Source organism: Embiotoca jacksoni, unplaced genomic scaffold, assembly GCF_022577435.1.
Source record: "Embiotoca jacksoni isolate LCO1_2020_lvr unplaced genomic scaffold, fEmbJac1.0.p SCAF_14, whole genome shotgun sequence".
Taxonomy (NCBI): Eukaryota; Metazoa; Chordata; class Actinopteri; family Embiotocidae; genus Embiotoca; species Embiotoca jacksoni.
Window position 1 is genome coordinate 4317510 of NW_027185274.1, and position 144179 is coordinate 4461688.

Genomic DNA, 144179 nt, shown 5'->3' on the forward strand with positions numbered 1-144179 from the left:
CTGTAAATTCCAGCAGCTTGAGGTCAGAAGACAGAATAGAGGGATGTACAGTAGAGGGCGATTCCCCGGGCATTTATTTCTCTTTATTAAAGACTACAAATTTGGGAAGAAAATTTTTAAACTTCTTTCCTTATAATGCTTCTTATTTTATGTTTGGATGCTGCGCTGTGCTAAGTCTGGAAGTCCCATGAGTTAGAAAAGATATAAGCAGTGATTTAGTGCTAAGCTGAGTGTGATTACTGTATCCTGGTGATTAAAAGGCCTCGGCACATTGTTTGATGCAGTCTCCATGGTAGCTCATTTGAACTCCTTTAGCCTACAGTCACAGTTTCTCCCCTCATGCTGCTCTTTATAGAAACATTCAAACCTTTGAATTTTTATTTTTGTAACTTTTATAAAGCTACAACCCACCTCACAGTACTGTTTAAAAAAAAAAAGAAGAAAAAAAAAAGGAGCATTTCAAGAGGAGTCATTTTATTTTCAGTTACAGAGCAGTACCCTGTTGGTAATGTGCTGCGTTGGCATGTTTCTCTTGTGGACACCAATGTGATTTGAACTCACGTGAGTGAGACTCATTTTGATATTTAATATCATTATTTACACTACAAATTAAACGTGCCATTGAAGTATTAAATTATTATAGTTTAATATTACATATTACGGTAGGCACTAAGTAGTTTTCTATTCTATTCTATTCTATTCTATTCTATTCTATTCTATTCTATTCTTTTCTTTTCTTTTCTATTCTTTTCTTTTCTTTTCTATTCTATTCTATTCTTTTCTTTTCTTTTCTTTTCTTTTCTTTTCTATTCTATTCTATTCTTTTCTTTTCTTTTCTTTTCTTTTCTATTCTTTTCTATTCTATTCTATTCTTTTCTTTTCTTTTCTTTTCTTTTCTTTTCTATTCTATTCTATTCTATTCTATTCTATTCTTTTCTTTTCTTTTCTATTCTATTCTATTCTATTCTATTCTTTTCTATTCTATTCTATTCTATTCTATTCTTTTCTTTTCTTTTCTTTTCTTTTCTTTTCTATTCTATTCTATTCTATTCTATTCTTTTCTTTTCTTTTCTATTCTATTCTATTCTATTCTATTCTATTCTATTCTATTCTTTTCTTTTCTATTCTATTCTATTCTATTCTATTCTATTCTATTCTTTTCTTTTCTTTTCTTTTCTTTTCTATTCTATTCTATTCTATTCTATTCTATTCTATTCTTTTCTTTTCTATTCTATTCTATTCTATTCTATTCTATTCTATTCTTTTCTATTCTATTCTATTCTATTCTATTCTCTGCCGGCCGTTCTGTGGACGCACCGCAGGAGGGCACGAGCGTCTCTACCTCTCTCCCGTCTGGCGTCAGCGGTCTCCCAGCAACAGCCGGGCTCGAGCCTCATCTCGATCATCCGCCACTGAGCGACGTCAAACTCAGGCGGAAGAAGGCGAAGTGGATTGTTGCCTACAAAATAAAAGCCCGTTTAGTTCAAGTGTACCGGTATATGATTTACCCTGACTGTGTGCTCCCATCGGATGAGTTTGGACACACTTGGCACATCAAACACTGAGGGCCAGATAGGGTCCTAAGCAGAAACCTGTTTTAACACATAGTGCACGGTAGTGCAGGTCTGGTGTAGTAATTACCCCAGCCGATGGGGTCATGTGCTCTGTGTCGTTTGTTTACTTATTTGCCTGTCAACAGGATTATTCTGCAGTAAACACACCAGACCGATTTTCATGCAACTTCGGAGGGTCTAGCACAGGCCAAAGATGAACCCATTCGATTTCAGAGCCAATCCACAATTTGTTTTGACCGTTTATTAAAACTTTGAGATTGGGTATTTGGTCCACTGAATGCATAGGCCTGCGTGTTAGACCAGAGGTACTTGCGCATGATGGCTGCGTCCGTTTGGAACGGGTATCACTCGTCCTCAGATATAACGCAACGTGTCCGCAAGACACCCGCATACATGGACGGTAGGGGCAGTGTATGGACAGTATGGGGATATGACAGCGTCTGGGATCAGTATGGGTGCAGAAGAAGAGGCAACAACGGTGGAAATATGCGTGTCATAATCGACAGCACTTGACATGCAAACTTGCAAAACTTGGATACAAGTTCAAGAGTGTTTCGTCCGTGCACGAAGGAAAATCTAGTAAAAGCAGAGTGGGGACGGAACTGTTGGCATGTTTTGTCCCCTGTCATCACGTCTGAGACCAATTTTCCAAAAAGTAGGATAAGTGTATGGCGTTGAGTAAATCTATAGTTGCGCCAAAACGATTGCGGTTGCAGATTTGTATCGGGACATGTAGAAAAGAGCACTATTGGTCATGGTGGAGGTTTGTCTGTGTACAATTTTTTTTATTATTTTTTTTTATTTTTTAAATGAAATGTCGAAAGTTTGAATGCAAACAAAAGTTTGGAGAACACAGGTAGGCTGTATGTTAGATGAATTCATTGGTTAAACTTTGACTGATGGAGTCTGACCTCTGGCCATCTCATGACAACACAGCAGAATTGTGTAAAAACTGAAATTTGCAATGCGCCCCATACGCCTTTTCCCCATTTACGCATCGCATGGGCCACTCTGCGCTCGCTTCGATTTCTTTTATTTTGAAAATTATCAATCGGAAGTGTTATTGTATCCCGTGCAGTCTGACTTGCTCTCGGGTCGGCTGCCGACAGAACAGCAGAACAGACGAGAAACCATGGAGCGCAACAAGACGCGTTGGAGAGACTCACCAAGCGGAAGAGGAAAGTGCCACTTTCAGATCCGTTTATAACCGAAGTCACTTTCAGCAAGTGGGCAGGTTTTCCAACACCAGCAGGTGGACACAGTTTTTCCCAAGCGTGCGTAAAATTTACCTGGAGAGGTCTGGGAAAGAAAATAGTCGTGGAGTGAGCAGCTACCAAAGAACGCGAGTGGAAAGGAGTTGTAAAAAGCTGCCCGAAGGACAGAGGAGAGCCTGGCGGATGGAAATGCTCCCAGTGTTGTTTTATTCCCACACATTTGGACATTCCACGTAGTTTTGGGAAAATACCGTCGGTGTGCGCTGCGTAAAAATCTCAGATTTTTCACATGTCTCATGCCATAACGAGGAACAGACACTTTTCTTAAGAAAACTGTGAGCGGACCTGAGATTTTTTTAAAAATTATTATTATTATTTTTTTTTATAATAAAGAAGGAGGCTCCGGGCTTCATCTGAAAGCCAGAACAGTTAGGAACCATGGTGAAGTTTCATAACTCCGACCTATGGATAGCCTGGATGGTCATTTTCTGCATGGAGGGTAAGTTGTATAACACTTGGAAACTTGTGTACCTGTCTCCAACTAATGCGCCTCGTGCACTCTTAATGCAATAATAATATCAAGAATAATAGTAACGACAATAATGATAATGATAATAATAATAATAATAATGATAGGATACATATTTCAAACGGCTTTCAGATTTCGTATCACCTGGACAAATGATTACTATACAATGTGCCCACCCAGAGGTACCTGGACAAATATTGTTTCCCGGACCCAACCTCTCCAAGACCGCGTGGCACAGCCGTTTGATCCCAGCCTTCCTTATAACTGTATGTTTGAATCAGGCTCACAAATTCGCGGCATTTCCACAAAAATCAAAGCACCCATTTAATATGACGTTTCCCCTCCGCGTTACTCGTCGCCATGTTACTCCCCAAAGCACTTTTGAATGTGCACATAATGCGCTCTTCGTGCTTTATATCGCCTTTGCGCGTCTTACACAATATGAGGTCTAAAATTACTGTTGTTGTTGTTTTAAACACACTACCGCCACTGGTACACGTAAAATGTGATACAGTTGTGGGAGTGTCTGTTTTGAAATAGAAACGGAGCAGACGGTGGACTGTTACGCTGGTAATCCGTCCGATTAACGGGAAGTATGGTGACCAGCAGCACAGGAGAGGCAGGCAACCCCAAAGGAAAATCTGTCTATATTCCTATAATTCTTCAATGGGAATCGAACCGTCTGTATGTCTGGGTGCGTTTTGACCTTAACTTTGTTCTTGTGGTGTCATTCCTGCAGCAATCGAACAATATTCTCAATGAGAGTGTTTATAACTTTCGTGAGTTTGTTTGACTTAGTTGGCTTTATATTATAAAATATAACAAACATGAATTATCACAAATGAGAAGTCTTTTTGTATTTTGGACAAGCTGTAGTTCAGAGAGCACATTAAGGGAATACAACTCACAAGAAGATAAATAACATTAAACAAAAGCCTCATCAATAAATGGTCCTAATTTCTAGGCAAAATTTGTTTGTGTATATGAAGAAGCCTAAAATGATTTTCTGAGTCAGTTTAATAACTAAATAATAAAATAATAAGTTTAGAAATGAAATCATATTTAACTTTTCATTCTCACAAATGTTCAAATCGTCACAAAAATGTGAAAGCAGAGAAATAGTAGAATGTCAGCCCAGTCTCCCTCTGAGCCTCCTGTCAGGACACAGAGCACTTCCAGCGAACCATGCAGACACAACACACACACACACACACACACACACACACACACACACACACACACACACACACACACACACACACACACACACACACAGGACAGACTGACATGTCAATTTGGACAAAACAATTGTGTGAGATTGAATTTAGTCCTGATTGGTGATTCACTCTGCTGCTTGCTTATTTAGCCGTATACCTCTGCAGGGAGTGGATGTGTGGTGTCTTGTCAGCTTCACTCAGCGGTTACACACACACACACACACACACACACACACACACACACACACACACACACACACACACACACACACACACACACACAAATAGTGCATGCTTTGATTTTCTACAAGTGCTGCCCCTTCCTCTTGTCTGATAAAACCCTCTGAGAAGGAAACAGGACTGTGGTCACTCCTACCTTTTTACTTCTTGAAGTAATCAGCGTCCAAATGTCTGTCTTTGCAGTGCATGAAATCTGCATGACTTCACTACCAGCGTGAGTCCGGCAGCTCTGTTAACAAGCCAACTTGTTCAGAAACAAGGTGGGGAGCTGCCAGTGTTACTATAAATAAATTCCGATGCAGCTAAGTCAGTATTGATCGTGGTTGCTTGTTTTGACTGTGTACTTACCTCCACTTTTTGCATGTCAGAGATTGTCACTAGATTGATCCGATCAGTTCAACTCAATGTTAGTTGGTGGCTGGATTGTTTTGACTCATTGCACGATGAAACCTGAGTTCTTTCAGCTTTTACAACACATGTTAGTTTCTGGCAAAAATCTTTCATCTTTTTTTTTCAGAAGACCAAGGTTTTTTTGTTTTTTTGTATTTTTTTTTAGCTTTAATGCCACTCGCATACTGATCATTACGTGTCTGTAGCTGTGGATGTATGGGAGTTTAAAAAAAAAGCAAACAAAGCAGAAAACTGTGAGAGACAGAAGGAAGGAAGTTTCGTAAGTGACTTGGACAGGACCTGTCAGGGCCGAGTTCATGGCCGGACCCCTCGTACTTACAGCATTAGTCAGAGGACATGTCATGTCCTCTTCAGCCATCAAAGCTCCCCAGTTACACATAAATATTGTATCACATCTTCTCGCTTGAAAATGGGCACCTTACAGCTAGAATAGCTAGCTTTGTTCAGATCTGCAGTGCTCAAAACATTTGAAGAAAGTTTGGTAAAGTTAGAAGAATAAACGGCACCGGCTCTATGCTAATAAATAGATTGGTTCAGTTGTTGTCACAACAACACCCCCGGCGATACCGACACAGAGCTGCTCTGTTCGCGATGCCCCGCTTTAACGATCCACCCTGAACAACCCTCCAGGGTGTGGCAGGGACCGATCCGGAGGTTCAATCAATTCTGCAAATTAGATTAAAGCAGAGGTGGTGGCTCTGAACTTTTCAACTGTTTTTTTTTGTTGGTTTTAGTTGTCTGCACAGCGAATCTTATAGAACATTTCAAATTTGCATACACAGAAATGTTCAGATGAGCCCTCCAGGGTTGTCCGTATGTTTGGGAAGAAGAATCCGGGGAGGAGCATTCAAGCAATAAAAAAAAAAAGGACATGGAGTGCTTCTCAAACTCATTGACATTCAGGGCATTCATGTCCGCATCAAAGCCCAACTTAGACCAATTCTTCTCTCCACTTTCTCTGTGAGCTTGGTAACCTTTGAGGCTCCAGGCATCAAATTAGATTGTGAGTCTGGTCTGTATGTTGTTTACATTGTTTAATTTGTTCAGTTTGCTGATTTAAATTCTCAGTCAGTCTTGTCACTAAAATATGTAACAGACTGGGTTCCCATTAGCAGTTAGTGCAGGCAAAAATTTAACCATGCCTTCAGCTTGTATTTTCCATAGCTACAGTATATTAAAGTAGGCAGCAGGTCCAAAATCTGCAATAACCTATGTTAAAAAAAAGAATGAAAAAGAAACATGTTATTATTGGCTTGTAAAATCAGCTTTGTTTCATTCAGTTAAAAATGTTTTTTGTTTCTGACAATGACAGAAAACAGCGTGACAAGAGATTTAAAAAGAGCAAAATATGTTACATGGCGGACTCAGTTCAGCAGGTCCTTTACCACAGGTGATCTTGCACAGGTTTTTTTTGTTGCGCAATGCAGCGAGCGCCTTATTCAGAGTACGCCTCTCATGCTGCTATTGTCGAATGCGTATGATAAAAAAAATCCCAGCCCCTGTGTCGGTTTCATCTGATAAGTAGTGGGTTTTTTCCCCCCTCCTCTTTCCGCCTGCTACTAAAAAGGAGCAGCTGGAACAAGAGTGTTGGACAGATGGAACTTTCCACCTCGATTATTTTTCTCACTAAAAATAGCCTCTCAAAAAATTAAAAGACCTCTGGGACCGCTTGCAAAGTGCATGTGCGTGTGTGCGTCCGTTTGAGCGACAGGGGCGCAGGGAACTTCAGACGACACGGTCCTCAGATGATGGCAGCAGCGGCCATCCGGGGACTGTGAATGAATAAATGATGGGCAGATATTTGGAGGGGAGTGAGCGCAGCATTTGCCCGGTCCCACGGTCTCTTAAGCACACATTAAACTGGGCCCCAAAGAGTCCACGGGCTGCTCTGCGGCACGGCGGTCGGCCAAGCATCTGGGGCAAACATCTGATGTGGTCACTTCACAGAGGGGTTGGAGGTTTGGGGCTTTGAGGTTATGGGGTTGGTTGTACCTTTTAATCAGAGTGTCAGATGAGGGGAAACATGAGTGAATCAGGAGCGTGTCGGGAGCAGGAGGGATGTTGTTGATGGAAGGATGTCATCAGGCGGGTTTTTTGGGTTAGATGACGAAGTGTTGGGGAAATCAGGTGTCAAAACAAGCTCGTGTGGAGGCAGTGCACTTGTCAAACTTGCTTTTAAATTCAGAATGATCCTTTAAAACATTTAATTTGGCTTATCTTTGCTTTCTGGTTTCCTACGGATGCATCATTCTGTGCAGAGAAATTGCATGGCTGAGGCATTTTAATGTCTATATTTTATGATATGTAAGACATTTAATCAGTAAATCAAAGCTGCAATCAGAGTCTGGGTTGTACTATGAGCAGAAGTTTTATCTCACTTTGGTTGAGCAAGAAGGTCATCGCTCTGAGCAGCAGTCATACTAATTTCTCTATGAAGTGTGATAAATTCACTTTTGGGAAAGCTGGTATTTTAATTTGCATCATTTAATGACTGAAGGAGGAAAAAGAAACACTACAGTCCTGCTGTAGTGCTTTGTTTGTTTGGTTGCAGGTGCAGAGGGGATAATAGCACTCCGAAAGCCAAAATCATATCGATGACGAGCCCACAAAACATAATCGAATCTACATGCTTTGAGTGTGTCTGACAGTATGTTGATCTGTAACATACTGTGACAGGTCGGAGCATTCGGAGGGGAGTATCTTTTAGCTTGTTTTTTTTTTTTTTTTTTTTTTTTTTTTTTAGTGTGTGTCTGTCTCAGATGAGCCCTGGGCTTATGCATCTTTAAAGCAGATGTCTTCCTCATGTCGTGGCACCCTGAATATGCTCGTCTTGAAATGAGCAGTTTTGCTTTGCTGGCTCTCGAGGTTTGACCGGGCGTTCGCTGACAGGACATCACATCAGGAACTCAGGGGATGCTTGGTGCATGCAGATGCAACATTAAGGGGGACTTCTGTTACAAAACTCAGTTTTGAAAAGTGGTAAAGTTTTTACTCTGAGCCTTTACATCCATAAAATCAGTCATTTTTCTACAGTTGTAAGTTTAGTTGTTGTTCACTGTTTGTTTCAAAAATGTTGGCATAAACAAGAAAGTGGAAAAAGTCCCCTCAGTAAATCTTAGCAAAGTCATGTAAGTAAATCAGTGCTCTGAGCTGCAGTCATAAATTGGGGCTTTCCACACATCTAACAGAATAAGTATTGATCCTTTTCAATGTCACATCAATAACACAGAAAAGCACATTTTTAAAACCGCAGTCCAACTCGAACTCTTTTTTTGTGACAGAAATCACAACGAAGCAGGAACTGTAGTCTCAAAGTGCTCCACTTTGCTCTTAAATAAAGGTCCTTCCTTACTTTATTTGTCCTCATAAATCTGATAAAAACAGAGCCGTTTTCTTTCTTCAGGACAGCCGCTCAAACGTTGGTGCCTGTAACAATCCATGTTAATTGACGTATAATTTACAAAAGCCCTCCCACACCATTCACTTCCTCGTGTGTGTGATATATTGCGGCTTTCAGTCAGTGACTGCCAGAGGGTCGTTAAGTTGATCTCCGGTATTACCAAGAATAGTTGCTTTGTTTATCATTGTAAGCCTTTTTGAGCTCAGATCAATGGCGAAGGGAAATGCTCCCGTGCGCACATTATTCCCACAGGTGTGCTAGCAGACCCAGCGTTTGTGCTCGGGCCCTCTAATTCCCCTGGCAAATAAATTACAGCTGATCCCCAAGGATCAAGGTTTCCCCAGGACTCTAATGACCTCATTAGTTTGATCCACCAATCACAAACCTCCAGGATCCAGACAGTCAGATTGTCTCTCTGAGGTTCAATCGGTAGATTCCCGCTCGGAAGTGAGCTCAATTTTGTCTGTTTACTTCATGTTTATTTTTATAGGGACAAATATGTAACCAGTGCCACAATTTGCAAATAGTTCGTTTGCAGTGCCCGTTCCTAGATGGGCCTTTTAAAATACATAAAACTAAAAAACTCAAATCACATACACAAGAAATAGTACAAATCATAAACTCAACAATAAATATGTTCAATCAAAACTCAACAAGAGAATACAGATAGACAAATATGGGATGGGCATTTCAAGTAAAAGTACCAGTCGAAATTTGCTCAGAACTAATTCTTCTTCTTCTTCTTCTTCTTCTTCTTCTTCTTCTTCTTCTTCTTCTTCTTCTTCTTCTTCTTCTTCTTATTATTATTATTAATCGAATATTTTGCTAAGCTTTTTAACCTTGCTCACCCTTTTAATGTGGACAGATGTCCTTTGTTTCTGTATAGAGTACATTTATTAACAGCATTTTTGATTTGGTAAGTGGCTACCTTTCAAAATGAAAACAATTTAAAGAAGGTCTTATTTAAACATCATGCTCACGGCCCATCAGTGTGCACAGCTAAATTGTTTAAAGCTTGACGGTAGTGACATCTAAATGGTCAAATTTCTTTCCTAGAAATAATATTAGATTCCCCCAAATTAGCAAATTGTACTCTCAAATGTCCTCCCAATGGAGCCTATCCGAGCTCACTCTGGGTAAAGGCAGCGTTCACCCTGGACAGGTCGCCAGTCCATCACAGGGCCAACACACAGAGACAGATGGAAACAAAGACCATTCACACACTCATTCACACTTAAGGGCAATTTGTAGAACCACCAATTAACCTGAGGTGCATGTTTCTGGATGGTGGGAGGAAGCCGGAGAGAAGCCACACAGAGAACATGCAAACTCCACACAGAAAGGCCCAGGCCCAGATTCAAACCCCCAACCTTTTTGCTGTGAGGTGACAATGCTAACTACTGCACCACTGTGCCAACAGCTCACAGTTAAATCTAAAAGACAGCAAAACATGTAGCCAGCAAAATAAAACTGCTGCAAATTGATTTTAATTTAAGGTCCAAAAAAGGCAGTAATAGGAAATAAATGAGATAATTTAATGTTGAAGAAGAAGTAAACTGTTTCTAAAGTGAGGGAATAAAGCACATAGTGTAATGAAGTGCAAGTTCATGCATAGCAGTGAAATTGTCATCTGATTGGTGTCAGCGGTGCCGATTTCCTTTTGAGGCTTCATCTGTTCAGCTCCCAGCTGACCAGCAACATCCAATCACATCCATCCAGGGGGTTTAGGTGCTCTTTAAAACCTGTCAGCTGTCACTGTTACTCCAGATTTGATATAAAGATGGACGTCATGACAGTTTCCCAAAAGTTCTGAGATATTTTGGCTTCACTTTTTTGTAAAAGAGGAGGAAGTTGTGACCCATCGTTCATGTTTCAGCACCTTGTGACAACGAAACTTTAGTTTTGGGATTTTGCTGAGGTCTCATGCTCATGTCTAAATTTTATAATATTGTATCCTTAAGTGTTATCTGAATGAGCTGCTCCTCAGATTTTGTTTTGATTTTCCTCAAAGAGCAGAGCTGTATCCACACAATCCAACTGTATAACCATTTGCTACAAGTAGTCCAATTTTTCATGTGAATGAAACAAAATAAAGAGTGAATATTTAAAGCGCAAATTATTGCAGTCATTTGAGAGCGAAAGTCTTTTTTTTTTTTTTTTTTTAAGTACTTATTATTAATTCAAGCAAAGTTTTTTCTGCTTGACACCCACCAGATCCAGTTAGATTAGAAGTTTAATCAAGAAATATGGTGATGATGATGAGGATGTGGCCAGCCGAAGAGATTTCACAGTGGTTTTTAGCACAGTGCAAAAAACAAAAACCACACAGCTCCTTTGGCAGACGCAGACAGTTTATCCCCGGTCCATTGTGACGGACACCACTTGAAATGTTAGCAGTAGTGGGAGCTGCATTCACAATAGGCTGAGAGGTTGTTTCTGGTCAGAGCTTCCTGACATGAGCGTGTCCTGAAGCAAGGACTATATATAGGTATTTTTAGCTGTACTCCCCGGTGTACAGTGGCCATGTTTCATTAATTTGAAATTGATTGTTAATTGATCCGTGGAACTAACGACTAAATGACCTTACAGCACTTGATGAACCCATGGACTGAACTGGCTGGTGTCACACTGCGAGATAATGAAGATCCTGCGACCAGCTCTGAGTGCACGGTGGCCCACTCAGTGGTCTTGATTGGATAATTGTCCAGGCTCCAAAAATACATTGTGGTTTGTTCAGTACTCCAGATGAATATAATTTTCTAAATTGCATACTTTTCCACTTGATGGGTTGTCTGTGCTCTTTTGTAATGGCTACCTGTAGTGTTAGGTGCTCGGCTGAGAGCACCTACAGAAATTACATCTCTCGTTTTGAGTGTTCAGAATCCTTTGAGGGTCAGAGGTCATGGACATGACGTGGTTTCTAAAAAGATTGGAAAACAATCTTGGAAAACAATCTGCATTTGCAAGCTTCTGGTGTATATACACTCTTTTGTTTGTTGTTAAGGTCATTTCCAGTGGACCTATTATGCTCATCTTAATTTAAACAAAACAAAAATATATATATATATATGATCTGGGGATTCAGTTAAAAAAACCAACTCATTTATCTAATTTTATACTGTCCCTTAATACAGCCTCTCAGTATGAATTAAGTCGCTTTAGCTTCTGTCTCTTCCAGACCCTTTCCTATGATCCCGTTATTGTTTGATTGGCCAACTTCCAGGAAGCACCCAGTGCTTGTGAGCCCCGCTGCTTCCTCTTGCTGGTGTGGAGGTACTGAAAGGACACTGTAACCCTACCAAGTCACATCATTTCTCATTGTTTATTGGACATGGCAACTCATCAAACCCATTTGTTTGCGTAAGAGCCTGGATCTGATCCGGAATATTAAAGTAAACAGCGAGAACATTCGCAGCAACAAAAATGACAGTGTGACATCGCTGTTAGATATTACACACATTGCCTGCTTATTGTGTCAAATTATCGCAGGCTGTATGTACATTTTTCCATATATGCCCCTGCTAATAGGTGTATGTTTGGGAAATGCGCTGACGTACCAAGTAAAATAAGAATCTCCCTGCACCATCAGTCTGTACTTTGTGGGTGTTTAAACGTTGGCCATGTTTAATGTGAACATCTGACATTGAAACATTATATAAATGACAGAGAATACAGAAGATCATAATTAGTCCTCTTTAATCATGTTTTTTTTTTTTTTTTTTTTTTTTTTTTTTCTCTGTGACAGTAGCATGCTAGTTTAATGTGGTCGGGTTTAACAGATGAACTTATTGAACTCCTTTGTCTGACATCCAAAGATTTAATGCTGCTAATGGAGTGAAAATGCAGAATACTGCAAAGAGAAACTGAATAGAGGGGAACAAAGTAGAAAAAGGGACAGATTCTCCTGCATTAAATATGCCCAGGGCTTTTCACCGCCATAGGTAATTCATAAACTGGCTGTTGGGGTAAGACGCTGCTGTTTTATTTGTGCTTTTTTTCTAGTTCAATGTCTCCACTCTCAAAATGTATTAGTATGTACCTCTGTCACCAAAATAATCACATAATAATCACACTTCCAAAGGCAGCAGTGTGGTAAAGATACGTAAAGGTACATTTTGGTTTTAAGGCATTCTGGCCATCAGTTGCTGAAATCTGGAAACATGATAAAATTGTTGTATCTGTTTCATAGATCAATTGTAAAATGGACTGCAATTGATAATTAAGCTCACAACTGGACGATTTTAGGGGAAAACAAACCCACAGGTTAGTCAAACTTAATTGGAAAAAAAAAAAAAAAAGGCAAATGTTTAAATTGCTGCTCAAACAGTCTGCAAACTGTGATTTACATTTCAAACTGACATAAATCTCTGTTTGTGGACAGATTTCTCAATTCAACTTGCAGCGTTTCCCAGAGGAAATTGGCCAGTGGCTGCATTTATATAGTGTTTTTATCCAAAGTGCTCTACAGTAACCTTCAGGAGCAATTTGGGTTCATTGTCTCGACCAAGGGCACTTCAGCTTGTGCACTGAGGGAGCTGGAGATCGAGCAACTAACACTGGGGTTGGTGGAACCACTCCACCTCCTGAGCCACAGCCGCCACACACAGCAGAGGCAGAACGAGCTGTCTGATCACAGCAATCAATGATCGAGGTCCAGCACGGCAATACAGACTCTTTTCCCCCATATCAGCAGCTGATTGGGTTGGTTTGTTTATAGTTTTTTTTTTTTTACCTACTTGTAAAGAAGGTTTCTTGGTGTTCTAACAACAAAATGAACGTAGTATATGATCGATTGATCAATCACCTGGCTGCTGTGGCACTGCTAATTTCCCCTGAAGCCTAATAGAGCAAATACTGTATTCTATAACACTAAAAAGTTCTTCTGAGGCTCTGCCTAACTTCTTGTGCCCCATTTCATATTGGTGTTCATGTGTTTCTGGATCACAGCAGTTAGTTTGGCAGGTAAAATAACATACAACATAACATCAAAACAAAGACACGAAGGGTTTGTTCAACACACTTCCAATAGTATACGAGCATATAGTACTCTTACATGTCAGGACTCTTATTTGTAATTATTTATTGTAAGTATTTTTTTCTCAAACTGCACACTGCTGGTCTGCACATACCGGAAATACCCGTAGCATCTGAATGCATCACCCATCAACACATCTGCCAGCTTTAATTACTTTACCCAGAAATGGCCGTGTTTTCCTGCCGTCTGTTTCAACACTAAATAAACACAATGATGGCATCTGTCCAACAGCAATATGATGGTACTAATGAAACATCAACTTTTGTTTGAGCCAAGATGGCGACCATTGAGGGTTAAATGTGTCCAGCTTTTCACATTAAATTTTTGAACCATTTTGAGTGCATCATCCCTGTTTACTGCATGTTTCCATACTTGTCAGTGTGAACGTACTCATGCACTGAAAATAGTCAGTTTAAGTACTTAATTTGGAACACAGCATACGTAAGTGGAGATAAACGGAACGGTTCCTTTTAAAATTTTAACGTCTGGACAAGAAAAACATCAGAAATTCCAGTAAAGCCAATCGTATTATGTCTGTCATTAACGCCTCTTGCTCCACGTGCTCTGTCTAGTCAGGACACTGGACTGAGATGCCCCTGCAGTAGTGCAAGGTGAGCCCTGGCTGTGACACACTTCGGCCTCTCAGTTAATGTGTGTTAACTGCCTGAATCACTCCCTCTAGGAAAGATTGTGCAGCAGCTCTCCGTATAGTTTCATTATTAGTCCCTCTTTTGTATGGTGCCCCGGAGCCCCACTCTCTCTCATTCAGGTGTCATTCTTCCAAAGCGCCGGTCCAACTTATCTCTCTCTCTCTTTATCTTGACCTACATGCCTCTACGTTCCTCTCCATCCTCCTTGTATTCTTTTATTTGTGTCTGCTTTTGGTTTTACGTCACCGTGTTTTCCAGTTTCCCTGTCTTTCGCTGTTTTTCCTCTTTCCACTCACAGCTTCTCTCCGTGGCTCTCTTTTCACGCAGTCGTAAATTTTCTCCCTCCCGGCCTGTATTGCGCCGTCCTCCCACACACTCTGTCGACGCACACATGACTTTCCAGGGATGAGGATGAGACTGAAAAGTGGTCCCCGGTTGTTCTGTCCTTGCAGACAACGAATGAGCATGTCAAATCTGATGCATGTGAACAGCCAGGAAGAATGGCGCATTAGGCACACAGTGAGAGTAAAAAAGAGAGAGCGGGCCAGAGAGCGAGGGAGACAGAGAGAAGGAGATCCCATCTGTACATTGTTACAGCAGACTTCACCCTAACATTGTCTCTGTTGTATCCAATAGAACAGGAGGGGGGCACCAGGTGGGACTTTGACAAAGTGGGGAACACACACAGTTTATGCGTGCACACATACACACATGCAGACACACTTGCAAACACAGACATACCTTTGCAGCACTTGCCCACACAAACAGTGTGCATACAGCCATGCCCTCCTCCACCCCCACCCCCCCACACACACCTGAGACCATAAAATGTATTCATACAGAATTACAGTTTGTATGTTACATAATTTTTTTTTTTTTTTTTTTTTTTTTTTTAAGAAAACAGGAATTATTGATGTTCATTTTGTTGCCCAACAAAGGTTGAAAATCAGATAAATAAATCAATAGCTCAAAATGTAATCAGATTTTTTTAAAATACAATTTGCAGCATCCTACTGAAATTATATTGAATGCGCTGCTCTTTGTTCTCCTTTGGGGAAGACCTCAAACAAAAGGGGGAACATTTCTGTTCATTTGTTTCCAATGGCGCCCCCTAGTTTTGCTTTAATTTGTCTCATTCCTGCTCTCCATTAGCCTGCCTTTATTGGCACTCGTTCTATCCTACTGTTATAACCTTAATCAACCAGCATGTGCCGAAACAAGCCAACACTCTGCCACCACTACAACTACCTAGGGCCTGAGGCCACCAAAGCAAAGTGTATTTTTTAAATCGTTTTTAAAGGGAGTGTCGCTTTTTTTCAAATGCCAGCAGCGTGACGAGGCGCTGAGTGTTTATTGTGCCCTGACCGCTGAATGTTTGCAGGTTTTTTTTTCCAGTCACTTAGAGTTGAAAAAGGTTCAACATACGCTGCTCTTGTCACTGTCACTTTTTACACAGCTGTCCAATCGCAGTAAAAGAGGGGCGGGACAAATGCACTTGACCACTGACAATAGCCGCTGATTGGTCTGCCTTTCAAAAGACTATAATCACAGAGGAAAACGAAAGCTGTGAGCAATAGTCTGACGGAGTCAGGCTAGCTCTCCATAACTGTAGAGGGGAATCACGTGTGTCATATTTGACATATAAACCATATTTGCTTGAGGCAGTAAAGTCACTGTTCTATCATAGTAAGCAGCCTGCTACACTTCACAGGTGCTACAGACATTGAACAAAAACCCACACTTGTTTTTTCTGCTAATGACACTGTCTCATCTGACTTACAAACATAAATACATCTCTGGTCCTAAAACCAAACTCAGTGACTTTAGTGAATGAGCATTCAGCCTCATCAAAAGGAAAAGCAAGAAGGTTGTGAGTAGAACAGTCAGAAAAGATAACAAAAATAGAATAATCGGATTGTTTAAAAAAAAAAAATCATTGCATCTGCAGTTTTTGTGCTTTTAAAATAAAGCTTTCTATATATAACTTTGTAAACAGTTTTATATATTTTAATATACATGTTTCTGTAAAAGGATTCCAGGCCGTAAAGCTCTCTTTAAAAGTGATGTAGAAATCCAATTTGTGTGCAGGTCAGGTCCATAGATGAAAGCTTTTGTTGGTACCATTTGTCTACAGCAGCAAAACTATATTTGCAGCTTCACTAATATCCAGCATCCAACAACTACTACAACTGACTGTTAACCTGAATAAGTTGATTTTGTTTAAAAAAAAAAAAAAAAAAAATAGACAATTGATTGCCTTAAAAAATTATAAGTAATTAATTATGTACAAACTATATTCTCTAAAACTAGTAGCCAATATGTTGGAAGTAATATTGGAAGTAATAATTTAAGTTCAATGCACATTTTTTGCCCAACCCAGCAATAAATACATTTTGCAGTTTCATTTAGTGTTGTTTTAACACTCAAGTCAAACATTTAAGCTGAAAATCCTGAAAATGTGCCCTGTTTACTAATGAAGACAGAATGCAGTTATTAAAACCTATTCAAACTAACATAACAGCAGTAAAGGACAGTAAGTAGCTGCATGACTTTCCCTTTCCCCATCCTGCTTGGGTTGTTCCGTACTCAATCAGTCATCAGTCAATAAACACGACTTCTGTAGGCAGGGTAACCGTGGTCAGCAGCTCGTCTGACCTTTTCTCTCCTTTTCTCTGGACTTTCACTCTCTTATATTCTGAGCTAAACTTCATCATGATGACCCTTAAACGACTAAAACCAGTTGAGATTATATGCCAAAGGTTAAATTAAAAAGGAGAAGACGGCCACTGTTTTGTTACACCCGGTGAGACCTGCTTCACCAGGTGACCACGTAGGCGGTCATAGTCGAACAGCGATATAAGGGCCTACCATATGCTCCGGTGCCCCTTTGACCCTTAATCCATGCCCCTACTGTCTTATCTGGTTGCCCTCCCTGACAGTGCGGAGACTGGTGGTGGGGGCAGGGAAACACTCTCCGGTACGATACCCACTGCTCCGTGTTTCTAATGCACTCAATATGCAAATCCACTTGGCCCCAGGTAGATGTGGTGCCAGAATCTGAGAGGCCAAACTCACCATCAATAACACAAACCCACACAATGACATACCTACCCACCCACACAAACACACACAGATCCTTCCTCCCACCATCCCTCGTGCATTAATATCACCAGGGTATTGCACAGACTTAACTGATAATGCCAGATAGTATTGTCGTTGACCTCACTGACACACTATGTGTGTGGGTTTGTGCCCTATTTGTCCACTATACTACAAAAAGCCTTTTAAGTAGATTCCAGCTATTGGAGCAGCTTTAAATAAGCGTAACACAATAATGGAATGCTGGACCACATGCACGCTTGTCCCACATGACATCGACTGTGGGGAGGGTTGAGGGGAGAAACACAGAAACCTGGCAGCCATAGAGAAATACAACAATGAGGATTTTATTTTGAAAATGAGGATAATAGTTCTTTGATTAGAGGTACCTGGACACTTTCAGGACACAGTGCTAATGAGCAGACATACCAAGCAAAAATGACAAAGGTTGGTTGCTGTCTAATACTACTAGTACAGCAGTTGTAGAATCACTCAGGATCACTTTGCCACGCAGAGTTTTTCACAAAAGAGAGTTTTTTCACCTCGAGGCTTAATGCTGTCAACTGTCAAAGTTGCTCTGAGAGCTACAACCTTCTCCATTTCCGCTTTATACAGAGATTACCCCACTTGGCATCACAAGCTATCTAAAACCACCTTGCAAAATAGCTGAAGACAAGATGAGGAGCAGTGCAGAGTATTACTGGAAAATGAAATTGGATGCAATGCTCACGCTGAACAGAAAAGAGATGGCTGTCTAAACTGAGGGCGAATATTATAGGGAGAGCACAAAACATTGAAACTGATTGCTACATGAAAATTTCTCTCACATTACTGCGGCATTATTAAAGCCAAAATCGACATGGATTGGCTATTTTGTGTAGTTAACTGTATGGTAAAAAACAGTATATTTATTGCATACATTCTTTCTATCTAAACCTAAATAAAAAAAATACTGTATTTGTACTAAAAGAGAACCATTTTATTTACTCACCTCCCTTCAGAATTAAGACCGAGCTGATTGAGACGTACTTTTTTTTTTTTTTTCTTTTTCAGTAGAACAGAGAAATACAATTACTGTATCCACTTGGATCCTTTAAACTTCTGTAATTTGGCACTTGAATTATTATTATTTCACAAATACACCTTTGATGTGCGAGTCTTTTCATGTTTTTCATATCTTTTATTTCCTCCTAGCACTTCTGCCTTTTTCTGTCTCAGCTGTAAATGTCTCAGCTTTGTGTTAAACCCTCCGCGTTGCCGTCGTATGACTGAGGAAGCTGTGACTTGCTAGCTTGCCTCCTCTGCCGAGCCGTGGCTGCTGCTGATCCGTGCTCAGCTTGCCTGCTAAGAGGTGATTTGTGAATATGGAACAATGTGTAAACTATTGAGCAGAGGCCCAAATCATCTGCTAAGATGGGCTTTGCTGCAGATTATGTCTGTCATTTGGTCTGTGACCCTGGTTTATAGATTATAGATAGCTTTGGCTTTATTTGATCAGTTCAGTGGCACACGAGCAAGTTGTCGCATGTCAACACACACGCTGACAGGCAGTTGTGAAATGACACAGGAGAGCTTTATTGGGTGTAAACTAAAGTGTTCAAACATAATTCTTAAGTGTCCAAACAACTGGACAAGCACAGAGACAAACAAACACATGTGCAGACTGAAACGTTAGTTTCTAGTTTGGTTCTCTTGGAGTAAAGTAGAAGAAGAAAGTGTGTCTTTCCTGTGATAAACATTGGATGGGGTTTGAAGACTTCCACATGTTTATCTTCCCAGAGAGGCTGGCGCTTCTAAAGATATGTAGCTTGGTAGGAAATGCTCTGCTGCCTGCTAATTTCCTCTTGATTGTCTGTGACAGTCTGCCAGCCAGCTCCCTGTGATTGGAGATCATGACAGGGTACATAAGGGATGGGAAGATCAGATAAATATGATTGTGTGAGCTTGTTTACTATATATATATGCTCGCGGAAGCTGTTTGAAATCAGATCTAGTGCGAAGCAAGAGCCAGTGCAGGCCAGTCACATCGTGTGCAGTGTGACCAAACCCTCTGAAGCAGCATTTATATGAGTAAAAGTTCTTTAAAAACGGATGATTGGTGGCCTAAAAATCCTGAAAGTTGATAAAAGAGAATCATCTGAATTTATAATTTTATTATTATCATTATCATTTATTCATTTTGCATATCAAAATATTTGAGTTTTTCATTTATTTGGTTGAAGAAAAATAATGAAATAGTCTTGTAAAGATCTCTTTGGTATTATACTCACTAACAACTTTAGGATATTTATAACTGTTATGGTGATTCAGTGAATGCAAACAAGAACTGACTTTATACAAAACAGGACTGCATGCTGTTTTTTAGGCATTCATAAATTTGCTTCTATTTTTGGCCTTTCACTGTGAAATGGGCTGGACTCTTGAATCAATAATGCGAAAAAGTGAACCAGGGTAAATCTTATTTTTTTTTTTTTTTTTTTTATCTTTGATCTTTATGCTGTTGTTGAGGAAGCTGAACTTAAATACATAGATTCATGTATATTTAGATCAAGCACAATTATGGTCCTGAACCTTATGTTACCGTCAGGTCTTGGTTGTACAGTTTACAACAGGAAATCCTTCCTCTGGCCCTCGAAGTCGGCAGATTAAAAAAAACATCCAGGAGGAAACTTGTTGGTTGAATTATGTGAATTGGAAGAAGATGAGTTGGTTTGGGTTGTGGATAATATTTGCGCTTTCCAGATAAAACAGAAGGGGAATGGATTAAGGGTCAAAGGGGCACGGAAGCATATGATATTATTTGAAATAATATTGATTGAAGTTTGTAACTTCACTAACATGGAACAACAAAATAAATTAAGAGTGGTTTTAGGAATAAACCCTGCTGTACTCCCACATTTTCTCATCAGTGTGATTAAAACTTAGTGAGGTATGTTGATATTAATAGTTTTAAAGGGGGAAAACATTTAAATGTATTACTGCCCTTATAAAAATGATCTCAGCCCTATGAAATGATTTTAATGCTGAAAAACTATCAGTTTTCTGTTCAGGAATCCACAATAAAAGATTATATGCAGAAGACATTCCCAAGCTGAAAATAATTAGGTCAATTTCAGATAGATTCTTTACGTAAAACCAAGTGTGAATATGTGTATTGTGACTTCGAAGAGATCAACGTGTTGTAAAGGGTGATTGTATGCTTATGTCCTGCTGTTCCTACAAATAGAGTCTCCTGTGGTTATTTGTTTATTGTCAACTGCTCCCATATACATACAAACATTAATCCTTACACACACACACACACACACACACACACACACACACACACACACACACACACACACACACACACACACGCAAAATATGTACACATCCACACAATGTCAAACAATCCAATTAGCTTCCATCCAGTCAATTGGGGTAATTACCCAGAGACTATTAAGCCATTTTCTCCCTGTGCACTATCACAACTGTAATTATGGCAAAGCAACAATGATGTGCAATTACAGTTTTCTGTCATCGCTTCATAGTGATGTGGTGTCAGTAAAGATGGCAGAAGGAGTGCTCAGATGATAGAGAGTGGCTCTATATAATATTAATCCACGTAGAAACCGTAATGTGCAACTAAGGTTAGTTCAGTCAGAGAGAGGAGGACAGGAACTATCCTCATAGGGATGTGGGACTCGCAGCCCAACTCTTCATAAACATATCTCATAATCAATGACAAAATATCAAGTGATCCATCTTCTCTGGCCTGTAAACGCTTGACATTTTCCCTTTATTAAAACTGTGAGATGAAACGCAGGGTTTTAACGATGACATGAGATGATCAATGGCTCCATTGTGCTCGGCTGGAGGGTACTTTAATAACGTGGGGCATTGTCCCGTTCCAGAACGATTTCTCCGTATTTAGACGGTGATTTCCCCGTTGGAATTTAGGTCTACCATAGCCAGAGCTGGATGTGTGGCACTTCCTCGTTTGTGCATTGTAAATAAGCAGAATAGAGCTGCGTAATGCTTTGGGAGAGGGAGTGAGATGGAGAGAGATGTAGCTCGTCTTTATTACTGTACCACTGGGTGAGGAGAGAGGCGTGGAGATGTGTGTGGCGTATTAGAGCACAATGGGAAAAAAAACTACTCTTTGTTAAAATGCGGAGAGTGTAGAATAGCAGGGCCCATTGAGACTGCCGTCAGTGTGCACGCACAGGCACATGAGACGCTATTCACCATTGTTATAATAAAACACTGCTCAGATAAAAGCTCATGAATGCAGGTTGCACCGCAGAGCCAAAGCAGTAACAGATTACACGACTGCCGTGCACAGCTGGGAGCAAAAAGAAGACTTCAATTTTAATTAATCCTTGTTTAAATTAAGATGAAAAATTAATACTGTGAGTTGGCCCTGCAGATGAGATGAAGCGTATATGATACAGTCTTTCATGGCTGGTTATCAAAGCATCACAGGCACTGGGAAAGATGGGGGTGGAGGGATACGAGCTGAACTCTTAAGGAATTTAAGTGAGAGGATAACAACCGGGTACTAGCTGACCGCAAATGGAGAGGAGAAAGTGAAGCTGAGAGAGTGAATCAGCAGCTATAGGTGGATTTCATACCTGGTATAACAGGCTGAGGCTGAACCTGAGAGGCACGGAGGAGAAGTGGTCTGGTCTTCAGGCTGCAACCCTTTCTCTTAGAAATTGCATGTATAAATACTACAAATTAGTTTGTTTTGAGAGAAATGTAATTGCTTCCAGTTGTATATTTGCTGAGAATGTTATGTTTTGTTGGAGGAAATATAGTGGTATGTTCTTATACAGCTTTTAACTCATAAAAAAGGGTTTTTCTCCTGAGCTCACATGTGATCAGAATGTGTCCACAAAAACTTTGTTTAACGTGATTAAAGACACTGTTGGCTTTTACAATATTTAACTGAAACCATAACCAAAATCATGCACATGTTGCTTTGTGCCAAAATGATGTCGGGGGTGGGAATCATCAGGAAAACTGTTAGTGTCAGTGAACATTTCAGAAATATGTTCAGCCTCAACATTTTGTAATTTGCTCAACTCGTGTTTCCTAGAAATTATGTTTCGATTCCTAAACATGATTATGACACATTGGCTAATGATGTAGTCAGTTCAAAATGATCTTGTACAGCAAGATGGAATATTTTGTTGGTAATATAGACATAGTCAGGGAACACTTTACTGATCAGTATCAATGTTTTTGAAACTTGCCAAAAATGGAAATAAAGTTTCCTCATTTCCCAACACTGAAAATACAATCCAGGCACACTCGTGTTTCCCCAACATGTCATTGCTTTTTCAGTTCTGTTGTATAGAAATTTAATTTCTATGAGACAGGATTGACATGCCATATACTGTATTATTTACAGTGTTTCCTTTGAGTGCCCTAAAATGTTGTACGTTTACGTTGGAGTGACAGCCGCAGTAAATATCACAAAGAAATGGTAAAGTAACACATGTCCTGTAGAGAGAAGGTTGTGGCAGATAAACGGGTCCACAAAACATCCGACTTTTAAACCGACCTTCATTGTTAAATGTTAAAGGCACCACAACCAAGTGGTGTTTACCGTAACCGTGGCCACAAAGCTCAACCTTAATAAAGTATTCATTTCGATCCAATGATATTTCTCTAAGCCTAACCAAACTATTTTTGTGCCTAAACCAAACCTCAACTGCACCGTTGTCACATCATAAAAAGCATGTGTTTCAACAGTGATTGGTAACAGCTTGGGAAGTTATGAAGAATTTATGTATTGTGTTGTTTAAGGTAGGTAGGTAGGTATTTACTTTATTAATCCCCGAGGGGAAATTTTTTAATTTGAAATTTAATTTGAAAAAGTAGTCGTTTCCTTATTTTGTTGACAAAAGTTCTGGTTTTAGTTTGATGTTTTTGAAACATATTGGCTGTTGCAGTCAATATCAGCTCTTCAACTTGTTGCAGGTTGAATCCAGCAAACTGAAGTGAAGTGGCAGGGAGGAAAAAAGCAGAGCTCTAAATAACAGAGACAACTGAGGGAGAAGTAGGTCTGTAAGTTTAATTCAGTGGAAAGGCAGCCGTCATGATGACCTCATCCACTTTGGGTATCTATTTAATTTCTCCCTAAATTAATTTCTCCTCTCCTCTGTTGTGTTCCACTGTTCCCTTCAGCTCAAAAACATCTGGAGCTCACTATAACCCAAATCCCCATCTCTTAAACCCTTTAACACTTGTTTGCCTCGTGCCACCCCTCGATCTTCTGCTTTCTGTTCAGAGGGCAGAGGGCTTTCCACAATCCAAACGCCAGATTTACCCTCTTTGTCATTTCCTGTCTTTCCTCCCAGCCGGGGGGATGGGAGTGGGGGGTGGGGGGGGGGGGGGGGGGAGTGGAAATTGGAAAGGGAGGAACAAAAAAAAAAAAAAATATATTTGTGTAGTTAATTTGCACTGCGTTTCTCTCCTTAGTCTGGTGGAGACTCAGGTGGGCATGAGTATTAATAGCTCCTCTCGTTGGTGACGTTAGCTGAACTCACACATACGCCGCTTAACGCTCAGATGGTGTTTTATGTTAAACACATCACTCTCAGCAGTTATGTAGTCAGCGCTGTAAAGCACTTGTCAGTATAAAACAGACAAAAAGAAATCTCATTTTCTCTCCTCCTGCCTGCCTTTGTACCCCAGCCACAATGACGTGCTCATTTTCTGCCTTGTTTTTCCCACTTGAAGAGTGTTTGTTCCTCTTCTTATCTGTCCCTAACCTCCCCTCTCTTTCCCTCTACCACATTTTCACGTCTCCAAATCATGTTGTTCTCTTATGTAATTGTCAAACAGTATTCCATTCTCCCTCTTGTCTCTCTTTTTCTGCATCTATCCATGTGACTAGTCTCTCTTTTTCTCCTCATTGAAAAAGGCCTGTATACTCTGCCTGAAAGCTTTGTGGGGTCCTAAATGCTAAATGCCAGTCTGTCTCTGCCAGGCGCCCGCTTAATGCTGGTCTCCTTGGTGATGAGACCAGCAATCAGGCCGCTCTGCACCAGACACTGAGGGGTTTGTGATGGAGCGTGCATGCTTGTGTTACTGCATGTGTGTGTCTGTGTCAGTGTACAGTAGATTTCTGCGTGTGTTTTTGCCTCTCATCTGCGTAACGTATGTAAGGAAGTGAAAGCGGGGTAGTGTGAAGGACATGAATTCACTTGCTCATTATCATGTGAATGCATGATGTTTCCTGTCAACATGCCTCTGCCAAACAAGGGGGCCCCTGTTCTCTCTGCCAGGGCTCGAGCGGCACATGGGCACATGGGCCGGGCCCCAAAGTGGCGCGGCTCTTCGGTGGCACAATACGCCAGGAGTTTAGCTCCACAGGCTCTACTGCTGGCCTCATCTCCATTCAGTCCATCTGTACTGAGATCTCAGCAGCCGGTGAGGAATCAGTCAGTGTAATGAGATGGGAGGACTCCATTCAGAAACATTTAACAACTGATGGAGGGCTTCTTACCAACTGGATTTAGATACTTGTGATATAATCATGACCAAGGTTGCAGTGGTATGAGTTTATGTATGATACCTGTAATATCACAGTATGATGGTATTTCACAATTACAATGAATATTATCAGTTATTATGACCCTTAAAGAAATGAAAACAGATGGTTTCTTTTGGTTGAACTCTTTATTAAAGCGGAAATTTAGAGTTTTGTTTTTTTTTTAACAAAAATTTGATAGCGCATTTTATGATCGATGTTTAAACATCCATATGTTTTCTTGTTTGGGATTAAAATTATAAATGGGACCCGTAGCCTACTTTTATCTGCACTGAGGGGTTGGTGTGTTCTGAAAGTAGGGCGAGCATGTTTGATGTGTTTCCTTCTTTGCAGCAACGCTGAGTCCACATTTTTGGTCAAACTGATATCTGTCTTCGAGGACAACCACACGTTAATTTTTGGGATATCCAAGAGATATCCAAGAGACTTCTTTCCTTCTCCGCTGCATCTGTGTGTGGCGCCGTTCACGGCGTGTCACAGACGATTGATGAGGGAAGGAAAATCGCAGTGCAGGCAAGAGTCTCTGTTCGTTGCATTTCGTTTTTTCATTACTGGTAATAAACACTAGTTCATGGTATGAAAATCATCAATTTTGATACCGTGGTATACCATGATACCGGTGTACTGCTGCAACCCTTATCATTGCTTGACGGTGTTCTAATGTGCAATGTGGAATAGCATTCCTATTTTTGTGATTCAAACACCTTTACATTAATCACAAGTTTGGGCTAATAAAAAGCACATTTTGGGGTTGTAGTTTATAGCGCACATCCTGTTTATTGTCTTTTGATAGTGAGTGTCAACTTCTGGCTAAACATACAGAGAAGAAAAGCCTGACAGTTTTTGCCTTACTTGCTTGTGCATGGTTTAAAGTCATGTTGTGAGGTATTTCTATGACTTGAGATTACCCCTGTAAATACGCATGATTAATTCTTATCTGTGAATTGTACCTGATGTCAGTCACTACACACAAAAGCGACTTGGTTCTCTGCTCCCTCTATTATCTTATCATAAGATCAGTTTTACGACAACAGTTTCATGGTCACTGTTGTCACCCTCAATTAAGTCAAGAGTATCCAGCGGGTGACGTCCAACGCAGATTCCCAGCATCACTTTTCAGCCACGGCTTCCAGGAGAGTAAAGACCTGCTTCCTCCCTGCTGCTCTCCGTGTTTCATGAAGTCTCTGAGGTCGGTTCTGCTCTGCCCTTGGCTGCCTCCTCGGCTGATTGGCGGGTGACTGCGCTCGTGGTTTCTGGCAGGCGGACAGCCCAAATATGACGTCTATCATGTCTTGTCTGTTTGCACAGCGGTCGGGTGTGGGGTTAAGACACTGGGTGACTGTGGAGGTGGAACGGGGCCGAGCATCAGTCTTCTGTCATAAATGCTGCCCAGACAGAAGGTCTCTGCGGCAGGACACTCGTCACTGTCAGCCACATTTGAACAACGTTCGTATGAAGGAAGGTACACTAAACATTGGAAACACAATATAATGCATATTGTTAAACAGAATTGCCTTAAGCCAATATATATTCATAGCATTTTAGCCATCTAGAAAATGAATTATTAACAGTAACTATGAGCTGCAACTGTATTGTCACTAGTGTTACCTCACCTGAGATTTTTAATAGGAAATAAAGATATTTTTAATGTCTTAATGTCTCCAAAAGATGCGATGTAGTGTTGGTCAGACTCATTAAAGGACCAGTTGAGCTGATCCTGCATTTCTTAATCAGTTCCCAAGATGGTATAACAGTCAACTGCAGGAACACTTTCCCTAAAATCAAACATGCATGTACAGAATGGCCTTTGCCATTGTCATCCTCAGCCCACTAATACCGCACAACATCGGAGAGGGGTCTCGAGCTGCCGTGGGTGCTAGTGATCGGGCTGACAGAGACTAATTCTTTGATACACAGGCGTGGAGGTAGAGGTCAGCCCCGTGGTCTGAACTCTCACATCTCACTGGGACCAATTTAAAGAGCTGAATAGCCGGAGGTTCTTACAGCACGACTCCCTTCGCTCATGCAAACCCAGGGTGTTGGAGAGCTGTATATGTGCAAGGTTTCAGTGTGCGTGTGCTGGGACAGGTGCTGTATTTGTGTATGTGTGTGTGTGTGTGTGTGTGTGTGTGTGTGTGTGTGTAGGAGGAGATTTTATATGCATGTTTCTTCATGCATGTGTGTGTATTCAGCTCTGAAGTGCTTGTGCAAGCAATATTCAAATGCTCTGACTTGCATCTGTGAGCAATCGCATGCAGCTCCCACACACTTATTATGTATAAATGGGTAGTTGAATAACACCTAAGAAGACTGTGTGAATGAGCATATTCTAGACGGATGCAGTTACCCAGAAAATGGCTCCACTGTAGCTGAGGCCTCATGTATTATGAAGACTGCGAGTTACTGTCTGTGGTGTGAACCCAGGTGGAGGTGAACTGACTGTCTGCAGTGGGCTTTTAAGAGATGAAGCCCTTTAGGAATAGCTAGCACAAATCAGAAAGAATAAAAGAAAGAATTAGCCTGGAGTCTGATGGTTTGATTCATATAGAAGAAAAAGGTAGATAATTAATGCTGAGCAGGATATAGATCCAGTGAGATCTGGAGACCTAACAAAGATACAAAAGGTACAACGGAGTATTAGGGCCACATTGAGGAAAAAAAAAAAATAGAGGGACAGTAAAGTCAAAATATCAAGAATAAAGTCAAAATGTTGAGAAGCAAAGGAAGCGCATTGGGATGCCTGCATCTCAGACGCTGTGCTCACCTGAGCCCCACACCATTGGGATTAAACAGCTTGATCAATTGTCAAGTTGTGTATTGTAATAAATTGTATCCTCTTTATATTGCACACAAGTGTAAACATTTATACCCTTGTATCTGTCCATTTCCAGCAATTTTGTTCTGCACAAATGCGGCCACTTCCTCCAAGTTTGTGTGGTTTCTCCTTCTGAACAGACCCAATTTTCTCTCAAAAGTCAAAATTACTTATTACCAAACTGTGTTTATGTAATAAATGAGAAGTAATTTCCTTGTTACTAAAACTGATTCCCGAAAAAGGGCCTACAATTGCACAAGTTCATCTACAAAAGGAATCTGGTAGAATTATGTGAAAAGTAAGTAGTCTTATTTTGACATTTCAACTTTTTTTCTCAAGAGCAAAAAAATTAATTCTCCACAAAAAATTTTTTTTGCCTCATTGTTGCTCTCATACCCCGTCGTGAGAGAAGCTGACATCTGTAAACACGTTTTGAACTCAGGATTGCATAAAACATGCTGCTTCCTAATCGAGTCATTTAAAAACACACTATTTGGGTCGACTATTTCCAGACTGATTTTTGGTAGTTTCAGAGTACAGTTAAATCTGTTTTGTAAATTTTGCCTCTTTACTTTTAGTCCAACACTCAAATCAAGGAAAATTTAACTTACTTGTTGCAATTAGGATGACAGCAGATCATGTAAAACACTCTATAAACAGTCTGAACTCCTTATTTGGGTTTCTGACATGGAGGCCTGATTGAAAAAGAATGTAAATAATAATCTGGCTAAATCCACTTCCAGACTGACTGTAAAATGACCTTCTGATAAAAGCATATGTGAATCCACCAAGTTGGCTCCAGCAGTCTCATGCTCAAGCATTTCGGCGCCAGACTGGGACGCTCTGACGGCTTTTATTTCCTTCACACTTGCTCCAGTTAAAACATGACTTGTGATTAAAGGACAGCAGTCTGCTTGGTAATATGTACAGTGTGTGTGAGTGTGTTTAGCAGAGTGTGATTTGAGCAAGTACTTCTTTGTCATGTCCTTATTATCTTGGCCTTTTGACTGTGCATGTGTGGATTGACTTTACCATGCGTTAGTATGTGAAAATGTGCTTTGTGTGTGTGTGTGCGTGTGTGTGTGTGTGTGTGTGTGTGTGTGTGTGTGTGTGTGTGTGTGTGTGTGTGTGTGTGTGTGTGTGTGTGTGTGTGTTATCTGGGCTCATTGGACGTCTGCGCCGAGAGTTCTCGGTTCACACATCGGGTTAATTGACCTCTGGAGACGCTTCGCTCCTCGGTTATAATGAATGTCTGGATTAAATGATTATTATGCATTCGCCTTAGATGTGAGATTTGTAAGACCTGAGTTCTGAGGTGGCTCATTATTTTTTTAAATGAGACATTTGAACACACCATCTTTCATGTTTTAAATGTGTCTTTGATGCCTGTGTCAGAAGAATATTGCCAGTGTGAATCCCCAGATGGAATTTAGACCAATCAGCTTTTGGGGATAGAGAGAGTGTGGTTTACTTCTTTAAGGCACATATTAAAACAGGCTATTAGATTCTTACCACTCATGACACATTCAAACAGATCTGATCACATCAGATTAAAGCAAATTACTGTAATATGATGGGGGATCAGAAATTTTAGAGTATGCCTGTTTTAATTTGCTTCCTGATTTGGTCATGTTTCCTTGATTTCTGTGCCTCTGTCTTCAACAAACGTTGTTAAACGACTTCTATTTTGTCCGTTTTGTGGTTATTGTTGTCATTTCTTACTTTGTGCTGCAGCCAACAGACAAAGTGAATACAGCTCGCTGTGTTTTAGTATTTAAAAAAACATGAATCCTCCTAATTATTGTGTAACTATTTTACATGTCTGTAGCTGGAGGACCAGTGGTCACAAAAACATAGGTGTGTACCGCAGGTGCTTATGTTGATCAGCAAAAAAACTTGTAGTAATTACTCATGACGGTTACAGCTTCCACCTGTCCGTGCACATCACAGTACTGCGCTCCATTTGCGTTCAATCGGAGCAATGTTGAAGCTTTTTGATCCACTCTCTTATTAGGAAATCTAGTTGACTTAAATAGACTTGGGCAGACAACGTACTCGGTAGAATTCAGGTAGGTATTCCCCCCCAAAATGCATACCCAATGTTCTTGAACAGAACTCTTCATTTGTTTTAGTCACGTGCAGATACATTTTATATGAGTAATATTAAAAGGTCTGATCATCAATGATTAATAGTCTTTGTGCTGCAATGTAGGTTAAGGCCCGGGAGGCTAGTGAGCTGGAACGTAAAACAAACAAATCATTCTCCATAAAGGAAAACATCTTTTAACACCCCTCTTCACTGCAGCCTGCATTGTAATGACCTGTATTCTCCAATAACATGGAGTGCACCATGAAAAATCATCAATGTGATGAAGTCATGGAGGTGCTTTGGTTACTTGTTTTTAAATGCATTTGAGGCACTCTCAAGGACGTAAGCTGTGTGTGTGTGTGTGTGTGTGTGTGTGTGTGTGTTTGTGTTTTCTGATGCTAAATGAGCATACACATGAGCGGGCACACACACTCACTCAGAGGCATTCATACCTACAAAATCAAAGAAACAAACTAATGAAGTCTTTCTGAAACAAACAAGTTGATTAAAACCCAGGAGGGGAGAGAATCAGGTGTGAACACCGTGGGTCATGAAATCATGTGTGAACGCATGCCAGCGATGTGTTTTTAAAGGTGCAGTTTGTTCGGTTTTTAAGAAGCGCTCCACCTCCTGCGGGAGTGTTTATGGGCATGTTGTCTCCAACGGTGCTCCTCACTACCTGGTGATCATCTCCTGGCTAAACACACGAGCAGGAGAGATGAGCAACGTGTTTGCTGTGGGAGGCACATGTCTGTTTTGCTTGAAGCTTCATTTCTTCAGTGTCCGCTGAGCACTTCTCTGCCTTTCTTTCTTTTCTTCACCAAATCAGTTCGTGAGGAAGACTAGAACAACAGAAGAGACGTCTCTTGGACATGATGCTTTAAGTTACGAGAAGCTAATCTTTACCTTTTAGTGCAGGGCATATACACTTTGATACACTGCGACAATTCAAGGCAATTTTACTTTAACTTTTTAACTGTTCTCACAATAATATCTCCTCTTATTTTCACTGCTCTTATAGTGTGTCCTCAGGAATGCAGGCAAAACAAAAGCTGCCCCAGAGTGATTTGTTTTATTAGTATGAGCTTGCTCTTAGAATAAGAAGGGTGAGTTCACATCATTATAATGCTGAGAAATAAAGTAAAGGAGGAAAATGAGCAATGAAATAGTGTTTTAAGATCAGATACAATACAAAAGACCTCCCAGTGTATAATAACTTCACAACCACTAACCTGCATGTTATCTGTTTCAATGCAGCTGATGGACTGTTTCTGTGCAGTTCGTCTACCTTGATCACAATATGAATGTGAGTGTGTGTCAGTGCAAGCACAAGTACTTAAGTTTAAGGAATAAGACACTGCTCATTATTGCTATCCTTTTTGTTTCTTTTATTTCCTGAAAAAAATTGTATGTGCAGTGTATTTATATGTTTATAGGGTAGTTTGTTTAGATGTGAGCAGTCGTTTGTTACTGTCAGTAACTTTTAAATCTGTTTCACCTGAATTTTGATCACCAGCGGAAACGAGCTGCGAACACAACACTGACATATTAACACTGTTTACAACAGCTGCTTATATACCGTGCATCAAGCAGCACCTATAGAATAACACAACCCTTCGTTTGAAGTTGTGTTTTCGACCATATAACCAATATTAATCAAATAATCACCCTTTTTTTGCTCTGTGTATGGTCTCTATCAACTCTTATGAGACTATATGACAATTCATATCCCATATGACTTTTTAGCGGTACAAACAAATATGTTTGTGAGGAAATAGCTAACTTTGTCCGAGGCAAACTATGCAATGGTGCTGGATGAGGATACAATGGGCTGGTAGAGCTTCTCTGCTGAAAAGCACCTGCTTGCTACACTGGTGAGAATGAACCAAACAGAAGTGGGCCAAGAAACACAACAATTGAGCTGAAAGATGCCAAAGAATTGTAGAGAGCTGAGAGGTAACTGCAGTCCAGTGATAATTATCTGCGGGTTTGTCCCTATCAACAACCGCATATCCATTGTTCAGTTGGTAATATTAAAACATTGATTAAAGCAGCAGTGTGGAGGATTTAGTGGCATCTAGTGTTCAGGATGCAGATTCAAACCAAATGAACACTGCATGCCTCACGGTTCCCCTTCAAGAATCTACAGCGGCTGGAAGAGATGCTGTGTTTGGTTTGTCCGTTCTGGGCTACTGTAGAAACATGGCTGTGCAACATGGTGGCCTCCGTGGAAGAGAACCCGCTCCTTATGTAAACATGGAGGGCTCACTCTGATTATACACTAATGTAAACATAATTATGAATAATATATTCCCGTTATGCTAATAGATTCCCCTAAATCCTACACACTGGTTGTTTTATTCAGCTTTAAAAGGTAAGTTCAGCCATTGTCAAATAATTTTGTTATTTCTTGAATTCGGGTCTATCTCCTACCAACTCTGAGTATTTATATGTGTAACTTTAATTTCGTACTTCTCAACTTTGTTTATAATCTGCACATCCCTACATTTATTCCCATGAAAGCCTCTCAGGGTCCGAGTTAAAGTGCCAAAGAACTGTGAGTGAACATGTTGACGTTGTTAAACAGTGCACGAGAAAAAAATACAGAAAGGTTTGTGAAACGTGGCCGTCAAAGGATTTTTTTTTTCCCGTGGCGAAGGGGTTGGCGGGGCCTACAGCTGGGGGTGGCGTGGTCTCCATGGAAACTGACATTCCCTTGAAGGTGCTTGGCAGCCACCGACAATTGTTGAGCTTGGGTAATGGTTTGAAATTCTCTGTAAAGTGCCTCAGAGGTCGAGATTATATTCAACCTGCTCGGGGAAGACTCAATCACTGTGTTTTAGAGAGGTGGGAAGAAAGAGCTCCAACGCATTCAGACAGGGGACATATATACCCTGTCACAAACCGGCTCAACGCTTGTGACAAAGAGGACGGGAGGCGAGACGGGTTGAACTGCTAATGGACAGTTTTATTTGAAATTAACAAAGTTAAACTATAAAAGAAACATGAGGTGTGAAGATGAGTAACATCAGTTGTGAATGTAATGCATAGATGGGTGCGAAATGTGAATGCAAGTGTTGAAGGTGAAAGGTAACATCAACCGTCCCTTAGCGACCCTCCCAGACTGCGAGCTCAAGCAGGACGAAGCCATTTGGGCCACAGAAAGGGTCGTAACGCTCTTGCTCTAATATTCTCGGTCAGAGAGGAGTATCGAACCGTCATTACAGTTTTCGGATTCCGCCCTGCACCGCTTTTACATACAAAGCCTTTATGCGAGATATATTTACTGTTAAAATAACTCTCTGTTATTTGGGCACCCCCTCCATCTTTCTCACGGGCCTTTGCTCCACCTGAACGAGAGCGGTCGGGCGTCGCTGCTTAACAACTGATGAAACGATTGCGTCTGGGCGTCTCAAAGCGCAGAGCACTTTCGGCCGAACGCTGCTGATGGTCCTCTGATTGCAAGCAGCTGAAAAGGATCAGCCAGGTGGAGCGTTGGCTTCACACCTCCGCCCGCTCAGGCAGAAACTGTGGAAGATTATTGTGTGATTGTTTTTCTCTCGTCTTTTTAATCTTATCACACATGAAGGGAAAATAATGGGGTTATCTATTGAGCAAGTACATAACTGGATGTATATGTTTCTTCAAAATGTTATTTGCAGTTAACAAGCAGCAATAGTGAGGCATTACTTCTTTGGTTCTGTGATTTGAATGTCTTACTTGTGAATGCATAAATCGGTACATGAAAAGCAGAGGCATGTTTGTGTGTTCATTCGTGTGTCAGGAGCTTATTTTGTATGCCACAGAAGCTCCTGTTGTTTCCAGGGCTCCTGTAGTCTGGGTGGTCACTGTGTGTTCTGCCTGAGAGCAGCAAAGGTTTTCAGCAGAGGACAGATTGTTACTGTCATTGTCCCCCTCTTTTCAAAATACTGTGAATGGAGCTACAGTGTGGGACAATGAAGCAGTGTTTTGCATGAAAAGAAAAGAGTGAATTTTTGGAAAGTACGGAAAACTAGTACACTTACTGCCCTTACAGATCAGAAGTACTTGGAAAAGTGTTGTTATTAAGGAAAGGGAGACAGAAATACACGGCTACATGTAGATTTTTTTCATAGCTCGTGTCAAGTTGTTCCACGCCAGTGAAAAGCTTTTATCACATTCAGAGCGAATCTCAAACACTTACTGCAGCTTTGCAACCTGTCAGTGATCAATCCAGCGTTGGGCCATCCCACTGATCATGTTATCAGACCGCAGATGTAGCAGGCATCTGTTTGCACATGTACAAACCAACACAACGACAGGTCTTTCATCCAGCCGATATGAGCCAACTTGTTCCAGCGCATCGATTTCAGACTAGAAACCAGTAATTGGGAGCACAGTGGTTTGGGGAATTGAGGAGGGGAAAAAGTTGTTTGATTGGCACTGTTGGTGGGCACAATTTGGCACTGGAAGGCGTATCAAATATTTATTTCAATTCCCCAGTGTATCACTTCTTGAATACGTTCCAAAATCAAGATGCAAACATATCTACAACGTTTTTGGCGTCGTGTTCTGACTGCTGGGCCAAGGAGCATTACCAAACCTCTTAACCTCATGATTACCTCAACATGTCTGTCATGTCACGGAAGCAACACCATTTTGGTCCGTCCCCTGCACAATTTTATACCCCGCCTGGAGCAGTTTAGAAGCGTTCAGAAGTGTTATATCTGCTCAATTTCATTGATTTTCCTTGATTTTTTTTTGCTTCTACTGAACATTAAATGTCTATTTTTTTTGGTCCGTTTTGTGTTTATAGTGGCTATTTGCTGCCACAATTGGCTGTGTTTTAGTTAAAATATCATCAATGCTCAGAATTATTTGGCATATAGTGCCTGTCAGCAGGAGGCGAACACATTTCTTCTCCGACGTGAAAGACCAGGAGGGGTTGACATTGATGTAGTGATGTGATACACAATTGGGAGTTTGAAACAAAGCGACAACCAACAGTGGTTTGTGAACTGCCGTTATCATGGTGTTTTATTTTTAAAATTTACTGGATTCTCTTTGCCTGTCTTGTGTCTGACTTCCTGCCCAGCTGATCTGTTCTGTGCAACTTAATGTGGCTTCTGTCAAAAACAGCCTACATGCATATTTTTAGTGAAGAGGAGCGCCGAGCTGTTTTCTAAAATGCACTGCGGTGCGTCAGGTGGAATCACAAGTGTTGTCTCGGTTTGCCGCGATCAACTTTGTTCGCCGTGTTTGAGCCCAAAAATAACGCAGTCGGTTACGGTGGAATCATGCATTTATATTCTTCTGACAAAACCTCTCAGTGCAAAGCTGAAACAATGAATCATGTGTTGCACTTTAAGAATACGTCTATTGCGCCCTCACATCTCATCACCTATGTAAAAAATGATATCATCAGTCATGCAATAATGCTTCCATGCTGGTGCATTTCGCTTTGAGCTGAAGTTAAATAGGTTGATTGCTGTCATGACGACAGCAGTAAAGATGATATTGGCGGCCTGTCACATGCAAGTCAATGCAGTCCCATCCAGTTGCCATCTGTTTTTATTTTGCCTGGCAGAGATTAAAAAAAAAAAATGAAGTAAATTTGGGTGCACATGCTATTGAAGAGCAGCTCATGGTGATGGAAAGATGGCAGATTATTTCTTTCCTTTTTTTGTGTGTGGATACACTCACAAGACAAGGTGATGATGCAAACATGTTGAGTCAGTTTGCAATTTGTCTGTTGGTGGACGTAAGCGTGTGTGCAGGCTCTTTTTAATGTGTTTTGCACGCACGTGACATGTATTTAGCACATGTGGATGATGACTGCTTTTTTTGGTAGATATGCATCCATGCACAATAATTACTTTATGCCCGCTGCCTGAGAAGGATTTAATTAACTATCCTCTGTCAGAGTAGATAATTAGTCAATAACACACATGCACACACACAGGCTCTCTCTTATGCACACATAGAATAAGTCAATATGTTTGCCATCCTATCACTAATGCTGAGACTACAGTGTACTGACTTACTTGCTGTGGCAGGAACATAAAGTACAACTCTTGAGTGACATGGCTCAATAGGCAATTACAGAGGAGTATTGAGAAAAAGCTGCAGACAGGAACTGAGCATGGCGTGGGTTCTGTCTGCCTGCCGAGAGGCACTAATGTTGTTGATTTTTGTTGAAATTGCTTCATCACTGTGATAGTGTACTGTATGATCTGCTCTGCCACACTTGCGTTTGCTCACAACACAACAGTAATTATCTTTTCTCCTCTTTTTTTTTTTTTTTGCAGGTTCAAGGTTTGATCCACACACAGGGAAAGGTAAAAAAAAAAAAAAGAACCACTCACTTCCAAATCTGTGTCTGTCCTCTCTTCTCTCCTCTCTGCACGCAGGATGATTAGCAGGCAATTAGACTGTGTCTGAAGTCGCATGTATTCAGAGTGTGTGTGGATGGATATAAAAGGCATTATTGGGGAGATTTGTGCACCAGTTTGTTGCAGTCCTCCCCTCCCCCCACCCCCGCACACACACACACACACACACACACACACACACACACACACACACACACACACACACACACACACACACACACACACATACATCCATACACGTAGTTAGTGCAGCAGACTGCTGTCCTAATCACAGCGAACATAAAATGTGGATTAGCGGCGTCTTATGGTATCAGTCATAATCACACACAAACACATTCTGAAATACTCCAGCACACAGGCACCTGCTGCAAAAATCAGACTAGTGCATATGTTATGTCTCCACATGAATGTCATGTAGCTATTATCTTTTCACATATAATTTTTTTTAAGTTTCATAAAAACTCCCATGCAGTGTGTGTCACTCTGCACGTGGACCTCAACAGGATATTTGTCCTGAGGGATTTTAATAAACACATGCATCCACATCCACGAGCATTTGATCTACCCTGAGATTTACTGTGTTGTTTATGATAACGATTTTAGCTGTTTTGGGTTTTGCCGTCCAGGCAGTATTTGATTATTATGGCGATGGAGGACCTACAGCTCTTTTTGGTCTATTTCTGGCAGATGGAGTCTGTGACGGTTTATGTCTGCGGCCTTCCCTCTGTAGATCCCAGAGTATTTTAGTCCAGAATAATCCCCACCATCTGCTGTCTCCTCTACTACATTTGAGCGCTCAGTATCTCTCCCTCTATCTCTCACTCTACTTTATTTCCTATTGCGTCTCCTCTCATTGTTTTTTCAGTTTTTCTGCAATCTCCTCCAGCTGCATTCTCTTGTCTTTTCTTTCTTTTTCTTTCTTTTTTTTTTTTAATCGTGATGCCTCTTTTCCTCTTCCATTCCGGCTTTCAATCTCCACCACGTAGCCCTCTCTCCACTCAATCCCAGTCGGAATGTTACTTTTTTCTCATGGCTTTTCCTTTTCTCACTCCCTCCTCTGTCTTTACATCCTCTCTTCCATCTCGACTTGTTTTGCATCCCATCTTGTTTTAAATCTCTGGATGTCTCGACACACTCCCTTATTCATCCCTCTCTCTGTTCACACACACAAGCCAAACACTCTCCACAATAAATCAAATCCTAATCTGGGTTTCCATGATCACAGACTACACCCCCTGGTTTCAAATTAGACAACTCCTAAAAATCCACTCCATTAGGAATGCAAAGATTTAAAATTTTGTATGTGCATTAATCCAGCAAAACTCCTCAGGTTGCACCAGCTTTGTGTGAATCCATTGCTGTATTTTTGAGTAAAAGCCCTCCTGGCTTTTTAGTAGCTACTAGCTAGTTTTCAAATAGTGATGAATTAAACCAGGTTGCACCATTCAAACTTCAGTAACATTTTAGCTGCATTACATTAATACAGGCTGCAGACTGACTGACACTACTTCCCAGTTCAGTACATTGTATAGGATTTAAACAGCTGACTTATTAGTCAGAGACACTGTTCCTCAGCCAGGCTTGTATTGTGTCTTTAAGAACTTCAACAATACGGACCTACAATTCTACACCCAAGAAATCAAGCACACCATTTTAAAACAAAAAGATGAAATTTTTTGTTGTTGTTATTTCTTAATAGTTAATACATTCTCTGATTTTGAGATCTAAGATCTCAAAGAAACAAACCAGCTTGCGAGGTAGTTTCAAGGTTAGAGAAAAGATTTCTGTGACTAAAATCACAACTGTAAAAAAAACGATATGCTCAGTGCAGATATATCATTTGAAATGTGGAAGGCTCTCGTCTTCCTCCTACAAGCATCAGCGAGGTGCCCGGGGAGAGGGCACTTGACTCTCAGCTGCTCGGCTGCAGTTGTTCTGTAGCAAACAACACGAGTAGTGCAGAAATCCTCAAGTGTATACGATTATATCCCTCCTTGGCTCTGCACTGTTCTCTCAGACTTGATGCTCCGAGTGAGGCTAAGCTGTCAAATGAATACAAGTGAGAACATGACGACAACATTTCACTTGCCGCCCAGACACATGCGTTTGTGACATTGATGAACTCCAGGGAGAGAAATTCAGTGTGCTCTAATGTGAAGGGCAGAGTACAGAACAAGGTTTATTCTCTTTGATAGATTCAGATAGCCTGTGTGTGTCCCTGAATGGGTCGCGGCAACAGCGACGACCACGATGGCAACCAAAACACAGACAGGTGTGACATCAGCACTGGTGACTTGGTTGCCAGTCATGTACGGCACATCTCTGTACCAGCACACAGCTGGATTAACAATGACTGAATGGATTAGTGAGTGAGTGAGTGTGTGTATGTGTGTGTGTGTGAATGAGAGTCAGACAGAGACTGAATGATAAAACATGGTGGTGACTCCTGTGTCAAGTGGGTATTTGATAAAGCCGGATACCTTAAACAGATACCGATAATACCCCGAGATCATCATATTTTGGCCCCACTGCTAATGACATCACAAAACCCGAATGTACTCTGCATGTACGTGCAAGCTTGCGCACACACAAACGCACACATACACCCCACAGTACAAATCATATCCTCATCATCTGACCTAAATCCATTAGCATTGGAGTCACAACCTCCTCCTCCTCCCGCTCCTCTCCCTCAATGCCCTCCTCTTCCTCTTCTGCCTCCTCGTTCCTTCTCAGATATCTGCTCCTGAATGTCGGACGTTTCCTGTGCGAGCACGTCTAAAATGACAAAGATGGGTCGAACAGCGACATTACAGCAATATACTATAGGTGTCCGCAACCCTGCGGGCACTTACAGTGACATCTTCCTAAATAGCAGCTAATCAGGCAGCCTCTCTTCATGCCACTCAGATTGACACACTTATCAGTTGTTAGTACTTTACAGTGAGAGCACACAGTTAGATAAAAGTGGAGAGCAGAACAAAAGACACATCATGGTAGAGATGATGGTCCTGGAAATATATTTGTCTTTCTTAGCTCTTTCAAAGCACACAGGAAGGCCGTGTGTGTGTGTGTGTGTGTGTGTGTGTGTGTGTGTGTGTGTGTGTGTGTGTGTGTGTGTGTGTGTGTGTGTGCGTGCGTGTGTGTGCGCACGTGCGTGCATATGGCCTGTGCATGACAGTAGTACGATTGCCAGCTGGGCTATTTATGCTAAAACTGCATGTCTCTCTGCTGCTGTAAATTGCTTTGGATTGCTGTTAATAGCTACTTTTGCAATTTCCCTGTGAGACTTACATTAAAATCTGCCATGATGTCATTATTCTTTTGCTCTTTCATCCTCACTGCCGCAATGTGTTTCTTGGATTACAGTATTTGAACATCGCTCAGCACTCTAAGAATGTCAGTAATGAATATAAGGCATGCAATCTGCCTGACTATTCAAAACGCTCCTAATTGAAATGCTGAAAAGACGGCTCTGGCTAATCAGCTTAGAGATGTAGTCCACAGTTGACAGATAATAAAGAGGATCTTAGTGCTGAGGAGTCTATTACCACCCCTGTAATGAGGGTTCATATAATATCATCGGGGGACAATGGGTAAGTCAGAAGAGACCGTGGGAGAAGTATAGGGTGGCGTGAGGATGAAGAGGTGGCTGCGATTGTTCAAAAATACATTTAAAAAGGGAGAAACATCAATTCAAAGCGGTTGAACACTTACTTTGAAAGTGCAAGCTTGTAAAAATGGTTTTAAGGGGAGATTAAAGGGATGTGAATGAGGTAGCAAGGTGAACTGATGCGGGATCTCAGATTTACTGTGGCGACATGACAGCACAAAGAAGTCTATTCATGGAGAGTTGTAAAAGCAAGTTAATTGAAGTCTTAAAGTTGCAGTCATTTATATTGTTTTATGATACAGTGTTTGACATGAAACCAGTTTGACTCGTATTGATGAAATACGATGAGATGTATCACCTGAATCTGTCTCTGCCAACAGCTTTACAGAGCTTTACAACTCATTGCTTAGCTGCCTGGTCTCATAACTTTATGTTTTAGTTCATGCTCACCGTCCGGTTTAAACTGAACCTACTGTACCTTCTCACAGCCAAACAAAAGACAGAGACACTGGTGAATGCAATGTTAACAGCTAAAATCCAAATGCTTCAATCAGGAGTTAGTTGAGACCAAAATAGAGTGAAAAGCAAGTGAACATTGGATTTACATTCAGCAGTTGACCAGAAACAAATAATCAAAATAAACACTAATGTTGAACTGTGACTGATGGAGTTGTTAGTAAGCAACTTTCCACTTGTGATAAAGTAATAAAAGGTCAATCAGTCCTTCAAGGCCTGCCAGCGCCATCCAAAATGAGCCATGTGACTGTTTTCAAAACCAGTTTCATAAAAATTTCCTGATTTACTATCTCTATGACCAAGAGCTACTCATGTATCTCTGTTACATTTATTCACATAGGTGAGCTCCACCCAAAACAGCTAAATAACCTTCTATTATGTGAACAATAACAAATTGATACTCAACAGACACACACTCAACCAATAGCTCGTGAGTTGGAGACCCCTTGTTTATGGTTTAGTTTAGTTCACTTTTAAACTGACAAAAACAAAAAAGATAAAGCAGTTTGTGTTCAAGTTGTTAAGAAATATTGCTTCTAGTTTTTATTATGTCAAACAATTTTTCCCAAAGTATCTCTGATTGGCCTCTATTAACGTGTCCAGTCCAATATAACTGAAATAAACGAATGCTGGACCAAGTGGAACAGGTGGAGTTCGATATGGCCTTCATGTACTTGTGCTTTTTTGGTTATTATGATAAGTTTTTTCCATATTAACCTGCTGTATTGAAAAGGATGAAAAAAAAAAATCTCACAAGTACAAGCTTAACTACCCTTGGCTATTTTTGTAAAATTCCACTTAAAAAGATCTCCACATTCAATAACTTCACAACTGTAATGCCAACGTGAGCAACCCTGGGTTCTATGGATAAGGAACACTAGGGAGTAGTTTGAAATACAATGAGTCTCTCTGTTTCCATCACCGGACCAGAGTGTGATTTTAAAAACTTCTCGCACAAACTGAACATTTTGACAGTGAATAACAGCCTTATCAGTGACTTGTATCGATAAACAGTGATGCAATTGAATGTGTTGTAAAAATTCTGAACTGCAACTCCAAATGTGATGCAAAAGAAATGAAGCACAACAATTTTTCACCCATTCTAGTCACAGCAGTACCAGGTAGCCTTTCCATTTGAGCCTTTAGAGATTCTATAGTTTTTGTTGCCTCCTGATAGGTGATCAGTTAAGGTGACAGTTTGTAAATGCTGCTCGGCTGCTTTGTGAAGTAAAATAATGCACCTTGTCTCTGACCTGATGTGTTCTTCAGTGCTGCAGTGAGTACAGTCAGTGCATCGAGGTGTACCGATGGCTCCGCTGGAGGAATAAAAGGCCTTGTCTCCCTGCGAATTGTCTGTCACTCTTCTCTCTCTCTCTCTCTCTCTCTCTCTCGCATACTCTGTGTGACCCTCCCGCCTCACCTGTCCACACACAATCTCACGCAAAGGGTGCCAAGACCGTGTTGCTGAGACAAACAGAGGTCAGGGCTGTGCAGAATAAGCGGAATGACTCAGGACGCGCTCGCACTTTTCCAAGCAGCTCACTACTGTACTAACAGAGGTCTGACTTGAAATCATAGCTTAGAGCTACAAATAACCCTCACTCTTCTTACCTTTCACTCGACCGTTCTGAAGAATGCATTTTATAATCCCATCAAAGTTGAAACAAACACCACTTTGAATTAACAGTGTGTGCCGCAGTTATTGAGGGGCCTCTGTGTGATCAGATGTCCACTTTGAATTAACCTGTCCTTGCACTGTATTATAGTTGGCACCACATAGGAGGCCCCAATAACATGATATCATATGGTCTATGTCAGTAGTCTTAACATGAACACAGGTAGAGAGCTTAAAGGAAGATCAACATTGTGGGAAATATATATATATATACATATGTATATGTATATACATTAATATATAAGTATAGCTTAGCACAAAGGGTGGAAGCAGGGGGAAACAGCTGGCCTGGCTGTGTCCAAAGTTAACAAGGCTTTTGAATGGATGTCACTTGAAAAAACAACATTTTACCACTTGTACATCTACAATTTGTAAACAATTTCCACACTTTTATTATTTTTTTTCACAAAGACATCAAGTTTTAATTAGTGAGCTATAGAGATGCTGAGCACACTTTTTTTTTAATTTTTTTTATTTGAAGTTGTTTGATTGAGTTGTATGTAACAAAAGACACCATAAGAACAAAGACTCTACAAAAAAGGCGGAAATGTCAGGTGCCTCGACGACGATTAACATAAGAGAGCTGTTGCTTGTTACAGTAAAATGTTGGGCGTTAGTGTTAAGTAAGATTTAGAGACATGAGGTGTTAGTTTACATTCTTGTCAAGGTCAGGATGTCCTCTCTATGCTGAACCAATCTGCCCAAAATGTTGTTTAACCATTTCATTTTTCAATTCAATTCAATTCAATTCAATTCAATTCAATTCAATTCAATTCAATTCAATTCAATTCAATTCAATTCAATTCAATTCAATTCAATTCAATTCAATTCAATTCAATTCAATTCAATTTTATTTATATAGCGCCAAATCAAAACAGATTATTTCAAGGCGCTTAACACAGTAAAGTCCTTACAACAAAACTTAACAACATTGTACAGAGGACCACAACAACTCAACAATTCAATTCAACAAAGGTAGGAGTTAAAAAAAAACTCTCCCCTTTAAGGGAGAAAACCCTCCGACAGAGGGAAGGAAAAACTCCCTTTTAACAGGAAGAAACCTCCGACAGAACCGGGCTCAGTGGTAGGCGACCATCTGGCTTGAGCGTTTGGGGTGAGGGTCCAGTTCCACTTCAACCTCCCCAATATCTTCTAACAGGCCACAGTTTCCAACATTTGTTCCTTCCAGGTGTTCAGTGTAGGTGTTTGGAGCTCTGAACTCACTGTTTCAACTGAAGGCCACTTAGATGAGTTCAACATCTTTATCTATTCAGATCTTGTCTCAACTGGAGTCAGTAAAAACATTCAGAGACTTTAGTAACAAAGTCAACCTGGGATATTAAAAGTGACATGTTTCACCTATCCCCGGTGGAAATTACACCCCTTACTGTGCCACATGACTATTGGCAAAAAAGTGACAAAATATCAGAGTATTTCTTAAACACACCACAGAGTCTCACAGTGAGTTGAAGATGCCGAAAGCAATTATTCCAGAGAATCTATGTTAGCTGTCTCCGCTCTGCCCTCCAGCCATGGATAGCACTACTTTCTTCCGACACTTGGAAGGCGGGCAGATGCCAGCCACAGGAACGGAAGAAAAAGGGCACTCCTCATTACCGCCACCAACAGCAACATTAATCATCACACCTTTAAGTATCTGAGAGCCGCTGGATATAAACTGTGAGTTGAGTTCAAAGGGGAGCGGCAATTTGGTATGGACTTAATGTTATATAAGCCTTGACAAAGTAACAACAGCTACATCTTTAACAAGGTTGGTGAATGTCGTCCTGTCGTTATACTGTCTGTTGAAAGCTTAAATCTCTGAACCTATATTGTTCCACTCATACGTACGCATTTTTGTACTTGAAATTTTCCATGTCGTACAGCAAAGCTAAGCTGAATAAACCGTCAGTTTCCACGAGATCTGGGTCAGTTTCTTTCCATGAACTTTTTTTTTAAGGGGGTCACATTCTCACTCATTGAGGCATGTTTTAAGTCCCAACTTGAAATGTGTGTAAAGTGAGGGAGACGTTGTGGGTAAGCATGAGGTCGAGCCCCGAGGCTCCGGCAGTGGTTAGTGTCGGGCTGCTCATTTAGAAAGTGTTGTGTCAGAGTAATAGGAGTTGAAAGGAAACTCAGGATACATATCACACACACACACACACACACACACACACACACACACACACACACACACACACACACACACACACACACACACCTCTGACTGACTGATTACTACCACTTGACCGTTTACCTTAATGGTACAATTATTCATTTTAAACTGAGACAAAAACAAAAGATGTTTGCGGAAAGAGAAGGGAGTGAAAGTGTTTTATAAGGACAGACAACAGATGGAGAGGAAATCTGGAGAGTTTTTCAGAGGTGGGGCTTGAAGAAGGGAGTTTAAAAGTTTGTCAGTGATTGACAGAGAGAAAGGAAGGCAAGGAGTGTGAGAGAGGCAAGAGGAAGAGCAGCTGTCCTTAGATGTCAGTCTCCAAGGGCTCAGCCAGGAGACAACTTTTACGTTTCTCAACTTTGGCATTTGGGTGCCGAGAACAGTGCAAAGATACGAAAACAGCGTCCTGAAATAAAATGTGTGGACGCTGGGATGGAGAATGTTCTCCGACATCTGTCCTCTTCTGATTAATATCTTCTAATGGAAGATTTATGTTGCATGAAGTAAAAGAAAAAATGCTCGGTCTGCTCCTGTATGTGCTGAGGGAGTCTCACATCTCACGGGACCCATTTAAAAGCGATTGCTGCATAATGTGAGAAATCCAAAGGTGACCAACCAGGGGAAATGAGCCAGTTTTCCTATTGATTGACCTTTTTGGAAATAAAAAGGTTTTTGTGTGCCAGAAGCAGTGCCCTTGAGCCAGCAGAGCAACATGATCCATACTCCAACCACCTGGATTGTCATAATCAGAGGACCAGCGGTGAGAAATCTGCTGGAACTCCTATTGATTTCTCCTCAGTCTTGATTGCAGCTTTGGCACACAGGCTGACGACTACATCACCGCAGTCTGTTAACACTGGAGCACCGCTGGGACACGTGGAAACAACCTGTGGCCTATTCATCTTCTCCCTGCTCTGCTCTTCTGCTTTGATTTCTTGTCCTTGCCAGTCTTCCATCTGCCTATGTGGCAGTGTGTCCTAATACCCTGTCACATGTGTGAGGCGGAGTGATATCTAACATGCACAAATGGCTCGCCACCTTGTTGCTTATGAGGCTATTTGTTTTGGGGATGATTTGAGCCATGTTGTAGGCACACATGCATTATGCAGAATATATTGAAGCTTTTGCTGCAGGAGAAAAGCAATAAACGTCCCACAATCATCTGTTATTGTGGGAAAATTAAAGCACAGCGAGTGCTTTTGCAGAGCCCAGTTATTGTTTTTTGATCGTAGCACTTTTGGACATTGCAATCACTGCTGTTACGACTTTCTAGCACATTTGGAGAGATGGTATGGTTTAGTGTCATTATCAAAGGCAGATATATAGATGAAATATTCTGTTTTAAATCGAACAGCACAACCTCCTCCTTGAATATCAATGTGAAAATCTGAATTTTGGGGGAAGGCCTTTTTTTCTTCTTCGAGTATTTCTGCGCATCTGCTTGCCTGTCATAACTGAACTCATCTCCTACAGCAGAATTCATTACTCAGCATGGCAGCGATCTTGTTTCAAATTTTTTTTATTTTTTTTTAGGTGAAGGCCACTGGATATATTTTATTTACACCTCTGTGAATTATTCAGAGGAAGTGTTTCGAGATGGAGCTAGCTAGCCAACTGTCTACTGTCTATGAATGGTTTGAGTTAGTCTAATGATCCCACTCTCTCCCATATGTATTAGTGTGTGCCTTCAGGCCTCACCATAGCTAGCTTCTCATCAGAGCAGTGTAGCAAAGGATTCTCTATCAGCAAAAACTTGCTGGGACTTGCACAGAGGGGATGAGATTCGGCCTCCCAAGCCTCCCGCTAATGTTCCAGATTCAACTCCCCAGGTGTGTGCGCAACTTGTATTTGCGCCTTTATTCTTGTGTGTCTTGCTATCTCTTCCATGCAAATCTGCCTCCGTCTTTCTTTTTGCAGAGTAATCCCTCCCTGCGTTTCTTTCATCTCACCCCGTTTCATTCTACCGGCATTTGCTGCCATCTTTTTTTATCCTCCCTCGTGTCTCATTCCTTCCCTCCTCCTCCCCCTTCTCTCTTTTCCTCCCTCCATCCTTTTGCTCCGTCTTTATCCACTCCTTCATCTCTGCTTTGAAGTGACCACAAGGCGAACCTTATCAAAAGGAGCTTCGTAAGGCCCCTCAGCTTTTTCTTTTCCCCGGAAGAGTTTTCTCAAGTGTTTGTGTGCGTGCCTGTGTGTGTGCACTTGTGAACAAGGTATATTTGTCTCTAATTGATCTCTCTGCCCGGGAAGCCAACCTGTCAGAGCTGACAGGACGTTCAAACAATATCCGCTTTAGAAATATCTGACTTCAGGCTGCTGCAGTGTTGCAGATTGTGATGGAGTCAAGTTTTTGCAGCGTAGGATGGGATTCAGCGGAAATCTTTTGAAACCAAACTGTTAGATGTATAGTTTTCCCTTTTTATTTCTTTCTTGTAGTTGTGAAAGTTGAACTATTCGGCTCGGACTTGGGCCAGCTGGAACTGGGTCTCCAAAAACAGCAGTCATCAGTCGCTCAGCGCCGGCTCTTTCCGTCCTCCTCCCAGCATGAGCACACACACACACACACACACACACACACACACACACACACACACACACACACACACACACACACACACACACACTGGCCCTCCTTATTCTTCTCTGTCCGAGCCACCAAGATTCCCTCCGTACTTCCTCTGATCTTCTGAACATCAATCCCTCATTCCTCAAAGCAAAAACGAGGGGAAGGGAGATGACAAAAATGAGATGACAGATTACCTGCTATATATAGAGCCAGTCTGCTTGCCTTATTCATCTTCTCCCCGCGCCCTCAAGACATTGGATACACCTTTTGGTTTGCGACTGGCAATGCAAATAGGCTCTCTCCCTCATTACAGAGCTCTCAAAATTCAATGGCTGGAGCCGCATGTTTTTTTCGTAAATGGCACCGGACCTCGTGGTGAGAATGTGGTAGCAGGACGATGAACACATTGACGAGATTCTCTGTGAGTTTTGATTTGCAGATGGACTCTTAACAGGAGGGGAGTGCTATTTAAACCCTTATCGCTTTGTCTTCAGTTCAAAGATATAACGCAATCTTATTAGCTTAGTCGGTGAAAATAAATATGGACGAACAACATGTTTTGCTTGGACACAAGCAATGAAAGCCACATTTCACTTAAGAGCAAATCGTGGGTAGTTGTGCTCATGTTTGTTCCACTTAGTGCCCATAAACTCACAGTAGCATACTTAACTGTCGAGAAAGAGACAGATTATCATGGCTCACAGTGTAATATCCTCTGTTCTGTACTGTGTTCCTACAGACTGCCATACAGCAGATTTACAGTCTCCTGGTTCTGCACGGCAATATTGTAAAGCTTGGATTAGAACTGCAGTGACAGGCCACAGATAATCTCACTGTCTTGCTTTTTTTGTGCTTTCTCTGCCACCTCCCTCTGCTTTCGCTGGAAAGGAATTTTTCGATCCAGGATTTAGCCCCAGTCTGACCATTTGTATTAGAAAACCAGTGCATTCAGTCTCTTTGTGCTTACATCAATTGCATTCATTAGTTATGAACTGCTGATTTGAAGCCTCCAGTTTGGCCTTTTGGCCATCCGCCATCTTGATTTTTGAGTGCCAAAAGTGAACATATTTGAAAGGCAGGAGCGAAGGGTGGATCTGACTGAGAACCTGAGGACACTATGCCCACCTGTGTATACCTGAAGTTGACTACAACCCAGGCATGTCAATCACACTGGGCACGCCCCAAATATACCTCTCTTTGAGGCCTAATTTCTAATCAATTGTGGAATTATATTCAGAAGGACCACCAGCAACCTGATCAGAAGGAGTGGGTATAGCTTTTGACACCATGATGACTTGTGGAACATTTTTTAGTATTGATACTTTTTGAATTGGAGTCTTTTGGAGCTGGAATTATTTTTTGAGCCAGCCCATAGTGGCCCCTCAGTGGTACTGCACTTCTGCATTGGCTTCACTTTTCAGATCCAGACTGTCCAATTTTACATACATGTACAGTCTAAGGATGTAGAGAGTGTTGTCATTCCAGTCCATGTAGTGTTGTACCTGTGATGCTGATTTTCTACACTACTGTGTTTAACCAGCAACAACTACTATGCAATTGAGAGGGAAACATTATTCATTAGAAAATTCGTCAACAAAATCCACTCTCGAGGTAGGTTGTTACTTTTGAAGTTTCAAAACTTTTTTGGCACAAGCACTCACAAATGTGTCCCTTTTGTCAATAGGGTGGTGGGCTTTCTGTCCATCATGAGAAATTGCTAAACATTTTAATCTGTGACTTCCACAGGGATTCTCTAATGCACGACAACCTGATAGCATAATTGCACTAAGTACTCCTTGGTAAACACTTGATGTAAAAAAAGAAGTTAGCTAGAGGTTAAATACAGACATGCAAACAAATGGGTTTGTTTACTTCCTGCACCCAGAGGCCCTAGTAGGCTGCTTTAAATGTAAAACCTTTGTTTTTCTGAGTACCAAAGGCATATAAGAGTTGTCTCTTACGCAGTTGTACACAAGCCTCAGTGCATATTTATTCACTCAAAATATTGCTCTCCCTTTCTCACACTCTGTCTTCTTCTTTTTACACTTTGATCGTCTGTCTTGCTCATCACCATATCATCAGCATATTGCTGTGTTGTTCCTCTTCGTCTGTCACTGTAAAGTATCCCTCTCCCTTCACATCACCTTTACTTTAATCTTCACGGGAGGGTAGAAATGAGAGAGGCAAAGGAAGAGGAAGGTATAGGGCAGCCCCCCCTTTGGGATATAATTTATGTTATCGCATATATTTACATCAAACCCAAAGGTAAGGCAGTCAACCCTTTTACCTCTGACTCTAAAAATGAATAAAGATTCCACATTTCCAATTGGATTTTTCTCTCTTCTACTCCTCATGTCTTTGCCAGTAGCATAATTCTTTCACCTTTTTTTTATATTTTTTAGATGAAACGCAAAAATATGTGCCAGCGAGGGCAGGGAGAGACAAATTGGAGGCATGAAGCTATTCCTTTTCATGCTGAGAGGAGAAGGAGAGCTCTGTTAGCCTTGCTGACATTCCACTTAATTTGATTCATTACTGCGTGGTGACGCTATTGTCGCCACATGCAGGGAACTGGGCCAGTTGTAGAGCTTTGAAATATCCTGATGGAGGACGGTTCTGACCAACACAGTACGATAAAATATGAATCAAGACCAAGTGGTTTTCCAGGCCCCAGTCTGAACTGCAAATTGCCTTTTCCACAATTTCTCGCCGCATTTGTGAACCTATTGTGAGAGAAAAACGTGAAAACAAATTGTTAGTGGTGACTCAATCCAACCAGAACCAAACCCATGGGGTTTATAAAAGCTGAACTCGGCCAGTAAACCAGACTCATCTTGTGAAGTACAGTACATTATTGGTTAGTTCAGAACAGAGAACCAAATGTGCTTTCTACAATCAAACTTTATGTGTTGCCTCTTTAAAACCACATGGGTTCTACCTTATACTGGAGCATTACATACTTCCTTTGGTTTGGTTTTGCTACAATTATGACATAAATCTTTAAATTTGACTCACAGATATATAGTAAAATTTTTTAAAAGTTAGTAATTTCCTAAAACAGCTGGGCACTGTGTTTTTAAAGCAAACGTTACTTGGGGACTATTTTCAGCAGAGGATGCACATTTGATTCCCTAATTGAGCTTTTATGTTAGCAGGAAATTGCAGAGGTCATATTCATGGCTTATAGGTGTGTTATCAGCCATGGCTACGCAGACTTGGTTTAGATCAATATTCAAGATATATAATATTTGTATTGTCATTATGTTTGCGTACATTAAAACAGCAAAATCAAACAAAATTATAAAAAAAAAAATTAGTTTTAAGTTAAAAACTACAAAATATCACCAGACTTTTCTGGTTCAATGTTCTGAAATGACAAAAAAAATAATTTAAAAATGGCCTTCTGAAACCCCAGGTTGACAAATTTCCAGTTGTGCATGACAAACAATTTGTTTGCAGGGACATGACAGTAGAGAAACAATATGTGGCTGTGATATCACAGACATATGAGTGGATTTAGATGGAGAGCAAACTGCAATCTGTCTGTGTGACTTGCTGTCGTATGACTCATGCAGTATGCATACACTACGGACAACTGGTCGCTGGATGGTTTTGGCCGCTACAAGTATCTCACTCATACTGATAGTAGTTGAGACACATCAGAAGTGATTTATGATTTGTGTTACTCAAAACAGCCTGTAAATTCATATAAACCTTAAACATCTCATTAAAGAAATCACATTTTTTTGTTTAGAAGAAAAACTTGGTTTTAGCTATCAGTTGTGATTTGTCCAGACTGATGCATTTTACCACGTAACAAAGAAATTGAATATTTTTCAGCACACATGCTGTTCTGTATGCTTTGCAGTCCTATGGTTATTCAGTGAGCCATAGGGAGTGACTCCTCACTGAGAGCCACACATCACAGGGGTTCCCATTGCCATATATATGTATGATTTTATTCATACAAAATAAACGTAGTATGAATTATATTAGCATATTAAACAAGAGCCTGCTCCTGGCTTTTTATGATACCCATAAAAAAAACATGCATTTAAATGAGTAATTATGTTATCATTTGCTAGCTGGAGCAGGTAAAAGGGATCACTGTCCTGGTGGACTTACCCACATTTAATGTCGGTAATCAGGATTTCAAAGCACATACGATCGTTGCTGTGCACTAATCCTCACTGACAAATGTCTTAAGGAGAACAATAAAGAATGGGGCTTTTTTTTTTTGTTCAGAGGAACCCATTTGTTTTTATCACTGATGCTGTCTTCCTTAATGATTTCTACACAGTGGGCGGCTGTTGTCAGCTGAACCCATATATCCAGGAAGGCGTTAAAACAAAGATGCATGTGTGTTTGCCCTCAGACGGGCCTGTTCCAAATTTCACATGGCCCTGACTTTTTGTACGAACTGCTCATTTTACACCTTACAAAAATATGAACATATCAATGGTTTTGCAGTTTTTCTGTGCAAAATTCTTGAGGCTATTTTCAAGGTTTTTCCATCTTGCATGCATCTCCATTTTGATTCACAGGAGTGTCGAGTAGCAAGAGAATGAAAAAAATATTAAAAGTAAAGTTGCCCAGAGCCTCTGGATGGATCTACAACCTACTTTATGTTGGAGGGAGATCATTCTGATTGGCACGGAGAGACTACATTCATTCATCATGCTATGCTTTCATACACCGCCACAAGTGATTTTAAAACTAGCCATCCACCAACTTCATCTCCCGAGTCTCTGCTTTCCTCTGCTATAAATCATCATCTAGCCACAGGCCACTGGGTGCAGAGCAAGGTGACACTCCACCCTGCTACCAACATCACTGGAGGTGGGAGGAGAGAGAGAGAGGGAGACAGGAGGGAGAGAAGGGCAGTAGGTTGTGAACAGGGAGGCAAGATGGGGAGAGAGCGAGTGTATCTATCTACTCTGCTGTCACAGTGGGAGGGAAATCTTTGATGTAAACTCTATTAGTATTTGGTGTGTAGAAACACAGCTCAGACTTGAGTGAGGCCCAGGGAGCTTCATCGCACCTCAGAGAGTCGATTCTGGCTGGCACATAGAGACCATATTGCTCAGAGAGGTGCAGTTGCTAGGATCCCTATGGTATAGAGCAAAGATTTCAGGTCTGTCATGCAATACCGTCAGGGAGCCATCTGATCGGTCCCATAAGTCATAAAGAACGATCTTCAGTGACGAGATGAACAAGGATTCATGCAACAGATGGTGATCTCCACCTACAACAACCTGCTTGCCGAGTACCTTTCAAAACTGTGGACCTAACCGAACACAAAATAAGCTTTTACTTCAAGAAGATCACGCTTTTTGTCCTCTTGTTGTGATGCGACCTCAGCAAGTCCGATTGGAAACGCGAAGGAAAGCTTTGCTCACGCTAAAGCTGCTTGCCGAATCACCTACTTTACTGCAGCTACCCTTACAAAGTATGTACTGTTGCATTTAGTATGCATGCAATTACGACACACTACTTTGTTGTAAAAATGTGCTTTGAACGTTGACCCTGTTGGTCATATCTGCCTCAATCCGTAGCACGATATTTGAAGTAGAAAACAAAAAGGATGTGATTTGGAATGAGTATGTGTCCTTTTAATGCCTCTTCTACTTCCTCCTTTTGTGAGTTGCAACTGGGGGGAGAATTAGCACCACCATCTCTCTCCGCACCTCAGTTGCTGTGCAAAGGGTTGTGGGTCACAGCCTGAGATGGATGCTGGCTAGGATGCTTTAGTAGGACATCCTGGTACCTTAGTATACCATATTTCACATACTATGTATTGGAAAATACTTAATCTTCTTCTGGCATACTAAATAGTAAATAGTATGGATACTGGAAAGCACAGTGGTTTTTGTGCTCAACCAAAATGTTAGCAGCTTGAAAACTAGAGGAAATATTTTAATTATATTTGTAGTTTAAGTAGAATTAAGAAGGAGAGCAGAGCGAGGAGGACCGGCGTAGGTGTTTTTTTCGTGTTGTATCAGCATTTGTCCAGTGGGATGAGCACATCAGTTACACAGGAGGCGTATGGGTTTAGCGGTGAGCCACCAGTGCGTGAAGAGTGCACTGTGTGTATTTGTGTCTGTGCCGTGCTGTGAAGCAGGTCTGTCCTTTTACTGTCTTCTATTAGATTGTTGGTTTATAAATATGGAGTTTCACAAGGGAGATCTCGTTTCGATCTGCTCACTTGTGAGGAGAACTGTTTTATTTGCCTATAACAATACCAGTGATTTATACAGCCTTCATTAATCAGCTCTCAAATGTAATGAGCTCATCCAAGTGGGAGCAGAAGGTTATGATAGCAGCTCAACAGAGAGTTGGCTCACTTAACCTGGACTGCAGTGGATCTTATTTCATGCAAGATGGTGGAGACAGAAAATCAAATTTCATTTGAATAATCACCAGCTGAGGTTTAATGACCCTTGTGTATTTGGAGTATAGAAAGCAGTGCTGCCACCGTGCTTGGCACAGCCAGACTGCACATTATTGCTCGCATCACATTGTCTCACTCAGACACAGATGAAGCCATTTACAATCTCACATTCAGCACATCTCAACTAAAATGAAGCAGGCAGGCTGGGTGTAATGGTATGAGAATGACCCAGCAGGCTCAGCGGGGAAGGTTCAATACCACCACAGTTTTATTTCCCACTTCATGAAAGAGAAGCAGAGGAAGGTGAAGTTAGCCATTTATCAGCCCTCAATGGTAACGATGCTGCCCTTGCACAGTGTTATGAGAGGTGCAGCAGGAGGGAGAAAAGAAAGGCAATCCAGGTTGTTCCTTCGCTGCCACTGCTGATTTCATATAGTGTACAGAGATAATGGCGTATGGAATCTGCAGGGTCGAGGTGTCTCAGTGTTGTAAGAAGTCTTTAACACTCGATAGCTAGACCAAAGGAGAGCCCTCAGTTTTCTTCTTACTTTTCTACAAATATCAGACTTCATTAGATATATCCTGCGTTCAAATGGAACTGGTGAGCTCGGGGTTACGACATGGGAAGTTGTGTGAACCATATGCTTGCGGTTCAAGTGATTACGTCTCAAAAATCACTCAAAAAGCACTTGTGAACTTGAGCCTTATTGAAAATTATGGGTTCCGACCTCCACAAGAGGGTTCATATGAACTCTTCTCATGAACACGGTAAATATGATCCCATTTGAACGCAGCGATAGGTTTTTGCAGGGATTGATTACATGGTCCAATAGATAGATAATTATAAAAACATGTATAAAAAAGCCACAAGATTCATATTTTTAACAGCAATGTTTTCATTGTGGAGAACATAAAATGACCACATACTGACACCCTGTATTACGGATGCTGCTTCTGTTACTTCTTGTTCTCATTGTACTAAATGGATGTGGCATCCTTTATCAAACAAAAGAAAAAACACTTTAAGTTGATGAGGCAGTGAAATAGCATAACTTTTTTTAATTCAAATTTGCTGCAACTCCTGTCATTTTAATTTTTTTTAGGTCAAAGTCAATGCTTTTCTGGTTCAAATGCAAATGACTCTGCTGATTGCAATGTGTTTTGTTATTTTTTTTTTTTATCAAGGGAGAAAGGAAAGAGAGCCGCTGCCCCCCCCCCCCCCCCCACACACACACACCCCTTCCCCCCCGCATCACTTGTGTGACACAGACTAACGCAGACACACGGACGGCATGTGAGCAGTGATTTCCTGATATCAGCTACAGATGGCCGGTGCCATGCCACATTAATGGTGATGTCGGGAAGGAAAGATAAACATCCATGCAGAGCGTGACTCAAAATAAAGTTTACATTGAAACCAAAGAACAGATTTTAAGCTTGGTGGACATCAGAATATTTGCAGTCACTGTTCCAATAACTATAAAGTGTTGGTTCTGCTCAGAGATAGTGTGGTTCAGGCTAATTCATGTCAGACTTGTGTGTGTGTGTGTGTGTGTGTGTGTGTGTGTGTGTGTGTGTGTGTGTGTGTGTGTGTGTGTGTGTGTGTGTGTGTTTGAACGAACATGTTCTGGTTTTCCAGATGGCTCTCTGTGTTGTGATAAAAGGGTCGGAAGGTAACTGGAGAGAGACAGCTGAGGATGGATGGATGGATGGATGGATGGATGGATGGATGGATGGATGGATGGATGGATGGATGGAGAAATGGATGTAGCGATCTTTTGTTTTTGTTGTTTGCCATCTCAGCATCAACTCACGCACCAGTTTCTCCTCACACATCGCTTAACAAGAGAGGTGGAATTCAGACCAGAGTCCTCATTTGATCCCCTCCCCACTATAACTGAATCACTTGTTAATAACATATCATGCTGGTACAGTGCTGTGTGAGGCTATTGTCTGCCGCATTACGGGCTTTTCATAGCACGTTTGCTCACTCACAGAACTCCAGTTGGATACAGGAACAGAGCTACGCTGTGGTGTCAGTGGGCTATCCACACACACACACACACACACACACACACACACACACACACACACACACACACACACACACACACACACACACACACACACACACACACACACACACACACACACACACACACACACACAGACAGACAGTCGTCTCCATCTCGCTCCAGGCAGTTCTTCTGCTTGGTTTGCAGTGCTTGTCCTCTTGTTGGCTAAATGGCTCTCGGTATCTTCTCCGGTTCATACTATGATAGCAACACTGAACTGTCCCTCCAGTTAGACTGCCATCATCTATCTGTGAGACTGCTTCAGTTTGGCCCAACATATTTTGGATTATTAAAACAAAGGATAACATGTAAGAGCTGCGACACGCTGGACTCGATGGTCATTTTTCTTGTGTGCCATGCGCAATTCTCAGCTGAAATCTCCAGGGAAACGATCTGTGATTTGTACTGTATAATCCTAGAAAAAAACCCAGTCTAGGCTGTAATTATAACATGATGACACTTCAACCAGGTGAGGGGCGGGGTTTTCCCTGCTGCGCTCTCTCTCCCTCCTCTCTGTATCGCTCCCCTGTCTCGGTGTGTGTCTGTGCGTTGTGCTCTGAACGAGGGTAACAAAAATAAAAAAATGTGGTTACAGCTCATCATTTGTCGAACCTCAAAATTTTATATTGATGGCCATTATCAAAGACAAACTTATTGATTCAATAATAGGACCTGCAGCTGCAGCTGACATGCAGCCGGGCTGGACATGCAAAGCGTGACACACACGCATCCCCAGGGTTAAGCCAATTGCTTATGCTGCAGGTATGGCTTTACAGATGCCGTAGTGTTGCACCTTTACACGAACACGGTTACACGAACATGGACATATAAATATTGTCACATTTACTGTTTTTCACCTAATTGTCAGGCTCATCCCCAACTTGATTACACCTAAAAATGTGAATTCCAGCTCAAAATAACAACCAAGTTTTTATTTTCTAAATATATATATATCTAATAGGAGGACTGATGATAATGCTTGATAATGTCCTTTGCAGCAGAGTCTGCATCTCTGGGTTATATTGAATCCATATATCTTGAGCACATGCAGGCTGTGTAATACCCAGTGGTGGAATTAGAAATTTGCACTTAAAGCTGTGGGTTTTAATCAGTTTGTATGTGCTCAGTTTCAGTCCCACAGCTAACAGATGATGCTGCAGTCTATTTGCAGACAGTACCTGACTGGTCTCTCAACACAGCAGAGTTCATGTGTGACTTCTGCTTTTAACTCCAGTGGAAAGTGAATTCTGGGGCAGAACAGAAAGCCGACATGTAGCGTGAATTATTCTAAACTTCAAAGGGAAGACCTCACGTGCTAGATTAACAATGAAGGGAAATAAATTGAGAGAATTATTTCAGCTTGTTCACGGATGTTGTTGTTTAGGTTCAGTTTTTTTTTTTTTTTTCACTGTAGCCTGGAGGGGCTTCAACTTAACTGCATGCAATATATTTCATGTGTTGCTGGAAGCGGGGTCGACTCTGAACTGCTTGTCTTGAGTAATTGGTTAACTAATCAGGCATGTCCGTAATAGAATTTTAAATTTGGAAGAGGTCGTCTTCAGAATATTTTCAATCTGTTTTGCATGATTATATTCTGACAATAAAACTGGGAGCAAAGGGGCTTGAAATTTTAGCCTCGAAATTGACATCTGCTTGTTGAATGGAGAGATTTTAACTAAATGTTGTACAATGACATACATGCTTTATTTTCCAATTGTATTTAGATTTTCTAATTAAAACATTTCATATTGGTTTGGGAGACCCCGTTTCAATGGAAATAAAAACATTTGTGTGTGCAGTTTTTGGTCAAATAGACATAAAGTAAGGGAAGGGTTATGTGTTAGATATTTGACCACATATTTTAAGCTGACTCAAGATGCAAGTTCACACAAGTTCAAAGGAGTCAAACTGACTTCAGAATTTATCTTCCATTTTTGTTTTATCTATGACCTTACTTGGCATTATATGGTGCTATGCCATGATGAAAATGAGAAATCAATCTCATGTCTGTCGAGCTGACAGAGGCCCGGCCTCCTCCTGACCACCCGGCGGTCTGACTGTCCAGCAGTGTGACTGGTCCTCTGGTCCATAGTAGTTTATCCTGTCCTGCTCTGTGTTGTGGGCAGTGTGGCTTTACAGGTTGTGACCCAATCCAGCTGTTCACTGGCTTTGCCTTGCTCGCTCTGTGTGTGTGTGTGTGTGTGTGTGTGTGTGTGTGTGTGTGTGTGTGTGTGTGTGTGTGTGTGTGTGTGTGTGTGTGTTTGTGTGTGTGTCAGTGTCAGACCTGGCTGGGCAGCCTCCCGCTCTGCTGTCTGACATGCACAGTGTGATGTTGAGCCCATCGTGGGTCATTCATCCCATTGATCTGCCCACATCGCACCTGACCACCTCCTCACAGCCACCTCACGTGTCACCTACCACCTACTAACTCCTCATCATCACAAAGACAGGACACAATGTATTAATTCTCCCTTCAGCCTGCTTCTCTTCTCTCTAGTGGCTGATGGGGTGTGTAAAGCAAAACCCAACATTTTGTCTGATAAGGCTGAGCTTGTCAGAACGCTTGTGGGATGTCAGGTTACATTTTTATTTTAACAGAGAGCTGTATTACTAACTAAAGCTGTGGAGTTTGAAACGCGGGATGTTCAGACAGAGTTGCATCCGCATTGCATCATGGGAAATATAGGATCCAGCTTTTTTTTGGATCTCAACCTTTGAGAAAATTAATTTCAAGAAATCTTGGACTTTACTGCTTCAAATTCAATTTAATTTTTTAAATTTTTTAGCTTGCAAGGGAACCTAATTTAGTCTCATCCTTATTTTTTGGAAATTCTGCTTTGATATAAAAAATGTCAAAGTTCTCAAATAAAGTCTTAATACAAGCAGCTTTAACTTTGCTGCATGACATTGAAAAGCATGGTAAAGAAATTGCATGATTTTGGTTTAAATAATAAACTATAATAAAACTGCTGCTGTACTATTCAAGTGTTGTTGTTTTATTACTTTTAGCAGAGTAACTAAAAGGCAGTAGGTTTCTTGTTTCCGTGCAGTGCAGTGCTTTCTGCTAGACAGGGACTTTTCTTTGTGATTGTTATCCAGTGGTAAATACACAGTTCAGTACCACTTCAACACACAACTCCCTTGGTCACAGGTAAATACTGAGTGCTGTTCATAGAGTCTGGAGCTGTAACAGTAGTTTATTTGTTTGGAGTAATTGTATCTTTGCGAGTTAAAGGCTACAGTTACATGTCATGAAAGTTTTGTTCATCCTGGAGAGTATTGGACAAAAAAAGAAGAAATGAAAAAAGAAAACATGTCGATATGTGAAATTACATACTGAGGAGTATGAAAGATGGATAAACTCAACTTGACATTTCACTAAAGGTTTCACACCACACCGGCTTAATCAGGATTTTATCCCAACTCTGCAAGTCTTTGCCAGTCAGCAGCGTGTAATTCACCATACATTTTCCAATGGATCCAGTCTTATCACCTATCAGCGCGTCACATCTGACTTAATGATTTCTTATGACACACCTCAAGATGACGCGACTATTTTTACCCGACAGCAGCTGTGGCATTTGAATGGTGGAGGAAATTGTGTCAGCAGTTATTTTGAGAGTTTTACACACCAGGGCGAACCATATAAACCAAAGTATCTGCGTGTGTGTGTGTGTGTGTGGGAGAGATTTAAGAGAACACAAAAAAAGAAGGTGAGAGAGACTTCTTTGACCCCCTGAGTAAAAGTGAGGAGGAGATCAAGTTGCCGGTGCCAATAAGTGAGGCAGCTATTCCAAGACGCGGTGTACAGTTTCATCTTTGTCATGTTGAAATGCCAGTCTCAAAGCCTGGTCTGTCTGTACGTCAAAGACTCTGCGCTAATTCAGAACCGTCTCCCAGACGCCTCGGCATACCTCCGGACTCATGTGTCGAGAAGTCTCAATCTGCGTCACAACAGAGGTGTGGAGAGACGGTGAATTTGTTGTGAGACTGAGTGAAACACAGATACCCCCCCCCTACCAGGAAACTGCTCTTGTGTCAGTCATGATGTGCCAACGTGATCTCTGCACCTTATTTTTGTGTGTGTTATGATCACTGCAGCTATATGTTATATCTAGCGGCTCTGGTGGTCCGACTGTAATTAGCTTCTAATAGCATAAGCCATGTCCATTACCTGATATCTCGAAAGATTTACTGCACCACAGGGCCAAACAATGCGTCTCTTATCATACTCGGCTTATCTCTCCCTTTGAATAGCATTTTCAGTGGCATACCATTACTTTGAATCATTCTACATGATTTACTAATTGCATCCTTAAGGCTTGTTTTGTGAGCTGTATTTTCTGAGAGCAATTTTCATAAGACATAGTGTAGATAATCAAATAAAAAACAAATACAGTTTAAGGACCTCCCATTTTTTTTTCTTCTGTAATGAAGTAAACGTGTTTTATAATTGTCCTTTAATATGCAAAACACCAACACCAGAGGACACATTCTTCGTGAGCATGCCTAACGAACTGAAGGAAGTAACGGGCCAAAATAATTAGTCTTCACCAGCGATCACCACGCTCGTTAATCAGCTTAGGGTGAACCGTGAATGCATAAATAGCTTTCATACTAGTCCTAAATCCACAGAACATTACAAGTATGTAATTACCAGCCGGATTACAGGGAATGTGTAAGTCTTTATTCATCGCTAACGGCTCTGTAATTCAGATCCATTTCCATTGCAATCATTTACAGCCTTCGCTGAAACCTGAGTGCGTTTGCATACAATCAGTCAAAGGGAAAGGCAAAAAAAAAAATCGGTGGTGATCAAGATTTAATCATTTTTAACAAGCAATCAGGGTCACCGAGGAGGTCTCCACACCTGTACAGTGTGTGCAAAGTCTTACAAGTTAAGCATCTGTATGTACACTACATGTAAACAACTACTCAAAGCTTCTGATTTTGCTCACACTGCAGAGGGGATAATAGTCTTGATAATTTATTCTTGTTGTGGGAAAAACATGTTTTCCTTGTGCTACATGTTCATTGTGATTTATGACAGAAGTTGACCTGCTCATTACAGCTCGGTTTCAGCCGAGTTCACACACACACACACACACACACACACACACACACACACACACACACACACACACACACACACACACACACACACACATTCCCTCTCTCTCCCTCCTGGGCTGTGAAAGGTGTGAGCTAACTTATTTGCATTATTTGCTCCTGCTTTTCTCACTGAATATAGATGCTTAGATCAGATGCAGTATTCCCATAAATGTGTGTTCAGTAATTGTGTGTGTGTGTGTGTGTGTGTGTGTGTGTGTGTGTGAGAGTGTGCGTGCGTGCGTGTGTGTGTGTGTGTGTGTGTGTGTTTTAAATAGAGAGTTAGCTGATATTTATGCACGTCACGTCACAGCCAATTAAGCTCCTGCTTCCTGAAGCCCCTTTAAGTGTGATTTTTCACAGGAGTGAGTGTGAAATCTCGAGGATTGGATGGAAATTACACCAACTCTATATTCAGAGACTGAGCTAACCTGCTAATTCTCCTGCTTCTCCAGGTTACCCGTCTAATGAGTGTGATTTGATTCAGGCAATTTATGTGAAACCTGCAATTTGTGTTCGAATGGTTACATTCAAGAGAAAGGACACTGAAAACATAATTTATTTTCTTTCTTTTTAATACGGTCAATTAATTTTGAAATATTGAGAGATTGAAAGAAGAGAATTAAATGGATTCAAAGATCAGAATGTGTACAGCCCATTTTGTAGGATTATTTTATTTCTCGTGAACAAAATAATAAAAAAAAAAAAACTACCGACCAGTGTTTTTTCTACATTTCTATCTTTAGTGTGTAATAGCTTGGGGACGATTGCCCTCACTCCGTTTACATTCCCATAGTGTACAGTAACCAAGTTCTCGTCTCTGCGCAGACCTCTCATGTCTCCATACTTGGCCTTGAATCTGACCCAGTGTTATCATAGCCAGGTGTTTACAATTCTTCCTGGGAGCTTTCGTTGGACGTGTTGGAAACCGTGTATGATTTAAACCTCCACTAGGTGGAAAACGATCTTTGGATGAGCTTATAGCTGAATCGCAGCCGGCCTGGGATTCATGTGTGAAACGGAGTGTGTGATGGAAAGATAAGTGCAAAGTGGAACTGACTGTCGGTTTGTATTTTTAGATGGTAAATTTGTTAACAATCTCCCCTCTGTGTCTCGCACTCTCTCATATCTGGATCCTCGTGATGTCCCACCAGAGACATTGGATAACAAATAGATGAATGGATTTGTATTTTTGTCCCAAATGCAACCCTGTATCACACCAAAGCGAGCAATTGTCCATTAATGGGTTCACCTCGGCATGAAAAGTAAGGTAAAGTTTAAACAAGATCAAGGTTTGGGTTACAGTACGTAATTTCACATAAGGAACATTACATACATACAAGTTACTTAATGTACAATATGTAAGTTAAATACGTTACATGATGTAAGTCATTCATACAGTATGTTAAAAGAAACCCATGTTGACTTCAGCTTCATCATGGACTCAAACGCCACCCTCCCGTGTGAAGGTCCTGTGTTTGTAACCACCCCAGACTTCCTCCTTTGGACTTTAGCGCTCTTTCTACTTCGTCACATGACTTCCTTCCTTGGACCTGGTCAGACATGTGGAGACTCTCCACACCTAGGTGAGACTAAAGGTGACACTGACATGGTATCTTCTTGTGGACCGGGTGTATTATAAGCATCGACAAATGATATGCCCTGCTGTTTTATTGTCACTAAAACTTGACGCAATAACTTAAAAATGTCCAAGCAGCTTGTCAGATTCCTTTACAATTTTTTTATTTGTGGCATTTGTGTCAGAAAACACTGCTGTAATATCACTGAGTGTGTGAAGAATTCCACTCGTCTGGAAGCTGTACATTTTACTTGGCTGCAGAGTTGTTGTCTAGACATGAAATATCACCCAGCTGCGTCTGTTGACCCAGAAGTGTGCGTGTGTCCATGTGTGTTTGTATGTTTGTGTGCATGAGTCCGCCACTCCATCTGTGTATCTACATGCTTGTATGAGTGTGTGTTTGTGTCTCTGAATTTATGAGGCATAACCTTGTCAAATAGGGCTGTATCATGTGCTGATCATCCCCATCCTCTGTCCTGGGGATAAATGTCTCTCCCTCCCCAGCGCTTTGTAAGACCTCTCTGTCTCCAACAATAATTTGGTTAAGTAAGCCGTCTTTGGATCTCTAACTTTGTAGGAAACCCAGTTGGACTATCGCAGTTTAAAATCAGTTCCCACTGTAATTCACTGCATCAGACAGGGAATTAAATAGAGGCCATGACTAACAGGTTACAATTGAGACATCAGTCCCTTTGGGTGAGATTGTTTCATGAGAACACTCTCACATAGTCTCATAATTTGGCTTCAAAATTCACCGCTTTTCTTGCACATTTCTGTTTTTGTTACACAATAGCCAACTGTTTCTCCTGACACAGTTTAGCAATGGAACAAGCTTGTTTTTTGTGGTTGTCTTTCAAAGGTATGGAATTGAGTTCTTTCAGCAAAATATGTCAGATGTATGTTAGATATCAAGTTATCCCTGTATAGATCACAGCTTCTGTGTATTTCCTGCCCACTTTGTAACCTCTGATGTTCCAGTCCCAACATGTGGCCTTTTGTAAAGCAAAGTTAAACAACAGAGGACTGTATCTCCTCGTGCTTCCCAACCCCCACCGCTGCCTTTTATCTTCGGAGCAGCTTATTCTTTGCATGGAGAAAAAAAAAAATCTCTGCAGCACCCAGAGCAGAATTTCAGGGAATTGGTTAATACTAATTGATATTCTAAACTTGCCTGTCCACCCCTGAGGCAACCCCGTCTCTATTGAACGATACAGGATAACCAACAAAACTTCTCTTCTTGTCGATCTAAGCAGAATGTTTGAGTGCACCATCAGAAAGAGTGTGGAGTTCCTGGAGGATGAGAGCATTTAGCCTCCCACTTCTCTCATTTGTCGAGGCACATTATTGGAGATAATTTTCAGAATTGCTGCTGTTTCAAATGCTTGCCAGCTACTGTCTCTCTGCTACTGGAATTTAGTAATTGTATTTTAACGTGGTCTGTATTAGATGCTGTATGCATGACATAAAAAAGACCAATGTCTTGCAGTGACTTCTGCCTCTTTGTGCTCAGCAGAAATTCCCATCATCCTTGTGTATTATGATAAAAGTGATAGCTGACGACGTATTGGTGCAACAACAAAGAGCGATAGGACTGCTCCCCAAACCAGTTCTCTCACTTCACACTTGCATTAAAATGGCCATACATGCCTCCACTGGGCATGCTGATTATGTGAGTGTATGATTAACAAAATCCCAGTCATAGAAACCCTAATTGTCATCGAATAAACATATAACATACGAGCAGGTGAATGAAATCCTGTGTCTTTTAGCATTGAACCCCTTTCCTCCCTGCATCTCCTTGGCTGGGCCTAAAGCAAACACCGTCTTTCTAGGACTATCCCCAAGATGTGGGTACGAGTTTCAACCAAGGTCACCCATTAATTTTCCAGGCTGTGACAGTTCTGTGGTACAGATATGGGTCAAAGCTCTCAGTGTAGCCGTACTCCCCTCTTCTTTTTTTTTTTCCTCCCTGACCCTCCACTAAAGGGCTTTAGGAGGAGGGGGTGGGGGGAAGTTATTGTACATTTATAGTCACCATTTCTTCTGAGACGTCTCCGTGGAATTCCAGTATAAATTTAGACTCTCCTGCTCCCCACCAACATTAAGTGCTGAGTGGAATCTGCAATGATCTTTCATTGATTCCGCAGTGCCATATGGAGGCCCATTAAATTGATCCTGGTGGCAGCGACGGGAGCAACAGCACGCCCCACGCCAGTAAATTTCCTCTGCATCACTGTCACTTCCCGCAAGTCTGTGTTTTACAGGTGAAGGGTGCCACAGTCCACCTAGACTGATTGGTTTTTCTTCTCATTATTCGCTAATGGTTTAGCACACAGACAGCCTAGTAATCATGACTTCATTAGGGATAGTCTAATGCTTTGTTCCAAATGACATACTTCCCTTAGTACACTAACAAATAGTACTCTTACAACTTAGGACTCTTACTTGTTTAGTCTTGTCTTTGAATTTTGACAGGGTAGTGTTGTTACAAATCTCACACTGCCATTCTGCACTGACCGCAAATGACCTCAGCATGTGAACACATCACCAACCAAATATCTACAGCTTTAATCATTTTACTCACAAATTAAGGTGTTTCCGTGCCCTCTGTTTAACACACTCAATAAACACACTGATTCTTCTGTCCGGCAGCGCTAGTGAAAAAAATAAACACTTTTGTGTGGTGTTCAGGAACATCTGCAGCTTCCTCAGATGCCTTAATTTGTAAATTCTTTACGTCGGTGGTCCCGTTCCTTCCTCTACGTAGCTAAGATGGCGACCGTTTAAGGTTAAAAGTGTTCAATGTTTCACACTTCTTTTTTGGACCGCTTTGAGTGCATCGTCCTGGTACTTGTAGTGTACTGCATGTTTCTGTACTGACAGTGTGAACGCACTTATGCACTCAAAATAGAGACAGTTAGTAGACCTACACAAGTACGCCATTTTGAACACAGCATGAGAAACAGTAAGTAAGTCAAGTTTATTTGTATAGCACTTTTTACAGAAATTAAGTCACAAAGTGCTTCGCAATAAAAAGAAAACGGCCCACAAGCAGCATGATTTTGAACAGTTAAATTCACAATTAAAATCACAACCGCAGTTAAAATAAAAGTTAAAATCACAATAAAAATCACAACCACAGATTCAAATAACAGTTAAGAACACAAAACAACAAACACACGAGGACACTAGCAGAGAGAAAAGCCAGTCAAATGATAATAAATAAAAGCTCTGTAGAAAGGCCAACCAAAAGCCTATCTGAATAAAAAACGTTTTTAACAGTCTTTTAAAAATGTTGAGGCGATACATCGTAGTGACAGGGGGAGAGTGTTCCACAACTTCAGTGCAACAGTCAGTTAACAGCAAGCTCGGTCAACTCGGGTTTTGAAATGGGTTCGAGGGACGGCCAGTCATTTTTGGTCGGCGGACCTAAGTGCATGATTGGGTTTGTAGGGAGGGAGGAGCTCAGCTCGGGTGTTTGACCGTGGAGAGCTCTGAAGGTTAGCAGCAGTATTTTAAAACTATAGTGGAACTTGATTGGAAGCCAGTGAGGCAGATGTGAACTTTGGTACCATTTTCAGCACTTGCATACACGTCCGTTATCTTCATGTTGTACTTAAATGTCCCACTGGACAGACTCACAAAGAGCTGAGCCAAGATTTCTTTATTCTTTCTTTGTTGAAAATGGTGAATGGTGATAATGTTGGCCCTCAAAACACATAATGTCCTGGTTTTATTCCCATTGTATCACTTCGAATGAATAAAGAGTACACTAGCCAGCACAGACTGCGCCTTTGCCAGCCTGTGTCTTCCCCAACAATGAATCCTGCTCTTTGTCTAGTGACAGTATATTATCACTGTTATTACAACTCATCCAGCAGTCACCCATTGTCATTCCTCTTCAGTCCCTAATAATGTAACTCGATCATTTTCAGATGAGTCTACGCAAATATTTCCATCACAGGTCTCCGTATGACATTTTCTTTGCTGTATTCATTCCAAGGTTTGCTATAAAATCAGGTTTTAGGTGTGCTAGTGTCCCGTGCAATATATGCAATATAAAAAAAACCAAAGATGTGGGAATTAAACATTAAAATATGTATATGGCGAAATAGGTATGCGTTGCTCTCTACCCCCTCATAAGAAATATCAACCCGAGATATTTTCACTTTCGCTGAGGGAAACGGGGGGATGGAAAGCGATCCATTTGAGAAATTGAAAGTTCTTCAAATATCGTCAAAGATGAACACATGAATCATTCATAATGTGATCCTCTGAGTATGATGGGTGCCTCATCGTTCTCTCTCTCTGTCACTAATTCACTCCTTTTTTTCCCCCCATATTTTCTCCTTTTCTGAAGTCTGCGCGCACACACAGACACAGACACACACACACACACACACAGACACACACACACACACACACACACACACACACACACACGCCAGTGGAAGGCCATCGTAATGTCTTCCCATTTTCCTTTTTTTTACATTTTAAGTTTAGTTTTACATTTATTTATTGCAAGGAAAGTCTGGAAATCACTCTGCTATTCAGCAGAAAGAATGACTGTTATCAGTTGTGGGACCGCAGACGGATGAGGATAGTAGCTGCTACGTGAATTTCTCCACTCTTTCTCTCTGTACTTGTCATGCAAACAGCCTTTCTCTCTGTCAGACATACTGTACTCTCATTGCAACAATGCAGCTCTGCATTTTGCCAAATGTCTTTGAAAATAATTTGATTGTGGTCAAGTGATGTGTACATGCATTTCTCCCTGTTTGCCTTTGTGTGGTTGTATTACTCTTAATGTGAATACCTGACAGTTACTATTAAAATGAGATTACTATAATAGGATCATGTCCAATATCTGAATATTGTAACTTTCTCAAATAGAAGGCTGCAGGCAATCCAATATATTTATTAATATACTCTATATTAAAGTGAAAAATAACCCTTAATACAAGTACAGTTCAAATCAAATAATTCTTATGCAACATAGTAATGAAACCCCAAAGATTTACTGAGAAGCTTTCAAAACTTATTTAAGCTTCAACTCTTTTGTGACACATAATACACCCAAACATCAAGATTGAACACACAGAATTCTTATTTTATACTTATACCCCATTGTATGCTGTTTTGGTGTACTGTTGTGATGGAAAGTTACTATATAATGTTATTAAACCCAACGTTGAAACTTATTTTTGTCAGCAAAAAAAAAATCTAATTTGGAAAAAAGAGAGAAAGATACACAAGTCAAATCATTCACTATATCCGATTCAAAGACAAACTCATCAGGTGTTAACTAATGACCCGTGCACGGTTTATACAATACAATTGGGACTTTTCAGATCGTTCAGATTATTGTCAATGAATTCAATTAAAAGAATACAAGCAATAAGGTTAAAAAAAAAAAGTTAAATCAAAACGTCAGTGTTAAAAAAACAAAGTTCTAACGCCACGTAATCATGATATACAAATACATAAAGATGAAAAGAGAAAGTGGAGGAGTTATGCCCAATGCATCCTGGGAAGTCCCCCTGCAACCATAAGCCTTTAATAGCATAACTAAAGGTCACCTGACTTATGTAGCCCTAACTATATAATTTTAAATTAAACCAACACTGTTACTGAAGTCACATGTGTAACAAACTCTTCAAGGTCAGCAGGTCTTTTCAAAAGGAAAAGAAACATCTGATGAGCAACAGCTCTCACTGAAATAGAATTTGTAATAGTTTGGGAAATCCTCTGGAGGTTTTCGGAGTAAAAGTGGAGAAAGCTTTAACTCAAGATGGACAGCTATGTTCTAGTTTCCTACCGGTGCAGTCGGAAGTGGAATTGCTGCAAATGCTCGTAAATGTTTGACTTGCGTCCATATCTGCCAAAGTCACTCGTATCCTTTAAGAGTGACAGGCACTAATGGTGACTTGTATTTATTTATTTACTTCCCCCGAAGAGGTCATGACGTCGGAAAAATCTTCTCGGGATTATCTGCGTGAAGTGCAATGAGACAGTGCAGGGTTATTTTTTCTTTTTTTTTGCAACAGACAGAAATTATTCTGAGGATTTGTCCATCAGTCTCTGTATCATCCCTGAATCTTCTGAAAGGCCGTGTGCTCCGCGCTAGATCGGTGCTGCAATGCTTTAGGATATGGATAGTCCTAATCCCTTTCTATCCATATGGTTGCATATGGTAAGGTTGCAGCATCAAACTATAAATTGTCCCCACAATCTGTTTCGTCATCGTATCTTCGGGGTGTTGAACGCCGAGCTCGGTTTAAAATACATTTGACTTCTGCGGAAATAAATGAGATTACACGTGCTATATTTCTTGTATCTCTCAAAGTTTTCCCCAATGTACACATCTCATTTTCTCTGCAGGTATTTACAATAATTTATAGATACAGTCGCATGATATCCTAACCTTAATATGAATAACCAGCTCTCTCATGTTCTCGCATGAATTTCTTACAGAATCAATATGAATAATTTATAATATAAAAGGTCACATGGTCACAGCGAGCTCTGTGTAATATACATATAAGATTGGTAAAAACACAGCCGTCCTGCAGCAGATTACATTTTCCACAACTATGTTGTTGTTGACAACAATATCGGCAGATATTCTTATGTTCATGTCTGATCCATTAGTCTGTTTGTTGCGTGTGTGTTTGTGTGTGTGCTTTTGTCATTACCACGAAGCAGAAGGTTCATGAAAGTAGTCCAACTGCCCTCTGATGTGGCACTAAACTTAAAATTATCAACTTCCCTGGCCACATGTGCTCTGTGTGTGTTTTGGTTGGGGGTAGAGGGGTTGGGGGGGGGGGGGGTGGAGGTGGGGGTGTGGTCTAGGTATGTGGATTAAGCACTAACCTGCATATGTGTACCATTACACCATAATCTAGTGTATTTGTGTGTGGAATTTTGGCCTGCGCGCGTGTGTGTGTGTGTGTGTGTGTGTGTGTGTGTGTGTGTGTGTGTGTGTGAGCCTGTGTGTGTGTGTGTTTCCCTCCCACATGGTCCAGGTGGCATAAGGAGGCATCCCTTTCGGCTTCCACTGCGCACACGCACGCACACACACACACACACACACACACACACACACACACACACACACACACACACACACACACGCCGGTGGATGACTGCACGTTTCTACGGATGATTAGATTACGTAAGAAAACACTGCACAGTCCTAATAGTTGGTAAACCCAGATTACGCAGGATTATCATCCCTTTTGCTCTGCCTCTGTTCTCTCTCTCTTTGTGCGTGTGTGTGTGTGTGTGTGTGTGTGTGTGTGCGCGTGCATGTGCGTGTATGCGTGTGTGTGTGTGTGTGTGTGTCTGTGTGTGTTAGTGTACAGGGAGAGTGGATGACGGGAGATGAAGCAGGAGGATGGGGGGGATGCGATGTGTGTGGGGAGAGATGGGGGGTGGGGGGGGTGAATGATGCCGCAAACACCAGAGCCAGATGGGACAGAACCCCTAAGCAGCTTAGAGTCACAGTAATCACGAAGGCTAAGTTGCCATCAATGGTGTATGTGCATGTGTGTGTGTCTGTGTGTTGTGTGTGTGTGTGTGTGTGTGTGTGTGTGTGTGTGAGAGGGAGAGTTGCATGGTTGTAAATGTGCAAGTGTATAGTACATCATACATTAAACTGGCAGCGCACAGACGGACGCTCGTGCACAAACGCTGACTTCAGAGAATGAGAGAAAGAGAGTGAACAAGAGATGGAACGAGCGTCCTCATGCAATCATGATATGAGGGGAGACGGGGAGAGAGGCTGAGGAGAGAGTGAGTGTTCGCAGTGTGGGAAGAGATAATGTAGACGAGCAGGTCACAAAGGTGATATTATGTCTCCCCCATGCCGATGAGATGTTACAGAAACAGTGGAGTGGGAAATTACACTGTGTATGTCGCGTTACACGCACATCTGCCTCCGGGGATCAGGAATCAATAACGCTCTGTCAATAGCAATCAGCTTTGAATTTCTGTATAGCATTGATCACTCTGGGTCAAAAAAAGCCAAATAATACCCAGTGATGTTTTCAGAAGAAATCTGAGGACAAATATGATAATACAGTAAGAGCTTTTGTAATCTGAACATGTATGATGCATAAACACATTAAGAGCACTCGTGTCAGTACAAAGAATTACCGCCTTGTTCTCTCTGTGAGAGAGAGAGACAGAGAGAGAGAGAGAGAGAGAGAGAAAAGTAAACTGTAAAACCCCGGGGAGCAGCTTGCATAGATGTGTTTACCTACATGAATATTCAATAATGGAGCTGCAGCACTTCACAAAGGGAAGTAATCACTGATTTATTTATTAGTGTTTTTGACATGCTATGCAATTATGTCACTGCAGGTTAGCTGCTGGGCTGCTCTCTGCCCTGCCCTAAAACTGTGTATACATGCGTGCGGCACAATTGAGTTTAAAGCTGTGCTATTGATTTTAGCAGCTCAATAGTGATCAATGAATGACAGTTAAAGTATATGCTTCTTTGAACTCGCATTGTTTCGTTTTTAGCACCAAACCTCGGAATCAATCTGAACTTCTTTGTTCCAATTATTTCATGCAGGTGCTAAAATCAGATGATGTTCTCACTCTCAAACTCTCCAATCACTTCACTTTACTTTCACTGTTTCATTCTCTTCATCTCTTTCCTTTCTTTCTCTCCCTCTCCTCTCTCTAGAGAAGAGGGTGATGACAGCTAGCCCCACTCTCCGCTCATTAAATATTCAACTTTGCTTTTGATGGAATTAATTTGAATGTAAATGATGCTGTGCTTTCATTGGCCCCAGTGCAAAAAGAAAAATGTTTCTCAGAGCGATACCCCCCCCCCCGATATCTGAGCCAGTCCACAGAGAGGGAGAGAAAAACAGCAACACGCTACCACAATATGGAGCTATTATTTCCTCTGACGTCGTTAACAACCGTGAAACATAATGAAATTACATCGTCACTCAGTCGATTTCGTCAATAATTTGATCAATGAATGTCTTAATTTGCAATTTGTACTTTACACCAACAGGTCCATTTATGTTGTGACTTACGGCTCTTAAGGGATGCAGATGGATTCAAACAATGGAGCTTGTGTTGAGCCACTGAAGCTGACAAATTACAGTGATAGGATGATCTCACAGAAAATGTAAAATGAGAAGGCCGTGATAGTGAAAAGAGTGTGGTGAGATAGAAATGTGTGAAAAGAGGAAAAACAAAGGATGCATAACGGGTCTAGAAATGAATCCTGAATGGTATCCAGTCAGTTAATGAGAAAACAATAGAAAGAAACACTATTAATACAGTCAAATGCAGGCAAACAAATAACAACCCTATCACCCATAAATGTTTATATGGTATACTGTATAAGCTAATTATTTTCCCCCAATTACATTGTAATGGAAAATGTAATTGCCGGCTGGATAATGTTCACAAATTGAAGGAGTAATTATACGGACATCTCGCAGGTGTGAGGCTATTAGAAAATAATCTCAGTGGACAAAGTAAAGCCTTCTCACACTTATTACAAGCCACTGAAGTTTAATGAAAAGGTTTTGACCCTAATTAGATCTCGGTCAGGTCAGAGCATTTAAATAAATGGAAAACACAGCCGTATTTATGCATCACGCACACCAAAAGGCTGACAAGCTCTGCAATGCCAGGTGTGAACCATCCGAACCATCCAAGGAGTGAAACATCTGAAAATGATTCAATCAAGGAAAAGTACATGGTAAAAAACAGTTATGTAGAAACCTTCAAAAATATCAAACATATATCTTAAATATAAACTTATTACAGATCCATCAACACATACAGTTTACTGTACAGGAAGGATGTGAAGATCCAAGTATGGTAAAATAATTTAAGGATTTTTTTTTTCTGAACACAGGTGAGATTTATCACCCTGGAAGGTTTGGATGGTTGCCCACACCACACCATCATAGAGCCTGTTAACCTGTCATGATGTATCAGTATGGGTGTGTTTTCCATTTATAAAGTCATTCTCATCTGATAAAGATCTACGTATGATCAAATTGTTGGATTATCTTCACAGGCAACTTTGTTTTAAAGTCAATTTGCAGCTGCGTTTATTGAATACACTGGATTTGGAAGGAGATGTTCAGGGACGATGGTGAGTGTGCAAAACGCAGGGCTTTGTCTCCAGGATCTTGATTTTATTCACTGTTAGCAAAAAGAGTTTGGTTAGAGACTCAAACCAAAACTGTGTTCTTTTCCAAACCAGTAAACTTTGACAAAATTGAACTCACTATGAGCAGATTGAACATTTTGGTTGTAAACAAATATGTTGACTGTAAACATTTTACTTCTACGTGCAGTACCAACATTTTTGGCATGTTGCTCAATATGTGAACACGTCCTCAATGTTAGTTTTCCTTTAAAACATATTTACTGTTGCAAGTTAATTTCTATATCAATGTAATTTCTTGGAAGCAGGGTTGTCAAAGGAGGACAGGTCTCTTAATAAATGATGTTACAGGTGGAGACACCTCCCTACGATATAAAAGTGTGTCCCCATTCCCAAAATGCCATCTGCACAACTGCCTGTGTGCATAAAAAAGTTATGTGTTCATATGTTTGTCTTTTTATCTTGTTTATGGAGAGAAATTAGTTCAAAATACAAAAGACACAGATAGCATTTGATACAGTGTCAGTAGAAGTTAAGTCCAAGATATATGCTGTGAGTATTGAACCTCAAAATATGTGCTCTATTATTAGATTTCTTTCTGTACCTGCATTATGGAGTTCTTCTGCTTTTATTAGCCCACCGTAAGTGGTGAATCATGTAGGGTAACCATGAAGTAACCAAAAAAGATCTCCTATCTCACCTGGATATGTTTGACCTAAAATGCTCTCCTCTCCTCTCGTTTCCTCTCGTTTCCTCTCCTCTCCTCTCCTCTCCTCTCCTCTCCTCTCCTCTCCTCTCCTCTCCTCTCCTCTCCTCTCCTCTCCTCTCCTCTCCTCTCCTCTCCTCTCCTCTCCTCTCTGTCTCACCTACTCAGTCATCTGTTTTCCATTTAGCTCTTTCTCTCTCCCCATATGTATGTCGAAAGATTCTTACTCAGCTACAAAATAAATGATATTAAAATAATGTTGCTGTGCACACCTATCTCCAGATTTGGTTATTCTGATTTGTTAAGATACACTCAAGGACTGAATATTAATTTTATGGGATAAAGTAATTTTCCTACTTCATATATCAAAACCTTGTGAGGAATCTGAAAAATGCATTAAGCTGAAACCATGTCCTGATATAAAACACATCGTGGAGACAGATGGTTTTCACAGAACATCTATTAATCAAACACTGGTGTAAAATACACAATCAACTGGAAGCATGCAGGTAAAATAGAAATGAATTACATTTTATTTAATTGTGTTAAACTAATGGACAGAAGAGAACAAAAAAAGGAAACTATAGGCCCGAGTAAAAACATGCATTTATACACTTCAGTCTATGTTGGAACCATTTAAAGTGTTATATAGATCCACAATTTATATTTGACAACATCTGCACTCGACCCCTCTCCCACTAATCACTGTGTTTTATTAGGTAGCTCCACCTTCCTTCACGTACAGAATATGACATTCACCATTCCACAGCTTTTACACCACTATTGATTTCCAGTATCCTCCCAATGTGAGCCTTCGGCCTGCTCACCCGCAGCACCATTCATCACCCTGTATTAAGGCTTCACCTTTTATAGCGTCCCCCTTATATCACCATATATCTCAGACGTCTCCACCTTTATGTCTCTCTCAGCTCCTGTGGTTTCAAACTAATGCCTCTCTGGATCGGCACTTATCTTCCCCTGTGTAAAAAGGCAGTTGTATTTTTAAAAATATTTCTCAGCATGGCGGAGGGTTTTCAAAGATTTATCGGCCTTTTCGATCATCCGAGCATCTGCCTTTTCCCTGAATCCTCTTCTTTCAACTATGCGGCCTGGGCGTAGATAATCAGTCAAGATGTCACTTTGATGCTGTATAAATCCTGCTACTCTCTTTTGACTCTCCTTAGTTGGAGGTATAAGGATCTCATAATATCTTTTGGAAATCTTCTGTGTTCACTGTTCTCTGCGGGGCTCTTTGAGACAGGAATAGACTGATGAAGTGTGTGACTGCCTCCACAGTAATTATGTGATGAATGCGTTCATTCTGTGTGTAGCCCCGAGCAGTGAATAGCTCGACTGATTATTGAGGGGTGTGTTCTTTTAGCTGGTGTGTGTGTGTGTGTGTGTGTGTGTGTGTGTGTGTGTGTGTGTGTGTGTGTGTGTGTGTGTGTGTGTAGGAAGACATGAGAATAGACTGAAACAAAGAATCTCAAAGAAAGAGGACAGCATGTGTCCTATTAACTCTCCTCGACTTCCCCTCGCACCCAAAACTGACGCGTCATTGAATGAATCATAGTAGGTCCCTATACATAGAAGCATGAAAGTCACCCAAAAGGCGGTGCATTTAGAGCCCCACCCTGCCCCACCTGCTGTGGCCTTTTTCGACCAGAAATACTGAGCCAGCTGCCGGTTTGCTGCTCCTGTGACAACACCCTTTTCTCTCTGCTTTGAGTAAACAGTTGAGGCTAACACATCAAGCCTTCAACATTTTAAACCCCTGTAGATGGATGTTAAGCTCCATTAATAATACCATGGTTTTTGCTGTCTGGCTCATATGGATTTTCCTTCACAGACGGGATACAGTGTGAGAGGCAGAGAGCGTTAGAGCTCCAGAAACAGAGCTGGAGAGAGGGATCATTGGAGGATAATGTACAATAGCTCCCCATATCCAGCCCCTGAATAGACCTACATTACCGTAAGCCTCCAGCGACTAGGACTACAGCAAATATTTCTGTGCTGTGTTTGGAGGATGTGACAGGTAGGAAGCACAGAAATGCTGTGCAGCTCTGGAGCCACAATATCTTTATTGTTGGGCCGTAAACAGGGCAGTTAAAAGGTGGAGCAGATCATCCACTCGTTGCATGGTCAGCAGTTTGATTCCTTGACTCCACCTGTCCACGGGCTCTATTGTCAGGACTGTTTTTACAGAAATGTTTGTTTTTACATATGATGATTTCATAAAATATAATGCAAAGATTATACCACCAAACAGTCAGGGTCAAATGTTTGACAAAGCACCTCAGGATTTGCTAATAATTCAAAACCTACTCGAAGGCCAAACCATGTACCTCGAATGTAGGTCTTGTTTTTTAAAGTAAACTAAAGTAATGAGCGATTCTGTGGGTGGTGGTGAATTTCTTAAAGTTGTAAGTTAAATATATTTTATAAAAACACATTGGACTACCTGAGAAATGCACTAGGAAGCTCAAACTCAGGTTGTTTTCATGCTTCCGCACCGCCGACAGCCAGTGAAGTCAGGTTGTTCATCTCAAGGACGCCTTCAAGGAATTTCATCAAACTTGCCAAAAACATTCACTTGATACCAAGAATAAACTGATTCAATTTTGGTGGTCAAAGGTCACCAAGACCCGAATTCGACACATTCACCTGAACATTAGAAATGCCTGAATGGAATTTCTTCAAATAGTTCCCATTAAAAAAAAAAAAACTTTTTGGTAGAGGCCAGACGTGGAGATCCTGATGTAGATGTTTTATGAAAATTCTTCCGCTAAAGCGTTGAACATTTTAATTCATCAGCCACATTATAAATAAATGAATATGAATATATTATATGTGGTATACCTGTTTGAATGTGAAACGCAAACGGGGAACATTTTGCTGAAGATACATTTGAATCTGATCTGAATACTTCCACCACAAACACTGGTAATGTGACGAGGACTCTCCTACAGTTTGTAGCCGTAGACTCACATGACCACGGCTCCACACGAACTCTGTCTGCCTTCGAGGCACAGAAGCAGCCTGTCAGTCAGGCCACGGGGCATCTCAGCGGACCCTCGCACACAAAAAGACGTGCAGAAAAGATCAATGGGCTCGCGTTTATCGAGCAACATACCCCTCCCTGACCCTCACCACCCCCTCCCTCCCAAGCACAAACACACCACCACCACCACCACCGCACCATCATCTCCATCCCCACCACCGAGTCTCCGACCTGCCCCTCGACAGCCGACGTAGTGAGGTTATTGATTTCCTGATATTAATGCAGCCTTCATGAGAGGCCCCCAGGCAGTAGAGGTGAGGAGAGAAGAGGAGGAAATGAAGAAGAGGAGAGCAGGGAGGTAGACGAGACGAGATGAGATGAAGAGGAGGAGGACGGCAGGAAGAATGAGTGTTAAGCAGCGCCTGGTGCCTCTGACATGGTACATCACGCTCAAAAAGATTTACACGTAAGATACAAGATAGACCTAAACTTCAGTACATGCTCTGGCTTTTGAAATGGTAAAAACTAAAATGAGTCGATCACTTGTGATGTGATGCAATCTGCGTGATCTTTTAAAAATATGAATGTTAGTTTTCAGTGTTTCTTTCAGTACAATCATAACTAATAATTACTATTTTAAATATACAGTATATCATTTGCTCTTTTACCCACCTGTTTTCCTCCATATCTCTTCAGTCCACAATCCTTTGACGTAAGTCACAGGTTTTCAGTAGACTACACTCAGGGAGTGGTTTAAGGAGTTTTCTTCAGGTGTTCTACAGGAATTTCCTCAGTCAAAACTGTTTACCCTTGAGTCTCACTTTAAACAGAAAAATAACAGTTATTTGCACTCCAGTTTCCTTCAGCTTTATTAGAAGTAAATGATTCGGGGTAGTCTAGTCTCCAGTTTTTCCTGTGGGTTTTGAAAGCTTTCTGTTGTGATTCTCTTCTCCCACTGTGCATGAAATCTTAAAAATTAAACCATGAAACTCACCGTATTTAGAATTTAAAAATAATGGTTATATACTACTCTGCTGCCGCCACAGTGGTGCAGTGGTTAGTACTGTCTCCTCACAGTGAAAAGGTTCTGGGTTCCAATCTGAGCCTGGGCCTTTCTGTATGGAGTTTGCATGTTCTCCGTGTGCCTGCGTGGGTTCTCTCCGGGTCGTCCGGCTTCCTCCCACCATTCAGAAACATGCACCTCAGGTTAAATTGGTGGTTCTACAAATGTCCCTTAGGTGTGAATGAGAGCGTGCATGGTCTTTGTTTCCGTCTGTCTCTATGTGTTGGCCCTGTGATAGACTGGCAACCTGTCCAGGGTGAACCCTGCCTTCGCCCAAAGTGAGCTGGGATAGGCTCCAGCCCCCCCCCCGTGACCCTGTTCAGGATAAAGCGGGTATAGATAATGGATGGAAGGATACTACTCTGGTCAGGTAAAGACTGTTGCTCGGCTGGGACGTAGGCTGTAATGTAATGAGTATTTGACCTGGACCTGGTGTGAAGGGAAGAATGCAGCCGCGTCGGGGTGTTTAAAACATTAGTGTGTTTGGAGATGGAGAGGATCTGTCCGCTCAGTCTAATGGGCAGCACGTGCAGCTCCTCACTCATCAGCTGTTACTCTCTTCTGCCTTCCTTCCCTCGCACTGTCTCTCGCACACTTTTTTTTTTTCTTTCCTCTGTCGTGCACGCACACTCATTTTCACTCATTTTCTCTTTTCATTGCAAACTCTCTGTGTCTCTCTTTGTGGAGGAGGAGGAGAAGGAGGCGTGTTTGCCAGCCATATGGCAGTGCCAGGGGCGTCCGGAGCAGATGTGCTCGGCATTGGGGCTCTGCTCTATCAAGCACATGCATACTTACACACACACGGGCTTATGTAGTGCCTGTTATACCGAGGAAAAGGTCACTGACTGACAACAGCATTATCTAACTCCCAAAGTGCAGCCACGCCAGCTGCAGGAGTGACAAAAGCCTCACTGACGCACCTCCGAGTTTTCAATTTAATTTAAATAAAAGTCAGTGAGTTTCTATCAAAATATCATTCAACCATTAACAATCAGGAAGTTTTGATGTGATTCTGACTTGAACCTCAAATTTCTGTCTTAAAACACCAATCAGATTTGCAAAGTCATTTAAACAGTATTATAACGTATTTATTTAAATAAACACCCTAAAATATGGAAACTATTGTACAATGTGATTCACTCCATGGGCAGCCCTGCAATAAATGTTACCTTTGTGGTGCTTACCGGCCAATAGGATTCTGCAGTTTGTCGTAAAACATCCTTTTCTACTCAAACGTTTTACATGAATCAGGTCAGCGGCTCAGCGAGTTCCTTTTGAGTGATTCAAGAGTAAGGCAACTTCTCAGCAGCCATCAGACTTTGGTGGTTTTGACTTCTTGGCTTCCTGAGAAAGAGCCCTAGTTGCCCAAAGAGTGCACACTCAGCGTGTTGATTTTTTTTCCCTTCTTTTTTTAGAGCTGTTTTTTTGCTGAATCGTACAAGAACGACGGAGCGTTTTGCGTGGATATGTGTGTGTTGCAGCACAGTAAGGTTTTCCTCTGAATGAAATGGGATGTAAATTTGACCAGTGTGCAGAATGAGAATGTAGGCAGCTTCCCAGTGTTTGCTGAGCCAGCTTTTGACCTACATCAAACATCCAAAAGTGGAATAAGTAAGAAAAGCATCGCCATGCTGGTCAACACCTAGGCATAGGCGCACATCAAAGAGAAGAAGACCTAAACTCCTCACACAGAAGCATTCTCTTTTCCAGTTTTTCTCAAATTCCCATTTCAAATGTGCCTCAGATTATTTACTTCAGATTAGTGCAAGTAGATCAGAATTGGTATGAGACAGAAATCAAAGAGGAATGAAGCAGTGGGGTGTAGTGATGTACAAAATATATAATGGTATTTCATTCAATTCAAGCATCATGTCTGATATAACATGACATACAGTATATATTTCCAGTAACACAGGGCATTAACATGTAAACACATATAGTGAAGTGAAAAGCAACCTACGTTTTGCTATTAGTAGTCATGTTTATGTATTGCCAATGGCATAATACAGTACAATATTTTTTTAATTCTTTTATGACTTCCCTTACTGCAAAATGGCATCCATGCCTCAGTGCACTATTTATCACGAGCGCTTCTTTACACAAAGTTGGAAATGGGAAATGTTTGTTTTGAAAGGATCCATGTTGATCCATCCCCCCCTCGAAAAGAAAATTAATCAAAAGATGACTGTGCTGATCTATAAGTGGTGTCACTGGAGAGGAGAGAGAAAGATTTTGAAATGAGATGAAAATGGCTTTTTGAAGGGAATCAATAGTTGTTGTTATTTCTTCTCTAAATAACAACACGCATCACTTGTCTGGTCATATGTCATACTGGAGTCAACTGAGACTTGTGAATGACTCGGGGTAAAAAATTCAGGGAAAGTGTGTGTGCGTGTGTGTGTGTGTGTGCGTGTGTGTGTGTGTGCGTGTGTGTGTGTGTGTGTGTGTGTGTGTGTGTGTGTGTGTGTGTGTGTGTGTATGTGTGTGTGTGTGAGACAGCTGGTGAAGTGCAGTCAATGAGCTCTCCATTCTTTCAAAAATACAGGACTGATTTTACCTACGTATACTTTAAGTCTTGTTTTTTTTTTATTTCCACCAATTATGATGAACGGAGGAATGTCTCAGATATCATGCAGGAAGGAGAGAATATAGAAGGAATCATCAAAGATCAGAAAAGACATGATTTTGGACGTTCAAAAGAAAAAGTTGATGCGTATCTCTGTGAGATGTTAAAGTAAGAAGTAGCAGGTGCTCCTGTGGGAAAGTGGCCTTAACTGTCTCTGCTTCTGTCTCACTGAATGACACTCTGCTGTCCTCGGACAACAGGACTGGTCGGACGTCTTGCCTCCTGGTTTGGTTTGCTTTAGAGATGCATTAATAGCTTTTTGTTCTGACTGATGGGAGACTAAATAGCATTTTTTTTCAAAAGAACATCTTTTCTCTTTCTGATCTGATTCAGGCTTAAAAATTTTTTTTTTAAAAATTCAAAGTTGTGTTTGTTTTTTGTTGGAAACGGCTTAATTGAGAGCAGAGGTGTAACTGTGATATCCCTGCAGTTTTTATTCATTAAACTTTTTTCTGACACTTTCCCAGTTCTGTCACGTGCAAGTGTGTGATTTTTACACTGTTCTGGTCTCGAGTTAAATGTGCGTCACTTACACTCTTATTTTCCCAGACATTCGGCCCTGGCCGGTCAAATCTAACACTTTACAATGCTCTGTGTGTTATATCGTCGCCTGACAAAAGAAACACCTCACACTGGGTATTTCTGTGTTGTAATGCAGGTGATGTACCCTTAAGGCAACAGTCCTAATTGGTTTAGTCACTCTTGAAGTCAGGAAACAGCACGTAAGTGGAGCAGGGTGTTTGTAGCATAAAGCACTTAATAAAGTTTAAAAGACACTTACAAGAGTATAGATGAATCTTCAATTCTCCTGTTTATTGTCAGTGATCTTACTTTCTCTCTTCTTCTCACTTCTTGTTAAGATGACGAACTTGAAACTATAACAGTAATATTACTTAAATGAAACCAATATAAAATATCAGAAATGGTCTAACCTCAGCTGTATGTTTCAGCCTCGCTCTCTGCTTTCTTCTGATAATACACATCAGTGGCAATGAGTTGAGCGAGGGTTCACGTTGAAGGTGAGCCACACCGGGACTCGAGCAGACGATAAATCATTGCAAGCCCTTATTGCTGGAGAACCGCACTGACCAAATCACCCGCAGGAGCGCCGCTGCTCCCAGGTGGCTCCGCCAGTGTTGGCGGGCTTAAAAAAATCACTGTCTTCCTCTGGAGAGGGAGAGGAAGAAGGAGCGAGGGATACGGAGAGGCAGCGATCAAACCAGGGATAATTAGTGGGAAAGTAAACACAAAAAAGAACAAAGACAAGAAAATCAACTGAAAGAAACCACAATATCTGCCTACAAGTCATTCATTAACTAAGGGGCATCAGGCAAGGTTACCGTTGGCTAAATGCTACTTCCAGAAATAGTCCTCTCGTATTATGTGTTGGCTCTGGCTGGCTGGCTGAGAAGCTTAGACTGCGTTAACTTGTGCCGGGCGGACAGTGTCAGGAATATCTGTAGTATTGAGAGGGAAACAGTGCTTCCTCTGCATGACACAGCAGTCAGGACTTAGTCGTAATAGTAGTAAAACTTGAAGGTAATAGTTTTTAGTTTTTTTGCATGTCTGTATGGTGTTTTGTTTATTATTTGTTTAAGAGTAGGAGACCTAATATCATTTCTACAATCATACAACTGACAGTTTGTAATGTACCTCCATTTTGCTCTTCACCAAGTCAATGAGAAGCACATTATCTTGGGAACGCTGAAAGCTTTTTTGACCACTATCTTGCGCTCTATACTAGCTACACCTGTATACCTGACACAAGTAAAAATGTGCTCCTTCATCTGGATGTCTTTGGCAGAAGCAGGTCGTTGTCGACTAGTTAAAAGGGACTTGAAGATGGCAGCTGCCAAATAGCAAAACAGAGCCCCTTGCCAATCATGTCATCTTACTGGCAGATCAGCACGCTTGCCAGGATGTTAGATTTACGTGCAGACACAGTGACAGGTTTGCCAAACATGCAAGTCTGCCAGGGAACGGAGTTACTACACACATCGACGGCATGAAGGCTGCGAGGTGGCTGACTGGAACAGAGTCTGTTTCTTTTGGGAAAATCCAAGTCTGGTTCTTCAGCTGTCATTCGGAGCAACATGCAGAGCAACATGTGCTGTCAATTTGCAAAACAGAATGTTTATTTTTCTCTGCATGCTCTTTGAGCGGGCATGTGAAGGATATTTTATATTAGAGTTCTATGTTTATGATTGATGTACTCTACTGAAGTTGGTACTTGATGTTTTTTGGACATTGTGTGTGTGGGAGGGGGAGGGGGGGTAAGGGCGGGGGGTATGTAGCTGTGTCCAGGGCTGCATGTGCAGAGCCATCTGTTTGCTGCTTTAGCAGTAGTCTTCCAGTGCCCAGGCTTATCTGTGCACGAGGGCAGTGGCCTACTTTAACCTTCTGCTCGCTTGGTGCACACAGCCCAGCATACTAGTTTGGTTGATCACCCATCAGCTTGTACGTAACTTTCCCCCTCTTTATCTGCATTAGCAATCACTCTCCGACTCATTACTCATACAATTTTTTATTTTTTTTTACTTGTCATTGCTTTCAGAATAAAGTTGAATTTATCCAGCTTTGGGAGCTGTCGACTGTGACTCCTCCAATTCGGTTTCTATATTATATCAAGGAATTCACATTTTCTTTTGTTAACACCGACTTGTGTTGCCTTAAAGGTTTTTGTCACATTTAGAAAGCATTACTGGCTCTGTACATTCTGCAGGTTTGACTATTTGGTTGTAGGTTGATGATATGACCCACAGTACTCTGCTAAAACCTGTCCATCAAGCCCATCACTCAGACTCATGATGAGCAAGCAGGGACAAGCAGCTATGCAGTATGTTTGTGTGCAACGTACTTTGAGATACCCTAGAAGTGTATCGCATTCATTTTCTTGAATTACAACATTTTCTTATCGTCCCAAGTCTTTGTAAGCATGGCTGGGAGCATATACGTGCTATAACCTGGCGTATGTGTTTATAGCGGATATGCAGAGTCAATACAGTTTAGAAAAGAGTATTAAGCTATGTAGGCTAGTCAGTGGGCCCCGTTTGGGAGTCTGCTGGTGGGGCTAATAGGTCAGCTGGGAAGGGCGGGGCAGGGGATGAGGGGAGGATGAGCAAGAGATTTTTAAGGCTCTTTCATTGGGTGAGCGTTTGTCGGACAGGCTGAGGAGGGAAAGGAAAGGAAAGGAAAGGAAAGGAAAGGAAAGGAAAGGAAAGGAAAGGAAAGGAAAGGAAAGGAAAGGAAAGGAAAGGAAAAGAGGGATTAAATGGGCAGAGGCATGTATGTAAAACCTCAGCCAAACATTGAGCTGACATCATCATCTGATTTCTCTTTGGTCCAACCAACAGCCAATGAGCGTCAAGTTTTACAAAACATTTGAATTTTGAGTTGAGTTCAACCTGCAGGATTGTAGTTTGTCATAAAGTGGTTCATGTACCACTATTCTGCTTTTTCTCTGAATTTGGGGATTTTTTTTTTTTTTTCTCTAATATTTATTTCTGATCATCCAGTTATAATAAAATTAGACTCAATATTTGAACTAGGACAGGGCATGTAAGCCAGACAGAGCTGTTTCAGCTTCAGTTGATCGCTTGCAGTTGCTCTGTTGTAAACACAGTTTTTTGTGCTGTGTACACAGTGCAGCTTCTTTGTAAAATATGAATGAGGACCTTTAGTAATGTGGTCCCTGTGGATTCTGGTTAAAAACAAGCCCATCCTAAAGATTCAATTTGTGTACTCAGATGTGTAGCGCCATCTCTCAGCCTTAGCTCGAGAAAGCAAATAATCAATTGGTTGTTTTGCTACAAATTTGCTTAGCATAAAGACTGGAAAGAAGGGGAAACATCTTAGACTGACTCTGTCCAATGGAAAGAAAAATCACCTACCAGCGTCCTTGAAGCTCACTAAATAAAATAGTGTTAGTTTTAAAGCACTTAAAATGTAAAACAAGTTATGTTCATGGTCAGGCAAAGAAAAAAAGTCAGCCACATGAAGTGTACATTAGCTGCTACATTTCCCCATTAGCTGCTTTAAAATCTATTTAAAAAATAGGCTAATGCTGAAGTGCCTTAAAATGCAATGACACAGAGTACCGCTAGAGGTTGGCACCAAAAAGGCTCTGGCTCCACAGACTCCCATTCAACTTCTCTCATGAAGTACGAAGTCAATACATTTTTACTGAAGTTATTTTGGTGTCATTAGCTGAAGTTGCTCCTTTTTATTAGTTTTCTGGAAGTCCATCTCAAAATAAGCTCATAATTATTTTCGAAAATTGGCCTCAAAAAGCTATGTTTTTGGGGTGTGTCTGTTTAATTGACAGGCCTGTGGTGCAGTCAGGTTTCCACTATCGGTGGGCGGGACATGGTATCATCAGGTTTCCAATCAGATTGAGTCTCTGACCCAGCTCCTCGAAATATTGTCACCTCTGGCTCCAAACTTCTCCTAACGAGCAAGATGGCAAGAGCCAAATCCAATCACAAACCAAGACGTCACTATTGGTTGCCACTTGGGTCAAACAAATGAGATATGTCATACTTTTGTTTTTGTTTTTAACTCAAAATCTTGATTAGCTGTTCACACCTGTTTCTAGGCTTCAATCTAAAATAAACTAAGAATCTGGTTGTAACTTTGTATTTAACAGAAAGATCTGAAACTGAGGTTGATCTTTTCAAATAACTCTTGGTGCAAAAATTAAGAGAATTTCTGAAATTGTGAATTCCATTAAAATCTTCCATTTTTATTAACCCTAGTCAAACAAAAGGTTCAGTAGACTTTCAAACACCATCAAAGTGAACACAATGTTGCTGAAGCAGTGTACACTTATTAAATCCACTTTCAGGGTGATTGTGAGGTGGTTTGTGACTTCATGTTGTACCTCTGCATTGCTTTGAGCTTAGTGCTTGATGATTTCCATCGAGCAGCTGGGTACACAATTATACCACCTGAGTTTCACACAAATGTCTTCGCTCGCTTGTTGGTTTGCCCTGGTGCCTCGCAGGCAGTTGCAACAACGCGGGCTCTGCTAACTACACGATACACAGACCATCATGAAGCCCCTGGGTCTTCTGCAAGAGAACGGGACAACGAGCTTAGTTTTTGTGTGGGCACAGGTGTCAGTGCACATGAAGCCACGTGTAGCTGTGCTCATGACTGTAATTAATTTTACAGTTTTATATATATATATTTATATAGATAGATATAGATATAGATATAGATATAGATATAGATAGATATATATAGAGAGAGATTTTTTTTGTTTTTTTTGCCCCTTGCCATGGATTCACGTCAAGTGTGGGACTAAAGCAATCCAAGCAATAGCGTTTGAATCCAAAGAGAAATTCTAAAAGGATGCAGATTGAACATGAAATGTGATCAGAGCTGCCAACTGTCACGCCTGAAGCAGGAGATACATGATTTGATGCTCGATCTCTCATCGTTTTCCTTTATTCTTTTTCTCTCACTTCTTAAGAGGTCTCACATTCTGAGAAAATGCAGCTGACAAAAGGTGCTATAATGCATCACACTTGAAGACTCTTATGCTTTTTAATATTTGTTTCTCGTTTAACCCGATAAAGCCTGACACATCAAATAATTGCTTCTTTTTTTTTTTAAATAGAAGTGTTCATTGCACATTCATACAAAATACAAAACTTTTTTTTTAAAGAATTTGCATTTTTATTGTTTTATTTATGCCAATTTATTGACCACAGTAATGCTTATCTTAGAAAGACAAACCAATGTTTCTCATTGGCTTTAGAACATTTAGAAACATGTAAGTTGAGTTGGTTTTGTTCTTACCAAACAGGAAGTGGGGTAGAGTGGGGTTTTACATCTGGTTCTATAAAAGATGATGGTTTGGCACACTGGATTTTGCCCTTTTCCTGCAAACAACACGACACATTCATCTATCTAGTCTTCCTCATCACTACTGTTTGAGCTTGTGCAAAAAGCCTTACATTAGAAGCCCATTTGTCCTCATCATTATTATATTCCCCTAAAGGCTCAATGTCACTTGAATTGGCAACCATCCTGGTGATACATTTAAAACTGCACTTTTTTTGTGTATTTAACAGTGTGGTAGGTATAATGCAAAATCATGAAATTCAAGACAATAACAATTAAGGGATTTACAGATAAATTACCATAAATACCTGCTGTACCACATTTGATACACACATTTTCAAACACAATTATATGAATATACTGTCATAAGTTGCCTCAATTCAGTAGATAATCATATTGAAATATTAGTAACAATATAAATGTTACTCTCATTACAACTTTTTCTAAACTAGCAAACAATTCCCTGCCAAAAACGTTTGAGTCACCACCATAGACTGTATATAAAGGTGGACGTAGCTTCCAGATCTGAAAAATGAGGCCGATGTGGAAGCACCGTAAACTACAATACCACTAAATGCTACAAGGGGTTGGCTCCAAAAAGCGTCATGGTTCCTATTAGTTTTGTGGTTCCTATTAGTTTTATTTCCCTGTTACGTATGTATTAAAGTGTGGCCTGTTGTCTTTCTTTAGTCACATCTTTGCACCATCATCAATCATCCCACTTAAACAGGTGTGTGTGTGTGTGTGTGTGTGTGTGTGTGTGTGTGTGTGTGTGTGTGGTTGTGCGTCTGTCTCTGTGTGTGTGTCCCAGCCCGCCCAGTGAAGCTGTGCCAGAGGCTCATCACATCACAGCATCAGGGGCATCTGTTTGAAACTGAAATAAAAGTAAAGCCGATGAATAAAAGAGCCACATGAATAAAAACACAGGATGCAAATGACTTGCCAAGCAGCGACCGTGTGTGTGTCAGCGTGCACGGCGCTGTGTGTGAGAGAGTGAGTGTTTGAATGAGTGAGAGAGTGGAAGCGTTGTATTCTCCCTGCATTTGTTTTCCATCCCATCACGGGTCCCACCTTAGCTTGAGTGACTGAGTAAGCACACACACACACACACACACACACACACACACACACACACACACACACACACACACACACACACACACACACACACACACACACAGAGAGAGAGAGCCTGCTCTCTGAGGTGTATGCTTTTCTCATGCATTAATCAACAGCAGTTTTGACACTTGGATCCCGAATGAGGAGGGAGAGCTGTTTTAACGGAGCCATGCTGTTGGTTCCCTCCTTCACTCCACGAGTACCGCTAGCGCTGCCTCGGGTGACTTTATCAATTAGGCCTCTCTGGAAACAGCAGCATTCTTTCTGCTTTCTGCCATCTTCCCCACTTCACTCTTCCCCTTTTCTTTCTTTCTCCTGATTTATTCTTTCTCTCCGTACCACCCCTATCTGACTCACATCCCTCCCTTCCCATGGTGCATCCTTCTCTGGTGTGTTTCTCTTCCCCTTTGTCTTGTTACTCCTCAGACACTCTTTGCCCACCCGTCTTGTTCCCCTTGTCTCATCCTCATCTTCACTCTGGCCTCCCATATTCATTTTCTATTGTTTCGTCCTTTTATTACAAAAATAAGAAACATCTTCCAAACGATGAACAGCAAATCACTTGCCACTAGTACATGAATAATTGTCAACAGCTCAAAGTACTATTCATGAATATGGCATCACAAGTGAAAAAACAATGGTAAAAAATAGGATTCAAAAGTCAAATGAATTATTTCATGTTTTTTTGTCTTTGCACTTACAGTTTTTAAATTTTTGTTATTTTTTTTATTGACAAAAACAAGATGAAAAACCCAACTGGAGATGACAAGTTACTGTTTACTGTTTATTGAGGTTTCCACTAAGCATTTCTCAGTCCTTTCTGGGCTTATTTATGGCTCATCATCCAATCAGAGCCCGGCACTGCCAGTCACATTATCTTGACAATGATCCCCAAACCACCAGGAAACTCCTGTTAAGTGGGCAGCTGACAAAACTGAATCAATACGACTTGACTAAATTATCCAAAAGTTGTAGTAAAACAGCAAGACGCCTAATAAAGACAACAGTGCAGCACTCCTCTATCACAGATATGTACATAACCGTTGGCAGTGGACGGTCAGCATCAGAAATTAGCATAGTTTTTGCTGTTTCCCGTCAGTCATCGGTCAGTCAGCTGACCGATGCCGTGGGGCAGCTCGAGGCCAGAAGTGAGAGGAGGAGGAGGAGGAGGAAGAGGAGGGAACAAGATGTTTGTCGACAGTAAAAAAAATTGAAAGGCTTAGATGGTAAATCCAAGAAGATGGACGGCTCATTTACATCACACCTACAGTATGCACATCAGCCAGGAGACACGAAGACGGCTCAAGAACTCTGTGCTTTTCCCAGCCATGAGTGCGTTACAACGTCTGCATCGAAACCAGTCTGTCTTTAATAGGATTTCCTCAAATCAGTTTGTTTTTTATTGTTGTCTCCCAGTGGTTAGAAAACATATTTGTTTGCAGACACACTGGCTCCAAGTTGTAATGTCACTACATCATTTTGTACATCTCACTACTGTACTGCTGGCTTTTTTAAAATTTTTATGTGGGTGGCCATGTTTGACAATGAGTGTGTCACCATTCATCCCTTACATATCGAAACCCTCGACAGGATATATTCTGGAAGGCCGGCTGTCTACAGGACATGCTTCATGAGTCAAGCTGAAGAGCTGGCATTAAACCTTCGGCAGGAGTGTGTGCAATAATGAGGCAATGCCAAGCAATGCCGCAGTTCCCATCTCTGTTTCTTAAAAGTGTCCCAAAAGGGCTACCATACGTGTCGCCAGTGACATCCACTGATGAGTGTGAGTGTGTGGTGGCTGTGTCGTGTGTGTGTCTAGGTGTCGAGAGGGCACGGTGCATGTTCTGTACAGTATGTGTGCATATGTTCGCTGGCGTGTGTGGGTGTGTGTGTGTGTGTGGGTGTGGGTGTGTGTATGTGTGTGTGTGGGTGTGGGTGTGTGTGGGTGTGGGTGTGTGCACGCTTGTTTGTAGTTGTGAGTGTGTGTGCTGTTCTTTGGTCGTGGGAGCTTACAGGCTCTGTGCGCAGAGGTTCTCTAATCCAGTGTTTTGAAATGAGCCCTCCAGCTGTTGTGGGCTTGAGAGACTGCTGCCTTTGGAGGAGGCTTCGATAAGATGCTCCTTCTATCTTCATCCCTGTAGGACCTTTCTTTCTTTCTTTCTTTCTTTCTTTCTTTCTTTCTTTCTTTCTTTCTTTCTTTCTTTCTTTCTTTCTTTCTTTCTTTCTTTCTTTCTTTCTTTCTTTCTTTCTTTCTTTCTTTCTTTCTTTCTTTCTTTCTTTCTTTCATTCTTTCTTTCTTTTTCCTCCTGTACTTCCAGTCTTCCTCTGCTTTCCATCGAAGTCTAGCACATTTCATACCTGTGTGACCATTGAGAAAACACAGTTGCACTGATCTCGGGTCGCCACTTCAATCGTGCATTCTGTTGAGGTCTTAACCCCGTGTATGAATTTATTCCTCCGTGCTGTTAATCCTTCAATAAGAACATAGATTGATTCTGTGCAGGAAGTGAACACAATGTTGACAGAGGACAGAAGAAGATCAGATTAGAGTGGTGACCTAAGAGTTTCTTATTCATTGTATTTATAATAGTGGACTCAGATTGTAGAAGTCATAAGAAGTAATGGAAGCTCATTAGCTGCATTGTGATGTACACAATGAGGAGGCCATGCTTCTTGACGTATAGTGTTTTTATTTAAACACTCCAGTTAAGGTAAGCAATCATGCTTCTATATTATACATGTTGACACTTCACTGGAATATAATGCGTCTAAGCAAAATTGCTTACATAATTTCTGGGTATATCTCTTATAAACCATAACTGAGCGGAGCAGTTTGAGTGCTGCCTATCTCCCCTGGCCCAGCAGTGAGCCTGCAGGTGTCTGCCAGCTGAAGGAAAGCGTAGGAAGTCCAGCAGGTTTCGGACAGAGAGGCAAGAAGCAACAGACAGTCTGTCAGCGAGAGACGGTAATATTCAAAACCTGAATTTGGCTTAAAGCCTGGAAAATATCTCAGAATACCTATAACATAGTAGGAGATATTTTGTTGTTTGTTATTTTGATTCCTGACTACAAACAAATGACATTCTGGTGGTTTCTACTCTTGATTTATGGCCAGATCATCATCTTACATTATCACTAACGAGGACGATTCACAGGACATGATCAATTATCCGTAATCATATCAGTGCATCATCCTCCTCACCATGTTCAGATAAGATTACTTCCCATTGGGGTTTTTGGACATGGATACATGCTTGCGGGGGAGATCTAACTTAATTTCAGCCCTAATGTCTTTAGCTGGTCTAGAAATAGGATGCAGCATGTACATATCTGTCTCCATGGGTCTGTTGTGGCTGACAGCTGAGTCCAGAGGAGGAAGGCAGCTTCTTAGTTCCTCTTTCTGCGAGGATGGACCTTTTGTTGCACAGGAAAACAAACCAGCATGGTTGTTTAGTGAGTTGCATGCCCACAGGAAACAGCAAATAGAATCCAAAATAACCCATCACTATCCCCACTTGTCACGTTCATTTAGTATGTATTGATACGGGCCTGTTCTAATGAAGCAGGGAGCAAGTTCTGTTTTTTTTTTATTTTTTTAATTTTAGGAAATGAATAAATATCTCAAGAGACAGCCTATCGTGTTTTCCCATTTAACTATTACATATTTCATGTGATCCTTCACAGTGTGGTCTAGATGTTTGTTTAGTTGCTGAGAGAATTTCAAAAGAGGAGCTCAACTCTTCAGTGATCATGTTTGTTTTGCTGTAACGAATGCGCCGAGAGATTTAACATGAGTTTTTACTTTTTAAGATATTTAACATGCGTGCACATGGCAGAGGTTTTGCTCTGTATTTTGTTGTATCGCCTCTCTGTCTCTGCATTCAGTAAAGGAAAGTGCTCCTTTATTAGTGATACGGGTGATCAAATAGCCTACAGGAAGACTTTGAAGATGTCACGTTTCTCTCAAAGATTTAAAAGGGAGATTGCTCAACATGCATCTGTTGGGACTTCCTGAGAATTCCTACATGTATACTTCTGCTCTGCTCTTTATTCTCCTGCTTTATTTGTTGACACCTTGTATGTGGTTTTCTTTTGCGAGTCAAGATACTAATCACTGGCCTCTCTCCTCTTGCAGTGTGTGTGCGGGCCCTGGATGTGACAGTGTCCCAGAGCAGCATCCAGGTGGCCCGTGGCCAAGCAGCCATCCTGCCCTGCTCCTTTACCACCAGCGCTGCCCTCAACAACCTCAACATCATCTGGATGGTGATACCGCTGTCCAATGCTAACCAGCCAGAACAGGTATGAATCCCAGACATCCATTCACTGACAAAAGGTCCTTAACAGCAACGATTAAAGGGGTATTATAACATGTAGACTGGATATTTGGACCCAGCAGACAGAATTCTGCAACCAATAAGATTATTCCCAGCCCCTTAATTACAGTACTCAAACACAGTCAGGGCATCTGTGCACTGTTTAGACATGTACAGAAATGTATGCTTCTGAAATGCACCTAACTCATTTTCTAATGCAATACTACTATATGTGCGTCCTGTGGATGGCCGTGCTGTTTTCCTGCACCAACCTTACAGTCAAAGCAGGTACACAAGACTTGGTGTGTTTTAAGGTGTGCTCAGATACAGCGCAAAGAGAATTACAGAGGCACTAATGCATAGTGTATGGAATGATGCAAACAGAGGCGAAGATGCCAAACGTCAAGTGGCCCTAAATTTAGATGCCATTTGCTTGAGTTGTAAATGTTTCAACTTGATGCATTTGCATGATGCAATCACAGAGCATGGCAGGAACCTCCAGTACGACTCATGGTGATGATGATGATTATGTTGCATCCCAGTGTTAAGCTGCTATACCTGTACATGGAGCCTGTCACAAATGTGCATTTCTGCAAAAAACCTACACAAACTGTACAGTTTGAGCAGACACAGAAACATAACATTTCTCTTTTCGGTGCATCTGGACGCACCTTTAGGATATTAGGTATGTAAATGATAGAGATTACCATAGAATGTAGTTGTGAGTTTAAGGGTGTTCATAGTTTTTATTATGTTGTCACTTCCCAAGTTGTGTAGCCTGCAGGGCAGCAGTCAGTCTCCCCAGGAAGTCGAGATCTAGCAATAATTAACGCAAATTCAAGCAATCTCTGCAATATTTGTAGGAGCTTGCAGTTTTGCAAAATTCCTGAAGTTTGTCCACAAAACATTTCATCAACAGAAGCTCTGTTGAAAGTATTACAGCATAAAATTATCTTTCTGAACAAAACTCGCTTTATTAACAAAATTAACTGCTTATTTACAATCAGCATGACTCTGCATGCTTTTATTATGACAGCAGATTTTGCCTTTGTGTTCTATTTTACAGTCACAGACTGTCTGTTCTGTAAAGCTATGTCACTTTGATGGGTTTTTGTGTAACTTTGAGCCCCGTGGTTCTCTAAGTTCAACAAATAAATACAAAAAGATAAGAACTCAAATATTTCTGATGTGCAGCATGCATATTATCAAAAGAAGGGAATACGTATGACGCTTATCAGGTACTTGTTTAAAAGACTTTTTTTTTTCCCTCAACTTGCCATGATTTCAAATTTCCACAATTTTACACCAAAACACTTACTTAGAACTCCACAAATTACACCACAATTCTCTAGAAAATCCACTGCAAAATCAAATATATTTGATCGCAACATTCACAAAACCACTCCTCGAAATCCTGGAGGGACTGAACAATGTAACACAGCACTTTTCTACCTTTAAAAAAACGTATCAACTGCACGGCCAGGAGCATCTTGAAGCTCTTTTTTTTTTTTTTACCGTTGTGAGTTTTTTGAAACACTGGCAGCAGATTAATTTGCATACAAATAAAAATACTCTATGATTTTAAGTTTGTTCTATTATTAATTTTGATTCTCCAGCCTCTCTGTTGGTGGCCTTCCACTCTTCATTTTTTTTTCTCACCTTCCTTCTCTTCCTCTATCACTCGCCCTTCCTCCCCACCCCTCTTGCGGGACTTCTGTGATTCCATTTGAGTTGTTTAACATGCAGCTGCGGGCCGTACAAGCTCACCTGCCTCCCTTCACTTTGAACCCCGGCGCTGGTCGGCCGTCCAAATAATACAATTATCTTCTGCACTAATTAACTCACGCCCACGACAGGCTCTATATCGCAGCTGTTCTCACCACACACACACACACACACACACACACACACACACAAAACACACACACACACACACACACACACACACACACACACACACACACACACACTGGTATACACAAATACACACACGGCAAACTGTCATTGGACAGGCTGCTGGTCCAAATGCAGTGCAGATCCACATGCATACGTGTAGGGTTTTATATACAGTATATTTACTGACTTCACACATGCCCGCATAGTTCACAGAAAAAGTGTGAATCCCGACATCTACGCATCCACACATCCAGAAATACACACATCGCAGTGTAACTCTCGCCTGCACACCTGTGGATGAAGGCTTACACTGTGGTCCTCAAATACACGCACACGCACGCACGCACGCACGCGCACACACACACACACACACACACACGCACACACAAAGAAACCAAAAAAACAACTGTGAACACAAACACTTATAAGCACTTGTTCACGGATGAATGCAACTGACTTTTAGATGTCAGGCAAGTGATGATGGGAGCTGAAATATGTAGAAAGCTGCATCACATCCACTGTGTTCTCATGACTTACCTTCACACTGAATTGAATGACGTCTATACATTAAGTTCTTATATACCTGGGATCACTGGGTGCAACCATGATACACACACAACATGGTCGCAAACAGCACACATCGGCACACCATCTACGCATTCTCCCACATAAGAAAGAAAGAAATGCTGTGGTAACTACACTTCCGCCATGAGGTTGTGTGCGTGAAATTGGTGAGCTATCTCAAAAATGTGCGCTGAACTAATGTGCTGTGTGGAGCGACATAACGAGTGCAAGGTCATTTTAGTGGGAGAGGGTGTCATATATGATTACAGTTGATGCTAAAAGCCATTAAGAATGACTGAACAGAACTCTGTACACTTGCACAACCTGCGTTCGCACTTTAGCGAGCGCACTCGGACCACTCAGATATCTCTCTGCTCAAATTCGACTGCCGTCTTCTGAATTGATGCGCAGTTAGAGGACGATACCGCGATATTGTCAGCTTCTCTGACGGCATGAACAGGGCTGTTTGTTCCTCCGCACCTTTATCCTGTTTCCCGAGTGTTTTATCGTCATGTTGCTGAAGGCTTTAATCGCTGCCCTACGCAGCCTTAAGCCTGTATGGTTGACTCCACATTATATAGAATGGAACTCAATGAGTCAAGTATGAGCTTCATATATTTTTATGATTGGAGGAAGTGGAACAGCCTGTTAGATCTCTGAAGCAATTGGTGATAAGGACAGATAGAGTATTTGCATTTTGGCTAAAAAGTAATGCATAACAAATAATTCCATTATAATACATTAATTTTTTTTTTTTTTTATATAGGAACAATGCATCAAATGACTTTGTGTAATGAGAAAGATAATGATATTTCTTGGCTCTCTGGTTCCCCTCGGCTCTGAAGCATCATAGCCTCGTAGCAGTTGATTGTTATGATTTTACAACTTAACTTTTTTGGTCCACTTTAAATGTTTTTTTTGTTGTTCTTTTTGGTGACAGCAGGAAGCTATTTTCAGCTAAAAACAAGAGTTATGAAAATCCACTGTATGATGCCTGCGGAGCAGACAGACCGATTAGCTAAAACCTTTTGGAGCTAAAGAGACAGATATTTAATCTCAGGAGTAAGTGGACACAAAAAACAGAGAGAATACTGTGCGTGCACGATCCCCAAAAATAATGTTACAAAGTCAAATCAAAAGGTGGTGACATCAGCGTGACATTTAGATTTAGTTTCTGCTGCTTGCATGTGGTTAATGGTCAGTGGTTAATGAAGAAGATAATATAGTATAAATCAATCATACTGAGCCCTCTTCAACTTCTCTTCTATTCGTTGGTGTATAGATAGTAAAGATATTCTCTCTGCGTTAGCCAAGCACCTCCAAGACAGTGAAAAGGAGTCACTGCATCTGTTTTTGTTTGACTTTTAGGCACTTCTGTGTTATAAAAGGAAAAGATAGGCTAATTTATCCACCTGCTAGCTGTAGTTTCATATTTGACAGAAACATTTTATACTGTATGATGTTTCATGTGACTCTCGGCAATAAAACAAATAAACACAATGTCAGACTTGTTCTGTCCTGTCAGCATTAATCAGGACATTTTGAAACTTTCCAATATTTTGTTCAGTGTAATTACAACTCGGATGTTGAACATGAACACGTAATTCACGTAACAGGCATGACTCCTGTTACAGCTCCGTCTCCTTTAGTCGCCTTATTGTGATAAAAAGGCGCAAGAAAGGTTTCTATAATGCTATTTTTTTATGAAGCCTCCACAGTTGAATTATCAATATAATCCAATATAAAATGTATTCTTTTGACTTTTGCAATACTCAAAGAATGATTAGCAGTTAACCCTGAAGTGTCTGCGATCACCAAAATCCTGTTTGTTTACTTTAATTACAGATTACAACATGTTGGCATGTAACTCAGAGGAGTGTACCTGCGTGTTTGGATGTGTGTATGTGTGTAGTGTGCATGTTCATGAGTTGTTTCCTGTGTGTGTAATCTGTCCATCATGCTGTTGTTGTGATCAAATCTCCTGACCTCTTTCCTGTAGGCCGTGAGGTGTGAAATAATCCAGATAAACACACACACTCGCAGCGAGAAAATGTTTTTTGTTCCTGAGTTATTGTTTATCCTCTTTAGACTCTTTGCTAGGTATTGATGTTATTTATTCTCCAATAAAAACTCCAGGTTCACTCGCCTCCTCCACCACCTGTGAAACTTAATTCCTGAAACCGATTTTGTAGTTGCAATCATCAAAATAACTCGTGTATCAAAAGTTAAATCCATCAATTCAGAAACCTGCCTTCAGTGTGATGATCCTGTCAGTTTAATATTATCAGTCTGGCCAAAAATTCGTCAAAATTCAATTCCAGTTAATCTACTATTCTCTTCTTACTTGTGGAAGTTGATGAGAGAAAGTTGTAAATTAAGTTTTATCTCCCCAGGACTGATGGAAACGTTTCCGCTGTGTCATTTTCTAAAATATTTTCTATCTGGAAAAACTGTTTCATCACTTCCTGGAAAGGAAACTGTTTGTGATTTTTTTTTTTTAAATAGTAGAAATTGTTCAGCTCCAGTGAAATGAACCTCTGGTGAAATTGGGGTCACAGAGGCTCTGTGGTGCAGAAATGATGTTAATCTGTAATTGAGAACATCTGTCATCATATTTTGGATGATCACATTGATCCTTATCTGAACCCAACAATCTGCCAGTGGATGGCTCACATAGATGCTGCATTCACATGCCCTCAAAGTGTGACCCTTTTCTCCTGGTTGCCCCCCTTCAATACCGCCTCAACAATTTTGTCTGTACACGACAGATGACATGAACAAGGACTCATTTCAGTCAGAACTGGCCCGTTGTATGTCTGAGACTTGAACTCCTACCCGTGGAAAGAATGAAGGGATGTGATGGTATGCAGCCGTGGTTCGTATGCGCTGCTGCAACGCACTCTCTCATATACAATAATCTGATACTTTTTATTGATCAGCTCACAGGAGCTCTATTTTTTTCATTTACGGAAATATCGGTATGCAGAGTCAGCGACAGGATATCATTATTCTCACAAGTAGAGTTTCAAGTATCTTTCTTAAGGACAGTTCAGCCAAAAATCCTTCTTTTTATAGGGACTGGAACCTCAATAAAGAGCTCAGATCACTTGCTCACCCTGAGCACTCTCGTTCCACATCGCTCATTCCCTTCGTGACTTGGTATATGAGTTTAATACTGCACATAGCTCAGTCCCCAAACATAAGTGGGGTGAGTCGCCTGAAAAATTCCAACGAAGGGTAACTTCATCACTTTTGCTTAAAACAATCAAGCTGAGCAGTTCCACTTTGTCAACTCTTCAGTTAGACAGGGATTCTGTCTGTGCAGCTCAAAGATTGCACTTTGCACCTGTTGTGTTTTTCTTTTCTACTTTCCTCAGCCCAGTAAGCACAGCAGTGCACATTCCTCAGTTTCTTCACTAGTGTGGTCATGGAAACTCTGATTATCTTGAACTGGAATATATTACCTTTTTAAGGATGGAGCTTGATCATCTCCATTGGTGTATTAGAGCTGACCTTGATTATCAAGACCAGTGTCTCCTGACCCACTTGTACACACATACTAGTGTGTACCAGTGTGGGGGGTCATCAGAGACCTGAGGCATGTAAAAAACACGCATAGATTTCAGTGTTGGTGTCCAAATTTTAATTTATTTTTTCTTCCTTTTTTTCCCCACCGCTGACTCCTATTCAAACCCCAGCCAACCCCAATACATTTAATTTCTCTCAGAATTTCCTCCACTGAGGTTTCTTCAATTTTTTTTGTCTCGTTTTCTTTTTTTGTCAAGGACAATCACATGTTCCCTGGACATCACTGTAAATGTGCCACTGTTCAGTCCCTCGAGGAAACTGCGATGTTGCAATCACAATATTTAAAGCAAATTCATTTCAATTTTGCAATATCCCAGCAATTTTTCCGCTAAAAATGTCACCAGCTGAAGCTCTGCTAAAATTATTACAGCATATCAATACTTTCCAAACAAAACTCGCTTTATTAAGAAAAGCAACTCCTCATTCAGAATCATCAGTATGGCTCTGCTACCTTTCATCAGCAAAACAAACTCTGTCCTTGCTTATTGAAAACTGGAGCAAGCGGAAAAAATGGAAGTGACGGAGTTTGTTGGAAATGTGATCTTATTATTTGAATGAGGAATATAGTATGTTGAACTTCAAGAGACTGCACTTTGTTTTTGTGCATTCAGTCTGTGTTGAGTTAATATTAATTAAACTGCATCTAAAGCTCTTATTTTTACAGCAGATGCAGCCTAATTGTATTCTATATATTCACTGACAGATTATCTGTTCTGTAAAGGTAAGTCAATTTTATGAATTTTTTGTAACTTTAAGCCTCGTGGGCCTCGAAGTTTACAAAATAAATACATAAAATATTTGCACTAAAATAGAACTGTGATGTGCAGCATGATTATTACCAAATAAAGTGTAAAAAATTTTTTTTTTTTTTAAAAATCACGTTTTCCTAAAATCTTTTCTAATTTCCACAATTTTCCCAGAAAAAAAAATCACAAACTTTACAAATTTCATCACAATTTTTGAGAAAAGCAGCCACAAAAAGCAGCCACAAAATCAATCATTTTTGATCCCAATGATCGCAAAAAACTCCACGAGTGACTGATTGTGAACCAGACATTTTGACACAGCCAACATTGAGACTCTGCAAGTAAAACATGCCTTTGAAACCAGTTGTTTGTTGTTGTAGTGTCATTAAATGCACCACAGAGTAATCTAATTACCTATACACTTACTGTATGGCTGTAAAATGTATGTAGGTGCAGTATGTGCTATAAGCAGTTCATGGGATAAATCAGTTAAAGCCAGCAGTAAGAAGAGATCTGAAATGAATCTGGTCCCATATTGTTCAGAACACGCCTCAGAGGATAGAAAGAGATAACAGTAGCAGCTTACAGTCAGTAAATTGAAGGGAGGCTGCGGGGGTTTAGAGATTTATTTAGGCTTTATTGAGACGATGGCAGTAGCCTATCCCTTGCATCCGGGGCCAAGAGGGCCCTTCAGGGTCAGTCAGAAGTGGGATATGATCACGAAACTGGCACAGCAACCGAAAATACCTGCAGGTTTACTATGAGCATGCACTTGTGACTCACGCTCACAGGGTGAAATCGAAGAGCGAGAGAAGACTAGTGGAATGTGCGCGAATGTTTGGACCGTATCGGTGTGTCGGTTTTGAGGAGAGAAAGGATGTAACAGAGGTTTACCACTGGGCCAGCAGTGGGACGTCCAGCTAGTCCAGCTAGAGTTCTTAGGGATGGCCGCCATCTGAGCGCCAGCCATGACCTCTTTTCTGTCTGTGCATAGGCACAAAGCCAACCAGGTCACACGAGGGGATGAGGTGATTTATACATACACAGATATGGATGGATCATCGCAGTGGACAGACGCACATAGTTGAGAAATCGGTCAGTCGCGGCACGTTTAAAGCAGGAAATGCCCACTTGCATATCCTCACAGGAGCTTGACAATGCACGGCAGAGACAGGTCGAAGCGCAAGCAGAATGTCGTGTGTGAGGCCGATTGATTGGATCACTTTCACTGAGCATGCAGATTATACCGTTAGGTCATCAGGAGTGTAGAGCCTGGTGAGACCAGAGCCGTATGTTAGACGGGGACACAGAGACGGAGACAGACAGACCAAAACCTGTACGAAGATACAAAAGAGTGGGCAGACAAAACCTAAGCGAGACCACACCGTTGTGATACCAATGGAAAGTTACTGTGGCAGAACAATCCCAGACACTTGCACTCACACATGCACACGCAACCCAGAACTGATACACTCCTCGTGAGTAAATAAAACACACACACACACACACACACTTACACATGCAGAGGAGATGCAGTTGCAGCTCTCATCACAGCTGAGGAGCTGCCTATTCATCTGCACATAAGAGGACAAAGCGAGCGCACTGCACTCAGGAAATTACAGCCACGCAATTTACAATCGTTAAGAAACGGTGGAGGACACAGTCACATACACACTGCTGCACTTTCGTCAGAACTATTGCTGTCATGCGTACACACACACACACACACACACGCGCACACAAGAACACACTGGTGCTAGTTGTTTCCATGCCTGGGTCTTTGAACAGTTCAATGAGGACTCTTTTCAGCAAAGTGAATAGCCCCACTGATTCCCCTTCGTATTTTCTGTGTGTGTATGTGTGTGACCGTGTGTGAGCTGGCGCGTGTGTGAGTGCCAGACTTGTGTGCAGATACCATGTGTTTGTGTGTGTCCTTCATCTTTTGTGTGGGCCCAGCTGAGGGGTGAGAGCTGTTTTGCATGTGGCTCGGCCTCACAAACGAGCTGTTGAGCCCAAGTTTTCAGCCTGAGGGAACCTTTTAAACAAGCAGATTCTTCACTGTCCTTTAATTTGGACCTGACATGGAATTACCTCAACCTGAAGGCGTGAATTCATCGGCTCAAGTGTGTTGTAACTGCAATTCCCCTCCGAGGACACCGATGTAAAGATAAAAGGGCTCGGCTTGGCTTTAATTTCTCGCTGGATTTGATCCCCTGTGCGAATGACCGCCTGCTTTTCTGCTCTTGGATTCATCAGATTGCAGTTTATATGTTTCCAAGTTAAAATGTTTTCAATTATGCATACCATTTAGTGGATGCTTTTATCGGAAGAGCCTTACAGTACCATGAAAGCATACTTTTAGTGTGTGCTTTCTACCCACTAAGCTTTCTACCCACTTACAAATAAAAGGTTTTTTAGTTTGTCTGTCTGTTTGTTTGTTTCTCTCAGGGAAATAAAAGTCAGTTCATTCCATTACTTACTCCGTCCACTGTCTATTTTCAGCCTCTTTGTAGAAATAGGTCTCCCTCTAGTGAAAGAGGTGTGAAACAGGCCTCTAAAAGCAACGTCCAGGACACAAATTCATGTATCTGAATGGCAGTAAAGTATTTGTATATTTATTTATCTTTATGTACAAACATTTTTTCTCATTGTTTATTATATTTCTTTATTTCTCTTTTTCCCCCCCTGCACATTTTTTCCTTGACATTTTGTCACCAATATTTCTCTGCCTTCCATCCTTGCTTACTCCCTTCTTCTTCAATCTCCTTCCTCTTTCAATCCCTCCTCCGCCCCCTCCCTGTGACATTTTCCGATGCAGGTGATAATTTACCAGGGCGGCCAGGTGTTCAGCCTCGCCAACCACCTCATCGGTCGGGTGGGTTTCGTGGCCACCATGCCAAGTACAAGTGCCTCCATCTTCATCAACAACACCCAGCTGTCCGACACTGGGACCTACCAGTGCCTGGTCAACAACCTCCCAGACAGAGGGGGGCGCAACATCGGCGTCATTGGGCTCACAGTGTTGGGTAACTTAGTGCATGTCGTTACAGAATATGTATTTTTAATTGTTTGAAAAAAATGTGAGAATATATATATCTTATATGAGAATACAGAAGGCCTGAAGCTTTACCTGTATCGTTACAACATACATACTGCTTGAGACCATGTGGATTTCCCTGTTTGCCTGAAATACATCTTAAGTTTCAATGAAGGTCAAAAGACGGTGTTTATTTCATGGTTTGTGAGAACTTCTACTTTTTAAAGGCAGCATTTTAGCTCTAAAGAAAGATAAACAACATTTTAATCAGAGTCATCCTCATGACAAGGTGGAAACTTATTTTTTCTGTCTGTCAGGGATCCTATACAGTAAGTAAGAAAATGCCTAACCTTTCCTTGAAAGCATCATTAAATCACTGCTTTTTCTGAATATGCAATTTATTCTGCAATTAGGAAAACATTTGATTTGCTTTGTAAAGTGGTTAACGCAACACCACCCACTCTCTCCATCTGCCAGTGCCCCCCTCGGTGCCAGCATGTCGAATCCAGGGCACGCTGGATGTAGGCAGTGACATCATGCTGTTCTGCAGCTCAGAGGAAGGTATTCCGACGCCGTCCTACTCCTGGGAGAAGCTCGACGCGCTGCCCAAGCTGCCGCACAACGCCATGCAAGGTATTACAAACAAGCTGGCCGTCGGAGTTCCCTTTTGCCCCACCTTCGCTGGTAAATCTCACACGCATAGCGTAGCTCAGACTCAGCACCACTCCCACCTTCACCGCCACATGTCATGTGCCAGGCCCGAACTACTGCCCGCCCAAAGGTTCCCCTCCTCTGATCCTGCTGAGGGGTGATGATGGATGGATGGATGGAGGGATGGATGGAGGGATGGATGGAGGGATACCTGTGGATTTATGAATGACTTTGTGTGTCAACAGAGTGTTTCTCTAAGTGAAGGTGGTTTTGTTTGTGTGGTGTTTTCTTGTTATGTTTCCCGTCTTCCCTCATGCTGAATACCAACTGCCAACATCCTGCCATTGTGAGAACTGGAATGGTGTAATCAGTGCGGTCACAATGCGCGTACCTTCTTCTGCCAAGCTGTGACTTTTTACATCCGTTCAGCTGCTGAGAATGACAAGAACAGGTGTACTTGGAGTTGCGTTTTGGTTTTCAGCATCAGAGAGTGCTGGTGTAGTGAACTCTCCTTTTTCTTTTCCAGATGTGCCCACTTCACAGTGAAATAATTTTCATTACCGGTCACTTTTCTCTGTCTGTACACTACTGGTCAGAAGAAGCCTCCTGCACACAGTTCATTTCAATTGCAGACAGCAGACTACCATGGCAGGAGAGCTAATATTTCTCATGTACAGACATGACCTCTAAGCCCTTGCAGAGAAATAAATGCAAATGTGCAGTGAGAGAATCATAATTGCAAATTCAGCTACAAAGGTGTATCACGTTTAGTTGAGGACATGTCAATTATCAGCATTTGGGAGATGCAAATTTTCATGTTTGGCAATCAGCCCTTTGAAATGATAACATCTGAAAGAGCTTCAAAGAGGCCACATTGTATTTCACATGAGTGGGATTAATAGAAAATAACAAAAAGTTAATCATGAAAATAAAAGTAAACAATAGCAGATATGACAGCTATCTCCTCCTGGTTAGTTTGCATATACGTGCAAGCAAGGCACATAGCTTTCCATGTCAATCACGACTCCAGCTACTTATAGATAGATAACAGATATTATATACATTTTACAAGATCTGTATAGCATGCAGATTGAATATAAAAAACATGTTTATCTTATATATACATACATACACATGATATTTTACATGTCTGACCTCCTAAAGGTAAATAAAGAAAAAAAGTGTACATGTTTTGTAAACATTTTTGAAGTTTGTTTTCTGCTGTTTGCATTTGATTCAGATTGAATTTGAGTCCTATAATTGTCAGTGTCACTGTGTGTTCAGTTTGACAGCTGTGACGTGTCACGTCACTGCTGAAAGAACAGGTAAAAGATCTGGCTGACTTCTTCAACACCTGAAATCTGAGGAAATGCAGAGGCCATGTGAATGACTCCAGTAGTGTACAGCTCTATGACTCTAATCTCACAACTCAACCCATTCATCATCTGTGAAAAAGAATCTGCAGCTATCCTGTTTTGTTGCACAGCATTTTTAAACACTTTGTATTAGGTGGTATATAGCACCCTCTGTTGGCAGGTAGTAGAAGTAGTTCAGTTAAACATATTGTCATACTGTGAACAAGTTTAGTATGAGAAAATGACCAACTTTTACATGTTGAGCTCAGTTTGATATATTGTAAATTACCTTTGATATGAAATATAATTATTATTTTGTTATACAGTGGATGTTGCTTCAACACTGGGTCCATGCATTCGTTTTTTTTAGCCACTTTAATTACTATGTGGCTGTGTGTGTTTTCCAGACCAGATGCAGGGCACGGTCACACTGAGAAACATCAGCACCAGCACCTCAGGACTCTACCAGTGTACCTCCAGCAACGCTATCGGCAAGAGCACATGTCTGCTCAACCTGCAGGTTGTAGCACGTAAGTAAAATTAAAACAGACTGCTGTATCAATGTAATAATGATGTATTATCATATACACGGAGGGTGACACATGGCAGTGTTTGCTGTCTCCAAGTCTCAGTCAATCTCTGACAGTATGGGAATACATTTAGGACTCTTTTGTTTGAGAGACACTTGTCAAATACAGCCATAAGCCGAAAAACAAACAAACCAACCGAACGACAAGAGCAGAACATCATGCACGTAGCACAAAGACCCACATCTGACACCGACAGAGAAGAAGACAAAGAGCTGACTCAGGTCACACAGGGTCAGACAGTTTGGATAGCTTGACAGGGATGACTGTAACGTGGACTTTTTTTTTTGTCATCTGTCAGCATGTGTCAGGCCAGCGTTCAGTATCAGAAATATACTGGCTGACTGCTGGGTCTGTCTGTCAGACACAACAGATGGTGTCAGTCAAGTAAATACGTGAAGTACCGACACGATGCAGATGTAAATGCTCAGGAAGGTTACTCAAGTTTATTTGAAGGAGAAAAGACAACATATTAACTTTTCTGTGTTGGTGTGTAAAACTTTAGTTTTAAACATGCAGGTTTCCTATTTTTAACATACAGTGATTGAATTAAAAACTGCGATATAGAAACAGTCAGTTTAGTGCATCAGCAGCTCATTTTTTTGGGCTAATTTTCCACTGTTTTGGAGGCCGCCCTGCCCCTCGTCGACAGGACGTTGGTTGACTTGGGAGGATTGTCAGCTGACCTGGCTCACTTGGGACTTCCAGGCTATAAAAGCTGACCTATGTGCTCTCCAACTTTCCCTTCCATCAGTCTGATGCACCTCCACAGCACACATGACACACTGCAGATATCACTGACGTCTAGACACTTTTATTTGTGGTGCTGACCTCAATTAACCTGTTTAATCCCAGTGGTCACGATTGTGACTGTATTTCTGGAAACTCTAAAAGTGTTGTTGTTGACTTTGGGAAAGAAATTAAAGTTTTAATATAATTTTTTTTTTAAACAAAGATGTTCTTGGTTGCAATTAGACTAAAATGTCACATGATCAGTTTACTTGCTGCTTTTATCTCTGAAAGAAGATAAAATAACAGAAGTAAAAAACTTTGATTAACAGATAGAACGATAGTATTTTGTGCATATTTGTTCAAATCTAATATGGTCCATGGAGTAAAACACATGCAGTCAAAAGGAAATAAATTGTGATAAAATTGGTGAATATATTAGATTTGTTTTAAGGAAATATCAGTTGTGGACTCTCTCCCACTACATGTTTATTTGGGGAATTAAACATACTAAATGTCACCTTTTAAATAGACGCCAATATTTATCGAACACTTGCGACAAAGTCCCGATATTGTATGTTAGAGTCATATTAGTTAAAAAAGAAAAGATTGGCTTACGTCTCTATAGTGTATATAACAAAATTAAACCTGCTTGAATTGCACATAATCTTGAACACAACATTTGAATCTACTTACGATATCACTTTTTTGTATTGTTTTCTCTAACATCCCCGGCCCTGTCCTCAGTTTACAGCAATCCTGGATAACTAAGACTGACTTTGAATTATTTGGCTGATATGTCAGACTCTCTTCCTGTCCGTCTGTCCTGCAGCCCAGCCTCAGAGTGTGGGTCTGATCGCGGGGACCATCGCTACAGGAGTCCTGGCCATCGTTATCTGTTCACTGTTAGTGGTGGTCACGCTTTTCTATTGGAAGAACAAGAACAAATACGACGAGGAGGAGATCCCCAATGAGATCAGGTTTGGCTTTTGTTGATAATTTTCTCTTCCAGAATTGTTTAGTTCCAACCAAAGATGGTTTCAGTCTCAGGTACATTAAGAACAAACAGCATAATGTGAATGGTGTGAAAGTAAATGTTGTCGCAAGCTTATAGTTCATCATTTATCCATATGTTCATCATCTCGTCATGATTATTAGGGCCCGAGCACCGAGTGGTGCGAAGGCCCTATTATAATTCAAGGAATTATTTGCTTTTATATTCACTCTTAGGCTCAACCTATAAACTGTGTATAAAAGTGGACATAGAACTGGGGTCTGACAAATGAGGCTGATGCAGAAGTGTCTTAAGTTGCAATACTAGAGGTTGGTTTAAAAAAATACACCAGCTCTCTAGACTCCCATTCAACTTCTCTCATGAAATGTGAAGTCAATAAATTCTTTACACAACTTATCATTGTTAGCTAAAGTCGCTCCTTTTTGTTAGTTTTTGAGCGGTACATTTCCACATACAGATCCACCGCTCGCTCCCCTCAGCTCGTCCAAATATGGTCACTTCTGGCTCCAAACCGCTCCGAACTAGCAAGATGGAGATGGCCAAGATCCGCATTCGAGGCTTCATAACAACAGTTCATAAACCAATGGGTGAAGTCACTGCTGGTTGCTGCTTGGCTTAACAACAGTAGTAATGTGACTGACATCACGTGTATGCTGAACAGTGTGAGCTTTGTATGAGTGGTCGAAGAGGGACCATGTGAAGAGGGTAGTTTTCAAGTTCATCAGGATGGTCTCCATTGATTTATGTCGGTGTCTTGTTACGTGTTTAGAGATGTTCCTATAAGTCTCAGTTTATGCCTTTAATTATTATTAAGTTATTATTATAACTTAAAATAGTATTTTATCAATGACTTGCAAGTGTTTTGTGTTTTTTTCAAAGTTCAGAGAGATATTGGCAGTTTTCCCACGACTATGGATCTTTTTGATTCAGTGTATCTGTTGAAGTCAAGCAGAGGCTGTTTATTTTAGATAATTACGTTCTCAGTATTTCAGACTGTGGCAGGGTGACATTTAAGGCCTATCTGCTGTTTTTTGAAAAGCTGAAAGATGCAGCAGCGGCTTTGTAGCTCCTATTGTTGAATATTAAATGTGTCAGCACGGCCATTACAAAGCATCAGCTCCAAAAAACCCTCGGTGAGTAAATTGGATTTTTAGTTTGAAGCATTCAGCTTAATTTAATCTCTTGGCAGCAATTTTTTTTTCATCATCACAGGATAATTTGTCTTATCAGCCAGTCTGTGTACCTCTGTCAGTTGTTTACATGGGCTGCAATTTTCACCCCTGAATTACTCCAGGAATCATTTGGAAGATAAATCATTTTTCAGATATGTGAAGCTTTGGCTGACTGGGATAACATCTGCCTCATTTTGGGCTGAACTACAATCCTCCCTTCACAGTTTCCACCCCTCCAGCCCTGCTTGTCCTCAACAGAAAATCACAATGAATATATTTTACATTAAATGTATCAGGAGCTTGATAAACAAAAATTACTCCTCATAAAAAGAACGATATGAGAAACTTTTAGAATGTGATCTTTCCTGCATATTTACTGAGAGTGTGTATAAACTGGGACTATTAAATTCACAAGAGGTGAACTTTTGGTTTTGGTTTTGTTACTGTTGCAGTATTCGTACGGAGACTCCACTGACCAGACCAGCTGCTGTATATTTTGTGTCGTACACAAACATCTAAGAATGAAAATGAATAAATAAGTAGCATTTACATCCTCAGCAGATCTTGACTGCACAGAGCTCTATTAATTTTTAAATGCTGATCTGTGCTAAATATTTGAAGATGAACTAATTGGCTATCTTAATGCTGTCACTTCTCATATTTCTAACATCTTTACAACATTATCTCCAATCAGTGAAGAAGCATCAAGGTTGTACAGACCAGGGATATTTTTTGAGTTTTGGCTTTGTTAGAATTGTCAACATCAATTACTAACCATTAGTGTAAGTACAGAAAGCTTGAATGCCACCAAATTTGTGAGTTCTGTAGGACAAAACAGAAACAAAACACAGAGATGACATTTGCTGGACATCTGATGGGGTCCAGAATTCATTTATTTATATATTATTTCACCAGCTTATTGAATTTGTCCGTCTAAAGTTTGGTGCTGGACAGGTAGTGTGGGGGTTCAGAGCCTTGTTTCGTATCCCTTATTTCCCCGGAGCCAGAAATTGGGTTAATGGGAGCATTGAAAGTCAATTAAACCCAAACAGTGATTGAAAGATGTTAACACAATGCATAGGGCTGAGGGGAACTGCAGATTTGGATGTTTATTCTCAGTGGGTTTGCCACTACTAGCTGCTCTTAACACATTATTTAAAGATTTATCTGATATTATTTATTTCAACAGAGAAGATGACCTTCCTCCGAAGAGATCATCATCAGTGAAGGCTTTCCACGCGGACGCCTCATCCTCAGAGAATGACACGCTGACGTCTACCAACACGTACAACAGTCGCTACTGGCACAACCCCAAACCCAACTACGACACCAATTCCTACACGCGTTACAACGGAGACACCCGGCAGACCTTCTCCGCCGCTGCCCACGGCGCACATGGACACGGACAGGCCCAGAACGCAGCGCACGGCCACAGTACAGCGGTCACGGCCCCGGGCTCGACCCCACTGTCCCGCCACGCGCCACCCACGACGGCGACGACTACATCGTTCGCCAATGGCAGCCACACGCTCCCGCCACCCAAGACTCTGGTGGTCACCACAAACTCTGCCCCGTCCCCTCCCACCATGGTGCGCAGCAACGGCTCTGTGAGCCTCAAACCGGTGGTGACGTCAACGCACGGTCAGCACACGCACTCCTACGCTGTGAGCCAGGCCACGCTGGAGCGGATGGGGGCGGTGCCGGTCATGGTGCCGGCCCAAAGCAGGGCTGGCTCGCTCGTTTGAAATCTGAATTGAAGGACCGTTAGCTTTGAACACTAAGTGAGTGTTTGGTTGTGATGTTTGAAATCCACTGATGAAAAACAGACTGAATATGGGCTGAAGCAGCCCGCTGCCCTTTACAATTGTGTCTTTCTGTTTGTCTCGACCTTTTTATTAGAAAACAAACTGGGATTTTACAGTGCAGAGTTCATTTAATGCCAATTCCTTGATGGACTGGACCTTTCATTTTGTGGGCAAACATTACATGGAATCTGATCATCGCCCTTATTGGATGGATTTTCCTCGTGGATGCAGTGGGAGCTACTTTTCAACCGCTCGGATGATTTAGTAAAGCTGGAGTGAAAGATCCTGCAGAACCTGAATTCTCAGATGTTCTTTCAGGGCTGGATCATCGGGATGATTGTGGGTTTTTTGGACTCAAAGCAACACAAGGCATTGCCATCTCACTGTGTCCATACTACATGGTCAGACAGAAGCGAGCTCGGATTCCCACATAAGTGCATGTGTCCCTTGATTTAGGCTAACAAATTAAGTCTGTTTCATTTCTAATAAATTATTCTCACAGTTGTAATTTTGATTGACAGTGATGACAGAGGTGATGAGGATTTTACATAGAAAAAAGTGAATGTTTGAATGTTTGTTGGGAGTCAACAATGACATGATGGTGGTTGAAATGGCCTTAGAAGCTTAGCGAGGCACAGGTGTTATTGGGTGCAAGACATTACATAATATACGTCACTGAATGCAAACAGTTTAATTATGTTTCTGCACTTTTCAGAGCAATTTTATATCAAAACTGCTGTTTTATTAACAATAACTCAGTCTTACTAATGATATGCTTTACCCATACAACATAAATCAAAACCTTTCTTCTCATACAAAAGTACTGGTGATATTTGAAGGTGGTGCAAGTGCTGTATTAAAAAAAAAAAAAAAGCTACTATCCCCCAGATTTAAACTTGAACCTGCAGATGGATATTGTCATAGTCCTTGCTGTCTTCATCCGTGATGTTTTCCTAATCCGGTTCATGCCACATCAGTGCTGCTTTGAGAGGACATTGGTAAGAGGATGTCTTGTTTCATACATGCTTTACAAAGAGACAAGAGAAATATATATTTAAAGGTGTTTTTTTTGTCTCCCCCTTGATAAAGGCTAACACCTACTGTTTTCTACTGTACATATTGCAACAGTAGGCTAGATTGTGAATTAAAGAAAATACATTACATGTCTGATACATATTTAACAACTCATGTGTCTTAATTTCAAAACAGTTTTTTTATTTGTTACATTAGACAACAAGCTGGGTTTGATCAACAGTGTTACTGGTTTCAGCGAAGGGATGTTTTGTTTTATATATCTATATATATCTATATATATCTATATATATATATACATATATATATCTATATATATATATATTCGTTTTCTACTAAGTATTGCCATTTCATTACAAGGTCTGAGGTAAATACAATGGGTCTAACATTAATAGCTATATGTTATATAGTAAAACCTATGCCGTATATGGTAGAAAGTATCACTGTGTTCCTGACTTACTGTATTCTAACCAAATCTCACCAGTGGAATAACAGTCTGAGCTGTTAGTGTTCCTGAATATAGCAATCCTCATTTCTTTTTTTGCCTGATTGCGCAAAGAATTCTAGTAATTTTTTGTAGGTATGATGCAATATTTGGCACAGCGATTACTTGGGTTACATGCCGTGTTGGAAAGTGTGTTTTTACTTTTTTTTTTTTCTTTCTCATTGCATCTATTGGAAAGGTTTTAATGAAATGTGCTGTTTAGCATTTAAAGTCTGACTGAGACAAAACTTTACAACAGTTTTCTGACTTTAACAAATAGTCTCAAGACCTATTGGCGTACAAATTATTTTTAAATCGTTACTTCACCTAAACAACTTCACGAAGGTTTATTCACTTCATCTCGTCATTCCATTCACAGTTTGTTGTCAGTGATGTTGGCCTGCAGTTTGCATAGACCTGGATCAAAACACAATACAAAATTACTTACATTTTTTTTGCCACCAAGTCATGATGAAAAATGACTTTCGTTATTTTCTCTTTATTCAGTATTACAGCTAGTAAGTATCTGTCCTTAAGAGTATTAAAAAAGCTTGGTCATCTGTACTTCGAGCCAGGTCTGACTGCAGCTACGCACACCCATTCAGTGTTGTTGAAGAAACATGTATATATTTATTTCTTTTCACAGTGAGAGAGCGAGAGAGAGCTGCAGCACTTACACAAATGGATTTGTACTGTAAACAAAAATAAGTTTAAAAGGTCAAAGGTCAAAAGATCAGTTATCACCTCCGCTCCAGTGTTTTCAGACTAAAGTCTTCTGTCTGTGTAATAGATTTCACTCACCATCTCTCCCAGTGCCCTTATCCTTAACACTGGCTGACAACATAAGAAAAAGGAACTCTTATTCTAAGAGCTCTTGCTTTATTCTTCCCTGATAGAACGGCAAGTTGGAAAAGATAAACTGAGATTATTTCACTCTTACTCTGCCCTCTGTTTGCAGGAGAAACGGAGGAAAGAGAGCACAGCCAGTAGAAATCTACTGAGGTTTGAACGCAGATTAAATGAACATCTCATCTTCTACCCTGGCCATAGGTTGGCTTATGGTACACAAGGTGATGTTTGGGTTGTGTATATAGATAAATGTGATATATTGCCAATAGAAAAACCAATCTGTAAATATGTAAAGAAGAAAAATTAAAAACAAAAATCATACATCTTGTTCTTACCGTGGGGTGGAAATGAAATAGGAAAAATAACACTGGAACTTGTAGTGAATAAATATTGTTAATACATTCTAGTAGGAATCCTGCTCATTTGTGTGTGTGTGTGTGTGTGTGTGTGTGTGTGTGTGTGTGTGTATATATGTGGCATGATACAAACTGCCTAATTGTCTTTACTTTACAGTGAATCTATTAGCATTGTTTTTTAAGAAGAAAAAGGGAAAGGCAGAAAAATAGTCCTTCCAGTGTATCATCCCCATTGAGAACATTAAACATCCTGCAGTATTTTAACAACCTTTAAAATCTTCACATTCTGCATATGATATAAAATGTCTCATGTACAGTCAGCATTGTGTTCATGGGGAGCCTGTGGTTTCTACTCTGTAATATTATAAACGCGTTTCATGCTGTGCTCAGCTTGCTTTCTATGAAACTCATTCAGGGAGCCTTTGGTGCTGCTGCAGGCTGTTAAGACAACCATAAAGAAGGGGACCTGCACAGAATAACAATGTGAACAATATGCAAGTGTGCTGCTTTCTCTGCACTTGTGGTTTCTATTCCCGGGACAAATTGTGTAATACTGAAAAAGGGAAATGTGTTCCAAGCAAAGGAATATTTTCAGATCTAGATACATTAACGTGTACAGATACTTTAATACAGGTTTTACCAATTGTAATTTTTCTGTTTATGACTCCTGTTTTATACAGCTGCTCCATGTGGTGATTCTGGCTCTCACATAGAAGTTGATTAAGTTCAGAACGAATAAATGAGTACATGTTGGTGTGCAGAAATGTGAATTCTCTCTGTGGGATTACAGGGGTGTTATCTCTTGCACTGTGTACCTTAATTACTTTTTAGGTTGGAAATGTTTTTAGGTTTGTGTGTGTGTGTGTGTGTGTGTGTCTGTATGTGTGTGTGCATGTGTGTGTGTGTGTGTGTGTGTGTGTGTGTGTGTGTGTGTGTGTGCGTGTGTCTGTGTGTCTGTGTGTCTGTGTGTCTGTGTGATTTGTCCAATGTGTATTTGGGTGATCCCTATATGGACATGTTGATTTTAACCCTCTTGGCTGTGTTCCAGGACTTGAAGGTCTTAAATGAACCACTAGGGGGCAGTGTTTATACACTCATGCCTCTTGCAGAAACATTCTTTACCCAGTGTGAATTTGTGCATGTTAGAGTGTGTGTGGGGTTGAGCACACATAACACGTGTGTGTGTGCTCACACTCGTACATATAACATTGGGATTCATTATTTTCTTTCTCAGATCAGAATTATAATGAATCAAAGAAGTCTCCCATCCAATATTCCATTTTTTCTTCTTTTATACACTGCAGCTGTGTTTCATTCCTTATTTGAAATCATCGTACTCCTCATCCCTTAGCAACTATTATTATTCATATTGCACTGTTACACACCATGTACGTGACCACTTTGCTCTCTAATTGCTAACTGATAGAGAATAATAAAAGACATTATTAATAACATTATTAAGAAAGAAGAAAACCTAAGTACAGCCCTGAAGAATGTCATGAACAGCTCTGAATGCATGCAATATTGTCATCGCCTACAGTGATATTGTCATGGTTTTTGTCTTTTCAGTTAATTGGTTAGTTCTTTGTATCACTCCCTCCACCCACCAGAGGCCCCTTGTCTCTTTCTGTGCCCAGTCTCCTGCCATCCTCCCTCCCCCCTCACCTTCTAACCTGCTCCACCTGTAGCCATTTTGTAATCAGCCTGCTCAGTGTATCTACCTCCAGTGTGTCACTACTAGTTGCTCAATCATAAGGTTTTGTCACTTTGAGTTTAGGTTTTCCTAGTGTTCTGTTTCCTTGTCAATATCTTGTCACCTTTGGACCCTGCCTGGCCTTTGAATTTTCAACAATTCTTTGTGAGTGAAGTTCTCTATTTGCCTCACACACCTTCCTCAGTGTTGTGCACCTGTATCCTTTCCAATGTTATACTGCAACTTGTGGGCAAGAAAGGAAAAATGTGTGTCCACTGATTTCTGAACATTGACAAGTCATTTCTCCTCAGCATATTCTTGTCCTCACTAAAACAAATTAAATCAACAAATTCAACTTTTGCAATCAGAGTTTAGTATATATGCAACTAATCTAACCTGACAAATTACTTTTGACTTAGTTAGTTTTATTGCTCATTTAATATCAACTCTTGGCAGAACTGGCCACCACAGAAACCCTCTAAGGTTATTAAACTGTATCATGCTTGATGATGGCCACTAAACATCTGTGAAATCGGGGGCAAATATATTTTACAGTATAATCCGTGAGACCGTATCTGGCCAATTCTCAAAATTTGTGTTTGTCCTTTGCTTATTGATTTATTTCTACAGTCTATTGTCAAATCATACACTTAAATATTCTCAGGGCACTTACAGAGGACCTTTATAATAGTATAGACAGCTCCCATTTGAGCAAGCTCTTTAGATGATTTGACTTTAAAATTGAACCCATCAAACACTGAAAAATAATTGCAGCGTCAGACGAGTCTGTTTTACAGATACAAATAGTACCTTCAATGTGCTGTGGGAAATATTTTAGTAGGATACGGAAACAAAATTGCCAAGGTGGTGCACGGCAGGTCCAGGTTTTCTTCAGTCCACTAGTTGCCTCGCTACTAGATACTGCAATTACCTGCAAATTAGATGAACTTACTATCATTTAACCATAAACAAACAACAACAAAACTCATCCACAGCCACTGATTGTGCTGGAGTTCTGCATTTGTGGAAGGAACAAGATAATGCAGAAATTAAAACCAGCATGTGCATGTACATGTCTCTTTGTGGTGGTCCATTTGTTCATTCACTGAAGGTTAAGTGAATTCACTGACCAGTGGGAGGCAGGAAAATAGAGAAAAGGCAGAAACTCATTTCCCAGAAGGGCTGACGTGTGGCCAACGATGCAGCTGAACACAGCCAATCAAGCCTCTGCTTCCCAAGCTGAATGCACAATACTGTTTCTGAGAAATCACTTTGGACATCCATTACATGCCCCGATCCAAAATGTTGCCTCCTCTGGTGTTGTCTATTGAGCAGCAATCCCATAATAGCCCTGAGCCATGGAGCTGGCCAACTACCTCTGTCTTTCTCTCTGTCTGTCAGGTCCTTTTTTGATTTATGGCAGTTTGTGGGGAGAGAATACCATACTTTCTCAACCTATACCTCCTCTGTCATCCTTCGTTTCACCACAGAGAATCTTTAATCTGATGAGAAAAATGTGCCTCTGCTGAAACTGCAAAACAGAACCCCTGTGTGACACTCCAGTGGTGTTAATTCAAGTCATAGACGTGCTACATGGGTTGATGCTCCACAAAAGTCGTAAATAAATGAAAAACTCTGCAGAAAAGACACTGAAATCTCATTAATTTCCTTTAGCTAAAGCAAGAGATGAACAAGTTGATATCCAACATCTGTTTATGAAATAATCACAACCATCAAAAGAGATAATTCACCATAGTTAACCTCCATAAATGGATCTGTAATAAGGTACCAAGGAGTAAATCACCCCAGCATCTCTACATAGACCTGCAGACATGATGCAGCGCTGTCCATGGTGCTGATCCTGTACTTGTCAGCCAGTCACGAGCTATCCAAGGTGCAACCTCTTGCTCGCACCAGTGCAGTTACACAGCTAACGGGTATTTCCAGTCAGTGTTTTATCATTCTTTATCACAGACCTCAGCATTTGGCTTTTATTTGTCAGTATTTCCTGGTTGAATCCTCCCTTCCTAGTCTGACTGCCACAAAATTAGTCAGTTTACCTTTCTGGCTGCAGTGCTTCTTTGCTTTGTCATGACAGCAAACCTAGCAGTTTCCATCAGTCCCCATCATTTTTAGATTTTTAATGCGTTTCATGCCCACAAACTTGTGTATACTTTACAAATAATTCCTGAAATAGGTAATCAATTCAAGTGAACAGCTTTGGTGAAAGTTATATGTACTCAGTGTTTTCATTTTCATACACCAAAAGTATAATTTGGAGAAAGAAATATGCAATTCAGTTTGTCAAATTACAAAACAAAGATGATGTTGTTTACCATGTTGAATACAATCACAAGCACATAGCAATGATACAGATAATGACAAACAAAAGCAAAAGAAGGAAGGGGGGGGGGAAGCAGCATCTTGTTTGACCTCAGTTTTGTTCTCTGGTCTCACAGAGCTGCAGAAGTTATATAGCTGTTGTTAACCCCCTGAGTCGGAGGTCAAAGGAGTCCCATCTGGGAGAGAATCAAATAGAATGGGAAAGACAGAGAAGAGAGAAAATGAGCTGATAAAAATAAATTCTGCTCCAGGATGGACAAGTTCAGAGCTTAGAGGAGGAAAATGCCTTCAAAAACAATTTAAACTTTGATCAAGAGTAAGATGAACTTAAAGTTTGTTTTCATGAAAATGGATACAAAGGTGACCTTTAACTTCTGAGAAGTTGGAAGCATATACAGTAGAACACCCATCTTTCAAAGAGAAAAGGACTTGGCTGTTTCAGTGAGACACCCGTAAGAGAAAACATTCAGATATAGGCCTTCTGTAACTTCTTATACGTACTGTATACAGTATGCATAATTCAATATACTTCAGTGAGAGGAAAGAGACAAAGGAAGGAGTAAAGTAAAGTTCTCTGTTTGCTTCAACCTGCCATCGGTGTTGTGTGTTTGGGGTCCTTTGTGCAACTGTGACAAGTTACTTTTGGTTAGTTAAATTCTCCAAAGGAATCTTTGGGCTGGACAAGAAGACCAACACAAAGTAACAGATGTTTCTTTGAATACTGGTTATGTTTTTACCAAACAACAGATCAAGAGCATCAAAGTATCTTCTAACAATACTGTTAGTCAGTAGGATCTCTCTTTATTTCCTGATTTAGTTTTCAGTCTTTTTGATGAATAAGTGGAAAACGCTAAACTTCAGTGTTTTAATCACCAATTAGGTGTGTCTTCTCATTGATATTACTCTTACTTCGGGTTATGTGTTGATGTCACAGCTCTGCTTGGAGCCATGTTTGTTTTTCTGTTTATCACCCCGTACACCAGAGATTAATCGTCTGTCTGCTTCTCCCACCTCACCTGCTCCCAGTTTCCCCAATCAGCTCACATGTTTCTTCTCCGGTCACTTCATTTCTCCTGTAGTGTTTGGACCCCTGGTTCTCCATACCTCATTTGCCAGATGTAACTTGAGAATTGTCTCTTGTCTCACTATTCTTCAGCCATTACCTCGGTTTTTGTTGTTGTTGTTGTTGTTGTTGTTGTTGTTGTTGTTGTTGTTGTTGTTGTTGTTCTTGGACTCTGCCTTTGCTTGTTGCTTGTGTGTCTGCCTGCCTGGTTCCACACAACTTCTGAGGGTGACTGTTTTCAACCTCAAGTAAACGTGTCTGCTGCTTTTACATGCCATTTCCTCTGTTGTGCTTTTGGATCCTCTGAACTGAATTGTGATGGTTTTTGCATTGCACTGCAATGCTGGACCCATTTTTCAAAGTCAACTTTATTGTTAATTTACCATATGTACAACAGCTGCATATGGGTGTGCTTGTGTGATAAAGGGAGAGGTGTGAGCTACTTCCTCCACAAATTAAAAAGAGCAGGAGCCTGAGGCTGTGGTACCTCCTCCCAGAAGGCAGGAAGCTGAAGGGGCTGAATGAGGGACGGATTGAGTCTCCCATGATGCTGACTGCTTTGCGGGTAAGGCGGGTGTTATAAATGTCCAGGAGTGCTCTCTATGGTGCCTCGGTAAAAGGAGCACATGATGGATGCTGGGGCTCCTGCTCTCTTTAATTTGTGGAGGAAGTAGAGGTGCTGCTGGGCTTTCTTGGCCAGTGATGCAGAGGTCCTCGGTGATGTTCACACCTAGAAATTTAGTGCCGCTCGCCTTGTTCTTGTCAGGTTGAGGGAGAGATTGTTATCCCTGCACCACGTGGCCAGTCGGTTCCCTTCATTCCTGTAGTTTCCCTCATCGTTGTTGCAGACGAGACCCACCATAGTCGTGTCTTCCGCGAACTTTACAATGTGATTGGTGCTGTAGAGTGGTACACAGTCATGAGTTGGCCAGGTGAAGAGCAGGGGGCTGAGCACACATCCTTGGGGAGCCCCCATGCTCAGTGTGATGGTTCCTGATTTATTGTTGCCGACCCGTACTGCTTGTGGTCTCTCAGTGAGAAAATCCAGCAACCAATTACAGAGAGAAGAGCCCAGGCCCAGCTGGTCCAGTTTCCATATTAACTGCTGAGGGATGATGGTGTTGAATGCTGAACTAAAGTCTATGAACAACATTCTCACGTAGGAGTCTCTAGTGTCCAGGTGGGTGAGGGCAGAGGAGACTGCATCCTCCATGGACCGGTTGGCTCGATATGCAAAGTGGTATGGGTCCAGAGATGGAGGGAGGGTGGATTTTCTATGCTGCATGACTAGCCTTAATGATGGTGGAGGTTAGTGCAACAGGGCGATAGTCATTAAAAAGAGGATGGGGATGACTTTTTCAGCACAGGTATGATGATGGTGGCTTTGAAGCACGTGGGGACAACAGCCTGGCCCGGAGAGGTGTTAAAGATGTCTGTCAGGACATCCTTCAGCTTCCCTGCACATTCTTTCAGCATATGACCAGGTATGTTGTCAGGACCAGCTGCCTTGCGAACATTGATCTTGGAGAGTGTGCTCTTCACATTGGCTGGAGAAATGCACACACCCTTGTCATCAAGGGGGAGGGAGTGGGGGATGGCCTGCTGTGCAGGTATGTAGTTTTGTGCATCAAAATGTGCAAAGACGTTTTTGAGGTTAGGGTTAGGATTGATACTGCTGCTATTTAGTACACACCCACTGTGTTGTCAATGTAGTGGTATTTCTTACTGTTAAGGTTTTAAATGTAAGTACAGCCAGCACATTTTTGTTTATAGTTATATTGTTTAGCTCCAGGTTCCCCACGTAAGCTAGCCCATTATTTTTCTGTACTTGAAATCATCATAATTTTTCATTCAGCTCAACAATTTTTGTCCCAGCTTTTTGTCACTGTGTGGACTGTGCTGACAGGTCATCATTGTAAATGAGAATTGGTTCTCAATTGATTTTACCTGGTTAAATAAAGGTCATATAAAAACAGGAATTAATTTGTATCTAAGTGTCAAATGTTTTTTTTTGTTGTTGTTTTTTTTATATAAAAAAAAGAAAAAGAAAATGCCACTTATGATATTTAGCTTTGGGATGAGAGGAGAAAAGACGGAGGCAGGTTTTCTCTGATCCTCCAGAGGCTCACGTTGGGGAACAGTCTGTGGGATCATATAGCACATAGAGACCCTGCAGTCCCTCGGAAACCCAAGAGTTTACTGAGATTGAGGAAAAAGGAAACAAATGGGCATGCTGTGAGTGGGCTGGGACACAACACACACAAAGAAATTAGAACAAGAATTAATAGGATGTACTGCAGTTTGCTTCCAACTCACTTAGCTTTAGGCAACGTATCAAACATTCACAGCGGGTAAGGGTGTGTGTGTGGGGGGGGGGGGGGTGGGGGGGGGGGGTGGGAGAGAGAGAGAGAGAGAGAGAGAGAGAGAGATCCTTTTCAACATTGTCAGGAGTAGAAGAGTGCAAGGTGAGGTCTCATCATGTAGAGATGGTGTTTACAGAGTTTTGAATCTGTATAAATGTGGAGATAACATTCCTAGTTCAGAAAATTAAATTAATATAGATCAAAAAGGGAGTCATAGAGAATAATGGGATCAGATCCCACATAGATGGTGGTAAAACTGCATAGTTTGACATGAAAGCATTGGACATAATTACACACATACAGTCATGAGTCATAGTTTTCTCCACCAAATATTACACTGTTTGTTTGTATGCAATAAAGTCAAATGTTCTTTGTATTCACTTGCAGTGATTTGGGTTAAAACAGGGCTTGTTTAAAGCATATCTAGGGGTCTGATCCTTAGTGTTGCTTCTTCTGCAGGTCCTGGTTGAATATATTGAATGCACAGCTGCAAGAATATCTCTTTACCCATCTCTCAGGTGAGAGAAAATCACCTCTTGGCACAGTTAACACCTTTTTAATTAAATTCATTCAAAGGGACAGTTGGAGTGAAATGGAGGACAATTATCGGCTCTACCTTGTCCACTTTTATCCATGTCAAAGCTTCAATCATCTCTCTCTACATGTTGTCGACCATACGTACTCTGAGAAAAAAGAGAAAAGTATGATTGCATCGCAGGAAACGGAGGGTACTGCAGCGACATGATGGAATCTAATGGAAACCTCTTGTCAAGGCCTTGCTACCTGTCACATAATCAGTTTCTTGGCTGCTGGCAAGGATTGTTCAGCTTCACTCACTGTTTTCATTCTCAATCTATTTCTACCTTCTTTTATTTTTCTCATATTTCCTATGACACCTCATTTATCCAGCAGCTGTATTACATTTGTCCAGAGAAATAATCAAATAAATATATGTGCTGGATATCAGATAATATCTTACTTTACCCAAGTGTTAATGACACCAGACAGCTGTGAGCTTACAGCGTATAGTTATTTTCATTCAAGTGAATAAGGAACGGTAGAGACAGAATGTAAAGGGTTATTGCAAAGATTTAACAGAAGCATCAGTGATTGAATTCTCTTTATATTTTTTCTGCCACATTCCCTTCGTTGGGTGAATTGTTGACAGGAACAAAACTTTTCCATCTGTGAATATTATCTGAAAGCAAAATGATCAACAAGATCTGTGAACTGAAGATAAATATTAAACTATTAGTTTTCCTGACCATCTTCATCCATGTCATTTCTGTTCTCTCCTCCAACTCAACATACAGTTGAGCTCTGCCTTGCGGCAGTCTTTGTATTTTTCTTTTCACTTTGTGCGACTCTCTTCATTTATTGTCATTGTCATTGTCAGACTGGAATGAAGTCTTCGAAAGCACTTTTGTTCAAGCGATCTTAAAGCTGGTGATCAGCCATTGCTGACAAGTGCTATCAGTCTGACCTGCTCCTGACATTTTCTCTCAGCTCAGTAGCCATTCTGTTCTCTATAAGGCTCCAACGACTGCCCCAATCTGCCTTGATTACCCTCCAGTTGTTCTCATATAGTAGGAAGGCCGCTTCGATTCTTTCATTCATCTCCTTGGAGGAGCTCCAATTCTCTGTTTTTGCCCTTCCAGAAAGCTCAAACCCATCGTCTCCATCTGAATACAGAAACTCTCCATAAGGGATTTTTTGTTCTTCTCCCTTTCTCTTTACATTTGCCTTTTGTTCATTGTGAATTAAGGAGTTCGAGTTTTAACCCAAACTATCTTTTCCTACACCTAACCATTTGGTCTTTGGAGACAACTTGTCTAGTGGACTGACCAGTGTACGAAAATAAAAACATCCAAGATTGCTTTTGGTGCACGTGAATGATTCACAGCACTACGATGTGCACGATGTGGAGAAGCTTTTATCTTCGTGAGTAAGCACTCAAAGTAGTCTTCATCAAAATCAGCACCTGAATTACACATGCTTTTGTGACCAGTGGTCTGGGTACGCCGTTGAAACTTGAGCAGATAGCACACATAAGACTTTGTATTGGGGAACACAAAGAAGCAACAGAGAGACAAATCCGATAAGTAGGAGTGTTAGGGAGCAACAATTGTGTTGCTGTGGGCGAGAAACGTGTTTTCATTGTCCACCAAAGTTCAGGTGGTTTGCATTTCATATTTTTCTCCCGACGTCTCTGAACGTCACAGTAGAACTCTGTTGAGCTACAAATTCACGTTGCGTAACCCTGCAAATGTCAAAGAAAACCCACCTGGTCGTTCCGCCCATCTGAAACGCAAATGTCACTCAAAACACCTCAGTAGGGTTATTGCGTCATTGCCGTAGGCTTCCTGAAGCATTTTAAGGCTTCTCTGTTGAAGTGTTCTCTCTGCCTAAATTTTAGGTGTGTAAAGAATTGAGACTGCTAACGAAAGCATGTGTAACTCAGGTGCTATTTTGATAAAGAGATTAAACTTGGAGTTCTTATAAAAGTTATAGCTTCCCTGTGAACTTTTTGAACATTCACCATGATTGCAACAAGTGAATCTGAGACACTTTATAAATACAGTCTAAGGCTGTTTGGAGGACGACATGTATTAAAATCAAGTGAACAGGAAACAGACCAGACAGCATGGATATCTGAGGCATATCAGACAATCAAGCTGTCACAAAAACCTCTCCATATACTGAGAGCATTAGTAAACAAATGCAAAACAGCTGTGTTGGCAGGTGGCAGGTGACACAGTCAATCAGGCACTGATCAGAGGCGAGACGCTCTCTGGAACCAGCGATCTTGATGAGTAAACGGTGAACACACAGAGACAATGAAAACTGAGAGGCAGAAGTGGAAGGAGGAGGCAGACGCACTATGACATTAATGCAGTGGTTTTATATCCCAGAGGGACGTTTGTGGATGAAGTGGCTGAGTGAGCAGGGTGTGTAGCAGCTCCACCTGAGCTTTGCTTTCTTTCGCAGCTGTTATTTTTCAATGGGTGTAGTTGACAGTCAATCACCTGCTCAGCAGACTGGACAATACATTGGCATATGTCCTTGGAAAAATGAGAAGGTGGTTGAAAGCCAGACAACAATAATATGAAAGAATGGTTGTGGTTATTAAGCAGCAGAATCTGGCTACAGGTGAATATGATGCGGGTCATTTCCTCCGCCTGTATACTGTTGGACTGTAACCAGAACAATACTGTCGTATCATTACTTATACTGTAAAAACAAGGAGAGCAACTTCCTAGAGTTCTTCAGTCCTCTTGGATTTTCCAGAACTTCTTTAACGGAGATGTTTTGCTTCTCAACTTGAGTTACCCATCATTAATTCTTATACATAAAATAGAAGATTCTGAACACTAATTTGTGTCTGTAGTTTTTCCACAGTTAGTTATCTCAAAATCTGTTAAAGAACAACTACTTCTTCTCGCTCATTAAAAATTGTATAATGTACAAATATATTTACATTCACACTTCTCAAGTTTAATTGCTGGAAACAACACGCCTGATATGTCACTGTAAAGTCCAGTCTCAGTGTAAGAATTAAATTGGACCAGGATTGTTTTCGGAACTATTTTTGATGTCACAAATCATGCTCGTAGGCCCGCCCCTTAAAATTTGATTTTCATTGAAAACAACTTTTAGGTTTATGAAAACATTTTTCAAGTTTTAAACCCTGCTCAAACCTCACTCTGAAAAGTAAAACTTAAACATTCAACTTTAGGAACAAAATCACATTTTTGGGTGGAGAGAGAATTTAATTATTTAGTACAGATTTTGACGGGCTTACATATTGTCCAATGATTCAGCCTGGCACATCGTATCCTCGGTAACCTTGGGTTCTTGACAAGAATTCAACTTAAAATTCTGTGGATGTGAAGAGGTCTCTCTCTTGTCTGCTTGGTTCAACTTCAAACTCTCCATCCACCAATTCTCTTTTCATATTCTAACATATTAGGCCATCTTTTTTTCACCAGGGAATAAGGGAGATTTTTTAAGGAGCATGAGCACGTCTGGCTAAAGGAGAAAAGCAGATAGTAGAACAGGAAAGTGAAAGCCCAAATGACAGTAATTTGTCTCGCCTGGGATCATGTAGTTCTCAAAGACCACATTTCATTTAAAATAAAAAGACATCCTAGGGGCTTGATAAACGATAACTGTATATAAAAATGAATGAATAATAAGTGCATAGATGAAATGCTGATACTAATTACAGATAGTGAATGAGAGCAACAGATTGAGGTGAGCTCTGCTCCTGCACTGCCTCTGCCCACGGCGCCTCTGGAGAAAGTGGACCAGGTGTGTAATAGGCACAGCAGTACATGCGGTACTTGCTCTCTATTCACTATCCAAGGACTGTAGCGCTTAATGAGAAGCCACATTCATCCATTACTTTAGCTCTGCTCAGTTCAGTATCTCTGGATTTGAATGTTCTCCCAGCAAATGACTTCACACCCCTGCTTCATGACCCTGAATGAAACGGCAAAATACAATTCCAATGGAGCTGAACTCGGGCGATCATACCAAAGATCATTTCCTTCAGGTATGTTAACACAAAATACCCATGAACATGTTTTGCTTTTTACTTTTTTAACATGAATGAAATAATTTCACCTACGTTAACTGAATGTCTCAGGATGCTTTGATTTGTGAAATTGATTAGACTGGACAATTAAACATACAAAATGCATGATAACCATTTTTCTTAACTATTATTAGGTTTATGAAAAAATATTTTCACACCAGAAAATTTGGATTTTAAAAGAAAATTCAACAATTCCTCAGTTACAACAGTAGGTGAGGGAGGCTCGTCGGAAGTGAGAGGTGAACATGTATTAAAGTTTGTTACACAAGCAGCACTTTTATTCCATTGCTGTGGCTTAGTCTGCATTTGTAAAGATTAAATATACACATGCACAGAAAGAAAGTTTTGTTGTGTCATGAATAATGTATGAGAATACCCAGTTTGATTTCTCTGCTCAGTCTCACGTCACGGTTTTCTGGGATTGTTAAATACTTATTGATTTACAGTAAGTTCATTCACATTTAGCTTTCTCTCCTCTCCCCTTGCATTGCATTTACTCCATCCCTTCCAATGTCATCTGCTTTCCTTTTTCTCCTTCTATGTTGACCTTTTTGTTTATGTGCTTTGTCCCTTACTGGCCACTGTAAGTACAGTGTAAATTACACTATAGACTGTCTTTGTCGTAAATGGTGGTGCCATCAGAACATTTACCACAATGGGACATGGTCCTAAGTAGTCAGATAAAAATAATCTGCAAATTAACATAAAAAACAACAACAAAGAGACAGGTGAATGTTTAACATTCACTAATTTCTCTTCACTGTCAGTCAGCTACTTGGACTCTCCTATGTGCCGTTATTAAATCTGGTTACATGCACTTCTCACAGCAAAGTGACACAGCCTTCTTCTGTTCTGAATTATTCACGACTCGCTCTACAGCTCTCCAACATCTAAACACTGATGGATGGTAAATGCTCAGCGCTACTGTACACTGTGTTCTTGGAGGAGTGTTGAACCATTCTCTTATGCTATATGGATTATTAAGTGTTTGTCACTTTGTTCGCCCATCACTGCATCAATATGCGGTCTCCCAAAAGGAGCCAGACTATGTCAAGGAATAGATACCCACACTCAAACAATATCCAAAATGTATACTTCTGCAGCCATAGGGAGATTTAGGCACAGTGTGAGTTGCTGTATATGTGTATGTTTGTTGTGGCCAGTGCAGAGAAACACCCACACATTGTACTCTAAGTCAAATACTTGAAGCACCAAACCATCCATACAGTCATTCATCCTCAGGTCCTCATCCTGTCACTGAAGGTGAAGACAGCTACAGTACACTACAGGGAAATCTTACATTGCATTCAGACTGAGAGAAAATGCAACCCAAGAGGGTCGGTGAGGCCACAACAGTCTCTCTGCAAGGCGAATAGGGCAGGAGAACTCCAAGGCAGTAAGTTATTCAATATGTTGGTGAATGGGCTTGTTTGTTGTCCTTCCTACACATGCACTGCCTGTTCATTTACTCCATGGCATGGTTGTCATTCCTCTGCACAATCTATGACTTTTTCTATCTACTGCAAAAGTCTCCATCACTTCATCCACAAGGAAACCTCTGATCCAGATGGCCCTCAAAAAATTCAAATCAAAGCCGCTGCTGAGATATTGTGAAGCTTGGAAGTATAGTATCATGTCGGAAATGTCAGAGCTCATAGTTACTGACATGCAAAGCCCCCTTGTAGCTGCTAGAAAGTCACTGTTTGGCTTGAGGGTTGTGCAAGTGAAGATAGTTAAAAAAATATTCTATAACAGAATTTATTCTGTTTCAGTAAAGATTTGCAGTTATCCTGGGCTTAAGTAAAGCAGGTGAACTGGAAGTCCAAATACACAAAATGTGGAAACAGTGCCTCGTCAGTAGGCTAATATTGATACCTATTCATGGCGCCTACAATTATATCTTTACTTCCTTTTGTGTCCACAGATTCAAATACAAACTGTGTGCCCCACATACTGCAGTGAAATTGTCGGAATGACTTTGATTTATGTCAACTAGATGATGATCATACAAGCAGAGGTTTCAAAGATTATCCGAGTTGCAGTGTGTTCTCGTGATAGAAGAAGATTCATGTGTTAGCAATGTTTTAAATATGGCAAGCTTTAATTCCCATAATTACTTTTCAATAGTGTATTTAAATTTCTTTGAGCAGTAATAGTTTGAATTTATAATATAAACATTGGGAGCATTCGCACTGTGCAGACTTCTTCATTTCATGTCTTTTGATACACATGACTCACCATAAATGACAATTTGAAACATACATATAGTAAAGATATAATCTGACCGTGGCATGGATTCATCACTGTCTGCATTTTTCATTCAGCGTTCACAATAATATGAATAATATCACAGAAAATACGCTTTAAGCGCTTTTGTTTTAATGACCTCCCACTTTCAACACAGGTGGCACTCTGATGCAGGTAAAATGGATGCCATTGTACTGGATGTAGGGAATCAAATGAACCCTGTCAACCTGAGGGTGATGAAATGTTTTTCTGTACGGATGCTGCTGACGATGGCAGAGGTGCCATTGGCAATTTCCATGTTGCTGCTGACCGTAAGCATGATGCCATCTGTTCTGCAAAGCAGCGGAGGCCAAGAGATCACCAACAAGAAGCCGAGAAAGCTGCTGTGGAGCCTGACGAGGCCCAGGGCTCTCTGTCACAATGGTAAACAGTGCTTATCGACAGGGCCTTGCTTGAATTATGTACGGCTTACAAATCATTCGGTAGTCATCAATTCATATTTGATTATGGAAATGTTAAATATAGAAAGATCAGAATAAATAATGGCAACTACTGACTGAATGCTGAAACAAGTATAAATAGTAAACCACATGGTAAATGATTGATGGTAGAGATGTTATCCATAATGTCTTATGTCACCAAGAGCTGGACACATCGTCCTACTTTTATAAACAGTAAGGGGAAAAAAAGTCAGTTGCTGCTTAAATTAGATAATAGGACAATGCACAGTTTTTAGGTTTTGAATTGAGATAAGACCTACAGGGACAGAGACTGATATTCTCAACTTTATGTAGCAGATTAACAGTATTAGTCAGACAAGGCGCACCAAAAGATATTTCCATGACAACCTAATTTAACCTTTTTTTTTTTTTTTTTTTTTTTTTTTTTAATGACACACCTCCTCATAACCCCAACGAGACAACGGATTGCTTTATTGTGCGTATTGGTTCGTTGAGCTCTGCTATTTATGAACGGCAGCTCGAGTTCAAACACTCCTTTGCAGTGAAAACACTAGATGGCAGGGCAGGCCAAGCAACAGGCGCGCTGAACAGCCCGCTTGATAAGAGTGAGATCGAGTCCAGCGTCTGGTTCTCCGGCACTTGTGCTGTTCAGATCGGCTGCTGCTGCTGTGCTGTTTGACTTTGAGACGTTGTATCCTGAAGGGATAGCCCATTACCTTCGAGGTCAAGATCTTAACCTGTGGACACCGACCGTCGCCAGGACGCCCAAGTTGCCTCTGGAGGAGCGTTAGACCTGATTAAAGGACGCCATGCATTACTTCTGGATATACAGCGTTTGGATCCCCTGCGTCGCTTTCCTCTTCGGATTTCAAGGTAAGGCGACACTTCCATTCACTTATCGTCTTTCAGTGTAAGAGCGATTTTTTTTTTTTTTTTTTTTTTACCAGGGCTTTGACTTTATGTTTTGGCGCGGTTTGGAGTCTTTGGAGATTGTTTGGAGCAGTGTTGATTGCCTGTTCGGTGGCGCAGACTAACGCTTGGCGTTTTGAGTTTTGGCTGTTTGGCGCACCTCGGAAATTGTATCTGCGTTTCATGCGTGCTTGAAATGTTAAAATGTCCTGCGTGAAACAGACGACGGTGCTCAGCAAGGTGAAGGTGCACTCGTGTTCGCAAACTTATGAGATGGCAGGGCTGGAGGAGAGGCACACCTGAATAGAGACGGGTGGAGTCGTGCCTTTCTTTTTACAGCAGAAACTGAGCCACTTTCAAAGTGTTAATAACATGCATTGTGTGCGAGTTCTTTATGTACAGCAGCTTGCACTGATAAGACTTTTTGGGCACCTGGCTACCTGTTTTAGTGTGTGCTGACATCTTGTTGGTCAGGCCCTCTCCAGTTGGATTGAGCTGTCTAAAAAAAAACCTCTGGAGCTGCTTCACCCTCGGTTGGGCACCTGTCAGTCATCAGCAGGATAACTTCTCCACTTAGCCTTTCTATATTAGTTGCAGTTTTTGCTGCTCAGATGTTACCAAACTATGTCTGGTCTATTGGCAACAAACAACCTTTGCCAGCAGTACACCAGGAAGCCATCAAATCTCATGAGATGATCACTATCCTGGTAGATGTACAGTTTCAAATGCTCCTGAGAGACTTGAAGCTTACAGTTTACCCACCATTGGAAAACTAATAATACCTTGAAGTATTTTCTGCCTCCTCCTTTAACCTACCAGTCTTATTTAGTCTAGACTGAACCTCTCCTCCCTTCATTTACATCCTCCGACCTCTCGCATCTCTTTTCACTTCAACCATGACTGCACTAATAGAGCTGATTTGGCTCCTCTCAGGGAGCTTGAGAGGTGAATCAATTAGGTTGTTTTGTCTCCCACGGGACCACGCTACCTAGAAAAGCGTACACCCTGACCAAGCATATTGGATTCACCTTAACACTGTACTGATGCTGGCAGGCAGCCTGGATGTTGTCATGTGCCAGATTGGGGCAGAGAGCGAGAGTGAGAGAGAGGAAGGAAGGGGAGGCAGACACACGGGGGAATCTGTGGTGAGCGGAAGAGGATAAGCTGAAATTGGGTGCATTCAGGAATACTTAATATTTGGTTCTTTTACATTATAATTAGATATTGGCAGTAAGTGATGCTCTCTGGCATCCTTCTGTTGCTCTGCTCTTCTTCCTTCTATGAATTACTCTGTGTTTCACTGTTTTGTTTGAAACATTCGTTGGACTGAATATCAGAAAGCAACCAAAGACCACGAATGACTGTTTCAGCACACAATGTAGTGCTACCAGTGGCTTTCTGATGGTGAGAAATCGTCTGTCTCAGTCTCCCTTCACTACTACTGTCGACTTTTTATTCCGCTCGTGTCGAGCTCGCTGCCTGTCTTGAATTTTAAAGCACAACCGGGATATTTCTTCTCAGAGCAGAGATTTATGAGAAGTGAAGCTTTGTAACTCTGTAACACAGCGGATTGTTTGAAATTACCTTTCGCTATCAGCCAATTAACACAGATTTGTTATAATTTTCCTGAATTCTCAGCCATCCTGATAACAGCAACTCTCAGAAACAGCCCATCGGTTGTTTGATGATCAACAGGTGACCACAGTCATATAATATAATCAACGCAGCCACTGGACTGTGCTGTGTGGTGATGTGCGTCGTTGCTTGTAGATCCAGGATGATGAGAGGATGATGGATGTAGAACTGGTCTGTCAGTCGCAGCTTCATTACTTGTGGGATTCGGTGGCTGCTTCTGCTTCCTCCCTCTGTCCCCGTCTTTTACATCTTCCACAGCTCAGCAGCTCATCCACACACACATCGCATGTGTGTGTCTGCATGTTTGTAATTTAGTAAAACAGCGACTCTGAGCTCTTTTGGAACATTATCACTGACACTGAGAGATTACACTTCATAGAATATGTATATACGACTGTCCCGTGATTCTTTTCTGTTTAAATTAGCTGGAGAATTTATCATTAGTTATTTTTTTCAGTTTTATGCTCTTCTTCAAGACTTTGGTGTCCTCTGCTCATGTCAGACTGTAATGCAGATATCTGTCCAGCTTTTTAAGAATAACCCTGTTAGATGGAGACCTTTGACTCTATCTTTTGCTTGTTGCATAATTTATAGGCTAGACCGTGTGCACACATCAACTGCAGAGATGAGTGTGTGTCAGAGATCACATTCCTATGTTTATATAACCACAAAGGCCCTCTGCAGTGAGGAGCCAAGTGATATTTAATGGCAGGTTTTCACATCGGAGGATGGAGGTTTCTCCTTCTCCTTCTCTGCAGCTTTAACCAGGTGAAGGCCTATATAGGTTGCACTTGAGTGAGTCTATCTTGGAGCTGTCAGGGAATCGGCATGAGAGAGCTGAAGGACCTTTGACAATGGAGAGTCAGTGATGGAGCCTTGTTTTCTTTTTTTTTTTTTTTTTGACATTTTGGAGATATGTGTTACATCTGGCTCATATAAGACCGCCTGCAATTTATCTGAGACAATCAACTCCAGTATAGGAAGGTAATGAAACTGATTTACTATTTTTTTTAAAGGCCAAACATGTCTATTTATTAAAGAGCTGTCTCTAATATCGTTTTCAATCGGTAAACTCCCAGGTTTACTAAGGACAAAGACGTCCAGTTTCTTCTTATCTTCCCAGCACCTGAATTCAAGCTCGAGCTCCTCTTTATTTGTTACTTTACTGTAACTCTGTTCTTCAAAGGGTTGCCTTAATGCTTTGATCTTCAAATTTGCCTCCTCATCAGGGCACCAGAATCCCTCTCCTGATGGTTTCATTTAATTAATTAGGACAAATGACAGTATGTAATTTTAATTAGTGGCTGCTTTGCACATTAGCCTCGCAGTGTGAGAGGGATGCAGGAACAGAGGAAGATAAAGACAAGGGGACAAATGATCTCCTGTAAAATCTTAGAAAGTCTTCTGTAAAGGGATTAGTTGATCCCAAAACCTCATTGGGAAGACTTTACTTCTCTGTTGTAGAAAACTGAATTCAAAACACTGATCCAGTCCAAGTGAGACAAAATGCACCTGCAGATTCCAGATTGTGATTCTGTCTTATTTCCGGCTTCCAGCACTCTTTGCTGTGTGACAAATATAGTTTTGTATTTTCTTGGTTGCACAACAACAACACCGAACAGGACCGAAGCTCTGTGCTAATGTGGAGCAGCCAAGTTGGAAAGGATCTGGAAATTGGCAGTAAATTTGCTGTGGTCACAAACAGGGTGAGTTGTGTATTTTGTGAAGTTTACACTGCTGTGGCTGCGATAGATGAGGCCTATAAGAGGTGGGAAAAAAGTGGGCGGCGGGGTTAAGAAATATGGGTTTAGAAAGAAAACATCCATCCTGAGAGGCACTCTTCAGTTTCGGCAACAGTGGTATTCAGAGGCAGTGTGTGGGTGTAAAAGCTCAAATAGTTCTGGGCGAAGGAAAAAAAACAGAGGGGAAAAAAAAGTGTTACAGCGATTCAAAAATCTTTGACTCACTGAGATGATCAGAGATCTAAATCTGCTCAGTCTGTTTCTGTTTGTCTTATCACAGAACCCATTTTAAAAGTTCCCACGGGCAGGTTTTCCTCTTGTCCATACAAATCTGTTTTGTTGTGAGCTAGCAGAGAAATGCTAAAACGCTGATAAAAATCAACATTTTATACAATTCACTGTCATTAAATTTTTTTTTTTTTTTTTGGCACCCCAAGTTTCATTTAGCCTTGTACAACTTTTGTCCTATAGTTAGAGTTTTATAATGTCAACAAAGTAAAGAAACAAATGGAGGTTTTTTTTTTAAGTAGTTGATCTGGTTATTTATTTAAATCATTAGATAATCATGTGACTGTTGGAATGTTGAGTTTTTGGTTACATTGCTAATTATTCTTTATTCAAAAGTTGTTTTGGACTTTTGGATTTAACAGCAACCTGGATCATTATCAGCTACTTAGCATGCTGTGGTTGCTATTGTTTGTATGGTGGTAAACAATGAATTTCTTCCCGTCACAGTGACTTACTCTGAAAGGAAATGGCAAAAATGTGTTTCATCGAAAAAAGTCAAATGAGCTGCATACAAATAAAAGAATAGCGGGAATGGTTGTGAGAGTTTGGGAGTGCTCACTACCTACATTAAAATGTGTTATGCAGGTGTTGTATCACAACACACCGGCCAACTGAGTGGAACAGCAGCAGGCAGCTAATATATACAGAAAGAGGATGCTGGGAGTCTATGTAAAGGAGCCATAGGCAACAATGCAGCTATAATGTAGAGGAGCAACACGAGAGAGAGAGGAGAGGAGAGGAGAGAGGAGAGAGGGAGGAGAGGGAGGAGAGAGGAGAGAGAGGAGAGAGAGAGAGAGAGAGAGGAGAGAGGAGAGAGAGAGAGAGAGAGAGAGGAGAGAGAGGAGAGAGAGAGGAGAGGAGAGAGAGAGAGAGGAGCAACAAGAGAGAGGAGAGGGAGGAGAGAGGAGAGGGAGGAGAGAGGAGAGAGAGAGAGAGAGGAGAGAGAGGAGAGAGAGAGGAGAGGAGAGGGAGGAGAGAGGAGAGAGAGAGAGAGAGGAGAGGAGAGGAGAGAGGACAACAACAACAGCAATGTTGATAAAGCATATTGCACCCTTTGTTGATTCAGCACTGATAGTCGCAGAAACTTATTGTCTTGGATGTCAAGTCATCATCTGAACAGTGACAGCCTGTACAGTAGCAGACATGAAAGGGAACAATCAGGCTCCAGTCTTCTCCAGACATTTCTTCTGTCTCGCTGTCACACAGAAACCCATCATCGCAGTGGGAGCTCTGTCCTGGAAATCAAATGGAAAGCCTGATTGTCAGACCGAAATGGAAAGGAGTGAGTGAATGGTCTTTAAACTTCGTCTTTACAATGTGGAAATGAAGGCATGTCTCTGTGTTGACCAGTGTGGCAGTGATACGGCCTTTGAGCAGAAGAGGGCAGTGATAACGGAAATACGACGAGACCTACTGCGCATTCCAACCCCCATATTACCATACTATTCAGTGTGACAGAAAAAAAAAAGATTTATTGTGTCCCAATACATAGTATCTCTAAAAAAAAAAAGTATGTCAAAAATACCAGAATGAACTACATCCTGTCGTATTTGGCTGTTTGCAGGCCAGCACGCTTCTCTGGCTGTTCTGACCCACAATCCTCAGCACTCCGCCCAGTTGTAAAGGAAGAGGAAGACGAGAAACAAGAAAGAGGTGTAACATTAAGTTTGCACTCAACATCACATCATTTTTTTCCTTTTACTTGCTGCACTTCTGATTACGATGGATTATGACCTGGAAGGTTAAAGTTCAAGGCGCATTTTTTCTTGACAAAGTGGCATGTCCCAATTGTATGCATTCTGCATGAAACGGTACACACTTTGTAAAGGTAGCTGTTGTGCGTACTGAAAGTAAATATACATGAGATTCGGAACGTACCTCTAAATTATTGTCAAGCCTAAATTCTTCGTCATGTAATTACTGCAAAACACAGACAAGGATAATTGTGCCAATTCCCTTCAAGCATCAAAATATGTTTTACAATTAAGCTGGATAAATAAATTGCAGATTTTCGACAATAATTAAAACAAACCTTTTATTTCCTGCTTGGAGGAAGCCATAAAACTGATATTTGCCTTTTATTAAATGCTGCTGTGAACAAGAGTTTTTCCTTATTTTCCTTCTTTTTCATGAAGCGGGGGAAGAACAAAAACTGATGCAAGCAAAAATGTGTTTGTTTATATTTTACTTTCTACTGGAAAGCAATGCACCAAATCAGAATGATTAAAAGTATATTTGACACAGCCGCATCTCGGCACACAATAAGAATGTACGGAGTAACCATTGGTGCGGAGCAAAGAAATGAAATAAATCAGGCCACTGGCAATCACATCGGTTGTCTGATGTTCGGCACTGATAATCACGGTTTCTGGAAACTATTTAATTGGATGTTTGTTTACTCTGACACAGATTTTGTTTGGTCTCCTCTGGAATCTGTCTTACAAAGCGGGTTCAGGGTGTACAATATCTCACATTCAGCCTACAACAACAAAGACCATGAAGACCCTGCTCCTAATACATACACGAAACATGAATTTGATTATTGATGACTTGACGTGAGCCTTTTCATTTTTTTCCAACACCTTCCTCCACAAACTGATGTGAGCAATTATGATCTGCCATTTTCTACCTTCTGCTCTCCAGTCCTCAGCCAAACATTTCACGTTTCTATTACCGACACGGTGGCTGCTTTTCCCGGGTGATCACACGCCTTGGAGACGCAGAGATGGAGGCCTGAGGTTTAGAAAATCGCTTTTATTGTTTTGTTTTTTTACTACAGAAAATGTTCTCTCATCTTGTTCTCTCCTTTCTGAATGGGCTTTTCCATTATAACGACCTCAAATGAGGATTCAGCACTCGATCAGGGCTCCACTGATTTCACTGATTCTTCTCGCTGTACAAACTGATGGGAGGTTGATGACTTGAGCTGGATTGACTTCATGGTAGCCGTTACTCTGCTTCACAGTCGTCACCATGACAATGATTATTATTCTAAGTAATAAGGACCCATATATTCTGCTTGATACAATAAGACTAGTTGCACTTTGAACTGATTATAAAGGGATGTACTGTATCATGTAAAGAGGAGTCCCGTATATGATAGCATCAGGGAAGTGCTTTTATTCACCAGAAAGACTTTTCATGAATATCTTTCAGCATTCCTGCTTTGATCTGATATTAATGAGTTTATCTTTGTCCTATCATGCTGGAAAAGTCTCCAGGCACTGCAGCATCGCACACTTTGCACACAATGTCCCTCGGCACAAATACAACATGCGTGTATCTTGACTGTGCTCACACAAATTAGTTTAAAAGCTCTGTTAGCGGCAACATCTATATTATGTCTCGTTAAAGAATAAGTTAAGTGACAGTTGCATTAAAAAAATCACATGCATAAAAATAAGTTTTTCTTTGCATCAAATATCAGTTGATTTCATAGTTAATTAATTAGCTTCTCGAACTTCATTGAAGTATGCCAGTAGTTTAACTGTCCAGTTACTTTTTGGGCCATTATATGTATGGCATACTTAATTATAGAGCTGTGTGCAGAGTTAGAGACAGAAGTGTGACGGGATACAGTATTGGGATAGGTTGGAGAGTGACTCAGGATAAGGAAGGATAGTGCAGAAAGGAAAGCACAAAGAGGGAATTAAAGATGTCAAGAGCTGAGACGAGCTTGATTCCTGTTGGATCAAAGCTTCACTGTTCAAACAGAAACGAGTTTAGCCTGAGCTTTATACTGAATTTAAGTCCTACTTGGAATTTTTTTGTTGTTGTCTTTTTAAAGTTTACATAATTTGAGGAGCCTTCCACCAAAGACTATTCCCTGAGCTGATCTTGAAATACAATTTCATCCACAGTCCGGGGTGAATTGAGAACAAGCAAGTAGAACATCTCCTGTTACTATGTATGCAGGTACGTCATAGTTACCACTTGAAATACATTTCAGGGAAGTCAGGGCTGGTGTTTAAGCACCAGACTCCCTAGTGATATGCAGCAACGCTGGCGAGCGAGGAGAAGTATCAAATCCTAAGCCAGTTGTGTGTCAGACTGTATGAGCTTTTAGATGTGGGGCATAGAAGATAATACAGTCGTTTTTCAGATGCTCAGACGAAGTGACAAACGTCTTCAGTGAGGACTTTGGTTGTGAGGATTCTGGAAACGAGCCACAGTGTACACTGATGGAAATTCCTTTTGCTGTGTGATTTAAATATGGCTGGGAAATACAGTTTTGCTCCTTTCTGGGGAAGAAGCTGCAAGAGACTGACCCGATTGGACAGAGGTGATGCATCAGGAAATAAAAATGAGTATTTTATTTCATCCTTGGTAGTGAGGAAGACGACAGATACTAGAAAACCCGTATGCAACACTATAACTGCTGACATGAAAATACCAAATTAAAACTCTGCTGTGATGTGACCCTCCTCAAACTGATGAGAGCAGCCTATTTTACTTCAGAATGGACACAAACTGTTATACATTTTATGTTTTATAGTTGAATGTCAGATTTACTTGAGTGTGTAGCTACAATAATTGCTTTCGCATCTTTTCATTGATCTAAAGATGTTAAATGTTACCACAACAGTCCCTTACCAAAGTCATAAACATTTATTTTCCTACTCTTTTCTGTTGTGTGCATTTTGATAATTAAATTCACCCCCATTATATCTAAATTTAAATAACCGCTTTACTGCCAATTTGCTAATAGCACAGTCTCTCTACTCCCATTAATGTGATGCTAAACTTGTGACTGTAACTCAATGTTGCCTCAGTTCAGCCCATTGAGCCTCCATGGCTCAGTGAGCATGTGGCTTTGAGTGAGTTATTGTTGGACTAATCTGATCTGATGACAGCCAGTGAGTGTCTGCAGTGGGAAGATTGATTAATTTTCCTGTATTTGCATATTCAAATAGTAGCAGGACACCATCATAATATTGGAGTTAGTTCGAATAACTTTTAGATAAAATAAATGTTATCATTGGCTTAATGCTGATAGAGTAGGATTAGTGTTTCGATGTATACGGATGGGCGTTGCTTGTGAACAATTTTTTCGGTAGTGTCCTCATTCTTCATCACATCATTCTTTCATGCCTGCTTTGATGACATTTTACTCTTACACCCTTCTTATGTTCAACTTGGTGGCTACAAGGAAGAATTCCTCTGCTGATCACCTGTCACCCTCTGAGTATCGAATCTCTTTGATTCCAGGTTCTTGTACTTGTTGTAGTTGTTGCTGCCATCGCTCTCTGAGGGTCAGACAGGTATTTTCTCCTTTACTTCTCTGACTGTGTACTGTAATAGCAAAACAATGCTGCTTTATTGTAATACTTTTATCCACCACTACACTTCAACCTGCACGTTTCACACCATTTGATATGCGCAATGACTGTTGTGCACACAAGAAGAATAATCAACAAGAAAGTATGTAATTATCATTAGCATACATACGCTTTTACAAAAAAATAATGGATGTACTTCATATGGTTAAAAAATAAACAACTTTATCCTACATGGCTAAAAGGCTGATTTTATTTCCGAAATATTTAAATGTTTAACAACTGATTTTGACATTATTATATTGTGATGTGTTTAAATAATAACTGCTGTTTGTAGTAAAATGGAACTCAATGACACTTCAATTTAATTCAATTCAACTTTATTTACATAGCGCCAAATCACAACAGAGGTTATTTCATGGCACTTAACACATTAAAGTCCTTACAGCAAGAATTTACAATATTATACAGAGAAACCCAATAATTCAACAATTCCCAAATAAGCTAGGAGGGAAAAAAAACCTCCTCTTTAAGGGAGAAAAACCTCCAACAGAAGGAAGGAAAAACTCCCTTTAACAGGAAGAAACCTCCGACAGAACCAGGCTCAGGGGTGGGCGGCCATCTGCCTCGACCGGTTGGGGTGAGAGGAGAGCATAGAGAGAAAAGGACAGCATAGAGATACAAGAGAAGAACTGTTGGTGGAGACGACAAGCGCAGGGCAGAGACATGCAGCTCCATGACGGGACATCTAGAAAAGAAAGAACAGAAACTACGCGAGCGAGGGAACTGAATGGAGACAACAGACAATAAGAAAAAGCTATGGGAGAGAAGAAGATGGTGAGGTATGAGTCAGTTAAAGAGAAGGAGGAAAAAAAGAAGCTCAGCCTGTAACGAGGTCCCCCAGCAGCCTCGGCCGATAACAGCATAACTAAAGGTTGGTTCAGGTCTACCTGAGCCAGCCCTAACTATAGGCTTCATTAAAAAGGAACGTTTTGAGTCTAATCTTAAAGCTAGAGAGGGTTTCTGCCCCTTGAACACAAACTGGGAGCTGGTTCCACAGGAGAGGAGCCTGAAAACTGAAGGCTCTGCCTCCCATTCTACTTCTGGAAACTCCAGGAACCACAAGTAGACCAGCGTACTGGGAGAGAAGTGCTCTGCTAGGATTATATGGTTCTATAAGATCCCTAAGATATGATGGAGCCTGGTCATGTAGGGCTTTGTAAGTCATCAAGATAATTTTAAATTCTATTCTTGATTTAACAGGAAGCCAGTGAAGAGAAGCTAAAACTGGAGAAATATGATCTCTCTTGCTAAAACCCGTCAGTACTCTTGCTGCAGCATTTTGAATCAGCTGCAGGGTTTTTAATGAGTAATTTAGACATCCTAACAACAAGGAATTACAATAATCCACCCCTAGAAGTAATAAACGCATGAATGAGTTTTTCTGCGTCACGCTGAGGAAGGATTTTCCTGATTTTATTAATATTACGGCGATGAAAGAAGGCAGTTCTGGAGATTTGCTTTATATTTCAAACATGGACCAGTTGGAGTGCAGTTTAGGGTTTTCCCGACCATTATAAGGCTTAGACACATCATCCAAGCCATTTTGGGTGCCACCTAAGCTAAATCATTGTGCAGAGCATTAAACTAGCTAAATAACTTTCCCCAGATCTCATGATTGCAGCTGTTTCACAGTGGACTTCACTAAAAAGTGTTGGGTGTCGTTATTATCTGCTCTAACTTTCCCAAATTTTCCAGAAATGTCACACCGATATGGTATGTCCAAAACTGAGGTGAAATTGCATACATCTAATTGCAAAATTTCACATTTTCTTTTGGTGGGACCCTTAAATCTATCCACCAAATACATGCACCAAAGTTTTCCACAAACTTTGAGAAAACACTACAAATGTGGCCTTTCACGGCAAGACACAGTTTGTGAATCTCTTCTAAAGTTAGTGAATTTGACAGTAACTAACAGAATTAGACTATTCTGTATGTAATGCGAGTAAAAGTGCAGTTGAAAATAGCCCTGGATAGATCCATTGTGTTTGCATTATTAAAGAGTGGCAGTGAATAATTTAGCCTCTTGGAATGTGCAGTGATTTCCTCATGAGGTTTGTCTTGTGGACTGAGCACTAATATGATTATAGACACTCCACAAAGAGCCCCTTCACTTGAGCAGTAGTTCAGACTCCCATCAATATCCACAATAATCATAATGAAAATGATCAACTCCTCCTCCTCCTCTGTTCATCCTCCTCTTCCTCTGCTAAACCCGCTTTTTACCTGCCCTCTGTAGGCCAGTCTAACTGTAAGCCAATCAAATCGATCTCTTTACTACAGTACATTCCATTGATCAAAATGGAATGCAAGACACTTCAAAAAAAAATTCAGAGACCAAAGAAGATTAAGGGGAATATCAAATCTCTCTTCCCATAAACCTCCCTGAGTCAGTGCTGGATGGATGTGTCAGAGCTGGCTGGGAGCTCCGAGCTGCTCGTCACAATGATCCACTCCACTGAGGTGAAGGAAGCTGCACTCAAATCCCCATTTTACACACTAACACCACTCATTTAGTGGCACTTTTATTTTTCAAAAATAAATTTATTATTTCCAGCAGCCCCAACTACAATCATGAATTGTTTTACAAAAAGAAGTATTTTGTAATTTGTGACAAAAAAACTGTAATAGTAAGTAGTAGAAATGCATTATGTATTTAAATGTAGCCCCATTGTGAAAGACCATAACATTTTCTCAGTGTAAACTATTGGCCTTGAATCCAAACATATTAGTGTTGTTATTGGCACTAATAAAAGCAGCTGTGTGTCAGGAAAGGATTGTTCTAATTTTGACAGGCCACCTTCTTTCCTTGTCACATATCTCCCCTGCAACCAGCAGCTTTGTATTTATAGTGCCCCACTGAGTAATAGCTGGTATCATTAAAATTTTGCTGCCACAATAGTTCACCATATTAAAACAAAATGGCAATCACCATATAGCCGTTTGTAAAATATATGTCACCATGTCAGTGTTTGGAAAAACAGACATTTGACATGGCTGGTTAATTCCCCCGCTGCAGAGAAGGTCAAGGGGCGTGTTAAATACGTCTCTCGAGTTTCTGTATACAAGCGGCATCAGATCTGAAAGATGTGGCGTGACTCCCGCTGCAGGGGCCGAGGCGGATAACAACCAGTAAAACACTGTCAGCTGTTCGATAGCTGTAAACCTGTAAAGGGAGAAGAATGAGTCTGATTGGAGAGTCCGGTCACATCTCACAGAGCAGTGGAGGGGGACAGCAGCAGGACCACCACTTAGGAGGAAGATGTGAAGCTTTTGGTTTGTTCTTGTGGGGTGATGCTGCTGTGCCTGTTGAATCAGAAGAGGAGCACTTGAGCACTGTCAGTCCTAGACTGTGACAACTGCATTGTTTCCATTGGGGATAAGCACGTCAGGCAAAAGTACTACATGAAACTTGCTCATTTGATTATTAATTGAATAACGATAGTTGTGTATATTAAAGTCGATTTTTATTTGTAATTGTTTTGTATATTATAACGACTATTCACATATTTGAAAATCAAGTCCCATCCCTAGTTTGTGTTTTTACTGAGAAGGTTTGGGTCAGCTTGGATTCTCAGAGATAATAGATTACAATAATTTTTTGTAGAAACTTTTCCTTCATCCATTTGTCCTTCCTTCTGTCCTTCCCTTCTTCCTTCCCTCCTTCCTTCCTTCCATCCATCGATCCTCCTTCTTCCACTTATCCGGGTTCGTGAGTTCGTAACATTTTCCATCTCAGGCCAGATGAGCTATATAATTCCTCTCGCTTGTTCTGGGTCTGCACTGGGGTCTCCTGCCGTTGGACATGCTAGGAAAACCTCCCATGGTAGGGGCCCGTGGGAGGCGTTCCAATCAGATGCTGAACCACCTCAAGTGACTCCTTTGGATGTGCAGTAGTAGGGGCTCGACTCCAATCTCGCCCCCGGACGTGTGAGCTCGTTACTCTATCTCTAAGGCTGAGCCCGACCACCCTGCAGAAGAAATTTTTATTTCAGCCACTTGTAACCGCGATGTCATTCTTTCAGTCATTACCCAGAACTCGTTACCATAACAAAGGACAGAAAATAGACTGACTGGTAAATTGAAAACTTTTGCCTTTCGGCTCAGATCCCTCTTCACCACAATGGTATCCTGGCAACACGGACCAAATGTTTTTCTCCCAGTTTAAAATCAAACACACAAGTCCTTAATAGTCACGGCAGAGTTGAAGAGGTTGGTGTTTGGCATGCATTTAATCAATGCAGTCACACCTACTTCATGTGTTGGGTGCTGTGCCTCATATGTGGACAGGGTCTACTGCCACGATGATAAGGGTCGCGCTGGCCGTGTTGCGGGTTCGGTCGCGGTGTCAGTAGAGGCTTATGGAGTAGATGTGACTCACACGGAGGTTAACAGCGACACAGAAGGCCGGGAGAGGGTTCGGAGCACAACAGCGCTGACTACCACAGTCACAAACAACACGCATGCAGTCTGCGGCTCTACTGCAGATGAGAACATTGCAGCATACTTTTAGCAACTTGGGTGGAAAAAAAACTGCCTTCTTACTCCATTTTAACACGTGTTGGAACTTTCTTTTCTTTTTGTTGGGGATGGTGTGCTGTGTGTTATTTTGCTATAAATGATTGAGTTTGGTTAGACTCCAATTTTATACATATTCACAAGAAAGTAAAATATGTACTATGCAGAATTGCAGTATTGATATTAACAGATGCAACGGAAATACTTGTATATTCTGAATCACTTTATCGACTGAAAATGAATACATACAAAGTCAAGCCTGTGGCAACTTTTAACCTCTTTTACTCTGAGCAGAACTAAGAAAAACGAATTTATTTTCTCTTTACTGAATACAGCATATTCAAGAACTGTTTGGGTTTTCTGTAATGTATCGTCGCTTTATCCTGAAGTTGGCTTGACATGATTTAAAAGTAACCCTTGTGCGCTTACACACCTCAAGACAACATGCACAGGTGACAGGATTTGAAAGTGTGTAGATGAGATGATAAAATACAGAAGGGGAGTGAGTTAAGAGCAGATCTGTAGGTTAGAGGAGGAGATTTATGACCTAACAGGATAATGAAATTTATGTTGATCAGAGAGAGCAAGGGCGCTTTTCTCATGTTATTCCTGTTTCTCATTCTTCTCAGTTTTGTCCTTCCTTTTGTCCTCTGTCTCTCGGGTGCATCACATTGTCTCGTCTCTCGGTTGGTATCTACTAGTGATTTACTGATGTGACACACTCCTCTGTTTTTGTTGCATTCAGAGGAACAGGTTTGAAAAGAGGACAGGACCACAAAGGAAAGTGTGTGTGTGTGTGTGTGTGTGTGTGTGTGTGTGTGTGTGTGTGTGTGTGTGTGTGTGTGTGTGTATAATAAAATGAAGAGAAATAGATTTGAGTGCCACCCTGTAATGTGAACCAAGTATGCTTTCTCAGACACTATCCTTTCTTTTTCCCCTATTCTTAGCACAGCCTTTTTAAAATGAACCATGATAAGCACTGTCAGTTATTTATATGCTAATTTACCAAAGAGACACATCATATATTAGAACACCCTCAGTTTAGTCAAGTGGAAATGAGATGGTGTGTGTGTGTGTGTGTGTGTGTGTATGTGCACGCCAAAACTGACCTTGTGGCAATAATATCTGGGGTCAAAGACATGTTTCTTTTTTTTTTTTGAACCACATGAAATGAAGCAGCACTGTAGATCTGATTAGAGAGAGTAGAAGGGAAAAGCCAAATCCTTGCACAGCAAGAGGCTTTAGCAACATCGTCGGTGGTTTTAAGAACTCGGTTGGAATTTATCTGCCAGTCCATTTGACTCGCAGTAGGTGCTCCCAGCAGCTTTTCGGCTACAAAGAAGACTGCAGAGGATGAACAGATGCAACTCTGGCAGGTCTTATGCACTTTGTGATGAACTAAGCAAGGCTATCTTCCCAACACTGGTTTGCACAAGCATTAGTGCAAATTTCCTTTTTGCATTATTAAAGAACAATGTACCTGGCAGGTTGTTGCAAGAAACTTGAAGAGTGGAGAGTTGGAAGTTCCTCTGTAGATTTAGGCTGTCTCAGTGTCCTCTGTCTTTTCCTGTAATCTCAAACAGACTCAGAGATGTTGAGATATAGATCTATAGGCTATTCAATGTGTTGCAGGACTCCTTTTTGCTCTGGTCAGTGCAGACAGTTATGTTTGTTTGCTGTATAGTTGGGGTAGTTTTCATGCTGCCGACTGAATTAAGGACCAATCAGGTGCCTCCTTAAAGGCATTACATGATGGATAAGAACCAAATCTAAAAGTGCCCAAAACTTTTTTGCAGTACTGGAAATTACTTACCAAAAAGAATAATCATTTCTTTTCTACTTGTGTTTGCGTGCATGTGCTTGTGTTTTACAGAATGTTTATACATATGTGAAAAACATTAATTTAGGGCAGTCTTTCTCTGCTTCCTGTTTAATTCTTCACAATTAAAACTTGACAGGCAATGCAACTTAGTTTAATGATATTTTACAAAAGACATACATCACACGTAACCTGAATTTAAGTTTAAAAAAAAGAAAAAAAAGAAGGCATTTCCTTTATGAGTGTGTGGTGGTGGGTGCATTTAATTTGGCCCAAAAGCATCTTAACCCCATGAGCTTTTTGCAACAAATCAAAAAGACAAACGTGACTCAGTTTGAACTTCTCAGCTGGAAGGATTCCCTGCTTCTCTTCATGTGGAGCTGTCCATGGTGCTGAACCTCGGTTTCACTCGGCTTCCATCTGCAGCTAACTAATCTTCACTACAAATTCCGCAAATTAATTTGTAGGGTAACCGGCAACAGGAGTGCATTTTACAGACATTAAAACAGACGCCACTATTCACAGAAAGCAGAAAAAGGATGAGTATCATGTACATACAGAACAGCATATTCCACCATGTGTGAGTTAAGCAGTGAAGAAACCTCATCTCAGCATTCAGCTGTAAGCCTTATCAGTTCTCCCATACTCTCCTTATTGAGTGTATTAGAGTTGAAATATGTGATGTCCATGATGCTAAACATGTTTTATCATTTTCTTCCCTTTAATAAAACTAAGTTTTTATTACAGTAATATGCAGCAGTTTTCAAATTTTTCATCAAGTCTTTAAGGACATTTGTATGCATGTACTAATAGGTCACTGACATAATTTGACCTTATACCAGCAGCACCTCACTATTATAAGGTAGTTTTGCTTCGGAATAGGACTGTACTGAACAATATTTTCAAAAAAAAAAAGAATACCTTTTTTTTTTTTCAGTTTTCTTTTTTGGACAATAGTTTGACACTGCACAGTTCTGATGAGAAAAGACTTGACACTTTAATATCAACTACAGACACCATCAGACTGCACTGTTAGACTTTTGATTATTTGCCAGGCAAAATACCATTACATTGTATAAGGTTAGTAAATGTGCACATAAGTCTCAGTGGTATTGTGTGACATCCCCCAAAAAATATAGCCAAAGAATCTTACACTATGCTACACTCCTTCATCTCTAACTACCTGCACTACTCAGTAGGCTCTAAACTGCTTATTGATTTCACTGACAGGTAATCGGAGAGCTGATGAGCCCCAGATGAGCTGTCTGGAAATTGCACGCTCAGCACTTGTAAAAACAGAATTGGCTCAGTAACCTCTATGCCATAATCTGAAAATGGCCCAGTAAAAGTCACTTCAGCTGCCCGGTTTAAATAGATGCAATAAAGAAACACCTTAACGTGAACAATGTGAATTGTTGGGTCTAGTCTAGTTTTTGTCCAGTGTGAATGCAAAACATACATTTGTTACCAGGCATGGACATTATTTCTGTGAAGATGCCTTTAAGCTGGAGCATCCTAACAGATAATGCCTGAGGAGTGTTCACTTAGCTTCTCTGTTTTTATGCTGAACTAAACCATAAAAACCATTAGCCTGCAGCATTCATTAACTGTAGCCATTGATTACCAATTGAAATGAGTCCAGAACGGCACAGTCAGATCGGAGCTGCTGGCATTCTAATAGAAGATGACAAGAACTGTCGGTGGGAGACATCTCTGTGTGCAGTAGAAGGCCAAAGTGAGGAAGATTAAACATGTTACACTGGCATAAACCAAACACTGTTCTATTAGTTTCAGTTCTGTGTGGTCTTGTTGGATGTAAAGGTCTAGATGGCATTATTTTAGCAAAGTGAGATGTTTACCTATAAAGTATTTGCTTTTAAAGTTATTTTTGCCAAGACATGTAACACAAGCCCACAGCAGGAACCAAACTGGGAACAATTCCATTATGCGGCCTGCGCTGTAAGTATTCGGCTACAGAGGCGCAGATATTTGGATTAAATCTTCAGCCACCACGAGGGAGCTAAACATTCATAGAACTCGGCTCTTCCTGCCATATTTCATCTTTTTACAGTCTTTTCTTTGAAATGCTATTTTGCATTAGTTTGTGTCTCTGCATCAGAATTTGCCCTTGTAAGGAAAAGAGAGTGTGGAAACATTTTAAACACAATGACCAGAGGAGTGTGGAAATCTGGGTTTTATGGATTGTCAGTAGGCTTTACTCTATGAATACTTTAGCAACTCTGCATGAATACCTGAATCAACAAGAGGAAACTGATGCATCTGTAGCTGTTATTAGGGCTGTTGGTGATAAAATGTTTTAAATGCAAATCTCAAAAGCACATTTCAGACATTTAGATTCATGTATGCATTAATAAAACAATCTATTAAGATCTCATCGAAATCACGTTTTCTTTGCAGAATTAGGAATGAATTGTTTCAAACAAGTGGGAGCTGAAACTAGCTGAAACAAAAAAGCAGCATAATAAAACTTTAGTAACATAAGGCACAATCCATATGTATACAGGAGTGATTTTAAAGTTATCGTTGAAAATCTCCCTTTATTACTGTATATGCCAAGTCCCCC

At 40.9% G+C, this 144179-nt stretch overlaps 1 protein-coding gene across 1 annotated transcript; it reads left to right on the forward strand.

Moving 5' to 3' along the window:
* Nucleotides 1-2706: 2706 nt before the first annotated feature.
* On the forward strand, nt 2707-111342 carry igsf11 (immunoglobulin superfamily member 11). Its single transcript, XM_069147559.1, has 8 exons — nt 2707-3287; nt 36104-36133; nt 90535-90698; nt 100325-100532; nt 101021-101176; nt 102957-103079; nt 104698-104845; nt 107242-111342. The coding sequence occupies exons 1-8, from the start codon at nt 3227-3229 to the stop codon at nt 107795-107797; spliced, it is 1446 nt and encodes a 481-aa protein (XP_069003660.1). The 5' UTR covers nt 2707-3226; the 3' UTR covers nt 107798-111342.
* The last annotated feature ends 32837 nt before the right edge of the window (nt 111343-144179 follow it).

Coding starts and splice junctions, on each gene's coding strand:
- igsf11 (XM_069147559.1), top strand. CDS start 3,227: ATGGTGAAGTTTCATAACTCCGACCTATGGATAGCCTGGATGGTCATT. Junction 3,288..36,103: donor GGTCATTTTCTGCATGGAGG/GTAAGTTGTATA, acceptor TTTTTTTTGCAG/GTTCAAGGTTTGATCCACAC. Junction 36,134..90,534: donor TGATCCACACACAGGGAAAG/GTAAAAAAAAAA, acceptor CTCCTCTTGCAG/TGTGTGTGCGGGCCCTGGAT.